This window comes from Phaenicophaeus curvirostris, chromosome 4 (genome assembly GCF_032191515.1).
Source record: "Phaenicophaeus curvirostris isolate KB17595 chromosome 4, BPBGC_Pcur_1.0, whole genome shotgun sequence".
Taxonomy (NCBI): domain Eukaryota; kingdom Metazoa; phylum Chordata; class Aves; order Cuculiformes; family Cuculidae; genus Phaenicophaeus; species Phaenicophaeus curvirostris.
In genome coordinates, this window is record NC_091395.1 from 8406792 (window position 1) to 8520448 (window position 113657).

The following is a 113657-nucleotide window of genomic DNA, read 5'->3' on the forward strand; positions in this document are numbered from 1 at the left end:
TCTCTTCCAACCTGGTTATTCTATGATTTTATGATTCTAAGTGCAGGACCCAGCATTTTGCCTTCTTAAACCTCATGCCATTGGCCTCAGCCCCGCGGTCCAGCCTGTTCAGACCCCTTTGCAGAGCCTCCCTACCCTCCAGCAGATCGACACTTCACAGAATCACTAGGTTGGAAAAGACCCACAGGATCATCGAGTCCAACCATTCCCATCAATCGCTAAACCACGTCCCTGAACACCTCATCCACCTGTCTTTTAAACATCTCCAGGGAAGGCGACTCAACCACCTCCCTGGGCAGCCTGTTCCAGTGCCCAATGACCCTTTCTGTGAAGAATTTTGTCCTAATGTCCAGCCTAAACCTCCCCTGGTGGAGCTTGAGGCCATTCCCCCTTGTCCTGTCCCCTGTCACTTGGGAGAAGAGCCCTGCGGGTTCCCGCCCTGCGCACGCGCCGCAACGGCTGCCAGGCGCGCGCGCGCGGGCGCGCGGGGGGGGCGGGCGGCGGGAGGGGGGGGAGGGAGAAGGGCGGGGTTCCCGCCCTTCTCCCTCCCCCCCTCCCGCCGCCCGCCCCCCCCGCGCGCCCGCGCGCGCGATGACGTCAGACGCAGCCTCGCTCCGCGCGGGCTTTTTCAAAATGGAGGCGCGGGGGGCGGATGGCGGCGGCCGCCGGGCCCGGCTGCGAGCGGGGCCGCGCCGAGGAGGGCGGCGGGGAGAGCCGTGATGGGCGGTAACGACAGCGGCAACGGCAACGACGAGGGGAAGCGCTACGTTAACGGAGCGCTGACCGCTCGGCGCCATGGCGACCTGCATCGGCGAGAGAATAGAGGTGGGGGGGCGCGCGCGCGGCCCCTCCCCTTTCCCACAGGGCCGCCCCCGCCATTTGCAGCGGGCTCGGCCCTCTGTGGGGGACGTGTCCCCTCCCCACGGCTCATCCCTCCCCGCGACCCACCCCGTGGGCTCGCGTCCCTGTCCCCCCACCGCGTCCGTTCTCTGACTCGCGTTCGTTTCTGTTTCCAGGGGCTCGTGTGTTTCCCTCCCCCTTATACGCCCCACCCCAAGCCCTCCCCGGGGCTCGTGTCCCCGTCCCCCACCCCGTGTCGTTTCCTCCCCTAGAGGCTCGTGTCCTCATCTAAAGGGCTTGTGTCCGTGTCCCGCTCCCACCTCCCACCCCCCCACCCATGTCCCCTTTCTTAACTCGTATTCGTTCCAGTCCCCAGGGACTCATGTCTCGCTCCCCCGCGTACGCACACACACACCCCCCAAATCCTCCCAGGGGCGCGTGTCCCCGTCCCCCCCTCCACGTGTGTTGTCCCCCTATAAAGGCTCCTGTCCCCCTTCCCCTGTGTCCCGTCCCCGCCTAGAGACTTTTGTCCCCCGCCTCGGGGCTCGTGTTCCCTCCTTCGTGTCCCCCCACTTGTGTCCTCCCCTTCAGGAGCTCGTGTTCCTCCACCCGTGCCCCCCTCCCCCGTGTTCGCCCCCCCCCCCCCCCCCAGGAGCTTGTGTCCCCCCACTCTCTTGGGGTTCGTCCCTTCCTCTGAGCCCCTTTCCCCCCAGTCCTGGGCGGGGGCTTCTTCCCTGTTTCCCTGGGGGCGGAGTGGGGGAGGAGATGGGAGGGGGCTGGTGGCGTAGCGCCTTCCTCTTTGTCCGTGTCCCCTTGGGGACGAGTGTGGGGGTGTCTTCCCTGTTCCCCTGGGGTGGAGGGAGCCGTGGGGGGGTGTCGAGTCCCGAGTCCCCCTCCCCTTGTTTTTGTTCCGCCTCTGAGTCCCCCGGGCTCGTCCCTGTCCCCAGGGAGAAGGGGGGAGAGGGGACTTAGTACTCCTCGCCAGGCGGGCGTGGAGCTCAGCCCCTGCACCAGCAGGAGCCCCAAAAGCCGCCGTGCGAGCTGTGTTTGCGGCGGGGGCTGCCATGGGAGCGGGGGGCGGGTGCCTCTCGTCCCGCGGGAGACGCGGCGGGAAGGCGGCCGCGGTGGGAAGAGGCGGCAGCCTCCGGGATGGGGACGACGATGCCACAGGGGGGACCGTGCGGCTCTGCCGCTGACTGCTGCTGCCGTGCCCCGGGGAGCTCCATCCAGGTACCCCTGGGGCACCTGAGGGGCTGCCCCAGCACCGGGGAGTGGGACACCCCATCTCTGGGGCTCTGTATACAGAAGCAGGCTGCCCCAGCATCGGGGTGTCGGGCACCCCATCTCTGGGGCTCTGTATAGAGAAGCAGGCTGCCCCAGTATCGGGGAGTGGGACACCCCATCTCTGGGGCTCTGTATAGAGAAGGAGGCTGCCCCAGCATTGGGGTGTGGGGCACTCCATCTCTGGGGCTCTGTATAGAGGAGGAGGCTGCCCCAGCATCGGAGTGTGGGGCACTCCATCTCTGGGGCTCTGCACTGGCAATGTGGGGCACCCCATCTTTGGGGCTCTGCACTGGGAGGAGGCTGCCCCAGCATGAGGGTGTGGGGCACCCTGTCTTTGGGGCTCTGTATAGAGAAGGAGGCTGCTCCAGCACTGGGGCGTGGGGGACCCTATTTCTGGGGCTCTGCACTGGGGATGCAGGGTATCTCATCTCTGGGGCTCTGTATTGAGAAGGAGGCTGCCCCAGCATTGGGGTGTGGGGCACTCCATCTCTGGGGCTCTGTATAGAGAAGGAGGCTGCCCCAGCATCGGAGTGTGGGGCACTCCATCTCTGGGGCTCTGCACTGGCAATGTGGGGCACCCCATCTTTGGGGCTCTGCACTGGGAGGAGGCTGCCCCAGCATGAGGGTGTGGGGCACCCTGTCTTTGGGGCTCTGTATAGAGAAGGAGGCTGCTCCAGCACTGGGGCGTGGGGGACCCCATTTCTGGGGCTATGCACTGGGGATGCAGGGTATCTCGTCTCTGGGGCTCTGTATTGAGAGGGAGGCTGCCCCAGCATGAGGGTGTGGGGCACCCCATCTCTTGGGCTCTGCGTTGGGAGGCGGCTGCCCCAGCACTGGGGCATGGGGCACTCCATCTCTGGGGCTCTATATAGAGAAGGAAGCTGCCTGAGCATTGGGAAATGGGGCACCTCATCTCTGGGGCTCTGCATAGAGAAGAAAGCTGCCCAGCACTGGAGTGTGGGGCACCCCATCTCTAGAGCTCTGCCGCAGGGATGTGGGGCACCCCATCTCTGGGTCTCTGCGTTGGAAGGAGGCTGCCCCAGCATGAGGGTGTGGGGCACCCCATCTCTTGTGCTCCACATCAGGCACGTGGGGTACCCTATCTCTGGGAGGGAGGCTTCAAAGCCTGGGCTAGGGCTGATGGCTTGTTTATGTTGCAGGATTTCAAAGTGGGGAACCTCCTGGGGAAGGGCTCCTTCGCGGGGGTCTACAGAGCAGTATCCCTGAAAACTGGCCTGGAAGTGGCTATCAAAATGGTAAGGCAGCCAGCCAGGGAAGTCTCGGTCTTCCAAGAGACTGCAAGTCTCAACAGGTCAGGTTGATGTGGTTGGGCATTCAGACCCAGATTGTTTGTTTGTGTGTAACTGATATTTAAATTAGGGTTTGATCCTGAAAGATGCAGCACAACCAAATGGACTGCGTTGATAATTAATAGAAATTACAAGGCTGTTAAAAGAACTTCAGCTCAAATGTTCAACAGTTGGTGGACAATCAGCCCTATAGTTCTAATTCAGAAATTTTTGACCACAAAAACTTCATTTAAAATCCACATGGCTGGAGAGGTCCTGGAAAAAATGCCATGAAAAATTTCTGTCACTACCAGGATAAGCTTAGTGAAAGAAACTCGGATATCACAGGTGTCACATTTGCCAGATTCATTTAGCTATAATACTTTTATTTGGTCACATTTTTAGTATTAAGTATATTCAGCATATCTTCTGCACAAAATCAGAATTGGGTTTCTGTGCTTGAATATTTCAGAGAATTTTCTAATTAGTGTTGGTGTTGAAAATGTTATACTTCTCTGCTTTCATCCAATTGTGTGTTCCCCATTTATTGATGATACTTGATGGATGAAAGCATGTAGTAGGTTCAACTATGTGAAAAATTGCTTATAATGTAAGTTTTCAGGCAAACAGGCATAGAATATCTGAAATTTCAAGGTCACTTGAAACTAACATGTATGTAATCAGTGTTGCAGTGCTTGAAAAATATTCTGTGATCCATTTACAGATAGATAAAAAAGCCATGCACAAAGTTGGAATGGTACAGAGGGTTCAAAATGAGGTGAAAATACATTGTCAGCTAAAGCACCCATCTATACTTGAGGTAAGAATCATGTTTTTGTAGAGGGCTGTGTACGTGACTTGCTGTATAGCCTACAAAATGTATTTTAATGCCTTCATGGTTCTATGTTCCAGCTTTATAACTACTTTGAAGATAGCAACTACGTATACTTGATACTTGAGATGTGTCACAATGGTGAAATGAGCAGATACATCAAGAACAGGAAGAAACCCTTTTCAGAAGATGAAGGTGCGATTTTTTTTCTGTGTAGCTCTCTTTGCTTTAATGTTTTGGCTTATTCAATGTTTAATTCTAGTGAAAGGATATTTAAAATTGCCATCACTTTGAACCAGTTTGTACAGCTTAGAATCTTCTGATAAGTGGCAATCTAGAGATTAATGACTAGTACACATCCTTACTTGGATTTCTGTATGCTTTTATTTCTGTTTATGCCATTTTACAGCAGCTTGTGCTATTTGGGGTTTAAATTAAAATAGATGGCAAAGTTAGAAGGTAGAGGTGTATAGAAGGTCGAGTTTATCTTTGCACATAAACTGATGTTAAAGTATAGGTCAAGACTGGGCAGTTCCACAGAGGAGAACTGGCAACTTCACACCCACAGATTTTCTTTCTTTGTGTTGCAGCTCTTCGCCTCAGTATTACTGTACTACATGTCATCAGTTAGAATGCCTTCCAGATTCTAGTTTGCTTTGTTTAGAATCAGTAGAGTGGTTTGGGTTGGAAGGGACCATGGAGGTCATCCAGTCCAACCCTCTGCAGTAAGTAGGGACATCCTCAACTGGGTGAGTTTGCTCAGAGCCCCATCTAACCTGACCTCAAATGTTTCCAGGGAGGGGGCACCTCTCTGGGCAACCTGTGCCGGTGTTTCACCATCCGCAACAAAAAAAACTTCTTCCTAATTTCTAGTCTAAACTTCTCCTCTTTTAGTTTGAAAACATTACCCCTTGTCCTGTTGCTGCAGGCCCTGCTAAAATGTTTTTCCCCATGCTTCTTATCAGCCCCCTTTCAGTATTGAAAGGCTGCAATAAGGCCTCCTGGGAGACTTCCCTTCTCCAGGCTGAACAACCCGAGCTCTCCCAGCCTCTCTTCACAGGGGACGTGCTCCAGGCCTTTGATGATTTTAGTGGTCTCCTCTGGACCCGCTCCAACAGGTCCATGTCTTTCCTGTGCTGAGGGCTCCAGAACTGGACACAGGCCTCCAGGTGGGGTCTCATGAGAGCAGAGTTAGAAGCACAGGATCTTCTCCCTTGCCCTGCTGGCCATGCTTCTTTTGATGCAGCCCAGGATACAATTGGCCTTCTGGGCTGTGAGCACTTGTTGCCCATTTAATATCCTTGAAAACAGTTGCGGTGTTCGAAGGTGCATGGAAATGATTATAATGCAGGTAACTGTGTTGCACTTTGGAATTTACTTATGTTTACGTTCTTACAGTCGAGAATGAGAGGATTTCGGTTAGAATGCGGACTACTAAAAGCTTAACCAGAACAGCACGATTCAAAGTGGGGGGGTGGGAAATGCCACAGCAAAGCATATGCTGTGTATAATGACGGAGGGCACAGCTAAGCTGGTTGTTCTGGTTTCAGCTGATGTAGATTCAGTAGCTACTGCTCTGCTGCATCCAGACTTACTATGCTGACCATGTCTTGCACAGTTCTTCCCGTTAACTTGTTTCCATTATCAGCTTCTAATCTAATTTGGTGAAACTATTATATATATGTGGATTTTTTTGGAACCCAGAGTACAGGACTGGATTAAAGGGGTAATGCTATGCAGATATCATCATTTGTTTAACTCAGACTTGCTCCAGCAAAAATAGTTAATCTGATGGTACCTTAGTTCTAAAAGCCGATAAACCACTGACCTGGATAAAGAAGTCTCTTCGTCTGAGGAGGGTTTTCTACTGACATTTGTTACACACCAGTCTTTGCCTTCTGCTAAGAGGAGGGGGATTGTCAATTGCTCTGGAAAGAATCAATCTTGAAGTTGCTGGATTGCAGCATCGTAATAAAGGATGCTATTTCAGCCTGGATGAGGTTTGTCTATTTCTGCTATAAGTTAAATGCTTGAATATTCCCAAAATCTCTAATGGAATAGAACAGAGAGACTAACCCAGTGCTGTGTACTTGGAAGTTTTTGAGTAATTGAAGTACTACTGGACCTGCCGCTTTCCTAATGATAAACCAAACATAATCCAAATTGTCTCTCGTATTCTGTAATCTACACATAGTGAAGCTGCTGGATTTTGTGCATTTGCTGTTTTTGAAAGTGTGGAGCAGCTTAACTTTTTAAATTCCTAAAAATCTCATTTTAAAAAAACTTTAGGCCAATCGAAAATATTTCCAGTCCTGTTTACATTATTCTGGGGTCAAAGAAACAAATACAGTTGCTGTATTACAGAACACTTTTTTTATGGACTATCTTAGAACACAGGTGTGCTGTATTACTTAAAGCAAAAGGCAGATTAATTCCAATCTCATTAGCACAATACTTAAACATTCTTGTAACATCCTCATTATTTAAAGGGGGGGAAGGAAGACCAACAGCAGACTTCAAGAAGTTGTTACTTTCATAGCTATGATTTCACTTATTTGACTAAGATATCTGGGTTTGTGTTTTGACAGCCCGACACTTCTTGCATCAAATTATCACGGGTATGCTGTATCTTCATTCTCATGGAATACTGCACCGGGACCTCACCCTTTCTAATATATTACTCACCAATAATATGAACATCAAGATTGCTGATTTTGGGCTGGCAACTCAGCTGAAAATGCCTCATGAAAAGCATTACACCATGTGCGGAACTCCAAATTACATTTCTCCGGAGATAGCCACGAGGAGTCCACATGGACTTGAATCTGATGTGTGGTCTTTGGGCTGTATGTTTTACACTCTCCTAATCGGAAAGCCACCTTTTGACACCGACACGGTCAAGAACACACTGAATAAAGTAGTGTTAGCAGATTATGAGATGCCAGCCTTTTTATCGAGAGAGGCACAAGACCTTATACATAGGTTACTTCGCAAAAATCCAGCAGATCGTTTGAGTCTTTCCTCAGTGTTGGATCATCCTTTTATGTCTAGGTGTAGCTCTGCACGGACTAAAGATTCGGGAACTTCAGAAGATTCCATGGACAGTGGAAATGCTACCATCTCTACAACCTTCACAGGCTCTTCCAACATCAGTACCAGTGGCTGCTTGAAGGAAAAGAAGAAGCTGTTAGTTGGACAGCCTCTCCCAAATAAAATAACTTTTTTTCCTAAAACCAAGAATTCCAGCAGTGCTCCATCTGTAGATGGAAGCGGTTCTTTTCATCAGTGGGCAATTCAGGGGAAAGAAGTTGGTGTAACTGGCCGGGGAAGAACCATGCAGCTTGCTGAAGAGAGACCACATTCACGCTACCTCCGAAGAGCCCACTCTTCAGATAGGTCTGGGGCATCACGTGGTCAGACTCAGGGCATATCGAATATTGTTGAGAGATGTCACTCTATGGAACTGCTTTCCAAGCCTAAAGTAGGAACAAGGGAAAATACGGAATGTTTTTCACCTGCGAACAGCTATACTGATATAGGTGAAATATTTAAGGAGAAGACTTCTAGTAGTTCGGGTTCATTTGAAGGGCAAATATCTCCACCTGTAAAAGATCAACCACAGTAAGAATCTGTTTTTATTAAGATGAAATTTAGAGCTGCCTTGTGTGTTAAAAGCATGATTTTTCCTGTAACTACGCTGTAACAAGTGACAAATATGTCTGCACTTGTAGGGTGGGTACCAAACAGGAAAGGGTGATAGTTGATGATGTTGCTATGTGGAGCTTTACTTCCTTGCTGTCTCTGTCTTCAGGTTCCTAGGTGCAGCACATCAGCTACATAGATCTTTTATTTATCCTGGTAGTTCTCTATTATTGACTTATTTCCATGTGCAGCAAGTCAAGTGTTTCTTTCCCCACAGTAATTGTGGAGAGCCTTGCTGATTCTTCATTGTAGAAGAGACATAGACAAAGGGAGGAGGCCTCCAGAGTGTTATTAGCAATGTTTTTGCTTGCTAGTCTGGGGTTTTCTTTCTGTTGTGCTTAGACAAGGTAAAGGAAACCCAAATTAAGCACAAGATTAGGTGATGGATTATAAAGCTGGCATGCCAGAAGGGAAAATAACATGCAAAGATAATGATCTGAACTTTGTTGAGGGGGATGGACTGCGATAAGTGAGTCTTTGCCAATGCTAAAGCAGTGATCATCACAACAAGAAAGGGCAGGTATAGACTGAAGAGAGAGTAAACCTCACAGGAGCGTAGCATGAATTGACAACAGGTCAGTGATTCTGCAGTAACTGTTATTGTGTGTATTCTTCGTTCTTCCACATGTGGGTTATAGCTTGAGTTCACTTGTGGCTAAATATGTCATTGTCTAAAAAGCTGGTAAGAAAATCTCTATAGTCTTAGGGATTTACTGTACTTTATACAAAACCAAATTATTTTAGGCAATAAGATTGCCCCTGTATTTCAGCTGTGTATTTCTTACGCTGAATGAGATCCGCTGGGGTCATGGGCATCAGCCCTGTGAACTTCTTTGAGGTTGTTTCCTTTAGTGTGAATTAAGGACTGGCTACAAGAACAGCCACTGCTGGCAGCGTTACCAAAGGCTTTTTTATTTCAATTCTAAGAGTCTACCAGTGAGTGATAACAGGCTTAAAATTTGTGTTAAAATTTGGTAATAACTCTTCATTCCATTTGGAAAAAATATTTTTATATGCTTTAGCCAGTGAACATTCCCCATGAAAAAAAGTGTGTTATGTGCACTCTAGAGCTGCAGAATGTCACCTGCATTTCTTTAAATGTTCCAAAAATGTTGCGGTTTCTGTAGCTGTAACATTCTAACTTATGTTGTGCAAGTGTCTTTGATGTAATCTGGATTACATGTGTAATTTTTATTTTGCAGCTCAAACTATCTCTGCCCAATGAAGCCCCAGGTTGGTTTGTTAGAGCAGAAGCCCCAGGCTGAAACAATGCAGCAATGGCTTGGAAGCATGCAAACAAACGGTGTGTTACTAGTGGGTTGTACGTTTTTTGCACTTAAGTAAGGACTTGCAAATGTTTCTGTGGGTTTTCCATATCTTATTTCATGAAACTTGTGACAGAAGAGCTATCTGTATGGCCAAGTAACTGTGATGCCAGAGAGCAGTGCTGGCATCCAAAATAACAGTGGTTAGATGTTAAGAGGCTACTGCAAACAGGCTTTTTGTCAGAATGAAAAGCACAGGAGACTCTGTGCTTGTCACTGCAAGAAAATTGACACAGATACTGAAAGAGGCAAAATGATTTTCAGTATTGCTAATCTGTAGAATCATTCCTAAGCAACAAATACCCCCTTGAAAACATTTTGTTCTCTCTTGTGGAGTAAGCTCTACAACTTTAGTTTCCTGAGATAGGAGTTAATTTCAGAAGGTTTTGTAGTCAGTGTTCCTCCTGAGTCGTGTTGATATAATGAACTACATGTAACTGCCTTCATAAAAGCGAAGAACTAGTACATTGGATTTAAATATTTAGCTTCCTAAAGTGAGGTCATTCTCTTCTTCTAGTATTTTAGCAATAAAAAAGGCCAAAATTGAGGAAAACACACTTCTAGAACCTGCCATAAGGATTCAGTTGTGACCTGAAACATTTGTGAATATGAATACAAGACGAAAATTGGCAGGTGACTTAAAAGCCGGGTTAATGCAGTTGTGCAAATACACCTTAAGGGAAAATGGGACCTTGGTGAATGAGAAAGATAATGAAGCTGCAGAAGGAGGGGATGGAGGAAAGGACAAAAGACACAGATGGAAAGGAGGAACTTTGTTATGGATTGCATTACATCATTTATAATAAAGTAATTTAATCATAAGACTAAATCACAAATCCATTCTGGCCTTTTTTGTTTTGATATTACTGGACTCCTCCTCTTCCTGTCTACAGGGAGTTGGACTCATATGGCATGGTCTGAATAATCCTATTTAATTTTTGGTCCCTTCTCAACTGCTGTGCAGCACGGCAGGAGGAGTGTGGTTTTCATGTGGGTGAGGTGAAAGTTGATCAGGGACTTAAGCAGTTACAGGAGGTGTGAATATAAAGATAGGGTTTTGTCTTTTAACAAGTGACAAGTGGAATAAAAGAAGGGGTTTGGAGCATGCATTTTGCATCTTGAATACTAAAACCTCTGCTTGATGCTAAAAAACTGATTAGATAAGCTGAAACTTAAATGAATCTTGGTACTGGTAGTTTCTGGATGGCAAGTAAGCTGTGTTTCAACAGATGAAACTAATTTTTGTTTAGGTATCCATTTAAAATTGTATTTTGTTTATAAACAGTTTTGGGACGTGATTTGGTATGTGCTGAGGCTGAAAGGCATCATAACTGAAATCTAGTAACAGTTAAAGTGGCACTGGAATTCTGTTGGCATTGGTATTGGGTAGTACTAAAGCTTTATAGCCTAATAATTTGGACTGAGGTTTAAAGAAATCCCATTCCCTACTTACACAAGCCTCCTAAGATGATATTTTGAAAAGCTTTAAAATACCGAATTGCTTTTTTTTTCTTATGACTGACTGTGACTCTAAATCTCCAATGTACATTTTTTGATGCTTTCAGCTCCATTGAGACCACTTGCAGACCTATCTGGCAACAGTAACACACATGGAGGTTTTCGGTATCACCTGGATGTGCAGCAAGATGCATCAAGAAATGCATGGAACACCTTAAAAGATACAAGGAATCAGGATGTACCCATCGACTGCCCTCTTTCTTTAAACCAGAGAAACCCAAAGAAATACATCCCTGGAGTTCTCTGCAAATCTGAAAACATTCAGCCATCTCCTACTTGTGGCCCTTGGCCAACTTCAGAACAAAACCAAACGTGGGGCAAAGAACCATCAGCACATCAGAAACCTACGCTGCAAAGTATAGTGTCACCTCTCAATGCTCTCAGGCTAAAACCCATCAGGCAAAGGACAAAAAATGCAGTGGTATGTGTCAGCTCTTAAATGGAAACAACTTAAATATTAAATACAGCGTGGCTGTCTCTTAAAAACCGCTTGGGAAACTCGAAGTATTTGGTTTTAGAAAACTTAGTCTATAATAACGTAAAGTTATGGTAGAGATGTCTTAGTTTTTGTATATGGAACACTCATGGTCACTTCCTGCAAATGGTGACTTGGCATTGCTTTTGACGAGCAAAGAAAGTGTAGGCAATCATAACAAATAATAAATGCATATTTGCTTCTTACAGTTCCCACTTTTGAATGTGAGCCACCAGGGTGCCCTGGCAGCCAAGAGGGCCACCCGTGTCCTGGGGTGCTTGCAGCAAGGCACTGCCAACTGGTCAGGGGAGGGGAGCATCCTGCTCTGCTCCACACTGTTGCAGCTCCACCTCAAGTATTGTGTGCAGTTTTGGGTGCCACACTGTGAAAAGGATATAAAGCTGCTGTCCAGAGGAGGCCAAAAAGTTGATGAAGAGTCTAGAGGGAAGGTCAAATGAGGAGGAGCTGAAGTCACTTGGTGTCTCCAGCCTGGAGAAGAGGAAACTGAGGGGAGACCTCATCACAGCCTAAAGCTTCCTCACAAGGGGAGGAGGGGGAGCAGGAGCTGATCTCTTTTCTCTGGTGATCAATGACAGGACCTGATGCAATGGCAGGAAGATGTGTCAGGGGAGATTTAGGTTGGATATTAGGAAAATCTTCATTCAGAGGGTGGTGGAACACTGGAACAGCTCCTCAGGGAAGCAGTGATGGCGCCAAGCCTGACAACATTCAAAAAGCATTTGGACAATGCACTCGGACACATGGTGTGAGTGTTGGGGTTGTCCTGTGCAGAGACAGCAGTTGGACTTGATAGTTCTTGTGAGTTCCTTCCAACTCAGGTCATTCTGTGAAAACTCTGTACTGCTGCACAGTTGCATATAAGCTCAGCTATGTCAGACTCCTCAAAGACTTTTACAGGTTAGATAAATAACTGGGTTAGAAATTACAACAGTCTTGCTCAAGTGTAAACTTAAACTTTTTCCTGTAGTGCTTTTTCCATGTCTTGTGGGTAGGAAGGCAAAACAATTCCATTAATCCTTAGTGATCTCATACATTTTCTGTTTAGTTTGTTTCTGGTATCACCCTTTTGCCTGCTGATCCATTTCATATTGTCTTTCTTGTCCTGTCGTGTGTCACCCTGCCCCCCAATCTGTTTTTTAAGAAGAACATAACAGAGCAGACCTGTCTTCATTTGATTTGTTGCTTAAGAAGCCACTCCCTCACTGACTAGGCTTTTAACCACTAGTCGTGTTGAAGTAGTGTTCTGTTTTCATAACTCTAACAGCAAAAGTTACTGTAAGAAACATTTATAAGTTTGCAGTGCATGCAAAGAAGAAAAAAAACTTTTTTTTTTTAAAATGTGTTTGTGGAAAGAAATGACATCTTATCTTACCTTACCAGAAAGTGAAGATTGTCTTGTTTATCTTGTGCATTTAATACCTTTTAGGTGAGCATTCTTGATACTGGGGAAGTGTGCATGGAGTTTCTAAAAGAACACCATTCACAAGAACTTGTGAAAGAAGTTCTTAGAATATCTTGTGATGGAAATGAGGTGAGCGTTTTCAATTTCTTCACTGTTGTATAGAGAGCTTAGACTATCTTGTTCTTTTCTTATTGTCATTCCAGGAATTATTTGTTGGAAAGTGCGATGTTCACATATGCTCAACTGCAAACTCCTTTTCCCTGTGTGTAGGGTAGCCATACAAATATAGGTAGCAAGCTATTATTTCAGGTCAAAATTGGTTTTGACTTTTGGAGCATGTGAAGTACTGTTAAAAAACTGTTAAATAATTACTTAGAGGAATAGAGAGGTCATGGTAAATTACAGTAATTAAACAGTGACTTTTTTCCATAGTTGTTAAAAGTAGGGAGTCCTGATGTAGCTTGCAACTGTAAATGCATTTTCCCCCCTTTTGCAGATTGCAGTTTATCATCCAAATGAAGGAAGAGGTTTCCTTCTTGATGACAGGCCTCCTGCTCCTCCTGAAGACATCTGTATGTATAATTTTTACAACTTGCCAGGTAAACTCAAATTTCTTTTAACATTATGTTCATTAATATGATTTTTAAGTGAATCTTGCCAGAGACTTTTTAGCTTTTAGCTAAAAAGTAATTGTGAAAAGTCCTAGCAGTATAAGAATCAAACTACAGTTTAACTGGAAAGCAGTTTTTGAGACTTCAATAAGGTGTAAGCCCACAGGTTTTAATTCATTGTGTATGGAAGCTGTAAGGAGTCACTTGCCCCTTTACAATCTAGTGCACTAAAATGAAAGCTTTCATCTTGTTCATATTGAAAACTGGTTTTGAATATGGATAGAAGGAATATTATAGGGTCATTTTTTTTAAAACAGCAGCTTTACTTTGTGCATCCTAATACAAACTGGGAGGGGAGGAAGAGGAAGAATGTGTATTGAAAAGCATTGACAGAGTATTAGGTATTAAATTATAGACAGTTGAAGAACAAATACAAGGTAGGTAACTAAGTTCTTAAGAGACAAGCAGGCTTCTCTAATTAGTAGAGATCAAAACCAGGTTTTACCTGAAGCCAGCTGGACCATGCTGTCTAGCTAAATGATATATACAGTGCTTTACAATGTTGTTTAGATTCTGAACTATGTTAACAGAAGCTATGCAAGTGAAGCTATTGAATATGCACATTTATCTAAAAGTTGGTGGAAGTCAGTCAGTGATTTTGAACGTAGCTTTGTAAAGCAGCTAAAGATTACTCATCACCTTCAGCTATCAAATATGTGTTTTAAACTGTCTCCTCAAGCTGATGCAAAGTGTTTAATCTGATGACTTTTTGCTAAAAGTTTTTAAATTTATCTTTTTTTAGAAAAGTACTGGAAAAAATACCAGTATGCAGCCAAGTTTGTGCAGTTGGTAAGAACAAAAACCCCCAAAGTTACATTCTACACAAGATATGCCAAGTGCATGTTGATGGAAAATTCACCCTCTGCGGATGTTGAAGTTTGTTTTTATGATGGTAGGTGTTCAGTTTTGCAGCTATACAAAAATTAGCATGTTCAGTGTTTGATGATATTTTAGCGCAGCTTTAACACTTCAGGTTGGAGAATCATAGAATCCCTAGGTTGGAAAACATCTTTGAGATCGAGTCCAACTGTACCTAAATCATATCCCTGAGCACTTCTTCTACCCATCGTTTAAACACTTCCAGGGGTGGTGACTCAACCACCTCCCTGGGCAGCCTCTGCCAGTGCCCAATAACACTTTCAGAGAAGAAATTTTTCCTAATGTCCAATCTCAACCTCCCCTGGCACAGCCTGAGGCCATTCCCTCTCATCCTATCACTTGGGTAAAGAGATCAACATCCACCTTGCTACAACCTCCTTTCAGGCAGTTGTAGACAGTTGGTCTCCCCTCAGCTGCCTCTTCTCCAGGCTGAACAGTCCCAGCTCCCTCAGTTGCTCCTTGTAAAACTTGTTCTCCAGCCCCTTCTCTAGCTCTATTGCTCTTCTCTGGATGTGCTCCAGGACCTCCATGTCTTTCTTGTAATGAGAGGCCCAAAACTGAATGTGGGATTCAAAGTATGGCCTCACCAGCGCCAAGCACAGGAGCAGAAGAAAATAGTAAATGCTTTTTTTTTTTTTTTTTTGCCACTCTGCCTTTATTCTGTAATACCACTTGTGGATCAGTTGATTATTCATTAGTTCCTTACTGATATCTTCAGTGAGTACGTGTTGCTAAGTGTTATGTAAACTACACCTTGTTTTTATGCCTGAGCTCTTTGCATTTACGTGATGTGTCCCTGCTTTCCAGCTGAAGCAATAGTATTACCGGGAGCACTCACTGAAGGGAGCAATGCCTGCCGTTTCCCACTTTGCTCTTTACAAATGAAACGGCAGCAGCAATTGTTTTCTCATTGTTGACTCCCATCAACTGGTTTGATTTGCCACATGCATACCCCAATAGAATTTGTGACAAAAAATAAGACTCAACAGCTCTGTGATCCGGTGTGGAATTGAAAGAATTGGAATCTTTAAAACTGATCAAATACCCATAGAACCAGTTTAACCTGCTGTTGGATGTTAATTTTTGTCTCGGATTAATGTTTAGTTCTTAAAATAGTTAATAAAAGCATTATTCAGCCCATTTAAGTAGTTGATCTTTAGCAGAGGGCATTCTGTTAATGTCGCCATCCCAATTTAAGTGGCTTGTTGTTTCTGCTTGACACAGAGCTCATGCAGGAGTGGTTTATTCTTGCAGTAATGAAGTCTGAGAGATACACTTTTGTAGAGTAGAATCTGATGGCAGAAATCGGTATTATAGATGCTGGTATTTTATAAAATTCACATTAACTTTTACATTTTCTACAGGGGCAAAGATACACAAGACAGCTGGAATTACTCGTGTGATCGAAAAATCTGGAAAATCCTTCACTCTGAAAGGAGAAAGTGAAGCAGGTTTGAAGAAGGAAATACAAGTATATATGGATCATGCAAATGAGGTGAACTGTTTTATACAGACCTTTCCCAGCGCAAAACAACTTCCTGAAAATTCAGCTTCTCATTCACAAATGTCCTTCTGGTGTTGCTTTTTGTATTTTTCATTACGCTAATAAGGAGGGATGGTAAAAAGTGTTTTTGGAAGAGCGAATATCAATGTAGAGGTAACAGTAACAATGCTTTGCAGCAAAGATAGCTGCAAGAAATTCTTACGTGTGTATAAAGCAGGTAATCCTGGTGAAAGGATTAAACAGAACAGATGAAGCTGTTTATATAAGCTTAAAAAAAGAGAAAAAACACCACAAAAAATGACCTCCCCAAAAAACCACAAAACCCTGCCAGGTGTTTAACTGGCCTGCCTGTTGTGCTCCCTGTCTCTTGCTTCACGTCACCCAGTTAGCAGCCGCCAGAGTGATCTTTTGGCTGTGAGCTTAGGAAACAGTAAAAATACAGATTTCTTATTTACTCATCCCTGTGTTCTGTCATTTTCTTGAACAGAATTTGAGGGTCTTCTAGTCTTCCATCTGGTCCTGCTGAAAGGGGAGGAGATGTGATTATTAAGAGCATAATTTCAGATGTGCTGAAGTTAGAAGGGAATCTTGCTGTGTTACAGCTGCACTCATGGAGTGCAATACAAAAAAACTGTTATCAATATGAAGTACTATTGAAAAAAGCATTTCCTTGTGTAGGCTCTCCTGCCATGCTAAACATGCAAGAAATGGTTCTACTGTTCTCCAACAAAAACTTAATCTCCTTCTAATTGCAGGGACATCGTATATGCCTTGCACTGGAATCTGCTGTTGTAGAAGAAGAAAAAAGGAGTGGAAGTGTTCCATTTTTCCCCATAATTGTTGGAAGGTAATACTTTTGCCTTGAAAATACTTCTGCATTTGAATATTCCCACTAAGCAGCCTATGTAGCTGATGTTTGCGGAGGCCAGGGTTGTTTGACAGATGATCATAGTCATTATCAAGGTAAACATTAACTTGGCAGCATATATGAACACCTTATTTTGCACCTGCAAAGCATCCTTTGGAACTAAGACACCGTACACTGTGGATTTAAACTAAACCAGACTAACAGTATGTGTGAAACAATTCTGCAGAAGAACCATTGAGTATCATGAAGAGTCTGTGGTAAACTGAAAAAAAACCCTATGTCTCCTCATTTCTTTGAGTCCCTTTTGGACAAACCTTTTCCCAACTTGTCACTATTTTTCAGAAAACCTGGCAGTACTGAATCACCACAGGCTGTGGCACCTTCATTGTTGGACAATACAAACTGTCCAAAAGAAGTTATGACACTGGATAGAAATGTAGCTGTCAGTCCTGCTCCCGTTCAAGCTCCAAACTGTCCTCCTGTAAGTACACAAATGCATGCACTGGAGACTGCTGTCCCATAGGGATTCCAATAGTGCTGTTTTATTTGAACGAAAGGAATCACATTTTTATGGACATAAGCTTTTCTTAGCCATTTGTGAGTTTCTTGGCTAGAAATGTTAACTTAGATTTTAACGAACTTTTGATATCTGAATGTAGAATCATAGAGTCATTAGATTGGAAAAGACCTTTGAGATCATTAACTCCAACCGTACCTGTTCACTACTAGATCATGTCCGCAATACCTTATCTACCTGCCTTTTAAACATCTCCAGGGATGGTGACTCAGCCACCTCCCTGGGCAGCCTCTGCCAGTGCCTGAGAACCCTTTCAGTGAAGAAATTTTTCCTGCTGTCCAATCTAAACTTCCCCTGATGCAGCTCAAGGTCATTTCCTCTTGTCCTGTTACTTGGGAGAAGAGACCAAAACCCATCTCTCTGCAACCTCCTTTTTAGGTAGTTGTAGAGAGCAATAAGGTCTCTCCTCGGCTTCCTTTTCTCCCAGATCCCTCAGACGCTCCTCATAGGACTTGTTCTCCAGACCCTTCACCAGCTTCATTGCTCTTCTCTGGACATGCATGTAGCATCATCTGAAAAATCAAAATCCTCCAAAACTGTACAAGAAATGAGTCCTTGGAATATGGTTTGAAAACTAGTTTGAGTTACACGGCACAGTCTCCAACTTGTTTTGGAGAGCTCTTATGTGCCCCCTGTGTATCAAGTTGTAGTCACTAAGGGTATCGGTGCTTGAGGCTGCTGTTCTGAAGTAGTCAAGCATTGGTGTGTCTAAGAAGAGTGGCTATATTTATGTGTAGCCAACAAGGCTTTGTGTGTGATGTCTTCTAACTTGTTTAGAAGACCCACCGAGCTTCAATGGCTGCATCACAGCCTTGATGCAGCGTCTGCAGCTGACTGAATTACATGGAGGACTTAGCACACTGAGTTTGTGTTGTCTGTGGTGTTTGTGTTCTGGGTCTGCAGCTCTCTTCTTTGGTTGTGTAGCACTTGTCCTTGGTGCAGAATCTGTCTGTTTTCACTTGACTGCAATGAACCTAGCAACAGAAATCCATTAGGGCTTCGGTACTAGTGTTGATTTTTCACACTGAGAAAGCTACCCATCGCTGGAGGTTTGACCTGAGGGTGTAGCAGTCAGACTCATTCTTTATTTGCCATATAGCAAACATTCAGGTCTTTAAGACTTTAACTGTTGCTTTCTCTTCTGAAGTATGTATTTCTAAGCAAAATAACACAGTAGCTGGTTGCCTTTCCATGTTACTCTTGACTCTTTTGTCAGATTCTTTATACTTGACCTAGATCTGCATGTGCTGAGGTGCAGCTTGTTGTTTCTTTCAGGTTCCTTTAACTATCTGGATCCTGATCTCTTTCCTCACCAAGCTCTCCTGTTTCAGAGACATCCCCTGACTAGCATCTGTTCAATGAACTCTGAATCTTAAATCCTAAGCATACTCTCACGTCTGTCATCTCTGTGACTGTGGGAGGAGGTATCTGGGTAGTAGAACTTATATAGAAGCAGCCCTGTTCCTTCTACATGGTAGCGGTGGTGATGTCTGAAAGTTCTCCAGAGTTTTATCCTCTGTTATTCTTGATTCATCGCTTTTGTCTCTCTAAACCTATAACAGATCGTGTGTGCCGTAGAACTCTTCTATCAGTGTTTAATATCTAGTTTCCAATTAATAGGAATATCTTTTTGTCAAGTGCTCATCTGAGTGAGGGCTGTTTTATAGTCTAACGTGTGCTGAACACTTTTCTTGAAGATGGACAGGGTTTACTGACAGTCAAATAAGGAAAAAACAGGGTTTAAGTAGAAAAAGCTTGTTCAGGGGAAGCAATTCCTTTGTGAGTAGAGGGAAGTGGTTGAGAAACTGTCATAATATCATGTGTCATATGAAATGCTGTAGCGTTCTTATAATGTAGCGCTTTTAAATTAAGCATGTAGGCCAAATCTGTCTGTGTGGAAAGATTAAAACAAGTAGTAATTGACCACTGTAGTCGGTACATAATCCGCTGGATTAATAGTGAGGCTGTTAACAGAGCATTTCTGGGTTTTAGGTGGCATTGTATGAAAACTCTGCATTTATGACTAACGCTGTTGAAACTACGTGCTCTTCTGTTCACCAGACGGAGTGCAGTCCGAATTCTGCTCAGCTTTTAAAATCTGTCTTTGTGAAAAACGTTGGCTGGGCTTCTCAGGTGAGACATGAATTCTGATACAGGAGGGAAGTTTGGTCATTTTTTCACGTTAAACTTGAGATACCTATTTTTAAGTCACTAACTTTAAGCTTCATTTGTGAGGAACACATTTGGTGTCGCTCTGCTACAGTTTAAATCCAAGAACTGTTGTTTGGAAAGATCCTTTCTAGTAAGCAACTTGGATAAATACCGCGGTGAACCACATAAGTAGAAGAAGCCAAAATAATAGTTGAGTGTTTCAGCTACCACAGTTTTCCAGTGGTCGTTATTGCCTATATCAGTGTCTTCTGTCATTTAAATTGGACTCTAGGGAAACAACTGAAGCCATTAAACTTCTGTCTGTTCACAAGTATGGATGTAGAGGTGCCAGGACAAAGCATTTTTAGCAGATGTACCAGATCTCTACAAGAAGAATGTATCTGCTTGTACAACAAGAAAAGCTGTTTCCTTACAGAGATTTTTCCTCTGCTTTTCTGTGGGATCAGCTTTAATTTAAAAAGTGTTTCTCTGCAATCCAGATCAAGTCAGCTTCTCACTCTAACAGAGAAAGGTTGCTTTTATACATAAACTCCAAACTGTATATAGCTGTGAATTTTCACAAATGGGCCTTCTGTTTTATGTTTGGGCCTATTTAAAATTTGTTCAGGAGTGGTAATTCATTCTTTAACTCCCATGGGAAAGGGTGACTAAAGCAGAGTGTCTGAAACCTCAGGAATTCTGATCCTTGAGACTGTGACACAACTTACTCCAAAGCAGACCACATGCACTCTGTCTCTTTGAAAGCTGACCAAGATACCAAAGTCACTTCAGCAATTCTGAAAAGCTTTCAACTTCAGTTATAAGAGTTCTCCGTAGGATATTTTGCATTATATGTCCTCAAACCACAATGCGCTTTCTCTCATTAGCTGACCAGTGGAGCAGTGTGGGTTCAGTTTAACGATGGATCCCAACTGGTAGCCCAAGCTGGTGTTTCTTCTATCACTTACACATCTCCAGAGGGCCAGACAACCAGGTGAGTCCGTTACTGATATAATAGTTCTGTTTATCAGGTAAACTTTACAGCTTTTATTCTTTTTGTGTTGTAAATATTAAAACTTGGCTTTTCAATCACTTCTCAGTGGATTAGCTTATATATGCTATAGCTTTGAACTCTGGATAAGGAATGAATGAAAAAAATGCAGGACTGCATCTGCTTCTTGGTCTCTGCAGTACAGCCACTGTTCATGTCTAGTATTTAAAAGAGGGAGGAGGGAAAAAGTAAGGTTTGCATGCTTTTATTTTCATTCCAATACCCTGCTATTTTAGGGAGATAGCATGTCAGCAAGGACCTGAAATGCTCAGGTGAAGGTTTGTGTAACTTTTGGATGCTGGGCATGTCCCATAGAAACAGTCACCTGCTAACTTGCTTCTGCTCTATGAAGTTTGAGGCAGTAACATACAGTGTGCCCAGATATTATTGCAGCTTAAAACACTGTTTAGATGGCATTGTCTTAGTCCAAAATACTTTCAGTTAAATCCAGGCCTCTCTTCCCTATACCTACTTAAGCCATCAAGCTCGAATTAATGTGCCTGGATAAACTTTATATCTACTTGATTTAGTGGTTTGCCTATGTACAGGCAAGTGCTAAAATAATTATACTGTCCTAAAATAGAATGGATCATAGAATGGTTTGGGTTGGAAGATACCTTAAAGCCCATACAGTTCCAACCCCCCTGCCATGGGCATGGACACCTCCCACCAGCCCAGGCTGCTCGCAGCCCCATCCAACCTGGCCTCGAACACCTCTAGGGACGGGGCAGCCACAACCTATCTGGGAAAGCCGGGCCAGGGCCTCACCACCCTCATCAGGAAGAACTCCCTTCTTATATCTAGTCTAAATCTTCCCCTCTCCTATAAAACAAATTATTTCAAGCATTAAAATATTATATTTTATTTGCCTTTCTAGATATGGAGAAAATGATAAGCTGCCGGAATACATCAAAGAGAAGCTGCACTGTCTGTCTTCCATCCTTGTGATGTTTACTAACCCAGCTGGTCCCCACTGATTAAAGCAAAGCAGCTGTCAGGACACAAGAGCTTAATAAAGGCACTCACTGGCTTCCAAGTGATGTGACTGATCTTACTCAGCTCATGCAGAAATTCTTCCAAAGGCTGGTAAAAAGATTGGGAAGGGTTGCTGTGTTTGTGTGTAGCAAATTGCTTGTAAAGTATCTTAAAGAAACCCACATTTTTCATCAAAATGATGGATAAACTTGCTCAAGCAGAACTTTGAGCAATTTAGTTGTAGAAAGCATCAACTTTTTGGAAACCATCTGAATCTGCTGGTTTTTTTTTCCTCACCCACTGCATACTCAGTGCCAACAATCAAGGAAAATGCATCTGTGCTTTTGAACTGTTTGTATTTGTAAATAACTTATATTTTTACGTCTTACAAGTATTATATGTAAATATGTACATGTTTTATAACCGTTTGTTTTTATTTTTTGTAGCAGCAGCTTAAACTTCCCTGCACAAGCATTTTATACAGAAAAATAAATGCAGTGGTGATTGTCCAGATCCATTTGTTTCATGTTCAAGTGATGGTTTATTGTGGTGAGCCCTGTTTTCCAAGTATTAAATTCCATTTAAAACAGGAGCTGACCTGAGAAATCAGGCATCATATGTTGGGAGTTCAGGGCTTGGTGAAGCCTGGGGAGAAACAGTTCAGAACTGTTCACGGAGTTACTTCTAGGCTGCTGAAATGTAAGTGCAGTCTGGTTTGCATATTCATTATGAACTGATTCTGTTCAGTGTTTTGTGGAAACTTAAGGTAAAAATATGTGAAGTTAATGGTCTTACACTTAATGCTGCTTCAGTTCGTTATGTGATTCATTAACAGTAGTTTAAGTGTTTGTGTGCTGACTTAAATATGGCAGCTTCTGTATGAGGTAGGAGGAAGGCTTAAGTGGAAGAGTGGGATCTTAGTGGAGGAGAGAGGGGAGAGTTGGAGGAGCTGACAGGGCCTTGCCTGTGTGGTTTAGGCAGAATTAACTGAGCTGTGAAAGCCTCAGGAAAGACGTTCCAATACAGCTTCTTCTAATCTGCAGGTTCAGATTAGCCTTGATGTTAAGTCTGTTCTCCTTATTCATCAGGTCCTTAATAGAAACAATTTTGGTTAAAAAAAATTAACACTGACAATTGATCAAAAAGGTACTTATTCTCACAGGCAAAAATCTTGGGAACAGAAAAGTGTCAGCTTATCAAATCTTGGGTAGGAACAATAAGCAGCTTGTGAGAGTGAGATGTGATGGTAAAGGTCGCTGCCTCTGCTCCAGGCTCAACAGGGACTTTAAGGCAAACAAAACAAGTGGTTCAAGGCAGCCAAAAAGAATCAGTCTTTTAAAGAGGAACAAAACCCCACAGCACCAATACTTTAAGCACAGAGTTGTAGAATACTGAATCCTGTTAGCCATTTTTAAGTCTTGTTTCTCATGTCTAAAAGTAACACCAATTTCTCATGATTGAAGTAACTTTCAGTTGCTGTAACTAAGCACTTGATTCTGTGCTCTGTTTTCACCACCCAACCAGGAGATTTCTGGTACTGATTATTAGGAATTAGCACACACAAGAAATCCCTGTAAAAGCAAAGCCCTTTCTCATAAGGTTTTGTGACTGCAGCTGAAAAGCTCAAGATAGAATAAAGCTTTTGTATTCCCTTCAGTCAGTATTGTAAAAAATAAGTCTTTTTATTCAGTAGTCTTCTAGTGTTTGAACAATTCATTACATAAGAATACTTAATTACATTTAATAAATTCAAGAAGCATCAAATATTAGACATATTAAGCAGCAGTTACAACTCTGATACTGGAATACTCCAGCTTGAAACAGATAAAACAAACCCATATAATAGACAAGCTTACGCCCTGTTCTGATGGAGAACTATTATTTCACTTATTAAAATAAATATCAAATGATTCAAACATTGCAAAATCTTGGTTCTTGTACCATTTGATCAGAAAAAAAAAGTTTACAAACAGTAGTCAAAATCCAAGGAGCCCGTTTCCTCTTTTCTACTTAATTAGCATCAAGCTGGCTGCTCAGCACAGCGCCATCATTCTCACCAAGGACCGTGGGAATAGAAACAATCTTGCTTAGTATTTCCTCATTGTAATAAAGTTACAAAGCACAGTGCATAATTCTGTTCTGTGCAGGTTCTCTCTTGCTACAAAAAGGCATTCCACTGTAGTTCAAGCAACAGCCACAAGTTGTGATTTTCAATGCCTCTTAACCAGCTTAAATACCTGAATCCCCCAGAAACTGCTTGTGAAGCAGGTGCTTGCCTTCCTCGAGGTGTGTGATACATGACAGTTTCCAAAGGGAGATGTTTTGCATTAACTAGAGCTTACACATAGCAAACAACATCAGAAGGGTCACTTCCCTCATGATCATAGAGTCACTAGGTTGGAAAAGACCTTTCAGATCATCACGCCCACCTGCATCTGCCCACTACTACACCATATCCTCACCTACCTGTCTTTTAAACCCCTCCACGGCCAGTGACTCAATCGCCCTCTTATCCTATCACCCGTCTCTTGGGCAAGGAGACCAGCACTCACCTCCCTACAACCTCCTTTCAGGCACCTGTAGAGAGTGATAAGGCCTCCTCTTCTCCAGGTTATAAACAACCCCAGCTCCCTCAGCCGCTTCTCATAAGACTTTTAGGACCATCTCCGTTCATTTGGAATCCTGGAGATGTACTGATAACGTCACAGTTTCCAAAAGGAGACATTTTGTATTAACCAGTGCTTACAGGTAGCAAACAACATCAGAAAGGTCACTTCCCTAGTGACGTTTCCATCCAAAGTGCATGCAGCTCAACTAATCTCATAGTTACAGAAGTTATTAATCCTGATTCACAGAATCAAGACAATATTTCTTTCACTCCTTTCTGGAAAGCGTGTGCATAACCTGTGACCTTCCCAGCCGGTTCGGTGTGCGGATGCATCAATTAAACTGTACACATTTCAGAGGTGCCGTTGTATCGATCTGACTTGTCCACATCCCTCCTCTGCTGCTGGAAAAGCAGAACACAGCAGAGCTATGGCAGCAGGGGTAGCTGGGTGTTAGGATACAACCAAGTTACGTCTTCTGTCAATGTGTAAGTACAGGTGTACAGCTCCTTGCACACAGCCAACAAGGTCAGCAGTTAGGTACGTCTCATTAAAAAGTAGTAATAAAGAATTAGTTCTGCTTGTTTTTTCTTTTTAAAATACGTATTTAACAATTCTCTTCTTGCATCCTTCCGTATCTGACAGAAAATGCAATAAGTCTCTTGTATACTATCTCCAAGACTAGAAGAGAAAGAACAACTACTCCACAGATTAAGCTAAACGCCCAGCGTGGTCCCAGGTGAGTGTACACTTGGCTCACAAAAACAGGCCCAAGTATTCGTGCTCCACTTCCTGAGGCAGTTAACCATCCCATGTAGACACCCTGAGGAGGATCAAGAGCTTAAGTTAGCAATACAGGACTTATTTGGCTTGGCAATAATTCCCACCAACTGCACTAATTAGAAAATTCAGAAGTGTTTAAGTAATTTCTTATCTTTCTTAACTTGTTAAGATACTGAGAACTTGGTTTCCAAGAGAACTGGGCTCCTCTAAGCATTAATTTGAAGGCTCCACTGAGCTACATACTTTATAGCTTTGCAATAAAAAGGCACTGAGTCTCTTACAGCAAAATATAACATGGAAAAAAATGAGGTAAGTGGTGAAAAAGAAAAATTTTTGGTTAAGCAGTAGTATTATCTTGCTTTTTGTTTCACCACCATAAAATGTCAGCAATGACAATAATGTATCACAGCATTTGCATCTTTATATAGAATCACAGAATGGTTTGGGTTGGAAGGGACCTTAAAGATCATCTAGTTCCAACCCCCTACCATGGGCAGGAACACCTTCTACTAGATCAGGCTGCTCCAAGCCCCATCCAGCCTGGCTTTGAACACCTCCAGGGATGGGGCAGCCACAACTCCCCTGGGCAACCTAAGCCAGGGCCTCACCGCCCTCAGCGTGAAGAAATTCCTCCTTATATCTAGGCTAAATCTACCCCCCTCCAGTTTATACCCACATAATGCACTTGGGGAGAAGAACAGAATTCCGCACCGAAATTCCAAATATATAATTGGTTGTTGCAAAAATGACTCTTCCATGACAGCTGTAAAAGCCACAAGCTTTGTATTTCATTGTACTGAAATTTTCACAGCTGTAAGATTTGCCATAAATTGTAGCACGAGCCTTGCTTCCTGTAGGGATTTGCCTTGGATTTTAGAAAAGATTAGAGTTACTGGAAACTTCTGCCCCACTTGAAATGTACTAAGCGGCTGACGACAAAAGGAATGTTGGCTAAATCCCTCGTTCCCATAAAAAGGGTGCAAGTCCTGGAGAGCAAATGAAGTAAAGCACTTAGGCATCATGCTTACCTGTGGCTTTGGCCCTAGGATTTTGGAGTATAAAGTGTAGGACATGACATTACAAACGGGATAGCCCAATCCGATCAGCACGTCAGAGCTGAGGTACTGGGCCAGGTAGATCATGGGAGTATTCCGGCACCAGGACTGCGTGATGGGGCAGCCCACGGGTTCTGTCTGGTTGGATGGAAGTTGCACGGCTTGCAGACTCCAGAAAGGCACCAGCGTTTCAATGGAAGTTGTTCTGGGAATGGAGTTGTTCTTTATTTCTGTAAAACGAAGTTATGTGTACTGTTAAGAAAAAAATACTATAGAAAGCTTTGTTCAAAGCATTATGATGATACAAATGGCTTGCGTTGTACCTTGCCACTGGATATTGGGTAATTTTTTCCCCCAAGGCAGTAAGATAAAGAATCCAACCAAGACAATCAGTAAACCTCCATGGAGTATGGCACGCTCACCAGTCCTATCAAGCAATGACATAACAATTGAACATATCATTTCATTACAGTAAAATTTACGTAGCTGTTGATGATGCAGCCCGTTAGTTTGGCGAAAAGATGCCTGACCAAACACCTGCAACAAACGTTGTGAAACCACAGTGACTTAAAACCTGTTTTTCTCATGATTCAAAGGTAGAAGACAGACAAGGAAGGGGGTTGGGTTAACGGAGTAGAGGACAGCGGCATCATGGCTGTGTCACAACTGCAAGTATTTTGTTGTCACAGTAAACCCGAATTCATTAACAAGATTTAAGTAACACAGATTAGGCCTCGCCATAAAGCTTCTCACACTTAGCTCATGTAAGCGACCACTTCAAACACTTACCTTTTAGACAGCATTTTAACCACCATGAAAACAATAACTGATTCAATGCCAACCACGCTCAGGATTATTCCGTTATAAAAAACAGCTTGTTTCCTGGTCCAGGAATACATATCCATCGTCAATGGAGTAGCTATACTACAGTGATAGAACAAAATGACATTAATTAAAACCCAGCTTCCTCTACACAGCTGTTTCCATATATATATTGTCCCAGACATAAAACACAGGGGTACAGAAGCCTTTCCTCCCGAGAGATACATCGGAAAACACAGGCTGGTTATAAACTAACTCTGTCACACACCATTTACTAAAAATAAATCTGCTACACAAAATACACAACTGCATTACACCAGCCGTACTCTGAAGCATCGTTAATGTATTTCATGAGAAAACAATGGAGTTGAAGCAAAGCAATAGTGACAGAGAGGAAAAAACATAGGCCCTGCAAGTATAAAAATAATCAACATTCAATACTGTTTCAGTTTTAGCAACCAACCAGTCTCTACGAACTCGGTTTTCCAAAAACAATGCAACTGAGACAGAGCTATCTTGCTAAAAGAAATCTTAGCTACATTAGAGCTCAAAAAACTTATAAAATCTTATATCCTCAAAGTATTTCATAAATTAAAAAAGGAAGTGTACTTCAGTCTGAGGTACCAGTGTTACATTTCACTTTTTTCTTTCATACAGAAAACTCGGGAGTGAATAACATCCCTCTTCAAGGAAAAAAAATACCATGTAAAAGTGCATTTAAGAATAGAACGGCATTAACTGTCAAATAATTGTTTTCATCATTACTGAAATAATCATTACTAAGAGACTGGAGCTTTTGGAGTTAATCAGAACCATACTAAGAAACTACACAAAATTGAAATAGAATGTCTAGAACAAGGTCCTCAGCTGAAGACAGCTCTCTCTGAAGATTTTAAGTAGCTCAAGTTAAGCTACTTTTATTTTTTAAACAGGATATGGGTTTGCATCCATGCAGAAGCTTTTACATTCATGTTTCACAGACTACAAACTGTATGCTGCACATTTTCAGTTACTCCTGACCTTTAATTCAGTGCACATTGATTTGATTGCACGTGGGTTTGGATGTCTGTTTCTGAAGAGTACGGTTAATAAAATGAGGGCGACAGAAAAGCTTTTACATGCACACCTAGTCTATGTTCCATGTCTAGGTGCTTTGAGAGAAAACGGACAAACTTACGTTTCAAAGACAGCAAAGACAAACAAGATGACAAAGAAAAGAAAATTCAGTGCTACCACAGCAACGTGGTCAATGTTTCCTTCTGCGTCCTGATCCAGAACATCATTTTCTGCAACAAAACAGAAGAATAATCTATAACAGAACTAAAACAATATAAAACAGATTATTCTATAACTAGAATAATCTAAACCAGAAGAAAACTGAGCTTTTTTTACAGGACCACAGGTTACAAACAGTGATGGGTATCCTTGCTAATGGTATTTAATGTGCAGGTTGGGGGCTGGCAAGGCAGTTGTACTTTGACAATCTAAATGTTATGTTTTTGAATCAAAATGGTATTTCAGTTCCTCTGACAATGACATATTCACTTAATCCTGTCTCTTGGGAGACAGTTCCAGGGTGAAAATCTGGAAGGTTCCATACAATTTTTTCCCCCTTGTTTGTTGCCAGACAGCACTATGGACACAACATCAACGTGAAGCAATTCCTAGACCAGTCAGAATGAGATGTAGCCTGTTCTCCATTTTGAGTTCCTAATCCATAAGACTTTAGAATACTTCTATATGCTTGCATGGAACAACAGAGTACTTCACGATTATCATCACAGAGTAAGTTTTCAAGAAAACACAGATACCTTCTCCTTCAGAATTGATATTTTTGCATTGCCGTCCCAAGTCATCCACTCGATGCTCTCTAAAAATTTAGAACTGTTTTCATTAATACACATATTTATCTGATGTACTATTAAGTTTCTTTTTTTAAAGTATTTCTAAATGGCATAATCTTATATTCTAATTATTCCCGACTCCTTTAAACATCATTTGCACAGTCTACATTTGACTGCAGTGAACACCACCATGTTCAAGAAAGGAAACACTCTAGTGGGAGAATATTAGAGTATCTCCCCTTGCCGCCATAAATGGGATAATGCAAACAAATCCCCTCTCAAGATTCCCAAAAGAAAGACACAGACAGCGAGAACCCTATAGACAAGCTAACCTTATTTCTCTTAATAGCAAAAACATGGGCAGAAACCATCAACACTGAAAACACATCAAGGCTAAGCTAATAGTCTAACAGCTCTTAATGTTTTTCATCAGTTTATATTCTAGCTGTAACGTTGCAATGAATAATTTATGAATAATGAAACAGATACGTATTAAAGAAGGTAGAGACCCTGAAAAATAAATAACAGCTTATAATTTTAGCGCTCCAAATTTCAGGTTTATTAGTCCTCCTTCTGAGCACATATTTGTTACAAGCTACCGGCTAAAACAAGGTAGAATATTTCTCTTATTTGACTCTATTACCTGAATATGGCAAAGATGAGAATAATGTTAATTACTCCTAAGAGAGCTCCAAATAAAACTGGTGCTGTATACATATTCAGCTCAAGACGAATTAATTTCCATGTTACTCCTTCTTCTCCAATGAGTGTAAAACATGTCTGAAAAACTTAAGACATAAATGCATTGAGAAAATCTTGAGAATCATTAAGAAAGTATTAGAACACATGTAGAATAAACATATAAAATTTTCAGTCATGTGAATGGTGGAAATGTTTGCCTGAGTACAGCAACATTAATCTCCCTTCTCCATAAATAAAGTGCAATTAGTCATAGACGTTATTATGTAATGAGTACTGGTACAAGAGAGCATCTCGGAACCTGTTTTTCCTGCAGCCACCAATAAAAACCAGCTAGTTTTTAACTATAAACAGTAATAATTTCTTTGGACTACATTATTTTATTTATATTGGCATACTCAAGTACATATGAGTGAATCCCATTTATTCAATTTTGATACCACCAACAAACTATGCCTTAAAAATCCTGAAGCTGCTAAAGATTCTTACTTTCAATGCCCAATTTCATCCTAAAAAGAATTAAAGAAGTGAGGAAAGAAGACATAGCTTACCCGGCCCTAATATGAAGCCAACTGCTTGGCAGGCACTGGTATTGGCCATGGCACTTGTTCTTTCCGTAAGAGAAGTAGCACCCGCAATATATGATCGAACGACAGCCACATTTCCTTAAAAATCAAAACCAAGAAAGTGTTCAAGTAAATACCAAGTTATACTCTTAAACCATCCAGTTACATTTATTTTAGAGTAGTTTTTCTCCCCTTTTCTTGCAAGAAAATAAAACCCAGCACTCTCCCACGTATTTACACACCATTGCACAATTACAGAATTTTATTCTAAACTAGTATAGGGTGACCCTTTCCTTTGTTAAGTAATAAATTATCATTCACGTAATGGTAAATCTAGTACTAAACTATCACATTAACTACCTCACAAAAGACGTGGAATTGCAGAAGAGTAAATTCTGCTGTGGTTACCTGCTCCAAATCCCACCAGAGCTCGTGCAGTGAGCATGTAGTATTTGTTGTGTGAGTGAGGCGCATGGACGTAGGCATAAAGACAATTAGCAGCAACTGAAATGGCAGTTGAAACGACGAGAGGTTCTCTCCTTGGCCTGTAATTGGACCACAAGCCGAACAGGGGAGAGGCGACCATTTGGCCAATGCTATATGAAGCTATAATCCAACCCAAGAAACTTGCATTCGCTGTCGGATCAATCTGCAGAAACAAATCAATCAATTCCATGAGTCAATGTCAGAGTTTAGCCCTTTGCTGGCAGGTAAACTGTACGCAGCCTCTCTCTCTCTATAAACACTGCAAAATTATAACATTTTATAGTATCACAAAATGAATTTACAATCAGTTCCTGAAATACCTAAAATCTGCGCTGTAAATCTGGGATTATGCGGCGCTAGGCAATGCTGTGTAAAAGCTACCGCTAAACAAGCTGCTGTGTCCGCATGGCACTGGAATATAAACACACCACGCTGGGTTTCAGAAGCAGCTGTTTGCACATAATACTTTGTCTGTGGTAATAAATCTTGGCTAACTGTCTCCAGCAATGCACCAAACCAATAAAACACACTGTGCTTCCAAGATTGGAAATGGCTCACTTGCAGCAAACCCAAATAGCACTGCTGATGTTAGAGGCTACAGACACCACTTAAGCAGTATAATAGACAGGTTACATGTCAGGAGCAAGGTATCTCTTAAGCCACCTCTGGACGTGCCTCGATCTATCCTGCTCTACGAGGCTGATGATGCATTTTCTTTTCTTCTCCAAGAATTCAGCACCAGCCTCAATTTTAATGGTACCCCTAGGGCCCCACCCAGGATATATTCTCCCACATTTACATTTCAAACTGCCTTCTCCAATTGCAGGACCAGTAAAACCCTGTCACAGATTAAATGAAAGTTCTAGAGAACTTCTATGCCGCTTCTACCAAGGATGCAACAAAGAGAGAAAACAATCTAAACAAACTAAAAAGACAATCCAGGAACAAAGGCAATTCCTTGTTTTCCCTCTGTGTCGCATTCTTGTTAGAAGAGGCATAAAAGCTCTCTATAACTTTTCATTTCTTGTTATTGTTCCAAAATACCGACAAGCTTTGTGTATCCTGTTTTAACACTACCAGTACATTTGGATAAAGAGACTGCTATCGATTTTACATGAAATAATGAATGCTGCCTAAGTGGATGGCAAAATAAAAATCTCTTCTAAGAACACATTTCCCTTGACTGTTTCTTTTCTAAAATAAAATGCCTTGTTCTGTGTTACATACTTTCTGAGCAGGAGTTTTCTGTTCTTATTAAGAGAAAAACGTGTATTTACAAACCTTTTGGAGATATGGCCACACAGACATAATTACAATTGAGAAACCTGCAATAAAAACATATTGGAAGTTCCTTTATTTGCCACATTTATCAGTAATTTGCTTTACCGAAACAATTATTACGGGTTTATTCTTGTTCCTAAATGTATTACAGTCTAAAACTGTGCATCAGTCTGTCACCTGAAAAAAGCTTTTCTTAAGAAGTGATAATTCCTTCTAAAAGGAGGAACTATTTTTGAGAGACAATTTTATAGATGCGTATGTACTACACAGAAAAACTCCTATGAAAAGAATACCAATGTATTAAGCAAACTGCATAGAATTTTTTCCTCCCAGTGGAAAGACAGCAAGGTTCCCAAAGTACAAATAATTTCTTGATACACTGATGTAGTTGTAGCCATTTAGCAAAGAAGTTCTAATTCATCAAATTGAAAAAAAAAAAAAATCACTGAAGCACCCTATGATTTTCAAGATCATTTCTAGGCCCACAGAACATCACCAGAAGTCCAAAATCATCAGAATTCTCATTTCCAGGGGCAGTTATTTAGGAATGAAACAGCAATTTGTTCTGCAGTGGAGAGGCAAAATCCCATTGAAGAACACACACTCTCATACACATTTTGAAATATATAACAAACGTTCCCACAAAGATTTCGTGTCTTATGAGCTCAACATTATTTCTATTTTCATTCCCTAGAAGTTTCACTTCGGGTGTTAAGCGTGACCTTTGCTTTGTCTGGTTCTGAACAATAATCTTACTCTGCCACTACCTTTTACCCCGAACTACTAAAAAGCCACAAACCAAAAAGATTTAAGTAAAACATCATTCAGAGTCAAAACAGAGCATGATTTAACTTGTATTTTAAAAAGTAACTTTGTGTTTGATTTTCTAGTCTTATCTTCTCTTTTGAAGAACCAGAAAACGCACCTTTTTTAGGGAACAGTAACGTTAAAGGAGCTATGTAGTCGAAATCTAGAAAACCCTTTTGTTTTCAAACCCAAATATATTAATTAAGCGAGCAACATCGGAATTCACCTGTGTTTACTCACCTACACTACTGAGAAACATTGTAAGATACATAATCCAGATGGATCGCCACCTGCTCTTATAATGCTCTTGTGTTTCCACAGCATCCCTGCTTTTGAAACAGAAGCCAAAGAGAGAGAAATCATTATTGGATTCTCTTCTAGTCATCCTCACAGGGTACTGAAAATATTTCTCACTATCCTCTCAACACGATTGTGTAAATTTTTATGCAGGAATGGACTTCCACACAGCAGAGAATACAAAGAATTTATTTTAGAAGAAAGGTAATTTTTCACTGAAAAATACTAGACTGACAAATAAAAAAAAAAATAATAGAAATGCTATCACATATCATTGCATTCAGATGCTACACAAAGAGACTTTTATTTAGAGATCTTTAGCTCTGTAATCTTTGTAGAGACGCTTTGGAGCATCACAAATATCACAGAATCATAGAATAACCAGGTTGGAAGAGACCCACCGGATCATCGAGTCCAACCATATCATGTAAATATGTAAATATCATGTAAAGGCTTTAAGAAGCGGGTATTAAATCACAGAAGGTGAGACACCTCCTCAGAACTGTGAATTTAAAGCATAAAAAAGTAAAGAACAACAACAATTGATCAGACTAAATGGTACAACCAGTCTGTTCTCACCGTAAGAAAATAACTATGTGCTATAAAAGAAGTATAAAAAGATATCGCTTAAGATCTCAAGGGCTGAAAAAAAAATTATAACAGAAGTTACAAGAAGTTATTTTTCCAATATCTAGAAGCATCTTCACAGACAAATGTACTTTTTTCAGAAGCACATTTTCATGCTGTTCAGACACTTCCCAAGCAAGAGGGTTTGCTGGTTGTCACAGGGAAGCAGAGGCCACCTGAAGTGGCACAGCCAGCCCTGACACCGGACCGATGAGGGGGCAGTGCAGTCTGTAACGTCCCCCAACTGGCTCCCAGACTGGGCTTTCCTGGCACGATAAAGCATCCACACAAGTGGAAAGGGACTCATCACCCATGGGTGGGTGCCATAGGGACTGGTGAGGAGGGCGGAGTGGTTTCCCTCACTGCCTCAGGAATAAGCCGTGTGAGGAATCACACAGGTTGTCACACCAGAAGGACAGGATGTCATCCGGAAGGACCTGGACAAACTGGAGAAGTGGGACTGTGTGAACCTCATGAGGCTGAACAAGGCCAAGGGCAAGGTCCTACACCTGGGTTGGGACAATCTGTGGTTTCAAGAGAAGCTGGCAGATAATGTGATTGAGAGAAGCCATGTTGAGGAGGATTTGGGGTGCTGGGAGATGAGAAGCTCAACATGAGCCGGCAACAGGCGCTGACAGCCCAGACACCCAACTGTGTCCTGTGCTGCATCAAAAGAAGCCTGGGGAGCAGGTCAAGGGATGGGATTCTGCCCATCTGCTGTGCTCTAGTGAGACCCCACCTGGAGCACTGTGTGTAGTTCTGGAATCCTCATTATTAGAAGGTTATGACCCTGTTGTCAAGGATCCGGAGAAGACCACGAAGATGATCCAAGGGCTAGAGCACCTCTGCTATGGGGACAGGCGGGGAGAGCTGGGGTTGTTCAGCCTGGAGAAGAGAAGGCTCCGAGGAGACCTTAGAGCAGCTTCCAGTGCCTGAAGGGACTACAGGAAAGGGGTCCGGGACTTGTAACAAGGGTGAGGGGCTTTAAATTTGAAGTGGAAGATTTAGAATAGATATTAGGAAAAAAAACTCTTCACGCTGAGGGTGGTGAGGCCCTGGCCTAGGTTGCCCAGAGAAGGTGTGGCTGCCCCGTCCCTGGAGGTGTCCAAGGCCAGGCTGGATGGGGCCACCTTGGTCTGGTGGGAGGTGTCCCTGCCCATGGCAGAGGGTTGGAACTGGATGCACTTCAAGGTCCCTTCCGACCCAAACCGCCTTGTGCTCTAGGGAATCGCCCCCCCGCCGCAGGCAGGACGGGAAGGAAGTAGCCCCTACCTGCTCTCCTCTTCCTCTTCCCCCTCCCCGGGACTCAGCAGAGGCTCCTGCCCCTCAGCTCCCGGCGCCGCCGCCGCCATGGCCGCCCCGACAGGGGCCGAGCGCGAGGCGGGGCGCGAGGGTCACGTGGCCGGAGCCCGCCTGCCTCCCCCCCGCCCCTCTAAGCACCTCCCTGCCTCCCTCCCTGCCTACGTACGTACGTGCGTGCGTGCGTGCGTACGTATGTACGTACCTACGTACGTGCGTGCGCTTCCCGCCTTGCGCGCGCCTGCGTGCGCGCGCCGCCGGCCCCGCCCTTCTTCTTCCTCCTCCTCCTCCTTCTTCTTCCCCTCCCTCTCTTCGCTTTTCCCCGCCCCGCCATGTGGCGCCTCGCACCGGTAGCCCCCGGGCTGACGGGTGAGCGGACCTTCGCGGGGGGAGGAGGGGGGGAATGAGGGGAACGTGGGGGTTTGGGGCCGGGGGGGGGGCGTGGGGCGGGTTGCCTGCGTTCCCGCCTACAGTGAGGCGCGAGGACCCCGTCGAGGGGGCGGGGAGCGCTGGTCACGTGACAAACCCCCCAATCCCCTCCCTCCCTCCGCGTCACTGCTAGGCTCTTGCGTGCGCGGGCACGGAGTTACGTGCGCGCCCCCCCCCACCCCCCGGCCTGCGTGCTTGCGTACGTACGCACGCAGGCGAGGAGGGGGGCAGGCACGTACGTACGTACGTGCCTGCCCCCCTCCCCGCCTGCGTACGTGCCCGCCCCACCTCCGGGGCGCGCTCCCCAGGCCCCGCCCCTCCCGCTCCGCCTTCCGCGCCCCCCCCGCCCCCCCATGTGTCGCCCCGCACGGGTAGCACCGGGTTGACGGGTGAGTGACCTGCGCTGGGGAGGGAGACGGGGCTGTCGGGGTCGTTGGGCGGTTTCCCCGCCTAACCCTTTTCTTGGGGATGCTGGGAAGCGCGGCCTGAGGTGGGTGGTTCGCGGGGCTCCGGTCCCCGCTGGGCGGGACGGGAATGCAGCACCGAGGGGACAGGCTGGGAGAGCTGGGATTGTTCAGTTTGTAGAAGAGAAGGCTCTGAGGAGACCTGAGAGTATCTTCCAGTGGTGATAGGGGCTTCAGGAAAGCTGGGGGGGGGCTGTTTACAAGAATGTGGAGTGACAGGACGAGGGGGAATGGCTGTGAAGTGGAAGGGGCAGATTTAGGTTCGACATGGGGAAGTAATTCTTCACGCTGAGGGTGGTGAGGCACTGGCCCAGGTCGCCCAGGAAAGGTGTGGCTGCCTTCATCCCTTGGAGGTGTTCAAGGCCAGGCTGGATGGGGCTGGGAGCAGCCTGATCCAGTGGGAGGTGTCCCTGCCCATGGCAGGGGGTTGGAACTGGATGTGCTTTAAGGTCTCTTCCAACCCAAATAATTCCATGATTGTATGACTTCCTGGTGGGAGCTGTTTCATAGGCGTGTATCGAAGCAGTAGTCTGGGCCTTTAATAAGGTCTGTGTGCACTTCCCAGCGTTGTTTTGCTTGTAACTGAAGCTGCATGACCTGGATTAAAAGTAATAGCCTTTTATTTGTTGGATTTTGGATGAATTTTTGTGTCTTCTTTTGTGAAATAAGTGTATAAAATTGCATATGCAATGTGGGTGTTCAGGAAGCAAGGAAAACCACTCTTCCTAGGGCAAGAGCCTACCTGTGATTTATTGCTAGATTTTCTTGTCCTTTTCTTCTCTGAAAAATACTGTTTTGAAACATAGGATTTTTTTTGTGGGTCACTTCTTAACGTGCCTTTATATCTGTTACAATTTGCATTCACAACTTACCTTTATGTAAAGCTGTGTTAGTGATGTATCATTGAATATTCAGCGCACAAGTACCGTGTCTTGGGCTACACAAATATGTAGCATCTCTATCCAGGTCACTGCATCCAGCTGACCTGCCCTACAAAGGGATCAGAATGCGACATATGTGGTAGAGCGGCTGAAATCCTAACACGTTCCAAAACAAGTTCTGCTGATTCTTTTCTCATGTTCAAACTCTCACTCTTTGCTTCTAGTGTGAAGTTGTAGGATTTCAGTCTCCAACACTTGGATTTGCCTTTTCTAACAGTTAAAGTATTTGTAATTGTTTTTCCATTGATGAGCAGTGACTGAAGTATGTCCTACCCTTGCATTACTAAGATAAACAAAATGGGAGGATCTCCCCTATGTTATCTCAGTAATATTTCTGAGTTCTGTACAACATATTTCACGTACTTGGAATAATTTTTTAGTTTAGTGTTCATTGTACTCTTTCTTGTAGTGGTTTAATCTTGGATCTGATTAATTGAGATATCCTGAACTGTTTTAGAGTCTGTTGTCAGTCAATTAAGTAGAATACAGGATGAGACAAGCCTTTCACCTCAGTCAATGTTGCATTTAAATATAAGATACTTCTACTCTAGAAACTTGGTTTGGTATTCCCATAGTTCAACAGAGAGAGCTCATCATACCAGGAAAACACCAAACTGTCACATCCTCCTGCTCGGAAAAGCAGAGGAGGGGCCTTGCAGAGGGCAGCAAACATTCCCCTGCTGACACCCCAACAACATGTGAGTGTCTCCAGAGGGACCAAGAGAAAAGATTATATTAAGGTTGTGATTCTATGAGACCAAGCAAATGTGGATCGGAATAATAAGTTTACGTAGTCAGCTCTTTGGGCACAGTGGAGTAGGAACAAATGCTTTCTACATTGTTAAAATAGAAGGTACCTACTTTGATTTTCTGTTGATATTGAGAAATTATTTCTGCCCTGTAATGACTGCACATAGAACCACTGTGGCTTTCTAGGATGCTTGTTCTAGTATTCAAGTAATTTAAGGTGTCTGTAATTTTTGTTTTGATAGTAACTTACTCCAGGCATTAGTGTTTGGCTTCTTCTTTTCTGTGTATTGATTCTTAAGTGTTGGCAGAGGAGTGTATTTTTTCATTGACCACAATGTGGTCAGGCAAGCTTATTTTAAGAATGACCATATTAAAGTGTGGCAGAATAAATGAACCTTCGATTAGAATGAAAAAACTCCATGAAATAAATTTTGCTATTTTGGAATGTGAAGAAGTTAGTAAAACCATTTTATAGAGGGATCTGGAAACACTAGAAAATAGTTGAAGGTAACTTACTAACCCTGTTTATTATTATTAAATCTGTTGTTTTCTTAGGTGTACACAGATCCTGGACCTTTTTTTGTGTGTTTTTTTTTTTTTAATTGAATAACCTGTATCCTGCTGCCTGAGAAACCAGGTTTGAGTTCTCTTCTTTTTTTTTTTTTTTTTCCCTTCCTTCGTTGTTGGAAGAGCACAGCAGTGGCTCCTTATTCACTTCAGTAAGTACTGCTTTCAAAATAATGCTCAGCTTGCTTAAAATCTTGTTGGCTCTAGCTATATTTGAGGTATATTTGCTGAAAGAGGAATGATACTGGTAAGGATTTTGATGGTGTGATTTCTTCCCTGAAGGGAGAGGGAGCATTGTTTTCAAAACCATAAGAAATGAGCTGGCAAAAATTGGAAAGGAATGGATAAAAGAAGGGTTAGGATATGAAGACAGGTTTACAAAAAACAAGTTTTCCCTGCCTCAGTGATTGGAGCTACTCTTTTTTTGTTGCTGTTGTTGTTTTATAAACAAATAATTATTAAATTAGAGATCGAGTCTTCTAGTTGTTTAAAACCAAATATTGTTTCAGGCTTCCAGTCTGAGATGTGTTTGTGGAAGCTTGTGTTGACCGCAAAGTGTTTGCTGTCAAAGCTATATTGACGGGACAGAGATCAATGCCAGGCATTGTTTTTATCAGTTCAGGTATGATACAGAATGACTGAAGATGTAGTTCTGTGACCTTACGTGCCTCTCTAGTTACCTTGTCATCAGTTATGTCATATATTTCTGGTTACATTAAGCAGGTTGAATTCCTACTCCTAAATTCTATTCTCCTAAAAAAGCCAGAGTTTTTATTGACTGTCTTTGTATTTTTGTTCAAAATGAAAAGAATTGTTGTAAATGCCTGGGGTTAACTTACTTGGAATGGAAATGGTTTTGCTTTTCATTCATACTAGAATAAGAACCTGCTGTGTGTTACAATCAATGAACTTGCCACTCATGTTAACTCCTTTAACTGCCTTGTTTTTGCCTGTTCTTTTTCCTAGATGTCAGTTTGCTGCTAATGGGTGTAAGTAAATTAGATGTCTTGTACAGGAAGCTTCTCCTCACTAAACTTTTCATCAGAGGATGGGGAAAGCCAGAGGATCTGAAAAGGTGACTTGTTAAAAAAACCCCAGCATAAACAGTGCTTTATATTAAAAGAAAAATCCCAACCTTTGAAGTACCGATGATTGTTACTCTCCTGTATTTAAAACAAACACACTAAAGTTAGTTCTGTTCAGGAAATCGAGTCTTTTCATGCCAAGGGAGGAACTGGATTTAGAAGAACCCTTAAGGAGATTTGCTAAATCTTTGTGTTTAAAGAGGCTTTTTTTTGAAAGAACATATATGTGTCCAGTTACATTTTTCACTTACACATACACGATAACGTACTTCAAGCAGCATCTCTGAAAGCGTTTCCTAAAAACAAAGCTTTCTGAATTTTTGCAGAGGAATTGTTCTGTTTAACATTGGAGAGGATCATGATAGCTTTCTGTAACTTCTTAATAATAATGAGCTTTAAAAATGTAAGATGTAATCAGAAGTTTCTCTCATAGCCTAAATTAGTAAGTCATTCTCCTTAGAGAATTCTCCTGAGGTTAAAAATTAAGTGACTGAATATTCTGCATTGTGTAGTATTTAAATGGAAAATGACAAGTCTGCATTTGTTAAGTTTGTTATGTATTGGAAAATCAATAAAGAATTTTTTATAAAACTACTGAAATAAATTTTTTTCAGCAGTGGAGTTATGGTGGGGGGTTGTTTTCTGTTTTTATGTCCAAGTGAAACATCTCTTCTTGAAATGTCACTTGGATTGCCTTGTATGTCTGTCTTCAGTTAATTTTTCTCCTGAGTGGCAGACTTCGCTACAGAATGAGAACATTGGATTTTTAAAATCTTTACTATACTTTTGTTGGAATAAGCAAAAAAGTGTGGGGTTTTGTTTTGCTTGCAGCATTTCTGTGTTCTGTTGTTTGTGTGTATCTGAAACAGGACATTTTAATGTTAGCAAAACCCTGTCTTAACAACTTCTAGGTTCTTGTTGAGACACGAGGCTTCACCCCCCCATCCCCATTGCCCCCCACAGAATTGCCATCTACGTAGGGGATCATCTGACTAGTTGCACTTCAGCTACTGCAATACTAGGCAAGACTTTTCTCTTTCACCGTGCCTATAAGGTAGTCACGCTGATGTCAAACAGCAGTAAGGAGGCATTGCTGATTCCAATGGTATCAGCTATGGCTCTTCTTCTTTCATAGTGTATAAAAAGCTTCTCACATGAGATCAAAAGTTGTAGGGGAGACACGAGGCAGGTTTGCTGGCCCACTGGTCTGAAAGGTGGAAGACTTTTTTCAGTATATTACCCCTGAGTGGGAAGAAGACAAGCTGTTCTCCAGCAGCTTTGCTTTACTTGGATGAAGAAGGGAGACCAGCACCTCCTCCTGACTCCTCACACAGGCTAATGGGAGGAGGGAGTACCACTCCCTAGCGTGCTTGTCCTGTCACGCCAGAAACAGCATCAGCGTTGTCTCTCTTTTTTTTCTAACTTGACCATCGTGAAGCTCCATTACAAGATACTATTAAATTTCTTACACTTCAAGCACTAACTGAGATTGACTGATACCACAGGCTACCTTGCTAGATGTAATGTGAAGTTTCACGTGCACACCCTTGATACGATGACTGCTGCTTTATCTTTGTCTTCAACTCATAAGTAAGGGTTGAAATTCCTCAATGCATGCAAGATTTAATCTTCAATATCCTCCTAAATGCAGAGTAAATATATAAATCCAGTATTTTTAGAGGATTTAGTGTCAAGCAAAATACCTCTTCATTTAGCCTACTCTCCACATTCATGTCTCACACACTTTGTTTTCTCAGAAATACTTAATATGCTTGCTGTTCTGTATAAGAAGAGCAAAGGGTATATAGCATGGTATTTTTGATGTGGTAAACTGAGTTTTCTTTCTGTCCTTTTGGTTTGGTTTTCTTTGGTGTCATTCCTGTTATACCTTTGTTCTGTACTTTCCACCCAAATCTGCTGTTCTGGTTGGTCAGGTAACATCATTCTGTGTATTTACAACCATGAGAATGAGCAAGTTATTCTTACCATAGTTTTTAAGGTTGGGAAGGCCACCTTGAAGGCATCTAGTCCAAGTCCCTATGCAAAACAAAGCTGACTTCATAGTTTACTCAAGTCACTTGGCACCTCATCCGTTTGAAGGTCCCTTGAGGATGGAGATTATTCATAGTTTCCCTGGGCAATCTTTTTCCAGCACTTAACCACTATCACTGAAACAAAATCTTTCATTATGTTCCAGAAGGAATTTCTTATATTGCAACACAGCTGTTGCCTCTTTTCCTCTCAGTGTACACCTCTGAGAAGGGTCTTGTTTAATTTCTGTGCCAGGCTCTGCAGCTCGTTTAAGTAGCAGAAGAAAGCAACTGGATTTGTCTCTTAAGTCTTCTGTTCCTTAGGCAATGCAAACCCAGTTCCCTTGGCGGGCTGGCTGAACGCAGAGGGTGTGCTGCTGGTCTTCCTAACTGAAATGATGTTCTGCTAACTGGCGTTCAGTTTGCTGTCCACCAGGAACCCTGTGCCTTTTCCTGCAGAGCTGATGCCTAGCAGGGATGTTCCCAGCCTGTGTTGTTGCATGGGGCTATTCTCTCCTAGCTGCAAGGTTCTGCAGCTCTATTGTTGAGCTTTAAGATATTTGTTGAACTGTTCCTCCAGCTTATCCAGGTTGCTCTGGTAGCCCTAACTTCCAGATATCACCTCACCTGACCTGTCTGTTTGTGTCATTCCTAAACTTTCCTGACGGCTGGTAGCAACCTATTTCCAGCTAGACTTTGGGTCATTGGCAGCTACACTTAGATGTCGACAGTCCAGCCTGTTTTTCACCCATTCGGTCTGTATTGCCTGGATATAGTTACAAAGATTTGTAGGTGTAGGAGGCTGGTATGTCTTAATTTAGCCCTGAAAAATGATGTGTTTTCAATATATGAGAGGTAAAGTACTTCAGAGGTGTGTAACTGCAAGCAATTTACGCGAGCCTTTTATTTTTGAAATGAAAAACATTCTTCTATACCTGCCCTGTGGTAGCCTGATTAATTTGTAAATGCAAAGCTGGCTTCATAACTTTTAGTTTCTATGTGGCTTACTTCAGCTTTTTATATAATTTATTATATATATGTATCTTCTCTTTTTTTTAGATTAAAAGTTGAATCTTCTCTACTTGTTTCCTTTCAACAGAATATTTGAATTCAGAAAGATTATTGGAAACAGGGAAAAATGCCAGACACTGGTTTCGAAAGATTACCCAGTGTTCATTGACAAGGTACTTAAAAGCCAGAGGTGATGCAGTTTAACTGAATTTATTTTCCTAATGGTATATAAAAGTGAAATCAACTTAGTGCTCACCAAGCTGCTTTTATAGAAGAGTTGAATCTTGATGCCATATGAATGTACAGTTTCCCGAAGTTTGATGTTGTCAGGGCTCGTCTTGCTACAGGGGTTGGCAGCTGAGAACTTGAGTCAGGGAGTAAAAAAGAGAGAGATTGGGGAATGCACCTCTGAAAATATGTTAATTAGCTTTTGCTGATCACCAGTTTTTGAACAGGTGGCATTAACTGAATTCACTGGTGTTCACAGTTGCTCTCTATCAAGAAAAAGGCATTAGAATTTATCTGTGAAGGAAGAGGAAGTGGGGCTTCAGAGGCAAAAGAAATCTATGTAATATAAGTCCTCAAATGCTCTTGGTTGGAAAAAGGAGACCTTGTGCTTCTCCAAGTGAGGTGCAGAAATCGATGTAATCACTGCCCTGAAGACATATCAATCTACAAAGTATGAATAGGGAGGCAGAAATGAAGAGCAGTTTTAAAGTCAAATACATGCACTGGTGATCAGTGCTGTGGCAAGTGAAATACTTCCAACAGTTTGCTCTTTTGATTATTTTTTTAAATTGAGCGGCTGTGGGTAGAATTAGAAAGCAATGGCAAAAATATGAAATGGGGCTGAAAGGCTGGGAAAATGAGCAGTTTCTGGAAGGAAATTGATATAATAAAGCAGTGACAGTACAGATACTTTTATTTTTTATAGTTGGGGGTGGGGTGTCAGATCTTAAAGCTCAAAAAAGGCTTGAAACTTAGTGTGTTATGGAAGATATTTAAAATGGGACAGCATGACACTTTATTCCTTGATTCCTTTAATAGTTCAATTAATAAAAGCAAATTTTGGAACAAATGTTTTGACTATGTTAATAAGAAATGTGTCGCTTTATGTGAAATATCTTTCAGCTTTGGTTGGTTTAAGTATGTTTTTATCCTGTAATGAATTCTTCTACTTTAAGATATTTCAGAGCAAGTTAAACACCAGTATGAAATATACTGTTATCATCCTCTTCTCTCTGTAGGTTGAGGAGCAATCTGACTGTAAAATCCTTGAAGGGCACTTCATTTCTCCGTTGGCTCATTATGTCCCAGGTATCCTGCCAGTTGAATCAATTGTTGCAAGGTAAGAGAAACCAAGTGGTATTTCCTTTCTGAAACTGGCACTGCAGAGAAATTTAAGTGGTCTATGCAAAGGTAATTTATTTTAATACAAATTATCTGTAAAATATTTCAAACTGGTTTTTGTACTAATGTGTTTGAATAGATTTGATCTCCAAAGTGAAAATGAATCTTATTTGTGTGATAGCTTAATCTGTGTGTAAATAAAAAAAAGTCCCTTAGTCCTGCTTTGTATTTTTCCAAATGAGTAGGATGCTGTAAATGAAGGATGCTATAGTCAGGAAACTAGTTTGTTTCGTATGTAGCAGAAGAAGCTATTTATATGAAAGAAATATGTTGCTTTGTATTTGAAGGAACCATTCCAGCCTTTCATTGCATTAAATATAAAATGCTGTACGTGTACTGAAATAATAAGTTAATTTAATTGCAGCAAGAGAATATGGTGCCTTTCTTACTTTGCAAACCACCAAAAAAAAATCCTCACAGAAAGCTGGGTGATCTGTAACAGTCAGAAAATAGCTAATGGCATTTTTGCTGGTTTCACACTAACCGCTTTTTGCTTGAGAAGTGTGTTCAAAAGGGGAACATGATTTCTGTTTGCTTTCAGTTTTGAGTTAAACTTTCACAATGGATTTTTTTCCCCCAAGTTTTGTTTAGTAACTTAAAAATTAAACATAGAAGTTTGTGAGCTCAAGTTGATACTGGCATTGCCAATTTTATCTGTATTCCTGGTTGGTGATTTTATGTGTACCTAAACAATTAACACTAAGGAATGTCAGGAAAAGTTTAATAGTCAAAACATCAGTTCTTTTCCACCTCTCCATTGGTTAGAGAAAGAAACTGTCTCTTAACATGGTTGGACTCATTAGTACCACACTGGAAAATGTAGCATACTGATTGTTACCTTATCTGTGTTTGCTTACAGTCTGTATTCAAGTTATGCTAATTGTTGCACTGGGTGGTATTGTTATGGTTTTGAAGTGCTCTAGAAATTCCCTTGAGATTGCTGTGGGCTTTGTGAATATTTGTCTTTGTAGGTAACACTGCTCCATCTTGTGGGGAAAGCGCTAGTGGCTCAGAAGCTATTATTTTCTTTTTCCCTTAAACTGTAAATAACTTGAGTATCAGCAGAAGACATTAAGTGATTAATGTTGAGAGTATAAAATATTTTCATGGTTTATTGGAGTTCAATTGTTTTTAATTTAAATATATTGCTCACCTTAACTTCAGGAGAAAAATAGTGATGCTGCCCGGGAGAGCTGGTGATACTTGTTTAGGGGGCTCTTCATCTGAAGTTCCATTTCTCCACAACTTAAATTGTGATGATGAGGTAGTGGTCTTTTTTAGGAACACGATCTTTCAGTTTGGCTCCTTTTCATGTTTGGCATTTGTTCCCTCCTACTTTTGGATTCTTTTCTCTGCTGGACGTGTTTATGAAAAATGATATTGTGGAATTGCTGGCAGTTTGCCTGCATGGGTTACAAAAATACTTCCTTCTCTCTTTTTTTTCTTTTTTTCAGATTAATTTTTGTAAATAGACAGACTTTGCTAAAATAGGTGTTTGTTTCTCAGATTTCAGTTCATCATACCCAGAAGATGGAATAGCAAGCACAGACCAGTATGCATTCACTTAGCAGGCACTGGGGATCATGTGAGTATGTAAAATGTAAAATTCGCTGTTATCAAGAAATTAAATAATCAGATTTTATCTTAATATATGTTTGTACCTGTTATCTTTAGTACTTCTGGAGGAGACGCACATTAATGGCACGCCCAATGATCAAAGAAGCTTGCATGGCTTCCTTGTTGCTAGAAAATCCTTATTATATCCTTTTGTGGAAAGCAAGATTCTCATTCACAACGTACTCTCCAGAAAGTAGGAGACTTACCACACTCGTGTAATAGCTGCTTTGTGGATCAGTTTCCAGTAGACTTCTTTGCTCTTTATGTCTATCCACTAAGTGTGACCATTGCATGAAACACAATGTGGAATGCAGTTAATGTAATATGCTGCTTTTACACTAGGTATTGCTTTGTCTTCTATAGATCCTTACTGTAGTTGTTAGAATGAAAGTTCTGATACGGATCTGTGTGTTGATCAAAGCACTGATATGATTCCTTTAGCTATGACAGAATGAAAACTGTGCGTTCTACGTTATTACAGTGTGGCTGCTGAACGTAGTGAGAGAAAAGAAGGTTGCCTCTAGTGCCTTCCCTTCTCAGATGCAACCCTTTGTACCTCAGCTACTTTTGAGAAATGCTGCCATTTAAGATCTGTTTCTTTTTCTAAAAACAGTGAAGTTCTGTCCTGTCATCAACTAACCAGTAACTTATGTAATACTGTTACCCTGTTTTATTAAACACGACCTCTAGTTGCACATTTTCCCTAGGCATATGGAACCACTGAAAGGTTTGGCTAAGAAGGGACCTTAAATCCCATCTAGTTCCAACCCCTGTGCCGTGTGCAGGGACACCTCCCACCAGACCAGGCTGCTCAAAGCCCCATCCAACCTGGCCTTGAACACCTCCAGGGATGGGGCAGCCACAGCTTCACCTGGGAAACCTGGGCCAGTGTCTCACCACCCTCAGTGTGAAGAATTTCTTCCTAGTGTCTAGTCTAAATCTTCCCCCTTCCTACCAAAAGTAAAATTTTAAGTTGCAAATGACATTGTCAAACTGCATGTAACTTGATTTAGTTCCAGTTAAACATTTGCAATTTAAGTTCCAAATTTTAATTAATCAATGTGTCATTTATGGATATGTCTTACTTTATTCTACTTTCTACTTGATTTTAATTGCCAGTTTTTATATAGAAATCTTGTACTTTCTTTAACTCGAGTCTTCTACATGGCTGTAGAAAACCTAAGGATCAACTGTAAGTATTACCATTACATTCATGGATACCATGTTTTGAAAATACCACTTTTATTTTTTCTCAAGAAGCTCAAAGTCATATGAACTTAAATAGTGTATTAAGAAAAAAAGATCTGAAGCGTGGACCACTTCTAACCTGCTACTGTGAAGTTGCCTGCCTTTTCTAGGCTGCTTTGTTAGATTTGGATTAAGAGATCACAGTGATCAGGAGATGAACTTGCAGAGTAGGTAGAGATGAGTGTGAATGCAAGCAAGCATCTCTTTATTTTCCAGATTGGCAGCTGTGCACGTACAAATATTGTAATTGTATTTGTCAGCTGTGAATCAGCTTTGTTCCTTACTTTCCTTTTAGAATTGCTAAGATTTTGCTTTTCCAAGATATTTTAAGGTGATTGCAATTAGACGTGTAAATGAATTTGATGTTGCAGGTTTGTTAGTCAGTGGGAACTTTAGCAATATTCAATATCTTACTGGAACCTGGCTTCCTCAGTCAGTTTCATAAATGTGAACTTGGAAGCTTAATTAAGCAGTCCTGGGTTTTTTGCTTTTCATGTTTTCCTAACCACTAAGCAGAAGTCAACAGGATACGTGTCTGAGGCAAAGCTGTGGGTTTAGTCTACCAGTATTTCTTAAAGTCCAAACATGAGCTGGTGTTTTAATTCTTTTTAATCCCAACTTGGACATTTAACATGAGTAGAAAATGCATAGAAGGCGATTTGTTTTTAAAGGGGAAATTCTTAAACCTGGCCAGTTCATTGGAACTTCAGTGGGAGCACTGTCTCACCCTGCAGCATTTTAGATTTTCTAGATTTTACTTAGATTGCAGCATTTGGATTGTCTAAATCCAACAGCTTAAAAAATTACTTTTAAGGAGAATATTTAATTTTAAAAAAAAATTCAAGACTTTTTTTTTCAAAGCAGTTGTTGAGTTTTATTTATGTAATTACCTTTACAAACTAAGATGGTTGTAAAATTGTTGTGGTTTTTTTAATAGGAAAACTGCTTAAACATATATATATTTGTTATTGCATTTAGACATGTGAGGTTATAGGAAAATGACAGGAGAGTGTGTGTGCTGGAATACATCCATTGGTGATTTTTTTTCCCACTTACTGAGGACCTGAGGCAGAAGAATAAACTAAATATTTTGGCAAGGCTGTTTCTAACCCGTGCCCAGTTGCCTGGCTTGACAGCTTAGTGTATGTGTGATGCAGAGGAGAATTTATGGAAGCAGGAGTGCTCAGCCCAATAATTGTCACACTGATACAAGGTTACAAAGTAGCAGCCTGGTTTTAGTTAATACACTAGTAACAGTGTTTAATAAATAAAGCAGCTGGAGAGGGCTGAGGAATCTCTCATAACAAAGCTGTAGGAAAGAATGACATTAGCCTGTAAATACCAGCCTGCAGCAGCTCCGTTCATTTCTTTGTGACTTGGCTGGTAAGCTCTGGCCTTGCACTTCAGCGCCTCACGTGTGATTATGTGCTGGCAGAAGAGGCCAGTAGCCTTTTGTAAACTCTGTGATACTGAAAATACACTGCCCCCCTCCCCACATCAGAAATGTATTAATTGTTCTGTAAAATAAGTGGGGTTTTTCCACTTTTTGAGAGTCCTCCTGATGGTTCAGCTGAATAGCTTTCTACTTTTTTCTGTTTCTTCTATGTTTTAATGCTTTGCAGTACACTACCTGAATTTCTCAGTACTGTGACAAACTTCCCACTTTACAATTTCAGTCTTACAGTGACACTGATGAGTGCTTCCAAAGCTGACATACTGATTGCTCTTCCAATGTTGTGTGCAATTTTTCAGTGATGTAAAACAGGTAAATAAGAAAAGAAAAAAAAAGAATTGTTTATGCAAATGAGTTGTATGTCTAGGACTCTATCGCTTTGATTCTGTTTCTAAAAGAACTTTACAGAGCATAAGATTACTACAAATCAGGTTCTGATGTTGGTAATGTCTGTTTCTGTAAGACCAGGCTGTCAGTTATATTAAATTAGAAGCTTAGCAGGTGTCTATTGTTCCTAGTACTCATTTAGATGAAAAAATACAAGTGCCAGAGAATCTGGACTTGCTTCTTCCTGTTGAATCAACAGGAGTTTGGTTCCAAAATTCTCTGGGGGTGTGGTCAGGCTTTGTATAAAAGTGTGTATAAAGTGATGAGAACTGTCAAAATCTAACCTTAGAAAATAAATCCTATATTTTCCTTTTCTGGGGAGAAAAGACGGTCATGTTTAAAAAATGTCTCGGACCTGTTTGTGATGGGAGGAGCTCTTGTTCTAGAATCGGCAGCTCTTTTGCACTGGCTAGAGAGAGAAGGCTATGGACCACTAGGGATGACTGGAATATCCATGGGAGGACATGTAAGCTTTTATATTTCCTGTTAGTAATTTTTGTTTTAACTTCTCATTTGATCATTTAGCATTCAGAAATGACTTGTTTTATAGTCGTCTTTTCAGAAGTACTTTAAAATAAACCTTTAGAGTAATGATAAACAATTTGTTGGCAATTCTCATGTTCTATGGTGCTCAATTAGTGTAATACTCAATAAGTACTATTAAATCGTAGAGCTGTTTGTCAGCCGCCTCCTGACAGGCTTAATATGAATATAAACTTCTCATAATTATGGTTTTTTTTTCCACAATGGGTGGGTGTAAATGTTTTCTGAACAAAGGTCTATACTGGTCAATTGCTGGTTCTTTCTCTGCCTCCATTCTTTTTGCATAAACTGTTGGGTTTGGATTCATCGTGTGAAATGCCTCCTCTTTGAAGGCAGGTTGTAATCAGGGTGACTTTTGGTGTTCTGCTCTCAACTAATCTTTTTTTTATTGATCATTAGTATTGATAAGACAGTTTTTGTGATGAGGTGCCTGGCATTTCATGTGCGACACTGTGTGTATTCAAACTAAACCCACAGTGTATTAGTAAGATGCTTGAAAGACAAATGCACAGTTAAAATATGTCTCTGCCAATAATGGCTGCTCTGTGAGACACAGATACAAAGCTCATTAAAACAACTTAACTCTGCTTTGCTGATCCTTGTTTGTTTATTGTTAGGAGCTAAGTAAATAATGTTAGTAATGTTAATGTCTACTGAAAGAAAAATTATTTTCCCCCAAAGCACAATTTTATAACTCTAAATATCATGAAGGTACAAAGCACCTTTGATTTACATAATCATCACCCTGCTGAAACAACAACTTGTGTGTTAAACATGTGTTCCCTGTCTTCTTTCTATATTCCATTGGGATAATGAGTGTCTGCACCACTAGTCATGCAGGACACTTGAAATGCTGGGCAAATGCTATGGCAATAACCACGTACCATGTTCTGCACTGATGTAGAAGGAGGCAAGATCTGAGAGGACGAGTCTGGAAAATCCTTTGACTTTTGCCTTTTCTTAGTCCAGAAATATACTTTTATGGCTAGTCCTGACTTACTTATAGGACTTCTGCTACAATTTAAAACCATTGAAATAAATATTTTATGTTGGTCATCTTTAGAACATGTTTTACAACAGAGCTAAAAGGCTAATTCAGCTATAGTGGTGAAGACAGCTGGGACTAAAAAGAAAGTCAGTTCCTGGCTATCGGAATGTAGATATGTGGTGTTCTTGTAACTTTTTGTTAATAAAAGGAATTAGAATAGAATTATAGTTCTGTCGTATAAACCCAGTACTAGAACATCTGGCACAGACACAGGATATTTTGTATTAGGAGGTTTACACTGTTGTTCTGTTTGGAGCAAGAAAATCAAACTTATGTTAAGCTGCTTTGCTCTGGTTTGGTTTTTTTTTTTTGCTAGGATAAAGAGAATATTCACAAAAATATGTTCTGATATAAAAGTAATAGTTTAAAGCACAGAGAAGAGTCAGTGTAGCATGTTGAATTCCTTGTTTTCCACATTGGGTATACAAATTTTAAAAGTATAGAATTTTAAATGGTCCTTCCAAAGATTGCCTTCATTTTGCCATGAAATAGGCTTGCAAGAGCTTGATTAAAAGGCTTTATAGATGTTTTTTATGGTTTTAAACAACTGATACTGGATATTTACTGGGAATTCTTATGACAAAAACCTATTCAACCTTGAAATTAGTCCTGCATTGAGCAGTGTTTATTGTTAGGGAAATCAGTGAAGAATAGGCTTTATCTTCTAAATAGGTTCAAGTATGTCAAAATTTGGCACAGTCCTCAACTGCTTTGGCATGGCATATTTGTTTGATCCTGTATAAATAGATAAGTTGAAGGTGAGAGAGTTCTTTTTACTGTATTTTGAAATCAATATTAAAATATGTAATAAGTGCCTTTGATTCTAGATGGCTTCGCTGGCAGTGACAAACTGGCCTAAACCATTGCCGTTGATTCCGTGTCTTTCCTGGTCAACAGCTTCTGCAGTCTTTACTACGGTAATTAACATAGATTTTTGTTAATATACTAGAATGCAACCAGATATCTAAGTTAAAAGGTTTGGGCAGGCCACATTCCCCTTGTCAGGGCATTTCATCACCCATTGGCCTCAATTGGTTAATGACGGCAAAACGCAACCTTCCTGCTCAGGATATACAGCACATGATAATGTAGCTGTGAGTTACTTCAGTCAATTAGTTGTGTGCCAAATTAGAGGCTGAGGCAGCTGATGTGTGATTAGAATCCTGGCCTGGATGTGGGAAGGTGAGGAAGCAAGCCGTGAAAACTTGTTTTGTTCTGCTTAAAGCCTGGCTTAAATAGTCGGGTGATAATGCTGCTAATGCCATAAGGGGTACCTGTTTTTACTGCTGCTGATGGGGTAGGTGACTGAATAGACTGGCTTTGGCACCCGTTATTGGCTTAGCACAGTCTAGATGTGTGTAAACCCTAAGTGGGACTGTTTCTCCCTTCTTTCTTTTTCCTTTTCTTTGTTTGTTTGTTTTTTAAAGGGAGGTGGGTTTCCATGTCCTGTGTTATAATATGAGTTTACAACTTTGATAAACTTGGGTAGAATTCCCCAGGAAAAATCAAATCACTAAGACACGGATCAGTTTTCTCTGTATATCATTTTGTTAGAGTGTGTGTACTGGACACTTGTGTTTTTAATCTCAGGGTGTTTTGAGTAAGGCAGTGAACTGGAGGGAGCTAGAGAAACAGTATTTTACCCAAACTGTTTACGAAGAAGAAATCATTCAAATGCTCGAATACTGTGGAGTAAGTATAGTTTATTTTCCCTATTTCCTGGTACTTTCATGTGCAAATCTAACAAATAATGTAACTTCTTTTTACTTCCAGTAAAAGCAGCCAACTGTTAGCTAAAACTGGTTTGCCTGTTATTTCCTTGCATTGCTGATAAATTTAATCTTTGAAGGAAAACCTTCTGAAAACCAGAAGCCAATATTTTGGTTTTATAAAGTGTGCTAAGCATAGCCCTTTCTACAAGGTTTTTTTTCGTGACCACGCTTAGTGTAATCTGCAGCATAAAATGGATTTAGTCAAAACATTGAAGCTGTAGATAATATTTCCCAGTAACTGGCTTTATAGTCTGGAAAACGGATAGCCTGGTGTGTAAATATGAAAACACAATTTACTGCCCTTTGAAGCAATTGCTTCCAAATATTCAATGCTATAAAATATTTTTAATTGGTGGCAAAATTAAGATACTTTTCTAGTTTGTAGTGCCAAATGTCCCTTTCTGTTTGTGTGTGATGCCAGCCCTCCCTCAGCTTTAGACTTTATCACACAAGCGGCTGGGATAAGCATAGGTAGAGTTTTTGTAATTAGCTTCCTGCTCCAAAATAGAATTTATTGTCTGCATAATTTTTTTGCTTTCTTCTTGACTTTTTTTGACTAGGGTTGACTCTTCCCCAGGGGAAATTCGTTGCCTCACTGCTGTTTAAGATTGGAGTGATAACTTTTTAAGAATTGCTTATATGTTTCAGTGCTGTCTTCTAGCCGGTTCTGATAAATACCTTTTTTCCTAAGATTCTTTGTGACAATCCTTTTTCAAATATCTTGAAACAGAAGAAGAGGGGCTGGGGTGGAAATATTGTAGTTACTTAGGCGCTTTCCATTTTTAAGTAAAATACATTCCGGGAACACAGATAAAGTGAAAAGAAGAAACAATTCAAGATGTTCAACTTGTGTCTTCGTAGTATTTAGAGACATTAGATTTTTCATTGGATTTCCTAAACCTAACATTAGACCTGGTGGGACATGTTTATTGCCCAGAAATTTAAGCTTAAATGACTACAATTATAAATTCAGAGTTTTAATATAGAATTAAAACCAAATATTTGTATCATAAGTTACCAAATAGAAGTACTTCCTGCATGTTTTTAAGGTGACAGAAATTTAGAATGAAATTATCAAGACGTTACGATAATCAGGATTTAGTTGAGTGACGGGCTTGCTGAAGATAACCAGTACTGCGAGCAGTGCTGTCTGCATCTTTTTTTCTTTGTTTTTAATATCGAGTTGATCTTAAAAATAAGATTAACCAACTGATTTAAAGGAGAAACCCTGTTGTTGTTGGCCTGTTGTCTTTGTGTAGACAGATTCTTTCAAGATGGGACAAGACTTTGTTAAAAACTTCCCTGACAGTGTGGATAGTCTGGAGGATGTGGATGTAACTTCTAGAATGTTCAGCCTTGATTCCTCAAACAAGACCGTTCACAGCTTTCCCACAAATAAAAGTACTCTAAGTGCCTCATCAGAAGGACTCTTAATACAAGAAGCTCCTACAATCCAGTGCATAAATCAAACATTTTCAACCAGTAGCAATAAAAACTTCACCAGCCCACAAGAACACAAGATAAATAAAAGAAGAAAGAACGACACTTTACAGAGAGAGTCATTAAGGTTCATGAAAGGAGTAATGGATGAATGTACCCACGTAGCTAACTTCTCAGGTATGTATGTATTTGTTTGAACGTGCAGTTTGGAAAGTTGAATAACATATGAAGGAAGGAAAGGTATTTTCTTCCTTCTCCAATGTGTAAACTTGCCGGGACCTTAGCCAAAATACAAAAATATCTCGAGTGTTATTCAGTAGCATCAATTTACTTCTCCATTTCCAAATTGTTCTTATGTTTTTTCTTAGTGTCCATCTAGTGGTGAAGTGAATTAAAAATTTGCCATTTGGTATCTTTGTTCATTTTTTTTCCTGCCTGCATGTGGCTATTTTCAGATGTGAGTTAGTGAGAATTTGTATTATTTAAAAGAACAAAACATCTATGTGATCTGGGTGATATGTAGATGTAATTGATCTGCTCATAAGGTTTTTCAAGCAGATTCAAATAAATCTCATAAAGCAGAAATCTGATACTGGCTTCAGATAAAAAGTAGCCTCCGTGGCTAAGAAATAATCTTGAATGGTAATTTAGACAAGTGTGACCAGTAAAAATGTGCAGAGGTCCTTCTGGGATGATGCACCCTGGTGAATGCAGTGTTTCTCGGGACAGGCATAGGATACTGAGAGAGCTGTAGGCCAGCAAGGCCTTAAATTTGATGAACCTGAGTGTCTTGGCATCTAGGACAGATCCCTTTCAACAGCCCACTTACAGGCAATGATTTCTTCCTAAAGGTGATTGAAAGGGTTTTGCTGGGATGGGGGGCTTGGAATTGCTTTTGTGGCAGTCCATTCAGACAAAATGGTTCCACTGTACGTGTACCCACTGAAGACTCTCAACCTGTCCTAGGATGTACTTTGACCTCAGACAGGTTTCTGAAAGGTCTTTCAGACAGGTCTTTGAATGTCAAAATATGCTTGATCCTGAGACCCTGTGCCACCTCATTTTTAATTCTGACATTCCAGAAACAGGAAAAAAAGAAAAACCAAAATTTCTACACTAGCATAAATTTCTTGACTTGAGCAATGTCCCAGGTCACTGCTAGCCATGGATGTTTTGTGACAAATACCAGCAAAGTGCTTTCCTTAAAGCTTTAAAATTTATTTCGGTATATAGAAAAAAACCTGTAAGCTTTACTTTAAGTACAGATGTTCTTGTGTATCTAGAGTTATCACTTCACTAAAGCATTGACCTTCCTTGAAACTTAAGAGGATGTGTGATCCCAATGCACTTGTCAAAGTGATGTCGGCCTTCCTGTCATTGTCTCCCAGGTCTCATGCTCTGGGAGACATTGCATCCCTACCGGGGCCTCCTTGGAGTGCATCTGGAGAGGAGCTTCAGAAAATCTGCCTAATGCTCAAATTTAATGCAAAGTTGAATGGAAGACTAGAATCTATCTTGGCATCATATGCCCTCTGTACATGATCTACTATATATGAAAAGAGAGGGTCTAAATTATTTGTGACACCCCATTTTCAAACATTTTGTCTGATCACTGTTTTCCACATCACATATATTCTTTTTGAAGAGAGAACTGTTCTTGTGCCCAGCATTGTTTTGGTGTGATTTTTCTTGACATCGTTTTAGTGTTGTGGTCATCAGATTGGTGCAATTGGATTAATAAATCTTTATAACGACATGTTGGAAATTTTATGTTATAACTGAAATATGCAGGAAATGGGAAAGAGAGTGAAGATATACTGCGCTTTGTCTGACCTTTCATACGAAAAGTTGTCTTTTTTTCCTCTCCTTGAGGGAAAAAAAATTCGTAAAGCTTCTACTCTGTTGAATTTCAGATGTTTCCTGGTTCACTGAAAAAAGAGATCTTGGAGAGCTCACCTGAATGCTGTTATAGAGTTTTGATGATAAGAGGAAAGACAATTCTCCTGCCATTCCTCAAAGACTTGTAAAGTTTTCTGCTTTAAGGAAGGGAAGGAGATAAATTAATTTTGTTTTCTATTAATGACCTCTCTACTGTAATATCAGAACCCAGGTGAATTCTGCTGGAGACTTCAGAAAATATGGTTTTATTAAAGCTTAGAATACTTTGAATTTCTTTATAGATAGAGAGCATTTTTACAACAGAAATCTCAGCTATCATGTTTCTGTTTCTTTCTTGAGATGAATTAAATTTTGATTTGATTTTCTTTAGTTCCTGTTGACCCAAGTTTAATCATAGTTGTACAAGCTAAGGAGGATGCGTATATTCCTCGAACCGGAGTGCGCAGTCTTCAAGAAATCTGGCCTGGATGTGAAATCAGGTACCTGGATGGAGGTCATGTCAGTGCCTACCTCTTCAAGCAGGGACTCTTTAGGTAAGGCAAACAGGAACGTTTAAAAATAGTTGAGAGTTTAAAACCGTAATCTTGAGACACACAATGCTTCTTCTAGAAGCAAGTCTATTACTCAAAATCAACAAATACCGTATACTGCTTTGGAGAACAAGTTCCTGAATCTGAATCTGAAATAATTTGAAGAGAAAGTCAGCAGTTCCATTTTCTGAGCAAAGAAGAGGTGCAGCGTAGCTTGGACCTTTCAGTAAGCCAGTGGCAGGAGAGTGAGCCTTCTCACTCTTCTTTTCACATAAAAGCTTTTAATTCGTTTGTTTACTGGACACTAGAAAATATTTTTTAGCAGTGACTGCTTATGTAGCGTTGTGCAGCTGTTGTCTTTTTGCCAATGTCTTCTGAGAGTTAAAAATACCACACAATTGGAGATGAGAAATTAATGAAAATATGGCTTAACTGCAAATGAACAGTACTTGCGTGAATAGCAGTAATACCAGGCATTGTCTGAAGAGAGTTATCTATATAAGTTATACAAATGCAGTTCTTAGTTTTAAAAACTTAATTTCTTGTACCGTTAATTTTGAAATACAATGAATTAGTAAGGCTGTACATCTCATTTAGAAAGTCTAAGCAACAACAAAAAGGAATACCAGCATACCGGGTCAAAGTATGCTAGCCACTAGCTTATTGCTCTTTCAAATTTCAGCCTTTTATTTGTGACACTTGCTCAAAAATTATAAATTATACATGCCCCTTTGATCCATTTCCTGACATGTTTGAGTAGAAGACTCCTAATCCATTAACATTCGCAAGCCTGTAAAAAAACAGTCCCACTTATTCCTGAAATATAAACATATTACAGATTGAAATGAGAGATCTCAGAAATAAGTGAAGGAGAAAGGACTACCCAATATCTTAGTTTTATCAAATGCTGTCTTGAAATAGCAATGATTGATAGCTTTATAAGTATATTTGTACGTGTATGGAAATCTGCTGCTTACATCCACCCTTACCCAAATCATGCAAATGATATTTTTTTCGTGTTTTAGGCAAGCGATTTATGATGCATTTGACCGCTTTCTTCAGAAATACACCGTTTAAAAATCTTCATAACATTCAAACTGATCTCATTTGTACTGCCACTTACTGGAACTCATGTTTGGACAAGAAGCCTCTTGCAATGTTGACTAGACAGTCACTGACTTTGACTGTTCTAAGTAATGAGTATGGAAAATGGTGAAGTACCAGCATTACTTCCATTTCAACCAAATGCCGTCCTGACACACTTCCTTCAGCTTTATCTGTGAAAAAGCAATGGCAGTATTTGTCAGTGCATGAATGGTTCATGTGCTTCGTATTTAATCACATTGTGTGTTCTTTTGGTTCTGAATAAACTCTGAATGGGGTACCAGCTGGAAACAAACCAATCTAAGTATTGAAAGAATGTAAAATTTGCTGCAGGGCTAAGATGCTCACTGGCCTTTAGTGTCTTTCCTGTTGGTTCCAGGTACTTTGGTTTCCTCTTCCTTTCTCGTCTCCTTTCTCTTCCTATCATGTTGTATTATGGCTTTGCCAGCACTCGACCTCTTGTGTTCGTCACCAGTTTTCTCTCTTAAGAATTGAAAATGAACTGCAATAGAAGAGGCAGCATCAAATCTTGCAAAAAGAGACTGTGGAAATTCAGGGAAGAGCGAGCTGGAGAGAAACGTTTTCATTCAATGTGTCCATGAGATTTTTCTGCCACTGAATTAAACAGTGCCATTCCAGAATAATCATGTAGCAGTTCATTGATTGGTTTCACAAAACTAGAATGAGTGGAGTGTTTAAATGTGTTCAGTTGGGTAACAAACTTTTTCTGCTGGAATTTTTTTAGAATGCTAGAGGAAATAAGAGTGTAATCATTTTCCTGTAGAAGCAGTGGCACAGAGAATTTGATTCTAAGCAGTTCATTCAACGGCAGATTATATGGTGCTATGAAGACCTGTTGGAAATATTTCAACAGATCCTTTTTGAAGTGCACTCAGCGCTAATAAGCAAAATATATAGTATTAAACATGTATGTGAGGCTAAGGCTGATCAAAACAGATTAGCTCCTTATTTTTCAACACTGTGTTTTTAATTGGATGGAAAATAAATAAAAGAGGATTATGAGCGTGTTCAAGAAAATCCAAAGTCTGTTATTTCCTCTTTTGGGATCAAAAGTGCCAACAAGTTACAGTAGAGTAAAAGGTTGTCATGCATCAGCTGTAGATGCTATCTGTCCACGTCTTATTTTGTGGCAATTGCCTGTAACATCCTTGAAGAGCTAATTTGCAGAGTAAGTGGAAACTGAAACACTTCACTATTAATTTTAGTACAGTAATGGCTGGAGTCACACAGAAACAGAGGAATTAATCCATTTCCATTTCTCGGGATATGTGACTTCTACACCTTTCAAATCAAGCACTTCACTGATCGCCATCGTTAACGTTTAATGATTCATAGTAGGCAGAGTATGAAGTGGAGTTCAGTTGATATAAATATATTCTCCTGAATTTTATTCTGCCAGACAGGACTAATCTGGGCAGAAATCATGGTTCACTTGAAAATCAGATAGTTCAGGTAAAACTGAAGTGCAACTACTTGTGATAACTCAGATTATTTAACATACAAATCTACTGAAAATGCAAAAGAAGTTATATTCTGTTGGAAGTTAAATTGCTTGTTTGAAGTGTTTTTTCTTCATTTCTTAAGGCAGTGTTGGTTTTATATGTATTGGAAGCAAGTGTGAAGTGACTAGCACATTTAAATAGAATAAAACACAGTCTGTTGGAAGATTTAAAATCAAATATTGATAAGCTTACAACTTTACAATTGAAAGCTTGGATGTTCTCCTTAGAGATTTATGGGCTTAGCATTTTACAAGTTCATTCTTACAAGACCATTGTCTGCTGTTCACCAGCTTTTTTACGTCTCACATTTTAAATGCATTTGTCTGTTTTATGCCCTGTTTCTGTTGCAGCTATGAGAAAGGGAGATAACTGGTGGCAAGGAAAAGGGCTTGAATAAATGGAGTAAGGCAGGGAGAAAGCACACAAAAAATCAACTTCTTTACGCTACAGAGTGTAACACGCCAAAGTAAATATTTTCAAAGCGCACAATACTAGGAATTACACAACTGATGGGAACTTGACATCCTGAGGTTAGTGTTCTGCCTTTGTTACTAACGAGGTTTAGTTTGCCGAGAGGGCTTACTCTACATAGAATCATATTTATTGTAAGGGAACTCCTGTTTGAGAGAGTGTCTTTTGGGATAAGTAGTGAAAGACTAGTCTCTGACATGAATAAGAAATCCCGCTTTGCTTTGTAATGACAATTGTGTTGCCAAATGTGAAAGCCCAGTAACAAGCATTTAAGAAATTTCTCAGGTTAGACTATCAAAAAGGAAAAAATGAGCTCTGTGATCTGTTTCTGCCAGTTACTAGACACAGGCAGCTCTTAGCTGGTCTGTGAAGGGCGGAATCTTGCTATGTAAATGTTTTTAACCTTTGGAAAGCAGACTTTTTAAACCAGATTTTACGGTTAATTCCTAAGAAAGTATTGTTAGTAATCCATTTTGATGTTAAATGAGAACATGATTTTAATCCAGCAATTACATGAGAAAAACGTTGGATTAAGGTACCTGCTGTTTGGATCTAGTGCAGGAAAACAATTCTGTATGTCTTAAATTCATTGTCAAACTGGCCTTGATAAATTTTTTTTTGTTTTAATGTTTTTCAATAAAAATCCTAAAAAACCACTTAGGTGTGAGGGGTTTATTTGTGTTAAGAGGAATTCAAACAAAACGCATCTCACTGTCATCCTGTAATCCTTTTTTTCCTACTAGAACTGTAGCACAAGAAGAGTAGTTCATCTACAGTACAAGATAAAAGCTTCACATAACAAACACTGCTTTCGTCTTTTTCTACATGCTGTACTCAGTAAAGAAAATAAGCTTGTGTCATCTGGGTAAGATTCCATTGTGCTTCCAGTTTTATACTTTTTGGTTGCTTTATTGTGCCAGAGTTTCCTGAACTTATTTAAAGTCCTTTCTTTTAAAGGGGTCCAGAACCTGTACAACTTCTCCCTGCTTGCTGCTGTGTTCCAAGCAAGGGTGTGTTGTACAGTAGTCAGCTCGGAGTGTTTTGTAGCCCTGTCCAGCTGCTATTGAAAAAAAATCACCGTCTGTTGATGGTCACTTTTTCACAGTGGGAAGGTAACCATAGTGGTTTGGAATCCTGCTGCCAGGAGAGGAAGAGGCTATTTAATAGTCTGTGGTATGAGTGGGAATATCACATGCTAGCTGAAAAGCTGCTTTGGACAGATAGAGCCGTAAATGTTACCAGCAGGTGCATCTTTGGGTCTTGATGATGTTTATATGCAAACAAAAACAATGTTTTGGAAAATCGTTGTGGCTTTGTGAAATTGGAGTGGTCATTCCAGCAGAAGCTTGCCTGTTGTTCCCAGCAACCACGAGGCAATCAATTTTGGTGCTCAGTTACATGCTCTGAAAAGTGAGGGCAGCACTTCTGCATGTTCATGCTGAGACCAGCCTCATGTGAGGACAAACAGAGCAGATAGTGCTTTTTGTCTACATTCAAAAGGAAAAGCTCAGGACAGAGTGGCGGGTTAGGTTTGGCGTATTGTCCATGAATAACCCAAGAGCATTTTTTTAGAATCTTGTTGACACGTTTCTCCTCTGGCACCATCTAGAGTAGAGCACATCATTATCGAATGGAGCTGTTTGCAGTTTTTTTTCTGCAAGTCTGAAGAAAACCTCCCTGAACAGTGACCGCTCAGCAAGGACAGATCACTTGTGTGGCAGTACTTTAGAAACTCTGCGAAGAGGTACTGATATTTTAATGAGTGGAGTCTTACTTTTTTCTTACTGAATGAAAATGCACGTATGTAGGTTAGTAGAGTAGAAAGTGACAATCTTCAGATCCTCAGCTATATTTGTTTCGTAGCTGCTAACATTTTGAGGCAGTTGATACAATTTTTATTTATCTGAATTGTTTCTTCTGTCACTTTAAAATGTTGATCTTAATTATGGTTGGTTGGGCAAGGATGTTTCTTTATCTCGAGCTGTCAGGATCTCTGTCAGCTTGGCTGTAATGATAAGTTATACAGCATTGAAAGGAGGTTCGTGCAGTCCGTAGGCATGCGATTCCTCCTGAAAAACCACTACATGAGTAAAACTCCACTACATTCTGCAATCCTGGAATTCCAGGGTTTCCCTGGTACGCTTGGATGCCTCCACACAGGATAAAACATGAGCTTTAAAAAGTGAAGCAGCTTGTAACAATTGTTACCCTCTTGGATTCTTGGGGTATAAAATAGCGGATTCTTGGGGTATAACATAGCAGCTTCTTTTTCAAATGTGAATGGTGTTGTGCTCTTAAAGGAAGACGCAGGTGGCTTTTCCAAGAAGTCTGACTTGCCCTGCTAAAAAGTAACAAGAGGGATGATACAAAATGGACAAAGATAAGGATGAGTCTTGGGCAACTGTAAAAGCTTTTTATGTAGGCTTCACGCCCAGTGCCTCTGATAAAGTACACAGTAAGCCTCCTGCTACCACAAAGTCAGCTAAACAAGTACAGAAACTTCTCAAGCTGCCGCTGTACTGGTCACTTCTACTGTTTTGGTTTGGTTAGGTTTTTTTGCCCCTCTGCTAGTTACCTCTTCCCTGCTTTGTTGAGGTTCCTGCACTGCAGCGTTCCTGAAGTCCCAGTTAGCTTCTGTATCTGCTTTCTTATCTTCCTAACCCCTGCATAAGAAAAAGAGGAAATGGGAGGTTAATCCCCTTCTTCCCAGTGACTGGGGTGGGGCCTCCATACTTTCATATCACTCTAACCTCTGCATAACTTCTGAGTTCGGAAACCAAATAAAAGATGCAGACGTCGTTTTGAGTGCATAGTGTGACTGATACTCCTGATTCTAGGAAGATAAATGTAAACATATACAGATAGTGGCTTTTTTTTCCCAGTCACAATTATCCACTAGGAATACTTTCATCCATTTCAAATGAATTTGTCACTGCAATATGCAGTTGGTATGTCCTTGGTTAGTAAATCTGTTGCATCCAAAACAGTGGAGTTGGAAAGGAAAGGCTTCAAAGAGTTTGAAGATTTATTTTAATGATTCTACCTTTTTTTCCTTCTTTCTTGGTATAAATTTAAAATGAAGAAAGAATACATGTCACTTCCTGTACAAAAAGTATTTAGAAGCAATAGTATTCTTTTTCTATTTACAAAAAGAGAAATTCCTCACTTATTAACAATGTCTGGAGCTTAAACCCGCAGTTACAGAAAAGTGTGTTAAAGTATCTATGTAGTTTGCCTATAGTGGCATAACAATTGTCATAGATCATAGAATCATAGAATAACCAGGTTGGAAGAAACCCACCGGATCATCGAGTCCAACCATTCCCATCAAACACTAAACCATGCCTCTTAGCACCTCATCCACCCGTGCCTTAAGCACCTCCAGGGAAGGTCAACCACCTCCCTGGGCAGCCTCTGCCAGTGCCCAATGACCCTTTCTGTGAAGATTTTTTTCCTAACGTCCAGCCTAAATCTCCCCTGGCGGAGCTTGAGGCCATTCCCTCTTGTCCTGTCCCTCGTCACTTGGGAGAAGAGGCCAGCACCCTCCTCTCCACAACCTCCTTTCAGGTAGTTGTAGAGAGCAATGAGGTCTCCCGTCAGCCATTTCCTCACTGCTTGGCCCCGAGTGTGTTCTCTGGGGCCTGTGGGATGTTCTCTAGGCTGTGCTGCTGGAGAGTCATTGAGTAGATTGGGTTGGAAGGGACCTCAAAGATCATCCCCCCTCATCATTGAAGGGGCTGGAGAACAGGCCTTACGAGGAGCGGCTGAGAGAGCTGGGGGTGTTTAGCCTGGAGAAGAGGAGGCTGAGGGGAGACCTCATTGCTCTCTACAACTACCTGAAAGGAGGTTGTGGAGAGGAGGGAGCTGGCCTCTTCTCCCAAGTGACGGGGGACAGGATGAGAGGGAATGGCCTCAAGCTCCGCCAGGGGAGGTTCAGGCTGGACATTAGGAAAAAATTTTTCATGGAAAGGGTCATTGGGCACTGGAACAGGCTGCCCAGGGAGGTGGTTGATTCACCTTCCCTGGAGGTGTTTAAGGGATGGGTGGACGAGGTGCTGAGGGGCATGGGTTAGTGTTTGATAGGAGTGTTTGGACTCGATGATCCGGTGGGTCTCTTCCAACCTGGTGATTCTATGATCCAGCTCCGACAACGCCTGCCCTGAGGTCAGAGCGTACGGGAGGCCCCTACAAGCCCCGCCCCCTCCTTCCAACAAGCCCCGCCCCCTGGTCGCAGCAGCGTCGCGTCTCAAAGCCCCGCCCCGCCCGTTAGGCCACGCCCACAAGCCAACTAGTTTCCCATGAGGCCCCGCCCACTTCTCCCCTAAGCCCCGCCCACCATAGCGACCGCGAGAGCCGCTCTCCCGCGAGCCCCGCCCCTTCCTCTCTGAGCCCCGCCCCCCTCCGAGCCCCGCCCCGTCCGGCCCGCCCCTCCCCAGTGCCGCCCCCAGCGCCGCCCCCCGGTCGGTGCGGGCCGAGCGCGGCGGGGCCGGCGGCGCCTCCCGTGCGCTCCGCCGGTGTCTCCGCTTCGCTGCCTCCCGCTGCGGCAGCTGGTGGCGAGGAGCGAGCGCAGGGCATGTCCGCCGCGCAGGTGTCCGAGCGGCGCGGCTGGGGCGCCGGGGGCGACGGCGCGGCGGGGATCGGCCGGTCCCGGCAAGAGGAGGAGGAGGAGGAGGAGCAGCCCCGGCGGCTGGAACGCGGCTCGCCCCGCGGGGAGGAGGAGCCCGGCCGGCGGCCGGCGGCCCCCGAAGCCCCGCCGCCCAAGGAGAACCCGTGGACGAGGCGCAGGGCGGCGGGGGACGCCTCGTCCCCGCCTGAGCGGGACACAGGTGCGGGCGGGACCGGGGCGGGTTGTGCGGCCGCTCGCGGGCTCTGGGGCCTTTATCCCCGCCGGGAGGAGGAGGTGGGACTGCTGGAACGGGTGCAGAGGAGGCCACGGAGATGATATGAGGGCTGGAGCACCTCTGCTGCGGGGACAGGCTGGGAGAGCTGGGGTTGTCCAGCCTGGAGAAGAGAAGGCTCCAGGGAGACCTTAGAGCAGCTTCCAGTGCCTGAAGGGGCTACAGGAAAGCTGGGGAGGGTCTCCTGATAAAGGAGTGCAGGGGGACTGGTTTTAAGCTGAAAGACGGGAGGTTTAGTTCAGCTATTAGGAAGAAAATCTTTCCTGTGAGGGTGTGAGGCGCTGGCACAGGTTGCCTCGAGAAGTCGTGGGTGCCCCGTCCCTGGGGGGATGCCTTCAGGATCCCTCAGCAGCCTTCCAGCGCCTGAAGGGGCTGCAGGAAAGCTGGGGAGGGACTTTTTACAAAGGCAGGGAGTGACAGGATGAAGGGGAATGGCTTTAAATTAGAAGGAGGAAGATTTAAATTAGACTTAAGGAGGAATTTCTTCATGCTGAGGGTGGTGAGGCCCTGGCCTGGATTGCCCAGGGAAGCTGTGGCTGCCCCATCCCTGGAGGTGTTCAAGGCCAGGCTGGATGGGGCCTCGGGCAGCATGATCCAGGGGGAGGTGTCCCTGCCCAGGGCAGGGGGGCTGGAACTGGATGAGCTTTAAGGTCTCTCCCAACCCAAACTGCTCTGTGATTCAGTTCAGAAGTGAACCACGTTCCTTAGCGCTCGCCGGGCTTTTGACACACATGGGTAGAGGGAGGGAAGGGAGCAAGGGGAAGGAGGACGTTGGGGTGAGGAGGGGACACAACCCATGTGCGGGAGCTACTGTGCTCTCTGTGGGTTCCCAGGGTTTGCAGGCGCCTGTTCATGGGCTGGAAAAGGTGAGCTCCACATGGCTCTGGTGCTGGAAACATACTGGTTTTGGTTTGCTTTTCGATTGCTAAATCCCATTTGCTTTAGAGCAGATCTTTTTGTATCCTGAGGCCCTCTGTACACTCCGTTGCTTTTGCTTCCTAGAAGATTTGACCTTCTTGATTCTGTTTGAACATTAACCAAGGCAGTGAGTTAGGGCACGGGCATCCTTCCAATGCATCAAACAATAGGGGAAAAGACCCCAAATATATGATTACAGGCGGAGAGAGCTGGGGTTGCTGAGCCTGGGGAAGAGAAGGCCATGGGGAGAACTTAGAGCAGTTTCCAGTATCTGAAGGGGCTACAGGAAAGCTGGGGAGGGGCTTGTTACACAGGCATAGAGTGTTAAGACAAGCAGGAATGTCTTTAAATTGGAAGGGGGAAGATTTAGGTTAGACATTAGGAAGAAACTCTTCACGCTGACAGTGGTGAGGCCCTGGCCCAGGTTGCCCAGGGAAGCTGGGGCTGCCCCATCCCTGGACGAGTTCAAGGCCAGGTTGGATGGACCTTGGGTAGCCTGATCCAGTGGGAGGTTGGAACTGGATGGGCTCTAAGGTCCCTTCCAATGGAAGCTATTCTATGATTCATCATTGCAGTAACGATAAATAAATATTTCAATGTTAAGGAAAGCAGTCAGTTTTCTTGCTGTCAGGATTCAAACTTCTTATGTGGAAAGATGTGGCACAAGAGTAGCCGTGATGTAATTTTCTGGCCTTTAATCACAGCACGTAAGGAAGAGGCTCCCTGCCGACTAAGCAGGCAGGTGGCTTTGTGAAGTTGGTCATTGAAGACCTGACTTGAAGTTGTCAGGTTTTCTGCGTAGGCTAGCAAAGCTTTTCTAGAAGTTAGCAGCTTCTTGGAGTATTGTTCTTGGCTGTAAGTAAACTGCTGACCTCAAAATATGTATTTCAGCCTGTGTTTCCCGAGAATTTCAATCTCGGCTCTTGCTCCTGAAGGCACCTGACAAACCTTTTTGTGATCTGACAGTTGCTTTTATGCCTGAATGAAGTACGTACTTCCTTCACAAAGAGAAATATGTAATTTATAGTTCCAAGTAGACAGGTCATGCAAGCAGAGGAAAGTTCTCCAGACCGCAAAATCTCTACTCAGCTGAAGATCAAACCTTTTGGCGATGTATATAGTCATCTTTATCATGGCAACTGTTTTGTTTGTGTGTCCTGACGCACGCATAAATACCTATTGATGCATAGCTTCTACAATCAGTCTTGCTGGGCAGCAGCTTGTAGCCTTGTCCCTACATGAAAGGGAACTTGTCACTCATTTGGCTTGCTGTGGCAGTAATTAATAATGGTACATCGGAAGGACAGGGAAAAGCCTTTGGTGCAATAGCACCTCGTGCTTCACCTTCTGCTAAGTTTACTTTTCCACTTAAGATAAAACACAAATAGCTGCTAAGGAGAAGAAAGGAGGCGGTGAGTTCATACGCTGTGCACATTATATGCTTGATTTAATTATTTCGGAGAACTTTAAATTATAGGATGAGAGGAAACGGCCTGAAGTTGCATCAGGGGAGGTTTAGATTGGATATTAAGAGAAATTTCTTTACTGAAAGAGTGGTGAAACATCGGAATAGGCTGCCCAGGGAAGCGGTGGAGTCTCCGTCCCTGGAGGTGTTCAGAAAATGTGCAGACGTGGCACTTGAGGACATGGTTTAGTAGGCATGGTGGTGTTGGGCTGATGGTTGGACTGGATGATCTTAGTGGTCTTTTCCACTCTTAATGATTCTATAATTTTGCTTCTGTGTAAAACTTGTGCTTACCTTTATCAAGTTAATATTAAACCGAGTAGTTGTGCCGGAACATCTTTTCCAGTGGCAAGTGTTTAATTTAGCAAATACGGGAGCGCTGTTCCCGATAATGGCATTGTTGAAGAATACATACCAGGGTGCCTTTTTTAGTTTGGCCACTACCACAAGCACCACGAAGGAGCCACCACTACGTTTGTGTTTGTAAAAGACAAAGCAGCTAATCTTTCCTGGCTCTTTGGAGGAAGGAATTGCCGTGTGCCTCCATCTGCAGCGAGGGATGTATTTTGAAGTAAGTAATTGTACGTTGGCAAAGCAAAATCGGTCACACTAGGCCCTTATGAATGCAGTGCTATGGAAATTAGTCATGTGAAATAATAAGTAGATGAGCAGAAATACTACTGGGATGGAATGTAAAACTATCCGTAAAGAGGATAATAAAACGTAAAAGAATCTCACATCAAAGTAGTGACTGAATCCTGTTCGACTTGTTGATCCTGGCTTAATTTGTTGGAAGTTTCCCGAGACGTGCGTGTATGGTGTGTGTAGTGATAGTTACGCACTCGAAAATTTCACTGTCATCTTTTGACATTCAATTTAGCGTGGTATTAGTTTGTAATAGAGGCAAACCTGACTCTCATTACTGACAGAAAGTGTTAACGTCGCTTGGCGCTGGAAAGAAAAAGGAGATGTAAAAGGCTTAGAATTATTGGTGAAAGAATTTGGTCAAAGTGTTGTTACTGTGACCTGTTATTTTTTTTGTCTCTGATATATTAGTAGGTTTTAATTGTGTTATAGTAATGTAAACGTACTTGAACTTCTCGTGCTGTGTTTCTTCCCGCAGTTCATTGTTTCTGACTGAGCCCTTTATTAAACTTCACTTTTAAACAGAATAATTTCAGACTTATTCAGCTACTTTTACTTCCGAACCTGCGTTTAACTTGTGGGGAAAGACTTGTAGTGATGTGAAACTGCTAGTGGAATTAATAGGCTTCTTTCTAATCCCAGGGATCATGAACAGAGGGAGTTAGCTCTAGCACAGGCTGTCAGATGATGACAGGTACTTCTGCCGAGTGTCTTCCTCCCCTTGCCCAGCCAATATGTTGCCTTAAGACTTCAGTTCAAATTGAAGCTCTGTGAGTAAGAGGAGAGGAATGGTTGCAAGAAGTTGTCCTATATAATCTTGTAAGTAATTTTTCACAAGGAAACAAGATAAGATTTTTCAATTTTGAGCAAACAAGATGTGTCTATGGAAACTGCAGAACAGCCCAGCATTAGTTTTGTCTTCCTTGCCTTTCCTCAGAGTCGTTTGCCCTCCGCTGCCCCTCAGAGCTGGGCTCTCACAGAAGAGGCCAGTTACCCTTCCTCTGTATTTGCCCAGAATGGAGTTTTATTGGAATAGTTTTATTGCAAAAGTTCTCCCGTCTCTTCATTTGATGAGACCTAAAGTGCTACCCCCTTTGTAAGCTTGCAAAAGGGAATCTGAACGCCAAGTTAATGTGATCTATGCCGCTGATGTGGGTCTCTAATGAATCATTAGATAATTATTTGAAAAATAGGCCATATGAAAATATTCAAGAAGGCAAAATACCTGGGCTGCTTAAGGGGTTGGAGTGAGTTTACTTCCTAGTGTGCTTGAATGATGCAGTTAATTAAAATAACTGCACACTTCAGGCTTTTATATTGTGCTCAGTTTGTCTTTCTTCATCGCGTTTATCACTGGGCATCAAAGGGTATCTGGCTGATATTTTGGTAGCAGAACCAGTTCACTGTAGTGCTGGCGTAGAAATTAATTTGCTTTAGTCTATTAGCAAACAGGTTGTAAAAATGCAGTTTAGTGAAGGTACAGTGTGCTACTAGGAATAGCAAGATTTTGATTAATCAGTGATCTGATTATCAGACTTTTTTGGTGCATGTAAGGCAGATATCATCGCTCGTCCTTATGAATTCACCGAGTGTTTGAATAGCAGCATTGATAATTCTTAAAATCTTTTTTAAGAAGGTACCACACTGACAATTACATCAACCCTGAAGGGATTCAAAACATTATGGTTGCAAGCCTGCTGTCTGTATTTTAGTTTTAACAGCATACATAGCTTTGTATGGCGGGGGTTGGTTTGTTTGCTTTCAAACTGGAGAGCTGTTAGGAGGGAGGAATCCATCCTGCTGCCTGGAGTCTCGGGCATGGTCCTGGCTTGCTGCACTCCAGCACACGCTCCCTTCAGAGCGTGAAAGCTTCAGGAGAAATTGAGTCGCAGGTTGCAGCTTTCTGTGAAGAAGCTGAGAAAAAAGAAAATTAGATGAGACGTGAAATGGAAGGGAAATAATTAGTAAAATGATTAATTGATCGTATTGGGGGTCTTTTTCATCTATTGCTTCTTGTATTGAAAAACTGGTTTTGAATGTAAATAGGTGGAAGGATGCAGGTGTCATAACTCACTGCCTTGATTAATGTTCAAATAGTGTGAAGAAGGTCAGTCTAATATAGTTCTGCTATAAAATGTCAGAACTGTTGTAGGAAAGCGTGTTAACATAATTACTGGGTTTTGGTTTTTTTATTTCCCAGAGTTTTGGATCTAAATGCATGCTCTAGATTTAAATTATCCTGTACTCCAAGGGATTATTTTGTCAAATTTGCAATACTTCCACATTTATTTGTTAAAGCAGTAGATTTAAATAGATTTGCCATGTTTAAAATTGGATTATACTGTGAAGATGCAAACTGAAATGTACTGAAAGGAGTTGTTGTACCAGTCCAACAAGCACGTTCTGCTGAATTTCTGAAGAGCTGTTCTGCTGCTGATTTCAGCTGCCTCCTGAAGCACTTCTGGTGTTCATGCCGTGATGTTCCTTCACTGAAGGAAAAACACATGGAAATGCACTTGGAAATACACATCCAAGTAAAAAAAAAACTTTGAATATTGTCTAGAAATCCCTACAGCATAAACTGCATTTGTATCAAAACTAGAATGTGTTCCACCTTTTATTAGTAGACATTGCTTTCAGAAGAAATTCGTGGTGTTGTCCCTCCCCTCAGAAAAATCACTTGCTGACAAGTTACTTGCAGAACTTCAAACCATCCATTCTGAAATACTACTACTAGAAACATGACTTTTCTTCTAACTGGTGGTACTTTGGTGATAGATCCTTTATGTCCAAACTTTGCTCTCTTAATTTTTGCACAGCATCCAGCATGATTTTCATTTTCTATTGCCGTTGTCCCAGAGGATCGTTGCTGCTTTAGTGGTTCCAAAATCCACCTTCCAACAACTCTGTGGAGTTGCTTTCGGGTAGGAAAGTACGAAGCGTGGTGAGATCTCAGGCTTTTGAATTCACAAAGGGCATCATCAACTAGACGCTGCGTTGCCTAATGTTAATTTTCTTTTCATTTAGTGTGCAAATGCATCTTCCAAGTCTTGGATTACTGCATACAGATAAGAGAGGTTCCTTAAAACGAGTTGGGTCTCATTCTGCTCGATTCAGATAGTCTTTCCTGCTACCTGGGATAATATCCCATGACTAAGATAGTGCAGCGACTTGGAGTCTTTTGTTCTTGAATCCCTTGCTACGCCCTGGTGACACACAGAGTAGAAGTTCTGGCAGAGCGGTCCTTCAGCAGCAATTTAAGTAAAAGTGCTGTGAGATGGAAAAAGGGCTTCAGTGAGGTAATTGGTGTGTGTTTACAGGCTACTGGAGGACAAATGCTTTGGGCAGGCAGTTTACTTGTACGGATAATTGGCAGGTTTGTTGGAGAAAATTACAAATTTGTTTGCTGCTCCACCTCTACAGCTGTTTGTCTTGTTTTGTAAAGGGCAATTAGTTTACCAGTGAGTGACAAGTAAAAATTAGGATTGCACACACGCCGTGTGTTTCTGAAAGCTCCCCTTCTAAAGTCAGTTGAGGCTGAATAACAAGAAAGAGGCAGGTTTGTGTTTGTTTTTTTTTGGGGGGGGTGGGGAAGAGTGTTTTGTCTTTGTTTTAAAAAGCAGATCTGTAGGAGAGGGGAAAAAAACCCTACTGGTAAATGGTGCGGTAAAAAGTAAAAGCCTGGTTAGGATTCACTAAATTCACGTATTGTGATGTGTGAGTTGTATGTGGCAGTGTTGCTACAACTAAGAGTGGAATATGGAGTATCCATTAGTTTATAGTTCTAACGTTCACAGTTTATTCCAGGAAGCAGACAGAGAGGCTTTTTGGAGCCGCTTGGGCAGGAGGGTGGAGTTCCCAGTGTGAAGCTGCGATAAGCAAGATTAGTCACTGGATGTGAAAGAGATAAGGGGTGAAGAGGTGATGTTATCCCTGTGTGAAATAATAATCCACTAGTGATTTCAGTCATGTTTGGTGTTTCAAGCTTGTCTTGTAGTAAAATACTGAATAAGAAGTTTCAAGCAAAGGTTGTGACCACTTCTCTATAGGAAAATACACACTGGGAGAACAGAACTGGGGCTTCACAGGAGAAGAGATGGTTTCCTCTGTCTCAATTATAATCCCCAAGAAAAGCTGCCTGATGCTAATGGGGTTTCCCCCCTGAATTCCCAACACAAAAAGAAGAACACAATTGAGATGGGCAGGAAAAACTGCAGAGTGAAAAAATTGGCTTCATAGAATGGCTTTGGTGGGAAAGGACCTTAAGATCATCCAGTTTTAGCCTCCCTGCCATTGGCAGGGACACCTCTCACCGGACCAGGCTGCTCAAAGCCTCATTGAACCTGGCCTTGAACGCCTCCAGGGATGGGGCAGCCACAGCTTCCCTGGGCAGCCTGGACCAGTGCCTCACCACCCTCACAGAAAAAAATTTCTTTCTAATAGCTGATATAAATCTCTCCTCTTTCAGCTTAAAAAAGCATTCCCCCTCATCCTATCCTTGCACTCCCTGATCAAGAGTCCCTCCCCAGCTTTCCTGTAGCTCCCTTTTAAATACTGGAAGGTGCTCTAAGCTCTCCCAGAGCCTTCTCTTCTCCAGGCTGAACAACCCCAGCCCTCTCAGCCTGTCCCCATAGCAGAGGTGCTCCAGCCCTTGGATCATCTCTGTGGCCTCCTCTGGATTCACTCCAACAGATCCATGTCCTTCCATTGCTGTGTTTGTGTACAGAAGGGAGATTGCACTGTAGTAACTTTAAATAGACTTATTTTTTTTCAATATAGCTTATTGATCTTAGATCGTTAGGCCCAGTACTACTGACATGTGTGAGGAAGAGAGCTATTTCTAAGCATTATATTAATTCTTGGCAAATATTACTGGTAGAAGTATAACCGTCTCTTCTCAGGGGACCAAGTTTTATTTTAAACTTAATGTCTTGACTCAGGACAGTTCTGAAAATGTGTGTGTGTCAGCTTTGTTGCAGATGCTCATATTTATCAGAAATGTATCCATTGTGGAATTTGGGAATTAAAATGTATGAGTCTTAATGTAGTTTTAATAGTAATTTTTTCTTTTCACCTTCTATTTTAATGTTTCCTCATCACTTCAGTTTGCTTATGAGCAATATGGCTATTTTTATTTAGCATTTGAGTAATTGCTTATAAAAGGAAATTACTAGGAATTTCTGAATATGTAATTGCTTCAATTTTTTCCATACTTGCGTAATGATAGATTTCATAAATTATTTCTTCTAAATACAGCTTCTAATCAGATAATTTTTATGTGCTTGAGGGGCTCATTTTCTTTGCTAATTCTTAGGTTAAAAAAACAGTATTTTGAGACAGTTTTGACCTTATAGCTGAGCACATACTTAAATACTACGTTATACAGTATCCTGTGCACCTGTTTTCAGGATTATTTACACTCAATGGCATGTATCATTGGTTAGTTTATGGACATGTTCATTGACTTTGATACCAAGGCCTCAGAAAAACTTCATTGTAGTAAGATAGAGAGATAAACACAATTGTTTATCCTTATTCCTTGAAAGTGCAGTCCAACTCTTCACCTGAAAATATTTTTTCTTACTTTTCAGAGCTACAAAATTCCACTCAAGTTATAAAAGCAGTGAAACCCAGGACAAGGAAATGCAGCAAGGTTTGTATTTGTCAGGACATTTATCTATGAGTTACTGGACTGATTGTGTTAGAAGTCCCTGTTAATCTAACCTGCTAATCTAAACTGGCATTAACTCAGCTGATAATATGAATTTCAAAGGAGTATTTCTGGCTTTAAATATTCAATATGGTAAATAACTGATGTTACTAAAACAAAAAGTTAGCAAGGTATTTTGAGGTTACAGCCAGAGCGTTACATACTGTCTTGGTAATGGTTGATTCTGAAGACAAAGAAGAGTAAAAAAAGGAAGGGAAATTTAAAAATTAGAAGGAATGCTAAAATGATGTATAGATGAGGGATAAAGAAAGGCACTTTTGTTTAAAAAAGCAATGGGGTTATATAAAAATGTGAAGAGCCTGCAAAGAAACAACAACACTTGAGCACGAGTGATGCTGGATTGGTTTTAGAAATCTTTTTTGCATATTGTGTGATGCGTGATATGGGCTGTGATAAAGTTATCTTTATCACAACAGGAGGTACTGAATCCTTTTATTGAGAAATTAACTTTCTAAAGTTTTATACAGTCCCCCTTTTTAGGTTGAATAATAACCTGTGCTCAAGGATCTTCCAAAAGCTATAAGACAGTAGATACCTTTAGCTCACATAGAAATTCACATATAAGACAAGATTTAATCTTGCAATTACATGTGCCCAGAAGTCATAAGCCCTCTTAGTTTGTTTTATAATATAATATAAAATATTTTCCTTGCTTGTTAAGTCTTTTGGCTGTGCATGCTTAAAATATTGTCCACAAAGGCATTCTTTAGACAGTTACATGAGTTACAAGCTAAGGTGTGTTGCACCTCGACTTGCATGTAACCGCAACGAATCATTGTTTCCACAATTGATCGTATTCTGTTTTCAAAAGTTGTACTTCTCAGTTTTTAAAACCTGCTGCTTCCAGTGGTTCTGCTCAAAGGGGCAGTCTGGCCATCTGAGACGTGTCTGACATCTTCCATGTATTAAAACCCACTAAATTTAGGAAGTAGGATAAACTGCTTGTCATCTTTGCAGGGAGGTGACTTTGGTGACATCGCAAACTGGCCAACACCGAGTGAAACAGCAAACAACGAAGTAAGTATCTTTTCTTATCTTCAGTATTGTTGTCATCCTCTGTCAGTGACCAGCTGGAGAGCATGGAGACCTGTAGGGCCTGGAGGGCAGTGTATTGATTTATAAGAATATACACATACAATGTTTTCTGTCTGAAATGGTCTGCTTTAGGAATACTTATAAAAATATTTTTTTGTTTTAATGGATGGTCTCAGTCGTTGCATAGCTTTTAATTAACCTTGTACAGACTTATGTATGCAAGAGTTTTAGTACACAAATTCGTGTAGTGTCTTTTAAACCAAATACCACCTAGTTTGTGTTTGATCTGAATTGAGAGATTGAAGGGGAAGGCTTTGCATTCAAGTTATTTATGGCACAGTGCTACAGTATTTACTGTATGTACGCCAGCAGTTTCAAAGTTGTCTCCACAGCGTAGGAGTATTCTTTCTGTTTGGCAGATATAGCTGTGAAACTTAATTTTGCAGGTAGGTGTTATATCCAAACAGAGAACACTTTGAGTTGGAAGGGCCCTTCAGAGGTCATCTAGTCCAGCCCCTTGCAATAAGCAGTGACATCTTCAACTGGATCAGGTTGCTCAGAGCCCTTTGCAATCTGACTTCGAGTGTTTCCACGGCATCCACCACCTCTTGGGGCAACCTGTGCCAGTGTTTCACCACCCTCATTGTAAAAAATTTCTTCCTTATATATGGTCTAAATCTACCTTCTTTTACTTTAGATCCGTTACCCCTTGTTCTGTCTCTACAGGCCCTGTTAAAAAGTTTGTCCCCATGTTTCTTACAAGCCCCCTTTAACTATTGGATGGGCTTACTAAGGTCTCCCCAGAGCCTTCTCTTCTCCAGACTGAACAACCCCAACTCTTTGGGCGTTTCTTCACGGGAGAGGCGTTCCATTCTTCTGACCGTTTTTGTGGCCCTCCTCTAGACCTGTTCCAAAGATCCATGTCCTTCCTGTGCTGAGGACTCCAGAGCTGAATACACAGGGCGCCAGGTGGGATCTCAGCAGAGCAGAGGGGCAGGATCTCCTCTCTTGTCCTGCTGGCCACACTTCTTTTGATGCTGCCCAGGATAAGGTTGGCCTGGCCTACAAGTGCACACTGCTGGATCATATCCAGCTTTCCATCCACCTCGGATGGGCAGGGCTGTTCTCAATCCCTTCACCCCTCAGCCTGAACTGATACCAGGGAGGAACGAAACTTTCCACTATTCACTAAAACACTGTTAGTTTTGCCTTCCTTGAAACCCGTTCTGTGAGGTTTCTAAGAAATGATGATTTGCAGGATGCACTGCTCGGAGGCACGCAGTTCCCAGTAAATGCCATATTTTAATGTGGGAAAAACCAACTCTGCAATCATACACCTCCACATCCTCTGATCTGTAGTTTGTGTTCTGATTGAGTGTAACAGAATTGTCGGAGTTAAGACCTATAGCTCCTTATAGTTCACATGAACACTTGGCATTTTGTTGAGATTGTAGAGCATCACGGGAATTTCTGATTTACCATGCTGTAAGGAGAGCTTTTTATAAAGATAATCAGTCTGAGCAGCAGGTACTGATGAGTAATACTTCTTTCCAAGAAAATACACATGACTTCTGAGGTATAAAGCAGGGTTGTGTGCACTCCACTGTTCTACATCTTTGGTTAAAATACAAACTTCCTTATTCTAAAATTTTTTTATATGGTCTTGCCAAATTAGCAGAGAATAGAACTATTTAAAATGAGAATTTACAAAACAACACTGTTCTCAAAACTCACCCTACTGAAGAGGTTGAGAAAAAGTAATAATGAAGGAGTTTTAACAGGTAAAGGAAATTTATACCTTTTGCTGTTGGCAGCTATAGAGTCAGAATGGTTTGAGTTCAAAGGGACCTTAAAGCCCATCCAGTTCCACCCCCACCAGGCACGTCCCACCAGATCAGGCTGCCCAAGGCCCCATCCAACCTGGCCTTGAACACCTCCAGGGATGGAGCAGCCACAGCTTCCCTGGGCAACCTGGGCCAGTGCTTCACCACCTTCAGCTTGAAGAAATTCCTCCTTATGTCCTTGCATTCCTGTATTGCCAGAAATAATTACTGGTATCTCTTGCAGTGTAAGAGTGTAAGTCACAGTAAGAAGCCAGCAAATAGAAGAGAAAAGGAGGAGAAATCTGATCAAAAAAGCAATAATGGAATCAAAGACAACCCGGAGGCAAAGGCAGATGGTCCAGGAGATAACATTAGCGAAGATGAAGCTCAAACGAATAACCAAAGGAAAAAAGGTCAGTCTGGTCACTATGTATAATACAAAAAGTCACCATTGATACAGTTACATTAATTCCAGTTGAATGACCTGATGAAACTTTATGTGCTTTTGCATTTTCTAGGTGATAAGGGGATATATTGCTTTCATCTAGGAAGCTTAAAACAGGTTTCCTTTCTCATATTTTCGAGGTTTCTGGTTAGTTTCTGGGGAAAAAGCAGCTTGTTATCCTGCTGATGATCTGTGGAGCTCTAAGAATTTCTGGACAATTCTAGCATGGCTGAATAAACAATTACTGTCTCATGTCTTTATTTCCCTAAATAAATCACACAATGTTAATTTAACTTCATACATACATGTGTTACTGTGTATAGCAACACTTAATTTTGATGTTATACTGCTAGCTTACACCTTGAAGCAATCACTTGAAAACTAAACCAGGTTATTAATTTCCTTTTGATCCAGTCTGTTACATTAAAACTAGGAAGCAAACCTCTATCTTCCTTTGGTCATTAACTGGAGTAGGCTGGAGAAACAGCCTGAGAGAGTTTTAAGCCATTGCTGGTCCAGCTGCTTTTTTCATGCTTCCCTGCTGGTATTGCTTCAGATATCACAGACCTTTGTTGTTCCCATTTGTTAATCTGCTTAAGTATATGTTTAAAAACAAATCCTTTATTGCTTTTAATGTTTCCAGTCTAAATGGAAATCTAAACCAAAGCATTCCAGGTACAACCTCTGTCTTTTCCCAGTATGGATAATGCATCTTCATATATTTACTTATATTTCTTGACTACAGAGGCATGAAGTCCATGATAGAAATCAAGTATAGAACAGTAAATATTATCATTAAATTAATGGTTAGTGAATATTTTAGGCCAGCCTGCTACAGGATACAGCTTTGCTAATAATTTTTTATGCACACAAATGAACTTGATCAGAATATCTCAGGATAAAAATACAGTATCACAGCTGAATTCTCCTGAAAATGGTTATTGTTTGTGATTGAAATCTTTAGTTGTTAACTTGATATGTTATTTTTTTACCTTTAAGCTTCATATGCAAGTTGTGAAATTATATAGTAAGGAATTTGCTGCGTGTATTTAACGCTTATGTAGCTATAAATTCTTGGTGATAGAACTTACTTCTAAAAATTAATTAAATAAAAAAGCTCCCCTTCATTTCAGATGTTTGAAACTTAGATAAGATTACCTTTCAGTTTGAGAAACTTGTGTTTACTGCATTTATGATTGTTTAGTCATACTTCAAATCTTAGCATTTCAATGTTAAACTTCTCTAGGTTTTTAAACTTTGAAATGAACTGTTTGTAGTTCTACAGGAAGAAATCTATAGAATCTGAATGTGAAGCTTCAAGTAGTGCTATAATTAAGGTAATATATTAACTTTTCAAGGTAACAAGCAGAAATGGGTGCCACTTCACTTGGATGATATAAGGTCGGATAGTCAAGAAAGACCAGGCTCTCGAAGTAGCTCAAGATTTCTGCTGGAATCAAACAAGTTAATACCTTATAACAACAGACGGAATGAGACAAGAAGTAAGTAGTTTTCAGACTCTGGGTCTTTCTGTTTGTGGCAAATAAAACATAGTACCACGAGAGTAAGACTTAGATAGCCAGTTCCTGTTGAAACTTGACTGTACCTGCCCTAAGTAAAACCTGATATTAGTATTTGCCAATAAGCAATAAAAAAAATAAACAAATGTACTGTAGTTTAGCAGATTTTAAGTTGGAAAGTTTTATTGAAAAGCTTACTGTCAGATTACTTTTTTACCCAGTTCACAAGTTGATCAGAGTTGTAATATCTTGGTTGCTGATTCTGCTGGATAACTGAGTTTGGGAACAGTCTATCTTTACAGTATGTGGCTGACTCGGGGCATATATTTTTCTCTTCATGGCTCCCTACGGAGTCTTGGGCAACAGCTTTATGATACAGGAAGCTTGGAAACAGTCTCATAAGGTGGCTGCTCTGTCCTGCTCTGTTGCTATTCCCGCAGCTTGTTGCTTCCAGAGCAGTTGGTTGTGGGGCCTATACTTTGAACTCTGCTTTGACAATTCTACTGATGTTGCTTTTTCCTTTAAGTTGGACCAATTCCCTCAGTTCCTGAACCTATTTCTCAGCCTGGCCATGCAAACAGTGGTGCTAGAGCCACAGAGGAAGCAATGCACCACAGTTGGTACTGCTTTTAGTCCTCAAGTGTTCCGAATACAGCTTGTCAGATGGCAGAAATCTTAGGCTAAGTGTAACTCTGGTTTATCTTATTTGCATTTAAGTTTTAAAATCACAATATACCTTAAAAATTGAAATGTTTGCTTGTTATAAGAAGTGCTGGATGCTACTGAGACAGGATTTGTTTATGAAACCATTTTAGGAACATGGATGTAAGGGTTTGATCTGGATGTCTGAGGGATGTGCAGGAGCAGGGGGAGGATTTTTACTAGTGTGCCACTTCCTTCAGCAATTATTCCGCATGGACAAATGACCAGAAACTCAAGGCAAGGCTGTAGTGATTCTAGACCAGTTTTAGTGAGAGAACATAAAACACCTTTTGTTGTTCAGAAGCACTGACTGTTTAAGTAAAATACTTGTTTCAGGCATAAATACAACGCTGTCTCATGAAGGTGTTATATGTAGGACTTTCATCTGTGTTGGAGCCATGTGGACTCTGAGTGTAGAAATTGAATTGATTGGGAGAAATAGTTCAAATAATGCCCAACACGTTTGGGACCACTAAGGTTGAAGGTAGGAAGTGCGAAGGCTAAGGTCCAAATTTCAAATGAGACACACGCGGATTATGATATTCGTAAATTTAGACTCTTATTCCACAGGAGGAGACTGGACTATCATGCTTGGAAGGAGAATTGCGTGATCATTCCTTCCCATCCCAATCCAATCATAAATATTGCTGTCTCTGAGCTGGCACCAGTGCTCAGTCACTTCGAAAGCATTTGAGACTGGCTGCCAGTCAAGCCTTTTTACTCTTCATTATTGCTAACAGCTTCTGCCTGACTTGCCTTTAGTCCTGGCTGGGCAAACCTCACTGCTTCAGCCTTGCAGCTTTCAGATCTGACCTTCTGCTTCAGCCAGTGTGACTGAGTCAGTGGATCGCCTGGGTGCAGGCTGAGAATTCTGCTACAACAGACTTCGGTACTAATCGTGTATTCCACACTATCCTTTCCTTCAGCCTTTCTGAGCATCCAGAAAACAGAGAGAGATACTTTTCAGTACAAAGTTTTATGGTTAATATCTAAGAATAGTTCAGAGACTACTTAATTATACTGTGATATTTAGTAATTATTACAAATATTATGCTTTTTTCTCTTAAAGATTGGCGTCGTGATAGAGAAAAGAGAGATGACCATGATGAAGTGTGCAGCGTGAGAAGTGAGGGTGGCAGTGTTCGAGGATACTCCAGAGGCAGAGGAAGAGGTAGAGGCAGAGGAAGAGGACGAGGCAGAGGAAACCCTAGAAGTATGCCGAGTAGTAAATGCTTAGGAAAAAAAATAAAATTTTATTTATAATGTTGTAATTTGCACATTAAGTAAGAGTTGTCTCAAAAAACTTATCCTGTAACTTAATGTAATTAAGTAGCTTGAGTCTTTAAAATCAGATGCTGAAAGCCAACAGTAAAATAGCAGCGCATGTCATGCCTTAAAATTTTTGTGTGCTGGGCTTAATATTTTTCATCATCGTTCTTTTATGTTTTCCTTTATTTTGAAGTGAACTTTGAATATTCAGTGGATTATCAAGAACTGTACGGGGAAGGAACTGACCAAGTATTTCAGCCTGAGCTTAATGCCAGTGTGATGTATTACTATGGTGATGGAACAGGAGTGCAGATGTATTCTGTGGATGAATCACTTCTCAAAGAATATATAAAACATCAAATGTAAGTAGATTGTTTAACCTACAGATATTTTTTGAGATCTAGTTTAGATGAAATAACTCAGTCCAAACAGTGTTTAATCTTTGCTACCCACGTCAAAATGGAGATTAAGGCATTTCAATTTAACTTTTTGATTTGACCATTACCAGTATCGATTTGAATTTAATCACTAGTGGGGTGGAAAAACTTGAGTGATGGGGAGGAATTTTAAGGAAGCTGTTCTGCATCTTGTGCTGTAGTCTGGCTCTAACTCGTATACCTGTGCTATTTATGGTACATAGCCCTCTTTTTATGTTGTCATGTAATTGAGATTTGGATGTCTCTGAGCTTGTGGTTTTGAGTACTGTTGGTCTGTTTGCCTATAACACTCTTCTTGGGTGATGTAGCGAGAAGTTTTCCTTATTTGCTCTATATTTCACTTTTAGAAGTCTTGTTAGTTTGATGTTTTCAGGGTGTTTCACCCAAAACATTTAACCGAAAGAGAGTAGTTTTGCAATGATACTTGATTGATCAATAATCTGAAATGTTTACTTTCTCATGTACACCATTAGGCAATGGGAAACCATCTGGAAGACTGATTATCACCAGGAGGCAAGTCAAAAAGGGCCTTGAAACCACTAGTTCATTTTAAAGAGACAGTTTCCACCACTGGCAGATATTTCATCTTCTGTACTTGCAACGGCATTTCTCTGTGATGCCTTTGTGGTGGTTTTTGATTGCCCTTGTTATTCCATAAAGCAACTTGCTTATTTTATTCTTGCTTCTTTTGTTACAGTTGACGCAAAAAGGAAGAAAAAAGCCTCTTTAAGGGCAGAAAGTATCTGACATGTGGCTATCAACTTCAAAACTTCTATTGCAGTCTTTTTTGTTACTCTTGCTGCCAGGCCCCTATGAGACCTGACAGTGGACATGTCCCCCCCGTGTCAGGATAATCGGCCTGCACTGTCCTCAGACAAGTGAGGGAGGAGCACAGACACTCCACTGTTGGCCAGATTTCTGGGCATGCAGTGTAGAATCCAGACCTTCTAAGGTAGGACATGATGATGTCCCCCTCTGCTGAGAAAAATGTCAGTTACAGCATTGGTCGCATCTGACTTCTGGTTATATTTGTATTTTATTTTAGCAATGAGAGGGTGGCAGGTGTCAATAGAAGACTTGGCATGGCTGGCAAACCAGAGCCATTGGTTGCTTGTCTGATATAAACTCCTAAGGCAGTTTGATTATGGAGTTTGCTTTTTGTGAGAGAGAGGGAGGTTTTGAAGCAGGTTTAGAACATAACTTCAGTATTTTTATGCTCCTTAAAAAGGAAAAAAATGGTTTTGTTACCTATTCACATCCTTTATCACATCAAAAATGATGAGAAACAGATTTTATTCATCAGTTACCAGTTGTCAGCTTCTAGGTGGGGATGGTTTTGTCTGCCTTTCATAATTCAGTTATAAAATATTGAAGTGAATATGCCAGAGAAGGAAGTACATGTGCAATAAAACTACACGGTATGGATAGGTCTCAGAGCTCCTTATGGAGTCCAAGATAGATTGGGATATGTTAGAGAACTGGGAATTCTAGTGTACTGATGAATTTTAAAACAGTTTACATGCTTAATAGGGGAAGAAAAGTATTAGGACAGTCAGAAATACACTGCTCTTTGGCAGTTTATGCTTGCCCCAAGAACCAGCTTGATGTATAAGAGCGAGTTATATTTGTATTACCTACAAAATTACCTGAAGTCATGTATGCTCCCTCTCTGGAGGTGTTCAAGGCCAGGTTGGATGAGCAACCTGATCCAGTAGGAGGTGTCCCTGCCTATGGCAGGGGGTTGGAACTGGATTATCTTTAAGGTCTCTTCCAACCCAACCCATTCTATGGTTCTTAGCAACTCCTCCACCTGTGCAACATACGGTAGAACTCTATTTTAAGTCTTCTTTCTTTAAAAAATAAAGAAAGAAGAAAGTTCAGATATGTATCCAAGTCTGCATCAATTCAAGAATAAGCAAGAGGATTCTGAGGAAAATAAAAAAGAAAAGGAAAGCTGAAGGGTGTGTGTGTTTAGGTTTCTCCCTCTACTTGAAGCCAACTTGTGGTTTGTCTTCATTTATTATTAATGGTCTTTCACATTCCTTTTTCTAGAGTGATGAACATCAAGTGAGGCAGTTTGAGTCACGTTCAATCATTGTCCATTTCTGCTTGTGGAATTTTTAACTAGGTGAACCTATATCTTACCTTTACTGTATGACTGTAAAGGTAACATTAGTAAAATGTTGGTATATGGCTTTTGTCCTTGCTTATCTTCTAGATGGGAAGGGGAAAAGAAATGTAGCAGTTCAGAACAGTAAAGAGGATGAAAGAAAACCCTCTCTTTGTGCACAGTTGCTCACTGATCAGTTTATTTAGCTCTGAGTAAGAGCTTAATTCTCTGAAAACCTTACTCTCTTCTCCATTTGCTCCGATTTAATGGCAATGTTTTCATTTGTTGTATGTCGTATTGTCCAACTTCGAGACTTTGTATTCATTCTGTCTTGGAGCTGAGTGTTTCATATAGAGAGCTTTTGCTTTAGCTACCCAAAAAATTAGTGGAAGAAATGGTATGGAGCTTCTCCTTGGGTCAATGATGGCATTGATGTCCTCTCCTCTTGGTAACTTTGGCCTCGATCCCAACTTCAGTGGAGATACTTAGCATGTTATACTTTGTTGAGATTAGAATTAACTTTATTTGCATCTGCATGTGGGTGTTTTTTCTCAGCATTTTAATGTCCTCTTGTTTTATTTTTGCACTACCTCTACTTTTGTGTCAGAATTTTAGTTACTCTCCATTAAGTATTTCACTCCCTACATTTTCCTGAACCTGATGAGGAGGAGTATTCCTTGGATGCCATATGCAAAATCTTGCTGTGAGGTGTGAACTCTGTGAGAGGCCTAAATTTTAGTTGTCATGATTAAATTAGGTTTTTTCCCATTCTCTTCCATAGGATGTTTTCTCATGTCCTTGCTTTGTGTGACAGATCATGATTTGAATTCCTTGCTTTTCCTCTTCACTAAGTATAAAACACCTTGATACCCAGATCATCTCATAGAGCAGCTTCATTGTTTAAGAAGATTTGTCTTTCTGCTGTTTCTTTGTTGCTCGTCTCTCTTGTTGTGTGGTATTGTCAGATTCCTGAAATGGTCTGTGTCCTTCTCTTTATCCACTAAACATCATCTCTTCCTTTAGACTTTACCATCCTCCATGAACTGTTGTGCTTTTTGGGACAGTTTCATGACGGATACAACATTACTGGTTTTGTTTTCTCATCTTCTCACGAGCATGCTTGAAGTAATTATTCAGAGTTACATAGATGTGCCTCATCACTCAGATAGGATACATAAACCTTCTAATGTGCTGGAAACTGGAAAAGAAACAGTTCAGGATGAAGTTGTGCTGACACTGCTGTACAGGAAATAACTGCCTGTAAGCAGTAGTTGTCCTCTGTATGGAGGCTAAGACAATGTTGTTTCCTTCTGTTCATGTAAGTAATAAGGGAGGGGATGGATGAAATTAAAACTGAGCATAGCTTTGCCTCATGCAGTTCACACACGCAAAGCTAACAAGGTTTTGATGTATTACCCCTGCATGCTGTATTGGATCATAAGTCTGTCTTAACATGTAGAGCGTGCGTGCTGTTCTGTGAGTCTGGCTTATTGTGATACGCCTGTTGGAAGAACAAGTTTGTTGACTGCAAACTGTGCTTTGTTTTTAGTGGAAGACTTTAACGAGGAATCTCTAAGTTGCTATTTTAGGGTTTTCTTTAACCTGTAATAGGCTCATCTTTGTGTGTTTGTTTCTGCAGTGAGTATTATTTCAGCACAGAAAATTTGGAAAGGGACTTCTTTCTGAGGAGAAAGATGGACCAACAAGGGTTTCTGCCCATTTCATTGATTGCAAGCTTCCGTCGGATGCAAGCGCTGACTACAAATGCTGCTCTCATTTTGGAGGTAAAAGAAGTCAGAAGTAGAAAGTTGCTTGGTTAATTTTGTACTCCCTTTTAGAGTTATCGCTGTGAAGTTAGTAAAGGTTTCTGTTTGCAATGACAAGGATTTTATGAAGAGGCCTTAAATGGCAAAGCTTGCGTATTCTTCTCTTTTTTTTAGATGGTGCTGGATGTGTAAAGTTTTAAAGTTGTTACGTGCTTGTCACACAGGCCCTAAAGGACAGTACAGAAGTTGAAACTGTGGATCAGAGGATAAGAAAAAGGGTCAATCCAGAAAAGTGGCCAATTCCAGGTCCTCCTTCATGCAGTCTGCCACCGACTGACTTTTCCCAGCTCATCGATTGTCCAGAATTCATACCAGGCCAAACTTTCGGCTCACATACTGGTAAAGGATTTATTTTATAGAAACAGAAGTTTAGGATTACCCATCTAGCTTAGGTAGTTGGCCTCTTGATACTGATTTCATAATAGAAAGCTGTACATTTGGCAGCGGTTTATGCAGCCGATATGCCTGTCAACCCTGTGGTTTCCAAATCACGTGGCTGGCATGGCTGATGTAAAGTAGATAAAAATGTCTCTCCCATGTTCCGGCTGTTGCCATTCTCCAGAATATAATATGATGGATTAGAATGCTTTAGTGTTAGTCGAAGTGGTAATAGTAATCTTAAATTAGTGATAAAATCTGCTTTATTTCGGTAGCAGCTGAAAGTTAACTCTTTATTTGGTGGATTCTAGTTATGGTTGAGGATCTCATTCACATAATTAATACGGAGATGGCTTTGTTTGCTGACAATCCTTGGCAAAGAAGTCTTGTACTGAAATGTTGGCTGGAATTAAATGAAGATTGAGTTAGGCACCAATCCACAGAGCTAGTGTGGAGGAAACATGTCCCTAATGAAGCTGCTCTTGTTTTCTGAATAACAAGACATCATTTCTCTCAGACTGTTAGAAACTCTTCTTGTAAATAGGTTGCTAGAATCAATCTTTCCCTAGAATGTTGAGGGGGAAAAAATCCATCTCCTAAAAATGAGAAGAAATTCTGCTGATTGGTGCTATGTTTAACCAGAGGGGTAAAAAAATGGTAGCTGCAATTAAAGACTAGTGAAATGATTAAAGAAAACCCCAACAACACAACCCACAACAGGAACTGACCTACTGTTTTCCACTGCTAGAGTCTGCCCCAAGTTCTCCAAGAATGAGAAGCCCGCTGAGTCCAAAGGAAAACACTGAAACAGGAAATTTTCCACCAATGTCTAAAGGACTGTCTACAAGTTTGCCTGATTTGGACTCTGAACCTTGGATGGAAGTAAAGAAGAGGCATCGTGCGTCCGCAGTCAAACTAAAGGTAAAATCAACCCCCTTTAATTTATGTTTAAACAAACAGAAACCCTGTCAACTTTCGGGTTATATTGTAAAACAGGATTTTTCATGTCTTATTGCATTATCAAGTATCGCATGCATTACAGTTACGGTGCATGCTTCTAGCTCTACTAGACCTATAATAGCCAAGTGCATTTAAAATCCTGATCCAAAGCTCACAAAAATTAAAAGAAATACTATGCTTATTTTTCTGCTGAGGGACAGTTGTACTTGTTAATTAGTGAAAAATATATTATGTAAATTGAGAATTGTTCTAAAAGCTTATGGCAGTATTATTTAGAGCAGTAATTTACGCAATAAACATCTGAAAGTGGCTGTAATGTTTCTGCTTCTCACACATTTCTTTATTGAAAATGTTACGTTTGTCTCCCATTTGGATAATCGGTAACCCAATTCAACTATAAAATGCATCACCTTTTCCAACACAGGAAAGTGTTCCCAATCAAACATCAGACCAACAACAGCCACCCCCACCTCCAGCGGAACAAGAACAAGAAGAACTTGATTTTTTGTTTGATGAAGAGATGGAACAAATTCAAGGTCGGAAGAATAAATTTAGTGATTGGTCAGACAGCGATTCAGATTATGAAATCGATGATCAGGACGTGAACAAGATTTTGATTGTAACGCAGACACCACCATATATGAGAAAGCATCCTGGTGGAGATCGCACTGGCAACCACGTATGCCGGGCAAAAATTACATCTGAACTTGCTAAAGTTATTAATGATGGTTTATACTATTACGAACAGGATTTGTGGATGGAGCAGAGTGAAAATGACACTACGATGAAGGTAACTATCTTCATTTTTGGCCTGAAAACTGTGCATGTCCAAACGGTTCCAAAATTAATGACGTAGGTGTGAAGGGGGACACTGTTTTGAAAGAAAAGTGACAGCAGCTGAATTCATGGGGCTGTTGAGTTCTCTTTAGTTTGATAGTTTTGTAAATGGTTGAAAGCAAGCCCAGCAATTTTTTCTTGTCACCAATTTGACCAAAACTGTTGAATAAATATTTTTTAGAGCTATTCTTATTGTTTTGGAGATGCTTCAGCTTTTCCAGTGTGTTCTTGTTCTATTAATAGCTTCTCTCATAACATCTGCAAACCCCTATCCATGGGGGCACGTTTCTGGGGTGAGATAATAAGAGAGGAAGGCAATACAGTTGTTCTCAAGTAGGTTTCTGTTATGGCTGTGTTTGTAAGAGAAGAAGATAATACTGTCATTTTGAAGTAGGTTTCTATTAGAGTTCTCTTTGCCTCGTAGCATGTTGGAATGACAGCTCTGTGAGCAAGTGAAGCTTTGGATTGCACACCTGACTTTAGGAAATAAAAGGGCTTCTATAATAGCCTGTACGTAGAGTCCTGTCCTCGAGGCTTTCAAAACTTTTGCAAGTAGATTTGTCAGCTTTGTCATTATTATTTTTTTAATTATTAATTTTTAAATATACCGAGCAACTGTAAAATTACAGCTGAGTTGAACTCCAGGGCTGCGTAGGCAGAAGTTGATGTGGCAAAGTGCTGTCCTGTCACTTAGCGCTCTTGTTTTATTAAGAAACCCCTTGGTTTGTGAGTGAGCCCAGCGAGTGGTGTGTCTGCAGGCAGTCCCACCATATCACTAGCAGATAGGATGTGTACAGAAATACTGAGTTATCTAAACACTAAGCAGTGAGGGGAAGGAGCTTTATCTGTGCGTAAGGACAAAGGTGGGTTGAGGGGGAGGGGAAAGTAGCTTAAAGGACAAATGGAGTATGTGGGTACAAAAAAGAGCTGACAAAGATAGACAGGAAGGTTGAGAATAAGAGCAAGGAACGAGGGTAGAACTCAAAATATGGAGTTTTTACTGCAAAAGAAATGGACCACAAAAACCACCAAGCTGGAAAAGAACACTGAAAAGTAGCACACAGCAAGAGAAAACATTTTCTTTTTTGTTGTTGTTACCTTCTGGACAATGATTTAAACAAGATTCGTCAATGGAGTGTGAACACACATACCGTGTCCCACCCCACCTTCAGCTGAGGGAGGGCATGAGTGATTCCAGATGCTACCACACATCTTGGAAAATCCTGTCCTTTTGCAGTTTAAGCTACCAATTGAAAAAAAAAAAACCCAAACCAAAACAAAAAACCAACTATCCATTTCTTTAAATGTAGTCTGAGGAAGGGAGCATGACCTCTTCTGCTCCTGTAAATTATTAGGATGGTTTGGGGCTTGGTGAAGGGCAGGATTTCAATCATTTCTGTTTCTTTTTTGACTGAAAATTCACATGTCGATGGCCTTAGCTGCCTCCACTTCCACATTCATTGGCATAACTTTCTTTTCGCTAGTGCAGCGTGAGCTGCATTAGGTTCACAGCAATTTTTATACAATATGGGCTGGAGACTCCTTCAGTCTTAATTAAAACCTGCACTGGCTGCATAGGGGTGGTTGTGTGTCAGTTCTGGCTTCCTTATTTTTTCTTGTATGAACTTCCCATGTTTATCAGGATGCTAACTATTATCGTGCTTTGCATTTACAATTTGCTTTCTCTAATTCAGCAAGAGATTGAGAACTTTAGGAAGCTAAATCTCATCAGTAAGGAAGAATTTGATGGTCTTGTACCAGAACTAGTTGCTGGTCCAACCCAAGAAGTTCCTGCAGGGTTACAGAAAGGTAAGTGATACATACTTGTTCTTAGAAGCTCTATAATAAAGAACAATTTTGTAGGTGTTTTAACTCTTTCTGCCTGTGTAATAGTTTGATTTTGGTTCAGTCAGCAGTCTGAGGGGCTTTTTCTTTGCTAACTTCTCAAATTGTCAGCTATTCTTTAGTAGCGTGGTTTCCACGGAATTAGAAGAAGCTAATGTGAGTACTTTCCAGGATGTATGCGAGTATCAAAAAGGCAGTGTTCTGTTTTATTGGCACCGTATGCCAGCACTAGGTGCTTTTTGTGGAACCTTACGTTGACAATGTATAAAGTAATAGCTAATGATGTTAGGAAACATTTTCTAGAAACCAATATTTTTATGGGAAATGGCGACAGAACGAAGTGAGATCAGAAAAGCTTTCCACTTGTATCATAACCTTACTGAGCAGTCGCAATGTCCAAGTCTTATCGTCCGAGGTATTTCTGATCTAGTGGCATTGTCAGCATTTACTAGAATATGTGCTAAGTGCATGTTTAAAATAGCTGAGGAAAACCACCTCACTAAAGCCACCACCTCACCAAAAAGCAAGAACGTGGTTACGCTTTCACCAGTGTTTCTTTTCCTTTACTTTGCTAGGGTAAATATACAGGTAAGAAAGAAGCAGGTTTACATTTTCTAGCAAAGATGTGCTTGAAGCGTTATTTCATAGTTTTGAGCAGTTTGTGCTGCTTCTACACTGAGTGCTTTTGTTAATTTGATTTTCCTTTGGGGATGATGTAGTTCACTTGGAGTGAAAGAGGTCTTTAAGATTCTAAATACTACAGAAGTTTCGTCTTTGAAATGTTAAGATTCTCTTGAAAATGAATGTTCTCTTCCGTCTAAAATTTAGCAGAAGAGCTGGCTCGGAATTTGCTAAGTATTGAAGTACCTCCAACAGCAGCAACAGCTCGATCACTGCCAACAGCAGTTCCAGATTCCCCCCGTGTTTACCCTGGCTTCACCCTACGAACACCTCGTACCCCACGGCTACAGGATCCCAACAAAACACCCAGGTTCTACCCTGTTGTTAAAGAAGCACGATCCATTGATATAAAGGTAAATGGAAAGGTGTAATGTTTTTTTAAAACCAGAGGAAGCCTACACAACTCGTGTCTGTCCATATGATTTAATCATAGAATCGTAGAATGGTTTGGGTTGGAAGGGACCTTAAAGATCATCCAATTCCAACCCCCTACCATGGGCAGGGACGCCTCCCACTGGATCAGGTTGCTCCAAGCCCCATCCAACCTGGCCTTGAACACCTCCAGGGATGGGGCAGCCACAACTTCCCTGGGCAACCTGTGTCAGTGCCTCACCACCCTCACAGAGAAACATTTCTTCCTAATGTCTAATCTAAATCTTCCCCTCTTTCAGTTTAAAAACAATTCCCCTTCATCCTATCATTGCACTTCCTGATAAAGAGCCCCTCCCTAAAAGTGCAATTCTAGTACTTTTTTATTTTGTATCTTGAAAAGATTTACCGTGTTAGTTTTTTTATTTCTATAAAATGTTTTCTGAGTTTTCCCTGTAACATTTCTTAGAAGTTCTTTCTGCAAAAGTGTAATGTCTACAGATTTTTTCTTTTATTACATAAAAGTAACCTGTAGGTTATTTGAAGCTGGATCATTGTGACTTGATGTGTTCGAGTAGAGAATGTTTAAAACTTTGTTTTAAGAGGAAGAGAATAAGTGAAATCAAACTAGGGAAATAAATCCTTCATTTACTTTCTTAGACACCCAGAAAAAGAAAAACACGACACAGTACGAATCCTCCCTTAGAATGCCACGTCGGTTGGGTGATGGATTCCAGAGACCACAGGCCAAGATCCTCCTCTGTGAGGTAATTTTCTTTTCATCATAGAAAATTTGTTTGCATTGTCATTAGGTTTTCGGTGCTAATGGAGAAATAAGCTGTGATAAAAGACAATTTATAAACACAGTGGAAGCAAGAAAAGAGCAGTCAAGACAGAAACATAGAATACAAAGATCTCTGGAAGTAAGCTAGCTTGACTATGTTCACAGCTTTGTTTGTTGATCCATGATATGGTAGCAGTAATATAACTTGGGGTATGTTCACTTCAGTGATTGTGCCTTTAAGTGGTCATTTAAAACCAAGCACTGCAGTAATGTTTAATTTTCATCATCCAGAACCTCCTGGGCTTTGATATATTAGCACAGAATCTGATTTTCTTGAGATTGCACCCAAAACCAGATGACTGAACCCCAGGCTATCAGGTGACTGTACCACCCTAACAGCTCTTGTGCAGAGTAGAATGGCTGAAAACTCTGTCTGTAGTAAAGTGCTGAAATGTGTTTGTTTTTTCTTCAGCAGTTCCAATGCTTCACCTTCTGAAGGAGCTCCGCTAGCAGGAAGTTATGGATGTACCCCAAATTCTCTTCCGAAATTTCAGCATCCCTCTCATGAGCTGTTAAAGGAAAATGGCTTTACTCAACAGGTCTACCACAAATATCGTCGAAGGTGTCTAATAGGTAAGTCCCTAAATGCGCTTCCTAAAAGGTAGAAGTTCCCAGCTGCCATCTGATACTGGTTCTCTCCACGTTGTTCCTCATCTTTTGTTCTTCTTGGGAAAGGAAAGCAAAACTTATTTGATGCTTCTAATTTGCAAACTCCGCTTTCAATTTACCTTTACATTCCCTGACAAAAAAATTACCCTCAAATTTAAATTTAAGTTACTGGGAAATCTTGTGTGTGCATTACTGATGGAATAGCACTTGAAAAGGTTCTGCTGAAAAACTAAAAATAGCTTTTTTTTCTTCCCCTCTTTTTCTTTCCTCTCCTGCTTTCTTCTTCTTTCTTCTTAACCCCCTGCTATCTTCTTCTTTCTTTCCCTCCTGCTTTCTTCTTCTTTCTTCCAGAGAGGAAGCGGTTGGGAATTGGCCAGTCCCAAGAAATGAACACACTTTTTCGTTTCTGGTCCTTTTTTCTGAGAGATCACTTTAACAAGAACATGTATGAAGAATTCAAACAGCTTGCTCTAGAGGATGCAAAAGAACACTACAGGTAATTGCTTTTTCTTAGAAGCTCAAATCTTTTGAGGTCTTCCCATTCTTTTTAATGATTGTGAAGTTTATGTATATCTGAAGTGAACCATTTTTGATTGGCTTTGACTCTTGGTACATCTTGGTACAGTAGCAGTCTGTAGAGATTATTTTAATACCAAAAACCTGTTTGTACGTATTATGATTTGCAGATAAATAGCTAAATGTGCAGCTTTTCCTGACTTTTAATTGGCCCTGTATTCTACAAAATCCTGTTGCTTGTTGTCCGTGATACTAACGCTCCCGAGATTCTTCCTTCCATAGGTGAAGACATTCTTAACCTCATTAAACCTGTTCCAACTGCTTCTTGCCTTACAAAAATACTTAGAATACTTATGATCACTTAGAAAAAGTGCTACCCCTTTAGCTTTTTGGTATTATTCCTTTCCCCCAGTTCCCCTCACCTCTATTTCCCTTAGACAAAGAGACGAAGTGTTTTGAATGCCAAGTGAGGACGTACTAGCTCTGAAAATCCTGAAGTTTGGATACATTGGCTGAGACTGCAGAGGAGTAATCCCTAGGGTGCAGGAGAGGCTTGAATAATTTATCGTGTCTCTGCTTTGCGCTCTCTTGATGCTCTGTGATTATCCAACTACTGTTTACAAAGGCTTTTAGTGATAGGATGAGGGAGAGCGGGTAGAAATGGAGAGGGGAAGATTTAGATTAGACATAAGGAGGCACTGGCACAGGTTGTTCAAGGAAGTTGTGGATGTCCCTTCCCTGGAGGTGTTAAAGGCCAGGTTGGATGGGGCTTGGAGCAGCCTGGTCTGGTGGGAGGTGTCTCTGCCCATGGCAGGGGGGTTGGATGTTGAAACAGCAGACTGAAAAGCACGTGAAAGCATTTCTTTCCTTTTTGCACCAATGTGTGGTGTCTGTTGTTCATCACTTGAAACCGTGGCACAAACCTGATTTTCCTAAGTCAGTTTTGAGTATTTGTGAAGATGGTTGATTTCGATTATTTGTGAAGATGTGTCACAACAATAAGTTGATAAAAATTGAAAAGGAAGTGGGTTTTATGAGCAGGGTAAAATGAAACTACGCCAGTTAAATGCAAGGAGAGACTGAAAACTTGGATCCTCCAGAGGAATGAGGAGCCTATGTATAAGATTTTCATATCTCTGTTCTTTTACAGGTACGGATTGGAATGCTTGTTTAGATTTTACAGCTATGGCCTAGAAAAGAAATTCAGGCAAGAAATATTTGAGGATTTCCAGGAGGAAACAAAGCGAGACTACGAAGCTGGTAATTATCCTAGGCCAGTCACTGTAACTTTAGCTGGGAGATAATCCCAACTCTAATCCATGAGCAGCTTTTGTTCATGTTCCTTTTATCTTACAGTTCTCTTAAACGTATAGTTACCTGTGAATAACTAAGTTTTTAATGAGATGGGATCTTTGTTGATTGGTAAAATTATCTTTCTCTATGATTAGGTCAGCTGTATGGACTGGAAAAATTTTGGGCTTATCTAAAATATTCTCAGCACAAGATTCCAACCATTGACCCCAAACTGCAAGAATACCTTAGTAAATTTAAGAGACTGGAGGACTTCAGAGTGGATGTGAGTTTCAATACCTATTTTAAATAAATATTTGGTGTATCAATATATTTTACTGCAAGGTAAACTGAGAATAGTGCTTATTTTCACAAAAGAAGCAGCTTCACAAATCCTGTCAATGACTAGAAAAAGTGTGATAAAAAGCTGAATTCACATGAAAAATGCAGTTTTATTCTAGATAATCTTTTTCAAACTGAAGTGCGGTGGCTCAAATGTAAGAAGTGTTGACCCGTTTTCACTGTGTAATGGAATAAATGGCAAAACCCAGCTTGTTTATCATCTGGCAAGGCTGATGACTTCTATACCATTTAAGAATTTAGCGATGAATTAATGTCCAGCAGGCATTTCTAAATGAACTGTGACAGGCATTGTCCTTGCTGAGCCATTGTATGCCGAATGCAATCCATCCTTCCTGTAGAACGCTGAATTCTTAAACTGTGTGATTCCGGAATGCAGCGCTGCCGTGCTTTTCAGAACCAGGTTAGGGTGCACTGCATTTACATCAACTTCTGTAGTCTATAATTATCTATATAATGTACATTCTATAATTTTCTATGCGTTGTGGCAAACTTTTCAACAGTAAAGATGAAATAAGACTGTTTTAAGTCCTTCACGTGCCAATGCTTCTAGCTGAACAGCCAGGAAAGCTTTGGAATATCATCAGTGAGTTGTGAATAACGAAGATCGCTAGGCCTAAGCGCTGGCCTGGTTCTGGAATGCTCCATCTTTTTGAGATCCTTTAAAACCTGTAACAATTTGCCAATGTTTGTTTTCAGCCTCCTATTAGTGAAGAATCTGGCAGAAAGAGACCGGTTGCTGCAAGGGGTGAGGATTTGGGTCATCGCAGACATCAATCTAATTCTTCCAAAACACTTCTTGCCACCAAACCCATGGCTGCCTGTCAGTCCCAGACACCGGGAAATGTTACCAATGGGAATATTGTGCAAGCGTCCCTAGGCCACGCCGGTGCTGCCACGAAACCTATAGAAAACAATGTGCTGGAAAAATCGACTTAAAACGAGCTTGCCACCCCCCTTGAGAATCGACTTTTACACCACACTCATAATTTGGAGATCTTCAAAGCAAGCCCATCTGACACCCGATTACAAACGTATGGGAAGACAAAGGCTGGATTCTCTTTTTCACAGGATTTAGTTCCAAAACACTTACCCTAGGAGAGTTGCTCTTGGTTTTGGGATCATCAGAAGGGATCCTAGGGGGAAGATTCTTTGGCTTCAGTATTGCTTTCCTCAAGCTTTTGTTTACAAAGAACTGCATTCCTTGCATATGCAAAAAAAAATACTTTGGGGGATGCCTTACATTTCAGCTCACGTTTCTTTAAAAGTTACAACATACCCACGCTATTTACTGTGCTTTCTTTAACTGGATTTTCTTAACATTTGTATTTTACCAAAGCAAAAAAGAATTACGTGTAGAACCTTAAATGCAAAGGGAGGATCCGTGGGATTGGTTTGCTCATGAATCTAACTCTTAAAAAATATGATTTTGTGCTAACGCACGCTTGAGAATGTGCAGCTACCCATGAAACTGCATTTCTGAATTCTATTTAAAGACATAGTTTCTATTTTTTTCAGGGTCTCTATAGTTAGTATTTTATTGAGTATGGAGTTTGAGTGGGCATAACTGGGATCGTTTCACAGGTGTTTCCTTCAGTACTGGTTCCTGATAACTCGAGCGACAGAAAAATGCAGGGGCAAATGGATTTGTTGATTTCATAGTGTCTTAAATTAACATGACAGTATCTAGAGTTTGTTAAAATAGCAAATTATTCAAATTGTTCTCAGTCTGAGACGTCTTCATTTGAGAGGCATCATTTTTAAATTTTTTTCTCCGTGTTTCAAGTAATAAAAATGAGTTTGGAGGGAAACAAAGTATTCCTTGTACATTTTTTTTTTGCTTTATTTTGCAATATCTGAATGAAGTTGTGCTAAGCCTAAATAATTTCAAACCGGTTTAAACACAATTTCACTGAAATATGAGTTATTCAAATACAAATCCATTTCTGTGGCTGAAAGATGGGGATGCTTATATCCTGTGATTTATTAACTTAATTCCTTTGTTTTTAAAGACTCAGAAAGAAGTGAGCGGGTAACTTACTTCTTCTGAGAGCAGGTGAGAAGAATTTTAAGCTTTTTGTTAACTGCAGAAAAGACCTCGGTTAATGCTTAAAAAGTTACGTCTCACACGAATGCCTTAATCCGTTAAGGTGCCCTGCCTGCACAACCACCTGTGGGGTTTTAAACCGGTATCAGATCTCAGAGGTTATAACAAGTCCATTAATTTTTCAGTCCTTGTCTTGTGAATCTCAGTGAAACAAACCATGAACATTGGCAGAGTGAAGAAGTGTCTGGTGGTTGTGGCCTTCCCACCAGTTAATGCAACCTCAGTATGAGATGGAGCCGTTCGTAAGTGGCTTGTTCAAAATGAATTTAAACCAACACGTACCGATATTTGAAGTAATCTCCTATAAATATGCTGAAGTGACACATCTCGCCCCTGTGTTTGATCCATGCCTTTTGCTAGCCAAGAAAATGATGCGAATGTAAATTTGGATTGAAATTGTATATACAAAGTAGCAGATTAAAGATATTTCCTTTCACTTTTTCATTGGAAAATGTGCAGATTGAGCTTTCAGTGTGTATAATGTTGTGATATCTTGACAAATTTTATAAAAACAAAAAACCCTAATACCGTTGTATATCAACTTTTTTCTCTCAAAGCGTGAAGAAAAGCAGCTTGAAAGAGTGTAAGGCTGTACATTTGCACGTGAATTTCTGTTGCTTCCAGTGCACTAAGGCGTCGGGGAAACCCAGCCCCTTGAAGGCTGAAGTGGTTCTTAGAAGGTGAGCCAGCTTTCTTCAAGTTCAAATTGTTTTTTATTTTTTTTTTCATATCACTGGGTAGTTGTCAGAGAAGTGTCAGGTGAGTGATAAATAGGTCTGAAAGCAAAGACAGTGAATAATTCAGGTGCTGGCTGTCCTTGCTGCCCTCGCTACGGCTGGTTGCTCAGGCAGCGTCCCTTTATTTCGATAGACAAAAGCCAACACAAGTTCAGCCACAGCTCTTTCGGGAATGCCCACTTCCACTTCCCATGGGCTTGGACCTTCCGCAGACAGGTGGACAAAATGATACTTCCATTACTGCAGGTTCCACACTGAGCTGAGAACAAACCTCCTGAATTTCAGACTAAACACTGAAGACACTGGCTGAGCAGCTTGTTTCTCTGTAGGTTTATGGGGGTGAATCACGTTTCCATACCTGGCCTACCTGTTGCACAGCCATAAATTTGTTGTGCACACGCACATACCTTTCAGCATCCTCTCTGGATGGGTTTTTAGGTCCATTCAGCACTGGTGTAATCTGAAGGAATTAGGAAAATTAGGGCTACGAGGATGATCTGAGAGCTGGAGCACCTCTGCTATGAGGACAGGCTGAGAGAGTTGGGATTGTTCAGCCTGGAGAAGAGAAGGCTCTGAGGAGACCTTAGAGCAGCTTCCAGTCCTGACAGGGCTGCAGGAAGGCTGGGGAGGGGCTTGTAACAAGGGCGTGGAGTGATAGGACAAGGGGGAATGGCTTTAAATTGGAAGAGGGAAGGTTTAGACTAGACATGAGGAAGAAATTCTAGCTGAGGGTGGTGAGGCCCTGGCCCAGGTTGCCCGGGGAAGCTGTGGCTGCCCCATCCCTGGAGGTGTTCAAGGCCAGGTTGGATGACGCTTCGAGCACCCTGGCAGGGGGGAGCTGGATAGGCTTTAAGCTCCCTTCCAACCTAAACCACTCTGTGATTCTAAACCTTTTCTTTTGTCATGCTTAAAATATTGGGTTCTAAAGGGATTTTAAAAAGGAAGGAAGACTTGGAAAGGCTCTTCTTCCTGTTGGAGAGCAGATAATCTTTTCCTATAAGGAACAGCAGTGGCCTGTCTGTGTGACCGATGCTCCTGGAGTTTGGGTGATGTGGGTTTCTGTGGGAGATAAACCACTGGAATGAACAGAGACCGGTTTGCATTCACAGTAGCCTCTGCCCCGCAGACTTTGCCTCAGGCATTGCTGCCGTGCTGAGGTGACAAACTCCACCCCCACGGCCAGTCCCAGACAGAGGAGATGAAGCCTGAGCCCATGTTCTTTACCTGACAAGTCCCACAGCTCTGGCAGGCTGCAGCCATAACCTTAAAGCTTTCTTCTCTGCTGGCTTGCGCCTAGAGTTTGGGTTTCTCGGGGAAGGGATGCAGTTCCCTTTGCAAACAGTTCCACAGCAGCAAACAGACCAACCCCCACGCCTAAGCACACGAGGGACTGCAGGCTTTAACATAAGGAGTTATTGCTGTAGGACCTGAGTAACAAGAAAAGTCAGAGTACGACTTACAAGGCAATGTTTTAAAGGAATTTCATTATCTCTGTTACCAGTTCTGAGGTGGTGCCGTGGTTTGTACCTTCCATGCTGGTCTGCTGAGGTTTCTTTTTAGTAAAAAAAGAATCAATCCTGCCTTTAACTATGTAAAAGCAAAGGAGAGCGACTTCCCTCCTGTGAACTGGGGCCGGAGTCAGCCCTGAGAAACGGAGTTTTTATATAAACAATAATCGACTGCTTGTGGTCAAGTGACAAATCCAGACTTGCCACCAGAGCTTCACCCCTCCAGAAGGCTTTATTCTTGGCTGCTTATGGTATGGAGGCTTGCCCAGTTACCTTGAAAATGGGATGGATCAGTAAAAGATGATTCCAGAGAAGAGCAACGAAGCTGGTGAAGGGGCTGGAGAACAGGCCTTATGAGGAGCGGCTGAGAGAGCTGGGGGTGTTTAGCCTGGAGAAGAGGAGGCTGAGGGGAGACCTCATTGCTCTCTACAACTACCTGAAAGGAGGTTGTAGAGAGTAGGGTGCTGGGCTCTTCTCCCAGGTGACAGGGGACAGGACAAGAGGGAATGGCCTCAAGCTCTGCCAGGGGAGATTTAGGCTGGACATTAGGAAAAAATTCTTCACAGAAAGGGTCATTGGGCACTGGAACAGGCTGCCCAGGGAGGTGGTTGATTCACCTTCCCTGGAGGTGTTTAAGGCACGGGTGGACGAGGCGCTGAGGGGCATGGGTTAGTGTTTGATAGGAATGGTTGGACTCGATGATCCGGTGGGTCTCTTCCAACCTGGTGATTCTATGATTCTATGATTTCGCCACTGCGCTCATACCCATGTCCAGATCTCCCGTGTTCCTGTCCCGTTACTGCCGCGAGTATACAATTTCCTAGAATGCTGCTCCTTTATCTGCACTGGAGTAGGTTTATTGTCTTAAATATCACTTACCTGAGTAAGTCTTTAAGATTCTTCAAAAGCCGGGTCTTGAAAGGAAAAATAGCACCCTGAGAGCAAGTATTGATAACGGCGGATGTTTCGTATCCAAGACTTCTTCCCCTTTCCTTGTATTCCGCTGTCCTCCAGCTCTGCTCAAGGGCGTCTACACAAAGTCCGACAGCAGCGTTGGTATTGTACATGCTTTATTAAAATGGTACTCGTATTTACAATATCTGCAGAAACAATCCCTCCCGCGTCTTGCACTCAGATAGACACGCACACACACACACGCGCGCACGCCCCTTCGCTCTACAGGGCTGTGAAGGCTACGCTCCCAAAAGTTAGGCAGCTTCTGGAAGAGGAGGAAGGGTGACTTCTTTTGTGTGTTTGTAATTACTTAAAAAGAAGCATGGGAGTATGCGTTTGGCCATCACAATGCTAATTTAAGTATATGTAGTATTAACATATGGCAGTAACACTGAGTATTCCTCTTTTACATTCTATACACAGAATGACATCAAGGTTTTCCAGTCGACAGAACATTCTAACTTCAGTCTCAATGCTGCTTGTAGTGACTATGAAACCATATTTTTGGGGCTGTCCCTTAAAACAATTCAAGTCTATGTAAGCGAAATAAGGCACAATTAATATTTTATTTGATTTAGAGGATGGGAAAAGGGGGGGGAGGCAGGCTTCAGATCATAGTCGTTGCAGAGTAAACAATTCTACCCAATCCTTTTGAGGAAGGGATGAATTTTACTCCCATCCTATTCTACACGGACTTCTCTTAGAGAACTGAAGTATTCTGTGAGGGCTACCAACGCCCGTATACAATGAAAAACTGGAAATTCACATTTTAACACCAGTTTCGGTCGGCTAATGTACTGAGACTGATGTGCATGAGTACGTCTGTCTTTAATGCTGAAGGAGAAGAAGGACAACATACATGACTCAAACCTTGCACTGAACTTGAAGACTCACGTCTTTGAGAGAACTTGCAATATAAACTATTTGAAGGCTTCAACTTACGATAAAAAGGAATAGCGGTTTTGCCTTTAAATCCCTGGCCCCTCTTCACTAACGAAAACCTAACCAGACATTACAAATAAACTGCAACAAAAAGTATGGCAGAACAAATAATGTCTAGTAGTCAAATCTTCATTTGTGAGTGTATTATTTTCCTTGTACAAAACCTGTTGAATGTTTTTCGCAGCAGATGAACTGTACCCAAAGATGCAGGACATTCTGTGGTGGGGAATAAGAGGTTGCAGTTCCGAAGGCCCCTGACTTTGGTTGTTTACAAAGTTCATTCCTGTTTAGTGTGATCCTTGGTATCTTCCTCATCTGTGTATTCTGATGGTTCTTCCCCTGGTTTTAGGAGTCTACCTACGTAGTCGTATTTCTCTGAAAAAGATTTATGGTTCTGTTACAATCAAATACAGCTGCATTTGCTTTTTAACCTGCACTGCTGCAAATTCACCTGTTCTTCTGCACTCTAAGGTTCTGAACCTGAGTCACTGAAACTGCAATTTATCAGCAAGCTCAGCCTTCTAAAACAATCTTTCTGCCACTGATGCTCCCTACTTTCTCTACTCTGAGTACTTTGTTTCAACTTTCCCACAGCTCCTTGGGCAAGATTTATCACACAGTGGCTGAAAATGCTGCTATTAAAACCAGCACAAATTCCCTCACGTTGTTTTGATGTCAATTAATGTGAAAAATTACTCCTCCCCCCTCCAGAGGCATCCTTTCATACTTCTGAGAAATTACTGCAAGACAAACTTATTCAACCCTTCATGCCAAATTTAACTCGTAGTCCTAATCATAATTCCATGGCATCCAACAACCCGGGAGCAGGAATTCCATCAGCAAAGCTACGCTGAGATTCAGGAGTGAGATTATGTGCTGAAGAGAGGGGAACAACATGCTTGCATAGAGGTAAAAGGTTGAAAACACTATAGTGGAAATATAGTGGAATCCTCTCTATGGAAGAAAGGCCTGAAATCCCAGGTGTTTTCCTAAGAAAGTTACGCTGCATTATTAATGTTACTGTCAACATCTCTTCAAAAGCTGCCCCAAACCCAAATCAGTCATTTTTATTAAAAGCATTTCTTCAAGCTATAGATGTGCTGCTCATTTGAGAATTTACCTTTAAATTGCATTTCCCACTCTCTTACACTTTCCATCTGTACAGCATTTAAGTCCGATAGGTCATCGTATTCATCTCTGAGTGCATCTTTATCTAGACAGAAAGTTGCCAGTCCCCTGGAGGCATCTCTGCCTGCAAATATTCCGTATGGACCATCTGAAAACAAAAAGACAAAGTCGATACCTTCAGGTCTTTGCTTAAGATGACCAACCTCAGCTCTTTACGCAGTCTGCCCAAGCCATACGTTAAACTTCTGCAGTGACAGGAAGAGCAGTCGCTCCAACTCCACGGCTGTTTGACATTCAGCAGCACTGCAGTTTAATCTTAACTATCACTAGGAGATAAAGTCTGCCCACAGATGCAGAACCTGGAAAATAGCTTTGAAGGGATATCTGGAAAAATCCCTGTCATTTGATGGAGGTCAGTTGAGGTGAATTCCAAAGGGACTGGAGGCTGGAAATCAGAAGAAGTGGGTTTTGTGCTTTTTGACTGATGCAAGGCAGCACAGATATGTAACATTTTGAGTGATGACTGTCAAATAAATATGATTACAAAGAGACTTGCAAACTAACAGCTTTCTGGCTTTCCCAACTTTCAATCCATCTAAAGAACTTCAAGCGTATTGTTATTGTTAGATTTTCTTCACCTAAAAGCAAATACCTTAATTCAGCTCAAATAAAAAAAAAAAAAGAAACCAAAACAACACTTCACATTTTTCTGCGTGAACTGCAGCAGGTAAAGCAATGGGAAAATGCCCAAGGCATTATACAGAGCAGTCACTACTTGAAGATAAATAGGCCAGCACCCTTCTGTAGCTGACCTCTTGGAAGACAACAGTGGCAGCACCCAGGGGCAAGAATGAACACAAGCAAGTGGCAACACACTGTCCTTCACCCCCTCTATTGCCTGCTGGAGCACCTCAGGCCTCTCTGCACCAGGACAAGCTTGCCAAGAGGCTGGCTTCCTCCCAAGCCACTTGCTGCAGCCACCACACCGATCTGCTCTTGCTGGGCATTGACTTCAGGGATGAGACAGAGGCTGAATGCAGCAGGAACTTGTGAGGCAAGGAACCCGAGTACCATACGGATTAGAAGAAACTACATTCTCACAGAACTGGTGTCGTTTCTCCACCCCAGCATTGTGAGCTGCTTACAGTCAAACCTGAGAACAGACGGGTGTCTCGTGTGCCAAAGACAATTCCCCTATCTCTCTGGAAACAAACCAACAGATTGGAAAGCAACATTGCACAAGTAGACATCAGAGAACGCTACCAACCTGAAGCTTGCACTGTGCAAATCTGGCTGTAAGAGACAACCGTGTCAATTAACAGCATCTCTATGCCTGTCCTTTTCGATATTTAGCTCCAGGAACAGCATTCACAGTAACTGCCTCTGTGATCAGGGACTACGTTTATGCTGCCTGAGAGAAACAAAGTCAAGAGGGCTTGCAAACTCTTATTTTTCCTGTCTCTATACCGAATTAAATGTTTATTTGAAAAACAGGATTCAGAGATTGAAATCAATCCTGTATCAAGGTACTTAATCTACGCATTTTGCACGCTCCGTCACTTCCCACCAAACAGGTAAGAGGCAACGATGGCCATCGACTGCAACATAACACAGGGCTTCTTCAAACAAAAAGATTTGCTTCACTCTAAAACACCTGTTGTTCAAGTGCTGTAGGTTTCTGTGTTCTGAACGAAGAATACAGCGGCTATAAACAGATCTTTACAAAGACCACACACAATCTGTAAATCCTTAAAAGCAATTATAAATTGCTATATAACCTCCCCACCAACAGTATTTTGTCCCCAGTTTTTCCTTTCTCTGAAGTGTTTAAAACCTGTATTTCCATAAAACCTTTTGCTATTTGCATAATGCACTTCTGAAATTCTGGCTAACCAGAATTAGAGAAGCACACTGTTCCCCTTCCCTTCTGCCCTGCAGTTAGTGCTTTATGGAGTCTGACAGCACCTGCTGAGATGCCACCTCTTCGTCCACCAGCTTGATTCCAATTATTTCTATTAAAAAGATAATTACATTATATTTATCAGCATCAAGCCCTGAACACCCCTACACCTTGATATTATACTTACTTGAAAGTAGGGACGCTTTTAGAATGTATCAGTTCACATGAAGATGCAAAATTTCTACAAACGTAATGTTAGGTGCTGTTACTCCAATATTTTAATTTCGTTTCTAAAATTGAATTTAAATGTTAACATTCCAGCGTGTTTACTACAGAAGGATTCAGGAGTCACAGAGAAACCATCAAGCCAGGTTCCAGCACTCAGCACAACGCTAACAGCGTTAGCTATAAAAAACAGCCTTTGGACTCGGTAGACAGCATCTCAAATTCCCGCTCTGCAAATGTAACTTAGGAATGCGTCCCATTCTTTAATCCTTTACCAAAAGGCAAATATTGAATTATGATTATTTAAAAAGAAGGGCAAGCCTGGCTTCCCCTTACTTGCAGGGTTGCTAAAGCAGAAGTTCAGAGATCTTGGTATGAGCAACCTACTTCAAGACCTGAAGCTTCCATTCAGGTACTTCCACGCAGAAATGAAGCCCAGGATTTCATATTGACAGAGCGTATACAGATCTGGGGGTTTGCTAGAAGCTTGTGTCTATTATTCACTTTTACGTAAATGCTGGTGCAACAGTCTTAAAAACGTATTTTGCACATCAGATTGTGCTGCACTTGGAGAAGCATCCAGGAAGGTGCCAGGAGAGGAAACCCTGGGGAATATAAATATGTGTCAAAAACATGTTCTGACATAGAGACATTAGTGCGATCCTAGATGAATTCCCACAGAGTCCTTTCATGACCCGATGCAATTTACTCTGCAAGCCCTTCTTTTCTTTCCTTTTGTCTGCCTACCTATTTAGACTGGCTCCCGTTCTAAATAATTGACTGCCACGACACGATACACCTACTGGAGAGATCGCAGAGAGAGATGCCATTAGCGTGGACATGTACACCAAATGGATTTTTCAAGAGCCTATCACAAAATTTCTTCTGCTATATCCCAAATTAGCTGTTTCAGTCACACATTTCTTTAAAAAGTCATCCTCCTGCTCCTATTTGGCATCTCAAAACAACAAAAGGAAAGTCAGGGAAGAACCCATTGACACACGTCTGCTACACCTCACTTGGCCACGTGTACCTATGAGCCTTCCAGGAAGGAACTTTGTTCCTTGAAGAATGCATTAAAGCACGCTGCTTCAGAGCCTTTGTTTATTTTAGCGCTGAGACCAAACAGTTATCAAGACTACGTATTTACCTACCTATCTCCACGTCCGTGCAACCACATTAATAGGCAGTGGCCTTTTTCCCTCTCCTCAATCTCCTCAATCACAACTCTACCCTGTATAAAGTCTGCCCTTCTCCAGGCTACAGCGCTGCTACCCACCTCCTGCTACCACCTGCAGGAAGTGCAGATCCTCACTTTCTTCTGAGACGTTCACCTTTATTCACAAATCAACTGGGTAGCTTGAGAATTGGCAAAATTTAAGTCTCTTCAGCCAATAAAAATACCTTTCCAATTCCTGCACTCAAGATTTCTGCATTTCCTAACCCTGTTTGGGTTCTCAACTGAAGATATAATTTCTCTTAACAGGCACCCTAAACAACAGCAGGCAAGGAAAAAATAACTTGAAAGAATTGAGATATGAAGCTGCCCAAACTGGAGTTTTTCTTTGGAAGCACTGCTTCTAGTTACCTGATCCAAAACTGGCTAAACTGGATCTTGTTTCGCTTTGCAGCCGGTTTGGCCAATAATTCTTCCCAGACCTATGCCGGTGTTCAGATTTGAGTAGATATTCTTGGTTATCTGACCCTTTCAGAGCATCCTGGACTGTTTCTCCAAGACCAGGAGTGAAAGTGAACACTGTACACTGACCTTTGGATTGCTCCAGCCGGAGCACCAGATAGCTGCACGTGGACTTTATATCCAATGAGGTGATATTGTAATCCAAGAATTGTATTCATTCTCACAAGACCCATACAAGTTCTTCCAAGAAGCCCCACATGTTAATAAGGTTTAATTTTAGGCCACCTTGAGATTCTTCAAAGAGTCAAAAAGCACTTCTGAGCAATCACCAAATGTGCAAAGCGCACCAGATGTTCTTTGCATCTGTAGGCTCCACACGGCCACTGGAAATAAAGCCCAGTTGTGTCTGAAGTTTAGAAATCCACAGAGAGCATTTCTTAAACTGCAGGCAAGTATGAAGACTGACCTCTCCTTTAATGTGAGTTAAAGGAACAAAGGGAGGCAGACCATGAAATATTGGCAGCTGCACCACTCTGTCATCCACATTTTCCACTCCATATCAAAGTGAAATCTCCAATCTGTTTAAAATTTTCCCTCTGAATCTTAGTTTAATGTTTCATCTTTTATGAGTGAATGAAAGAGCTAGAAATTAGACAAAGCCATTTTGAGATGCAGCTTGAAAGCAGAAGCTTTCGAATAACATTTATCACCGGGAATTCAAGGTGACATAATTTTAACTGTGCTGCTCCAGATTTACATGGAAGGAAAGATGCAGGTCAATTTTAAGTTACAACTTGCACGGAAAGTAAGCGTTCTTAGGACGGCGATCCATAAAGACTACATGCTTAGATGGGAACTGATTAGACAGAACAGAGGGGTCTAAACCTGACTCCTAAGGCACAAGCCCAGAGGGCCTTGCTCTCTCTTCTGCTTCCTTCCTTTTTTTTTTTTTTTTTGGTGGAAAAAGTGCAAGAATAAATGACCCAGTTTCAAGTAACGGGGCAGACCATGAGCACTGCTCGAAGCGCCTGCAGTTTGGGAGTCAGGAGGTTCCTAGAAGACAGCTCCACACTTGAAGAGGACCTAGATTCCCTATCTTGCTTTAGTGAGAAGTGCTCTGGCCACTGGTTCATTCCATAATAAGGCAAGGAATGCTGGCCAGGTTTTTGTAAATGAAGGAGATCTGTATGTCATTAACAATGATGCCATTATCATGGAATAACACATCTTGCTTTGAGCTACCTGCTTGATCAGGCCCCTTAAACCACAAGTGACTGGAGCCTGAATGATTTAAATAGGAACCAGGGATTTAGCCAGACAGACCTTTTATCAAACACAGTTGTTCAGATTTTCAGGAATATATTCAGGAAAAAGGCAAAAAAAAAGACAGACAGTGAGCTGACAGACACACACAGAAAGCAGAAGCAGAGGAGACAGAGTGATGAGTCTTCCTGCACAAAAACATTTTACTATCCCCTGCTGTCCCTGAACACAGACTGAGGGTTTAGAACAATCCCTGCATCCAGTGCCAGGGCACCACTCCCTTTAATCAGAAGTATGGAAACAATCTCTCACCGATACGAATACCTACGCTTTTTTAATTTTACTGCTTCTGGTCAGAATTTGGCTCCTTCATCCAGAAAGACCATTTCTTTCAACAGCTGAGTCCTGGGGTGAGGAACACCTCCCTTACACAGACACCAGAGCGCTGACACACGACAAAAACACAGAGAAGGTACACAGCTTACAGGAAGCACTTCTTTCCCCCCCATCTTATCCTCTGTACTTATCTTTGAACCCCTAGCCTGTTGTGTTCTTAAGATAAGGCCACCCTTAACTGAATTCTCCAGGCACAACGTATACAGTGCCCCTCCTGCAACGCTCCACTCCAGCCATACCCTTGGGAAGGATGTATTGAAAAGCATCAGGGCCAGCTCTGAAACAGAGGCACAATTAAGTTTACAGCGCTTGATTCCAAAGGAAATCTAACAGCATCAGATTATTGTCATACAAATGACAGATAAAAAGACAGCTATTTGATACAGAAGGATTCAATATCAGAAATTGCAGCTCTTTCCTGGACTGGAAATATGAAAAAACCCCAAATTTTCCCTTACACAAAATTAACTACAATGGCTATTTTTGTGAAAGGAACTGCTACTACCTAATCTATTCCTCTTGACAAAGTGGAAAGCAAAAATCTTCACAATGCTTTGAAAAACAAGTAGGATGAGAAATGAGTTGACAGTGACAGCGGCAAAGGAACATCAGGAAATTGATTTTTTTTTAAAATCATGAAACATTAAGAACCAAGGAGTGACATGGAACACTTGTACACACTGGAGTGCACATAATCCTGCTTTGTCATGCTCAAAGCCCTATATTTTTCATAGCTGCACAGAGTATTTGGTAAGTTAATTAAACCTGCCTACAGTATTATCTTGGCATGCCAATCAAAATGCAGCCTAGTAAGATTTGCTGAGCTTATTTTAACTCTTACTATGCCCTTTCATTGACCATTATATTGACCAATATGCTACCAGGAATTGTGATGCAAACAAACATGAAATTAAATGCTGCGATAAAACAGTAAACACTGTTTTTCATTATAAGGACATAAAACCAGCACACGCTAAAGGTATTCATCGTTACTCTTCAAGTCACAAGATGCGATTACAATGAGGAAATGATCCCCAAACAGCTTCTAAGAAATACTGGTTATATGATATTTTTTTTAATAGTGAGCCACTGATTGTTTACTTTATTTCTTATAGGGTTTGTGGGTGATAGTAGAAAAGGTAATTAATTAAAACTAATAAGCAAGCAAAGCATTCTAGGATGCTTACTCATCTGGGCATAAATGGATGTGGCATTTAGCACAACTAAAAGCAAAATGTTGAAAGAACGGATACACGTGAAGGACAGGGGACAATCCCAGGAAGCAGCATTTTGGAAGAGAACTGGGCAAGTTAAGTTTTAAATTAGGAGTTCAATGCAAGCAAAGTGATTTTTGCAGGCACAGTTAAATGTGTGATAGAATCTTTCCTTGTTCTCAGCTAAAATGCGTTAGATGTACCAGAGATGAGTAGGATAACAATGGGATGAGCTGTGGAAGGCTTAAAGAAGACAACATGGGGAAAAACAAAACAGCTGGAAAACTTGTTGATGAAATGTTCAAGAAACTGAAGTTTTCTATCATGGCTGTTTGAAAGGATGACTTGAACAGTCATCTTTATGTAGGTAGGTAGAGGGCTCTTCAGTGAAACAGATTCAAGTACAACAGGATTCAGGAGACACAAACAAGAACAGGAAAGCTTCTAATAAAATCAGAAGCTTGGTGGGTTTTTTAATGGAATCTCGACTGCCAGACAAAACTCTGGACAGTTTCATGCATTTTTAGCCTTCTGCTGCAAGCAGAAAAATAAGGGACACCTTTGCATCCAAGCTACAGTGAATAAAACCCCCAGATCTTATTTTCAAGACAGCGGAAGCCTTCCGAGACAGCCACACTATCCAACACTAACCGGGCGGTCAAGACACACTTCAGATCTGCTGGTGAGCCCTCAGCCAATGCACTTTGCTGCCTTCAAAGCTGAAGCTCTATTTCGCAACAGTATCTTCAACAAAATAAAAGGCTCACAGTCTGAGCCTGCAATGTCAGCAAAGCCGGTCCCCTCAGCTGCTTCTTCTGTTAAACAAAACGTGGCCATGGCTTTGTTGGTTTGTTTCGCTCTTCTCTTGCTGTACTCCAGCTACAAGGCATAAAAGTGCTAACAGAACGGCTGAGGACATCTGGCTGCTCTGACTGAAGACTGTCTGAAAAGGTCTCAACCAGCTGCAGAAGAGTTTTTCCACCTGACTTTTCTCAGATGTTTGAAGGCCTGCAAACCACCTACTAGCTTTTTTCCCTTTTCAGCCACAAAATACTTGTATATTCCCTGATATGCATCTGTATATGGAAACCACATCACCACATTTCAAAAAGTCAACACATTTGGCAGAAAACACACAGCCGATGATGCACAGGTTGAGCAGCACTATCCTAATGCGCATGGTCCCAAGTAAGAGATCTGACAGACAAAGATGATGTCAGTTCTGTTATAAAAAGGCAATCTTTCACCACAGGGGGGGCGAAGCCTTTGTCCCTCTCCACCAAATGCTGGAAGCACAGCTTTAGGGAAACCAGCTGCTGCCAGGTATCAAAAAAGCAGACTGATGTCCTAGAACAGAAAGCTTTAGCTTCCTCACAATAATACACCTCCAGAGGCCTCTACCTATAATCTATAATCTAAATAATCTATCTATAAAACTCTTAACTTTGATACATGAAAGAGTAAATGTTTATAGTTCAGTATTGTTTCATGGAGTAATTTATGAAGCAATCTGTCGACTTACTGGTGCTTTAAGGTTCATGTAGCATTACTTGCATTTTATATCAGCACGTAGGTCTTGGTTTAAAAACCCCAAAAGACAGCAGCAAAAGAACTAGCCCGATTATACATCATGGAAGCTGCAGCACACCAGACTGCACTTTCTTGGCTTTCCTGGTCAATAAACACAATAAGACATGGCAAGGTAGTTCAGATTCCACTGTTAAGTCTTGCAGTACCCAGTCATAGAATCATAGAATAACCAGGTTGGAAGAGACCCACCGGATCATCGAGTCCAACCATTCCTATCAAACACTAACCCATGCCCCTCAGCACCTCGTCCACCTGTGCCTTAAACACCTCCAGGGAAGGTGACTCAACCACCTCCCTGGGCAGCCTCTGCCAGTGCCCAATGACCCTTCTGTGAAAATTTTCTTCCTAATGTCCAGCCTAAACCTCCCCTGGTGGAGCTTGAGGCCATTCCCTCTTGTCCTGTCCCCTCTCACTTGGGAGAAGAGGCCAGCACCCTCCTCTCTCCAACCTCCTTTCAGGTAATTGTAGAGAGCAATGAGGTCTCCCCTCAGCCTCCTCTTCTCCAGGCTAAACACCCCCAGCTCTCTCAGCCGCTCCTCATAAGGCCTGTTCTCCAGCCCCTTCACCAGCTTTGTTGCTCTTCTCTGGACTCGCTCCAGAGCCTCAACATCCTTCTTGTGGTGAGGGGCCCAGAACTGAACACAGGATTCGAGGAGCGGTCTCACCAGTGCTGAGCACAGAGGGAGAATAACCTCCCTGGACCTGCTGGTCACGCCGTTTCTGATCCAAGCCAAGATGCCATTGGCCATCTTGGCCACCTGGGCCACTGCTGGCTCATGTTCAGTCGGCTGTCAACCAACACCCCCAGGTCCCTCTCCTCCAGGCAGCTTCCTAGACAGACTTCTCCCAGTCTGTAGCACTGCATAGGGTTGTTGTGCCCCAAGTGCAGGACCCGGCATTTGGCCTTGTTAAACCTCATGCCATTGGTCTCAGCCCAGCGGTCCAGCCTGTTCAGATCCCTTTGCAGAGCCTCCCTACCCCCCAGCAGATCCACACTTCCACCCAGCTTAGTGTCGTCAGAAAAGCATTTTGATTCAATGATGGCAGTTTCAATTTCTGCAACTGGTAGCAGAGCTGACATCACAAACTTTTTGGTAACAAGACTTACAAAATACTAGCCTAACTGCTTGTCACTTCCCTAGTAAGAACCAAAGACTTGTAACATGTCACTTCTATATTTTTCTTTCCTAACCTAAGATTATAAGCTAATAATAATTACTTAACTTGAGCTGTATCCCAAGGGGTGGAAAATAAAAGCACCCTCTCTCTCTCCTCCACCCTTCACAGAAGGACACTTGCAATAGCTACTATGAAAGCTCCTACATAATTTGGTTTTCCAAACCACCACTGTTTAAGGAACAATATTATCAGCAGTCATAACCCTCATTTCGTTTGGCATCAGATGTGAACACAGTGCTTACTGGTAAGTTTATGTAGCTCATTATTAGGGAATCCTGTTTATTACGAGAAAATATTCTGCAGTTTGACAATCTACAATGTGAATATGACAACATAACATTGCCTTTGAAGCATACTTTTTTGAACCTTTGAAGTATACGTTTCTGCTTCAAGGAACCGTATTGCTGTTGTATCTAGGAGATCGGGTTGATTTCTGCACTTTTCTGAATGGTAGCAACACATCAGTCCCTGAGCTCTCCCTGCTTGCCTCTGTGCTAATTAAAATTCATACCTAATTTGGCATTTGCACCTAAGTAAGCAAGAAGCTGGTTTTTTTTCTCTGTGAGAGCTAGAATGAAGGAAGCATTGCTGAGCTGCACTTAGGAAACCTACTAGAAAAGACAAAAGGGAAAAAAAATAGAAGAATTAAACAATGAACATCCTAGTGACAGGATCAAGGGGAAGATTTAGATTAGACATTAGGAAGAAATTCTTCACACTGAGGATGGCGGACACTGGCACAGGTTGCCCAGGGAAGCTGTGGCTGCCCCATCCCTGGAGGTGTTCAAGGCCAGGTTGGATGGGGCCTTGGGCAGCCTGGGCTGGTGGGAGGTGTCCCTGCCTGTGGGAACAGGAACTGGATGGGCTTTAAGATCCCTTTGAACTTAAGCCATTCCATGATTCTATGACAGGTGGGGAGTGGCCCAGGCCACTCTGCTTATCTCCAGCCTCCTCGTGTGAGAACCTGCTCTGGGGCTCCTTCCTGGCTTTTTTGTGCTCGTTGTTTATTTATAAACCACCTTTCTTCTGTTGGAAGGGAAACAGCAGAAAAAGCGTGGCCTGCATTGAAACAGGTTGCCCAGGTGAAGCTGTGGCTGCCCCCTCCCTGGAGGTGTTCGAGGCCAGGTTGGATGGGGCTGTGAGCAGCCTGGGCTGGTGGGAGGTGTCCCTGCCCAGGGCAGGGGGGCTGGAAGCGGGCGATCTTTAAGGTCCCCTCCACCCCACCAACCGCCCTGCGATTCTACGCTTCTACGACTCAGACTGAGGCAGCTGGAAAGCGGGACGCGTTATGGCAGCCTCACCAGCACCCGGACCCCGCAGGAACGTTTTCTGCGCCGCTGCCCGTGGCAGGGGGGTGCGACTGGCTGTTTTCAGGCCCGTTCCAGCCCACACCCCTCCGTGACCCCACGCAAACCCCGCCGGGCCCGGCCAGGCGCCGGTTTCCCCCCGTCCCTCACCGACCCCGGTCCCCGCCTCACCGGGCCCGTAGAACTTGCTGCCTTTGCTGACGTCGAAGACTTTCCCGTTGACGGCGAGGAGGATGCGGGGCTCGCGGACCCCGTCGAACTCGCGCAGCTGCTCCAGGGTGAAATCGCGCCTCTTCATCCGCGGCAGCGCGGCCGCCGGGCTCTGCCGGCCCCCCGCCCCGCGGCCTCCCCTGGCCGCCCAGCGGGCGTACAGCCGGTAGGCGCCCAGCAGCGCCAGCGCCAGCAGCGCCGCCTGCAGCAGCGCCGAGCCGGCCGCCGCGGCCCCGCCGCGCCCGCTCCCCTCAGTCCTCAGCCGCCCCTCGTCCGCCATCGCTGCCAGCCCAGCGCCCGCCCCCCCCGCGCGCGCGTGCCCGCCCCGCGACGCCGCCGCGCCTCCCATTGGCCGCCCGCCCCGCCGGGCCCCGCCCCCCCCGCCCCGCCGGGATCCGCGGCTTCTCATTGGCTCCCGGAGAGAGGCGGCTTCGTAGCGAGGCCCCGCGCGACGAGGCCGCGCCCCACCCCCTCCGGCGGGCTCGCCCGCCTCTCATTGGTCGCCTGGGGCGGCGAGGCGCTTCCCATTGGCCGGCCGCGCCCTCGCCGCTCGCGCCCCGCCTCCCCGAACGGCCGCGCTCGCGGGAGGAGCCGTTGGCCGCGGCGCGCGTGCGCGGGGCCCTCGGCCCCAGCCCGCGGCGCGTGGCGAGGGCGGGAGGCGCCGCCTCAGGGGCCGCCTCTGAGCGCGCGTGTGCGGGCGGGGGGCGGGCGGAGCAGCGCAGAGGCGCCCCGCAGGGCTCCTTGCGCGCCGTGAAATCGTGGTGATTGCGGTCGTAGAATCAGAATCACTAGGTTGGAAAAGACCTCTTGGATCATCGAGTCCAACCGTTCCTATCTGCCCCTAAACCATGACCCTGAGCACCTCAACTACCCGTCTTTTAAACACCTCCAGGGATGGTGACTCAACCACCTCCCTGGGCAGCCTCTGCCAGTGCCCCATAAGGTGTGAAAAACTTTATATCTAGTCTGAACTTCCCCTGGTGGAGCTTGAGGCTTCTTGTCCCCTGTCACTTGGGAGAAGAGGGCAGCTCCCTCCTCTCCACAACCTCCTTTCAGGTAGTTGTAGAGAGCAATGAGGTCTCCCCTCAGCCTCCTCCAGGCTAAACACCCCCAGCTCTCTCAGCCGCTCCTCATAAGGCCTGTTCTCCAGCCCCTTCACCAGCTTTGTTGCTCTTCTCTGGACTCGCTCCAGAGCCTCAACATCCTTCTTGTGGTGAAGGGCCCAGAACTGAACACAGGATTCAAGAAGCGGTCTCACCAGTGCCGAGTAGAGGGGCAGAATAACCTCCCTGGACCTGCTGGCCATGCCACTTGTGAAGGGGTCGAAGGGCAGCAGTGTCAGCTGCCATGGTGTGGCCGTGTTGTGCAGCTCCCCTTTGGTGGCTACTGAGTGACACGTCTGCCCAGAGCTTTGGCAAGGATGTGGTTTTGCTCCTCGCTCGAGTGAGCTGGAGCCTGCGCCTGAGGCAACAGGGCAGCCAGTCTTGGAGGGAAAGTTTTGGAGGTGGCTCAGAGGACTGCTCTGTGCCACCTCCCTGAAGATAAATACACCCTTCCTGTTTTTTTTGTCAGAAAAGAGGATGATTACAAACAGGCTAATCCCCTCGGATTACTCCTTGTGCTGTGAAATGTAGCAGTGGCAGCACAGAGGTGGCTTTAGTACATCTTGTTAAGTACAGCCTGTGCCCGGGAGTGAGTTTGCTCAGTTATGTGAGGAGAAGGACTTAAAGATTTTATTATTTTAAAGGAGTGGGTGAGTGTACGTAGATATCTCAGTAGGACAGTGCTTTTCTGCAGAGAAGAGAAAGACTCAGGCAGAATTTAGCCCTTCTTGTGAACATGTTCCCTAGCAAATCCAACTGCCTCATCAGATGACACTGAAGAGCTGCTCTACAAATGTGTAACTGGGCCTAGGGAACACAAGCCAGGCTCAGCCACTCTCCCTGCAGTCAGAAATGTGATACAAGGAGTACTTTGGACTTGAGAAACTGCGTTCCATGTAACTGTGCAGGGCTAGAGCATCCCTGCCTAACACCACCAGCCTGAAGAACACCTCACCGTTACAACGTCCTTTTATCTCAACAAGCCACAGCTTGATTTTGGTTAAAAACCATTTTTATCACAGAATCATCACCTGTTTGGATTGTCTGGGCACAGTTATGGTGCAGGTCAGAAAAAGGTAGAGTTGTACTCTTACCTCTGGATTTCTTTCCTCTACAAGTTTAATTGAGAATTTCCACAACATCTTACTATGTTCTCTTAACTTCCTTTGTATTTTAACGATGGATTCAGAAAACAAAAACAAGTAGTAAGGGATACGAAGTACTTTCACCCATCTGCCTACTGTGATCTCATCTCTAACTTCACACAGACTGGCTAGATTATTCTAGACATTTCTTTAGATTTCCCACTGCATGAAGGTGGGCTCTGCTGTGTTCTGGAAGGAATTCTTTTAGAAATCAGTGTGGCTGCTGTAAGTGTTCTAGTCTTCATTTCTGGTTACGCTTGTAAGAGATTATATTGCTACCTGGGCTTGGCTAGGATACTTCAATTTACTTCTGTGAACTTTGGGTCTAGTGCAGCAAAATGGTGGCTAGTTTTGATCCCCAGATAAGAGCTGGAAACCAAGAGGAGTTCCAGGAATGCTCCCTAAAGAAATGCAAGTTTCATTTTCTAAATGAAGGAATTTAAACAGTAGAAAACAGAAAAAGACGTTAGAAATAATACAAGGCAGATAGTAAATATGCAAAGTATACTTGGATTGGAACATTTCCAAACCTAGAAGAAAGAAACCACTGAAAACATGTGGGTTCCAAACTGGTACAGCTCAGACAAGTCCAGATATGAAGTGCCAGGGAAGATAAAATCCCATTGCAGCTGTGTCCACCTTCAGTACCAGAACACCATCACTGGAAGGCAGGTACTCAGGATCTGCTAACTCAAATACGATGAGCAAATGGCTTCCTGTCTTGGGGCAGACTAGTTTCAACTTTTGTCAAATTTTGTTAGTCTGATGCTGCTTTATCTGCCAGAGAAATGCCCCCCCCCCCCCCAGTTTCTCCACTATGTCTTTTTCCAGTGCTTCTTCATCACCTGTCTTTGTTTTCCAAGACAAAAAGTCTGTCCCTACAAAGTATAAAGCTGATGTTCTATAAACTTGCAACTGGTGAAGAGTCCCCAAAAGCATTACTGTGCTGCTTCCACTGTTCTTTCTGTGCACTTATTGGTGGCACTTTTGCCGTGAACAACTCTTTATTTAGATCTAATTGACAGCCAGGTGTCATAGATCCTGAGCCGTGATTGGGGAGCCCAGGTATTGCTAATGTATATAATTGTGAGAGTCAAGGGGGCAGTTGCAGCAACCCTATGAGAGGAGTGAAAGGAGAATCATGTGGTTTGGGTTACCTGTGAAAAATACCTTGGAAGTATCCAAATTCTGAATGACTGCACAGCGAATCGGTTCCTATGGATTTGTTCTGAAGAGCAAGCAAAGGAGTAATGCTTGCATTTCAGGTTTCCCACAAAGAGCATGGTGAGTCCTGGAAAAAACGTATATGAAAGAATATTGCTGAATTTTTTAGAGATTT

At 42.0% G+C, this 113657-nt stretch overlaps 5 protein-coding genes across 9 annotated transcripts; 3 read left to right on the forward strand and 2 right to left on the reverse strand.

Annotated features, from left to right (window-relative positions):
• Nucleotides 1–791: 791 nt before the first annotated feature.
• Nucleotides 792–21822, forward strand: PLK4 (polo like kinase 4). Its single transcript, XM_069854848.1, has 16 exons — nt 792–825; nt 3285–3380; nt 4138–4233; nt 4326–4440; nt 6834–7866; nt 9150–9250; nt 10838–11211; nt 12713–12817; nt 13185–13287; nt 14102–14251; nt 15603–15733; nt 16498–16589; nt 16953–17091; nt 19180–19320; nt 20226–20332; nt 21267–21822. Exons 1-16 carry the CDS (start codon nt 796–798, stop codon nt 21364–21366), a joined length of 2913 nt encoding a protein of 970 aa, XP_069710949.1. The 5' UTR covers nt 792–795; the 3' UTR covers nt 21367–21822.
• A 1199-nt stretch (nt 21823–23021) lies between these two features.
• Nucleotides 23022–34595, reverse strand: MFSD8 (major facilitator superfamily domain containing 8). Its single transcript, XM_069855214.1, has 12 exons — nt 34510–34595; nt 32554–32639; nt 31507–31550; nt 30148–30388; nt 29725–29838; nt 29118–29262; nt 28442–28500; nt 27808–27916; nt 26598–26732; nt 26132–26235; nt 25782–26038; nt 23022–24793 (listed from the first exon to the last, which is right to left on the reverse strand). Exons 1-12 carry the CDS (start codon nt 34587–34589, stop codon nt 24578–24580), a joined length of 1590 nt encoding a protein of 529 aa, XP_069711315.1. The 5' UTR covers nt 34590–34595; the 3' UTR covers nt 23022–24577.
• Nucleotides 34596–37681: 3086 nt separating this feature from the next.
• Nucleotides 37682–56364, forward strand: ABHD18 (abhydrolase domain containing 18). 2 transcript variants are annotated; one of them, XM_069855216.1, is made up of 13 exons: nt 37682–37839; nt 38654–38762; nt 41902–41986; nt 43061–43161; nt 44730–44808; nt 44898–44982; nt 46005–46032; nt 48256–48394; nt 50347–50436; nt 51110–51211; nt 52551–52908; nt 55001–55163; nt 56186–56364. In XM_069855216.1, the coding sequence occupies exons 2-13, from the start codon at nt 38671–38673 to the stop codon at nt 56235–56237; spliced, it is 1374 nt and encodes a 457-aa protein (XP_069711317.1). In that variant the 5' UTR covers nt 37682–37839; nt 38654–38670; the 3' UTR covers nt 56238–56364. The 2 variants fall into 2 exon arrangements, with proteins under 2 accessions (XP_069711317.1, XP_069711316.1); XM_069855215.1 differs by lacking the exons at nt 37682–37839; nt 38654–38762; nt 41902–41986; ... (1 more) ...; nt 44730–44808; nt 44898–44982 and adding an exon at nt 47765–47853 and having other exon boundaries at nt 45940–46032.
• Nucleotides 56365–62810: 6446 nt separating this feature from the next.
• LARP1B (La ribonucleoprotein 1B) lies at nt 62811–94319 on the forward strand. 4 transcript variants are annotated; one of them, XM_069855218.1, is made up of 19 exons: nt 62811–63084; nt 71776–71837; nt 72873–72932; nt 75018–75186; nt 76577–76720; nt 78510–78653; nt 78903–79071; nt 82896–83040; nt 83247–83421; nt 84209–84381; nt 84845–85210; nt 86952–87066; nt 87931–88136; nt 88813–88919; nt 89412–89569; nt 89957–90101; nt 91272–91381; nt 91570–91697; nt 92471–94319. In XM_069855218.1, the coding sequence occupies exons 1-19, from the start codon at nt 62832–62834 to the stop codon at nt 92708–92710; spliced, it is 3069 nt and encodes a 1022-aa protein (XP_069711319.1). In that variant the 5' UTR covers nt 62811–62831; the 3' UTR covers nt 92711–94319. The 4 variants fall into 4 exon arrangements, with proteins under 4 accessions (XP_069711319.1, XP_069711320.1, XP_069711321.1 ...); XM_069855219.1 differs by having other exon boundaries at nt 87934–88136; nt 89409–89569; XM_069855220.1 differs by having other exon boundaries at nt 78510–78611; nt 89409–89569.
• Nucleotides 94320–97161: 2842 nt separating this feature from the next.
• PGRMC2 (progesterone receptor membrane component 2) lies at nt 97162–110365 on the reverse strand. The gene is made up of 3 exons (XM_069855235.1): nt 110032–110365; nt 99140–99295; nt 97162–98394 (listed from the first exon to the last, which is right to left on the reverse strand). The coding sequence occupies exons 1-3, from the start codon at nt 110348–110350 to the stop codon at nt 98297–98299; spliced, it is 573 nt and encodes a 190-aa protein (XP_069711336.1). The 5' UTR covers nt 110351–110365; the 3' UTR covers nt 97162–98296.
• Nucleotides 110366–113657: the final 3292 nt, after the last annotated feature.

Bases quoted from the DNA above. Each gene is read 5' to 3' on its own strand.
- LARP1B (XM_069855217.1), top strand. From the start codon at position 62,832: ATGTCCGCCGCGCAGGTGTCCGAGCGGCGCGGCTGGGGCGCCGGGGGC. The intron at 72,933-75,017 runs GTAAGTATCTTT...TATCTCTTGCAG, and splicing joins GTGAAACAGCAAACAACGAA to TGTAAGAGTGTAAGTCACAG. The intron at 91,382-91,569 runs GTAATTATCCTA...CTCTATGATTAG, and splicing joins AAAGCGAGACTACGAAGCTG to GTCAGCTGTATGGACTGGAA.
- ABHD18 (XM_069855216.1), top strand. From the start codon at position 38,671: ATGGGTGTAAGTAAATTAGATGTCTTGTACAGGAAGCTTCTCCTCACT. The intron at 43,162-44,729 runs GTAAGAGAAACC...TTTGTTTCTCAG, and splicing joins GTTGAATCAATTGTTGCAAG to ATTTCAGTTCATCATACCCA. The intron at 52,909-55,000 runs GTATGTATGTAT...GATTTTCTTTAG, and splicing joins CCACGTAGCTAACTTCTCAG to TTCCTGTTGACCCAAGTTTA.
- PLK4 (XM_069854848.1), top strand. From the start codon at position 796: ATGGCGACCTGCATCGGCGAGAGAATAGAG. The intron at 826-3,284 runs GTGGGGGGGCGC...TTTATGTTGCAG, and splicing joins GCATCGGCGAGAGAATAGAG to GATTTCAAAGTGGGGAACCT. The intron at 14,252-15,602 runs GTAGGTGTTCAG...CATTTTCTACAG, and splicing joins TGAAGTTTGTTTTTATGATG to GGGCAAAGATACACAAGACA.
- MFSD8 (XM_069855214.1), bottom strand. From the start codon at position 34,589: ATGGCGGCGGCGGCGCCGGGAGCTGAGGGGCAGGAGCCTCTGCTGAGT. The intron at 26,733-27,807 runs GTAAGTTTGTCC...CTATCACTGTAG, and splicing joins GTCTTTGCTGTCTTTGAAAC to TATAGCTACTCCATTGACGA. The intron at 24,794-25,781 runs GTAAGCATGATG...GATCCTCCTCAG, and splicing joins TCCTAGGGCCAAAGCCACAG to GGTGTCTACATGGGATGGTT.
- PGRMC2 (XM_069855235.1), bottom strand. From the start codon at position 110,350: ATGGCGGACGAGGGGCGGCTGAGGACTGAGGGGAGCGGGCGCGGCGGG. The intron at 99,296-110,031 runs GTGAGGCGGGGA...TTTTGTTTTCAG, and splicing joins CAGCAAGTTCTACGGGCCCG to ATGGTCCATACGGAATATTT. The intron at 98,395-99,139 runs GTAAATTCTCAA...AATCTTTTTCAG, and splicing joins GTGGGAAATGCAATTTAAAG to AGAAATACGACTACGTAGGT.